Source organism: Anopheles nili, chromosome 3 (genome assembly GCF_943737925.1).
Source record: "Anopheles nili chromosome 3, idAnoNiliSN_F5_01, whole genome shotgun sequence".
Taxonomy (NCBI): domain Eukaryota; kingdom Metazoa; phylum Arthropoda; class Insecta; order Diptera; family Culicidae; genus Anopheles; species Anopheles nili.
This window is the reverse complement of record NC_071292.1, coordinates 70382528-70526706: the sequence shown is the minus strand read 5'-3', so window position 1 is coordinate 70526706 and position 144179 is coordinate 70382528. Positions and strand designations below refer to the sequence as shown.

The window sequence follows — 144179 nt, the reverse complement described above, 5'->3', positions numbered from 1 at the left end:
AACGTAGGTGCTAATATGCGAATGGCTCACAGCATCATTGTCCACCGTTCGACACAAACGAGAATCAATTCGAAACGCATTTGCATTTGCAAAACCCACCTCCGGCGTTTTGCCAATGTTTCCCCACAACGGTCGCATTTTCCACCGTAAGGGATTATACGTGGAAGTCCCATTAAACCTCCTGGAAACCCCCACATTGGTGGTGCCAGCTCCTCAACGGGAGTCGGACCCTTTTTCAGATTCGGCTCGCACAACCGACCATCGATCAAGCCGAGCCGAGTACGGTTTCGGCAGCAAATCCACTTCTTGCGCAAATAAACAAAAACCCCGGACCCGGACACTAAGGACGACTGGAGCCAGGGGATCGCTCTGACGCTCAGCAACCGGTATCCGGTGCCCGGTTACGGTTCGGCGGCATATCACTTGACACGAATTGGACACGTCTTGAGTTTTCCCATAATCTGTCTCGCATCGAGAAGAAGAACCCTTTTCGGTGCTCGACCTTCGTCCCTGCGGGTGGAACGGTGGGTGGGCCGGGAACGACGGTATCTGCTTTCAAAGTGAGGCTCCCATTCACAAATGAAGCCTTTAATGGGTTTCGTCTTGGCTGCACGGTAAATCTACGGTTTAATATATTGCCACACCCCGTGGGTCCCTCGAGTTCGGAGCGCTTTCTTCGGTGGGTGAGAGTGAAGAGGGGAGCGAGAAAGGGTGTGAGGACATCTGCTGAGCCAAGGGTTTGCTTGGTACTCGTATCAGACCGGGCCAGCGTCGAATACCCTGCTCTAATAGTGCTTTAATGTGAAGGTATTAAACCATGCGCTACCAGCACAGGGAAAGTCCTATCACTCTATACCCTGGGTCGAAATGAGACTCACCGAGACGACCAAGACGACGACGACGACGATGGGTAACTATTTATAGATAAAGATGTAAACAGAGGACTTGATTCATTATGTTACACATTCGTCGGTCCGCATCGGCTTGCCTGGTGGCCAAACAAGCCGGGAGCTGGCCGAGAGGAAACGAAAATCTGCCAACAGGACTCGAGCAGGACACTCCACCGGTTGCTTGCCGGGGGGATTCAACTTGTTGAAGATGGATCCGACGGTGACGACCCGAGGTCCAGGCTGACGGATGACGAAGGACCGCATGTCGTGTTGGTGAATCCTGGGCTTTCGTGTGGCACGTTGCCGGATACGGACAAAGGGTGTCCTGGGCGCCTTTTAGCACACGTCCGAGGGATAGAGACCAGGTGGCTAGATTTTGGCTACAGGACACCCAGAGATTGCGGGAGTTGTGAGAAAGGAAGCATGCACGAGTGAGGGACCAAATCCTCGCCAAAGCTTGAATGGCAAGGATAAGGCTGAGATTTTACATATACTTAAGAACACGCACTTTTGCTACAAATGTTTGTTAATTTTGCAATCGCATGAAGGTGTGCCAGGAAGTCAAGTGTTCTAGGATACAGGAATACACCGTTTAAGAATTTGCATTTTTGGACAATCTGAGCTTTCTTAATGAAAGAAAAAACGCATGAAAGTTGCAGTAAATAACCTATTTGAAGTTCAACTTGATTCTTGATTCTTAGTCCTCAGGCTCCTGTCTGAAGTAATTCCACGCATCCGAGGCCAAAAGTGATCAACTTCTCCGTGGCTATCAAATTGTACAGCTGCGACCATCTAGCAGGCGTGGAGAGTTTTGTGTCCTAGCAACGACCACCACAGGAGGTCATCCTTCAACACCGCCACTAGCTGAGCAATCGAGGCGCAAAGCGACCGATTATTCTTGCCTTGAGTGCCGGAAACTGCAACAACTCCCGACGTTCCATGATCGAGTGTTTGTCGCGTTGTCCAACGAGTCGCTCTTCCCTCCCCTGAGTGGCATCTCCAGAAAGCGTGCTTCTTAACCCTATTAGTGCGCCATTTTTCGAAGGATACGAGACACCACTAAGACACCGATCCGATGATCCTGCAAATGAAGACATAACCGTTGTGCTTCTCACAACCAAACCACAAGACCTCTGACTCTGGCCCGGACTGCGGGAACTCATAAATGGATATGAGTATTATGTTCATAATTTATATTTAGTTATTAAATTTCCTCCGATAAAACCCTGGTCCGACGTCCTGGATCGGAATCGGAGCTATGTGTGTGAGTTCGGTACCTGATTGTCGATTGCCAGCGATGGCCAAGTCACACGTTTCCATCGGGGTGAGAACTAGGGATGAAACGCGTTAAACGATGGCAGTTGGAATGTTTAAGCACCGATTCCTGATGCCGGGTCGTGAAAATGATAGACACCGGAACGGGTGCTGAGGACGTGTGAAGATGACGCCGGACGAATCTTGATGGGGGTGTGGAATGGTATGATACTAAAAACGTCCCACTTCCGGGTGAACTGAGAGAAAGCCATCCTACTGACACTTCAAGCGAGCCTTCAACGACCGTGGATGAGACGACGGAAGAGAACGAATCCGGCATCGATGTTAATTAATGGGCACGAGTTCGGATCCTGACGGGGTGGGCGTTCTTGTGATAATGCAATTACGAATGGTGAAAGTGCGCCGGTAAGTGCGCATTCAAATGAAGCGAAATTAGCCACCGGTCCGGATAAGTGTAATAATGGGCAATTATTCGACAAATTTCGTGCACCGCTCGGTTATGGAATGGGCGATTAAAGTTTGGCGTCTGTTGCCCGAAACCGGGTTTGGGAGATGATAATGGCCGTCATTGACCATAATTTTGAGAATGGGGTGTCTGCGGGGGTTGCGCTGTCATGTATCGGGTCATATGACATTATTTCCAGGACATAAAAGCGCTGAGTATGGCTGAAAATTAAGCTTTATGAAATAATTCTCTTTCCGATTTTCATGTAACGGTTTCAACGGGCGTAATTATTTTTTGGGTAAGCTACTAGTTTTCAAAATATTTTGATGTTTTTTAAATTTTGATGAGACAATTTTAAATTTTGAACAAATTTGATAAGATATTGAAAAGCGTCCCAAATCCCAACACCCTAACAATACTCATGAAAACTAATCTATTTCAAAGCTCGCTTCGCTCGGTGTGTTTTTCCCGATCGGAAGCCACCCGTGAAAATTTCCCCACCACCCGGAAAAGCTGTACTGACCGTTCCAGCGACTGGGCTGAGCTGAAAAGCGGGCGGAAAAGCGAAGAAAGTTTAACCAATCCGGCAAACTTTCCCATCGATTGCCGGAGCCGAAAGCAAACTTTGCGCGCAAGAAATCAATTAATTTACGCTCCGGGCTGTTTTTCTATCCATTTTCCGAGGGGCAGGAGGAGATGGAACCTGCCCCTTCCCAAGAGAAGTTTACAGTACCAATCGTCCCGTCCACCCACCGGGAGGCTCCGGTACGGTTCGATCCGGTTGAAGGAATCATCTTCCGAAGCATGAAATTTGATTTTGAACCTGTCGCTGCCTAAGGCCTTCCAACCTAAGGACCGGTTTCGAGGGGGGAAATAAAATGTTGGGTGGAGGTGAGATGGGTCGTGTCCCTCGGGACCGCCCGCAAGGAAGCAGGTTGAAGGATGCGGAAAGCAGCAAATAATGAAAAGCGGGAGAAAAAAGAAAAGATAAGCCAAACACACTCACCGGGTTGATCTGATTTCATTTCAGTTATGGAATTTGTAACTTTTCTTTCAACCCAACAACCGACCCAAAGCGGGATGGATTCATTTTCCTTCTCCGCGTGGAAAGGGAAGTAATTTTTTAATTGTGTTAGCACGGCCACGAGGATGCGCCGGTTGGGGTGGGTGGAATTTTCTTCAGGACGGCTTAATCAAAAAACTAATTCCCCAGGCAAATTGGTGTGTACTTCGAAAGCGGTGGCAAGGAGAATGGGAAACCCGAAAACTTTTCGATTGATTCCCTTTCGACCGCTGGGTGCCGGGCAACAAGTTGTCTCTAAATATTCACTCCCACCCAGCCCTCGAACCGAAAGACAAAGAAAAAGGCGAAGAGCCCCAGCGCCTGACGTGCCGATGAGGGTTAGGAGGGTCGGTAAATATTTACTTAAATTATAAATTCAAAACTCCGGCGCACAATTTATTATTTCTTGGGCTCGTAGCGGTGGCATTCCCGTCTTAACAGGTTGTTTGGTCGAGCCTCCTGTTGATCCTATTTAGGATTTTGGGCATCGACGGCGGGATTTGGGCGCTTTGGGCGTCTCGGCCAGCGAATGAGCCTAGATTGGTTAATGATTTTACTCGAAATCCATGAAAAAGGGATTCCAGGATGAACCTCTCGCCCAAAAAAAAAGGAGATACTAATTCGTTTCTGTTGTTGAGATCACTTCCTGAAACTGCGTTTCATCGGAACTCGATTCAATCCTTTTTCCGACTCCAACAGCACAATCTAAGTAAGCTGAATTTTTCACCAGCCCAGCTGTCAGCCGGGTTTGACAATGTGAAGAGAAAAACGCGCCACCGTATGTGAGTGTATCTGTGTCGCCATGGAAACCACTCAGAGCGCACCGTCAATCCGGAACCGTCATCACCGTCCCGATTGTCACGTGGGGGTGGATGTTTGCGCAAAAAAAAATCGATCCGCCGCAGCGCCGAATGCCAGCATGTGCCAGCATTCGCGCGGTCCCATACAATAATTGATTAATTTCGGCTATTTGTTCAATTTGTTTGAATTCAATTATGTTGTTTGTACGAATTATTTCCGATGACTGATTATGATTTCGTTTCGGCGAGGGGACTCCGCGGACGTTGGGGCAGATTCACCCCCGAGCACCGAGCGAAGGGGTGGATTTGAGTGCGGGCGTTTTCTTTATTCTGTCGCCCGTCGAATCAATTCGTCCACCCTCGAAGCCGGGAGGTGCGAGCGATGGGAATCATTTGCCGGAGTCGCGGTGTTTGGTTCGTGGTGCGGTGTTCAATTAAAGCCATTCGGGCTCGTGCGCTACCAGTGGAATGCGATTTATCTGTGCAAATTTTCGCGCCACAGATTGGTGTCGTGTGGAATAGGGGTGAGAATTGAATGGCGTTTTCCGTGCGGTTTTTGGAATCCTCTTTTAACGAGGCTTCAATTGCGGGTTTCTTTTGTGGAAATATTGTTCTAAATTTTTCCCTTTTTTAAAGGCCAACATGTAGTATAACATTATATTTATCGTCAGAAGTGATTGCAGAAATGACCAAAAATCGCATATAAATGAGTGCGACAGAACATTTCAAACAGCAGAACATTTTGCAGTCAGCCCTTCTTCTTTTCCCTAGCACCTGCATTTGCCCAGCACGAACGCCCTCAACCGTTGCATAATGAATCGATCCCAGCAAAACAACGGGGCTTAAAGTAAATCATTTCCCACACCGGGCCATGCAGGCGTACTATTTACCCAGTGCGGTCGCCTCGGCCGGGCGTTCCGGTTCCGGAAAATGTGAAAAGCTTGTTCGTCGTCCCCAGCGTCTCTTAAGCCTAACGTCCTGCCACACTCATCCCTTGGCCATGGTGAGCTTGTTCGGCGCAAGGAAAGGTGCTTAGGGTTAGCCAAAATCCTTCCCAACAAACGCATGCACACGAGCGTACACCAAAAGCCCCTGCTGCTGCTGAAGCGCTACGGTGAGTCATCACCATAGGCACGCCAACACTCACCGGAACTGGAATGGTCGTGTGACAAAAACCACAACCCGATGCAACCCTTCCGGACAGCGTTTAATTGCGATGCACCCGAGAGTGCAGCGTGCGTGCGTGCGTGGACGTGCCGCAAATAATTCGAAAACAATTATCAGTTTTCAAATTCATTGAACAATGTAATCCTCTTTCGGCGAATGCGAACAACACATCGCCCGGCATGGGAGCATCCGTGGCGGATAATGGATGTATCCAAATCTGATAATGATGGCTGTCGAGGGGCTCAGGGAGGAGCATCCTTTCCATGCACTCTCCTGGGGCGACTGGTTTTTGGTGCGAGAGCATCACCGCATCGAGCCGTTTTTGCTGCCGGAACAGAGGAATTTGTGTCGGATGATCCTTCTCGCTGTTGCACCGCGTTGCAGAGCGAGGGATAAAATGCATTTGCAAAGTGCATTCACGGTGTTGGGGTGGGTTTTTTGAGATTGAACTAATAAAATTATCCTTGTCCTTTTATGAACGCCTGGCCCGTTGGTTCTTATCCTTTATCCGAAAGCCATCGAAAGCGTCTCACAGGAGAGCAATTCGAGTTGCAAAGGAACCGTAGGGACAAATCGACAAATTTTCTTCTGCCGCAACCGGATCAGACCGGATTTTTGAGCGAATTTCCACCAAAGATGAGCCTTTTTCCTAATCGTCCCCAAGAGCCGTATGCCTCGTGTCCAAAAATACAACCGAATGGGTGTATGTGTGCCGAATAGGCCATTACGCAGCCATACACGGCAGCAGACCGATCCGGTTCCGGAACCGAAGCGATTGGTTGATTGTATTTTATTTCGCAATTTGTATCCGAGCTTACGAGCGCCCCCGTTACGGGACAGCTTTTTTGGCAAGCGTGCACCATCCCGAAAATGAGCCGTCCATTGCCCGTTCCTCTGGCCCTTTTTGCTCCTTTCCCCGAGGAAAAGTGGGGGCACCAAAGTCCTGTTCCGGTTCGGTGTTCCTGCCTCAAATCGGCAACGCAATGGGTTGAAGCGGTAGAATTTTGTTGTGTTGGCGATAGCAGGCGGAAGCAGCGCAAAAAAAAGAGCAAAAAAAAAACACACACGCACATCGAGGTTGGGGTGCTCTTCCATCGTCTCCCTTCTTGGGACCCTTCGGATGTCCTACGGTTTTGTGGATGCCACCGCGAAATCATGCTGCAGCAATGGTCGTCCTTTGAACGGGCTCTAATTGAACGGTCGGGGATAAGTTTTTATTTGCTCCCTGTGTGTTTGAGTGGTTTTTGAACCAGGGCCATCCTTCGATTCATACGATTTTAAGCTCAAACATTCGATCCCCGATCGGTCGGTGTTTCGTTCGCCCAAATCGAAGAGGTTTAATTTTATCGCCCAACTAGCGCAGCTTTCGATGGGGTTCGTACTTTCGGTTTTTAGTTGAACGATTGTTGCATTGCGTACATTTTCATCCACCCAGGGGGTTGCTGCATCCCGTAAATACCATTTACCATCGATGATGATGATGATGATGGTGATGCTGGCTGGTCAGGAGCTGACCCGACGGGAATGACCTCACGCCACGCGAACGTGTACCTTTCGGTGCAATCCAATCCAATCCAATCAGTCACAGTATGGTGGAGAATTAGAGCGGCTACTTGGCGATTGGGTCGTTGGATGGGAATGAGCACGCGGTACCAGGCGCCTCCATTGTGCCAGGATTCGGAGCCACTTTTCGATGCTTGCGTGTGTGTGTCCGTTCTTCGTCTTTCATGCAGGATTGGTAGGGGCCGATTTTCTGCCTCGGTGCATTGCCCTGGTGCGATTTCGTGCGAATTGTTAGACGTATTCGAGCAGGTTTGAAGCTACTTTTAGGGCGTGAATTTTGTTTCCATTTTGCTTTTTTTGCTAAAGATTACTAGAACCATTTGGTGGGGGTAATCGAACCGGTTCGAATGTTTTCTATACGTGGAAAATTAAGAAATAGAAGAATTAATTGCAACATACGCACGGTGGAGTGGATCTATTTGTTAACAAAAATTCACCTAGAAATGCTGTTTGATGTTGCTCATTTTTTCACTACGAGAAAAGCCCTAAGGAATGTTCATCTTCCCACGTGTGTAATAATTTTAACAATTCGTTCCCCAAACGAGCTGCTCGACGCTTTAACTCATGCATTACATCACATGAACCGCAAGTCAATCGTTTTAATCCCAAATAAACGTGCCAAAATCCCTCCAAGCGTTTGATCCTGCAATAGAGCACCGGAGAGACGCTCGTTTTCCTGTTTTCCCATTTTCCCCCAACAAAAACACACACACGTGCCGTGGCCGTGGACGATTCGAATCAACGATTCGGCATCGCATTAATCACCGGCCGTCCATTTTGCCCAGCGTGTGCCCAGCTTGTGGTAGCACTTTATTTACTCTCGTCCGCCATTTTGTGTGGCAGCGAGGGATGGTGCAAAACCCGCCAGCATTCGTACTGCATCCGATGGTGGTGGGTGTTGCCACATTGCGCCGTGGTTTCGCTTTGAGGTGCCTGTGGTTTTGCATCCCCACACGCGAAACGGCACACGTCAGATGCACACTAATGAATGCATCAATTGCATATTGACGCACCGGTCGAACGTGTTCGATCTCGACGTGGAGCAATCCCTTTGAGTGGGTGGTGGCTCTTTGATATGCGTAGGCGAGTCTGGTGCGGACGCACTCACATCGCACCGCGAAAACCCAAGAGGGTGGTTCTGAGCTGACGCTGAGGGAGTTGGACGAGTTTTCTCAGCACCCAATCGACCAATGACATTCGTTTGCATTCGCAATCGTACGCAATGGTGGTAAGATCACGGACGCCTGTGACGGCAATAACCATATTTTCAATTTAAAATTTGCGGTTTTTCGTTGGGTCATTGAGCGCCCCCCCCGGTTGTGGGTGGGTCCAGCTGTTTGCTAAGCTTGGGACTCCTTTCGGGACTCCCGTCAATCGCCGCAAGCCAACGCGTGAGGGCTGCATGCGGCAGACTGCGCAACTGATTGACCGCAAATTGTTGCTCGTATGAGCGGATGCCCCTACCTTGAGGTTGAGCCTTGCTGGGTGGGTGGTAAGGTGAAGAAGGAGGGTCCTGCAGGATGTGATGAAATCTACACAACGGCCCACCGCATCGCACGATGGCGTTGCATTGGTTCACGAGCAGATGGATGGATTTAATTGTTGCGTTTAATGGCTCAATTACATTTCCGATTAGATGGCACGACGGAATCGGATTAATATGAAGAAGACTTTCTTTTCGTATAGGATGCTTAATAAAACAACAACAATGGACTTTACCTTTTAGCTCGAAATATCGTGGACTAAATTGAATCGTCTTATCATTTGATTCCGAACTGATCTAATTATTGCTTTGCCATCTCTAGATCTGATGACGGCCAAGTTGCTCTCCTCATGCTGACGCTGTCGGCGATTACATAAAACATGAAAAATCGGTTTCGGAAAAAGTGCGGTGGCGTGCTGTTACTTTTGGCTCAATGAACAGGGAATCATGAAATCAAGCAAATGGTGAAATTGACCACCATCATGATCACCTTGCTATTGCGCTTTCAAGCGTATTGAATGCCCTTTTGCCGCAGCGATAGGTAGAAACGTCCATTGGTTGATATTGCCTCTAACCTAATCGCTAACGTGATAATTTGTAACGTGCGCGAAAGAGAAGGCTTTACTACTACCAGCTACGCCGGTACGGAGTTACCTCCTGAAAACCGCTTACCAACGCAGCTCGTAATGGGTTAAACACCCGTGCGAGAACGGAATAGAGACACGACACCTCATCGCGAATTCCGCAGATCCGCTCACAGCAACCACCTTCACACGAGGACGATGAAAAGAAAGAAGATGTGCGCAAATCGCCTTGATCATCATGCAACAAGAAAAGAGCACAAAGAAGCAGCGTTGTACTATGGAATTGATGGAGTTTTACAGCGACCATAATTACGGGATAATGAATTCATAAATATGGTTATATTGATTATATGATCCATAATTAGAGTTCATAAATATGATTATATGATCCATTATTATCCAGCGACCATAACTACGGGATAATGAATTCATAAATATGATTATTTAGAATGTTTTCATACAGTAATCTTGATCATTTCGATCAAGCCTATATTACCGTTCATAAACTCCAACCTAAAACAATCATATGTAAATATAGGAGTTAATATTGATTTTAAGTAATAATAAAAATATTAATCTGACGCAAAGCATAATTTGTCGCTTCAATAACCATATCATAATGTGCACCAAACCAGTGATGAATTGCAAACTGCGACAGAATGAGTTTTGCAATGCGCAAGAGAAAGCAGCAATATTGATCACTAATGCACTATAGAAGCGAACGGATAAAATTTGGTCATAAAAAGATAATTTGGCCTACCATCATTCATCGAGCGATAATAGTTACTTTAAAAACACATGCATGGTACCTGATGTATTTACACATACATATTGAACGTTTTCAGTGTTAATGTTTTCCAAAGTATTCAAAAACATGCAATAAAAATATAAAAAAGGTAAATTTTATTTTGACCAATAAAAAACAACGAAAATTTAGTGTGCGCAGAAAACTGCCGGCGATCGTGGCCGAGTGCGATGGCGCTCTGCTGCGTGCGTGCCAGAAAGAGCAAACCATATATCCGTGTGGATCAGCGGGACCGAGCGGCACCAATTTTTCGGTGGTATCGGTCAGTGTGGCGAGGGTCACCGTGGGATCAATACGTGTGAGTGCGCTCGAATAATCCGTGCACAGCAGCCTCCTGAAGTCATGTTCTCCTGTTACAAATGGTACATTTGCTCGCTGAAATCCGCATATTTTGAGCGCGTTTTCGGCGAGCGCGGCTGACCTGATGACGTCACGCGATCGTTCGGATTGTTTTGAACACGGAATGAGTTTGGAAAACAAGGTTTTTTTTCAGGTAAATGAATAAAAATTGACAAAAATTTTATTGATCATTATAGAGAAAACATTGTAGAATCTTATCTAGTACATAAATATATTTTATTTCGCGGTATTCTTTTAAATAAGCGAGAGAAACGCAACAACATTTGTTGTTTAGCCTGTTTTTGCCCTATCATGTGCAGTCTTGCAGCTGTACGGTACGTTTACTGGCGCTTTTCTGATTATTGGTCGGTGTAATTGAATCAAATCACGATCCTTCTTCCCCCAAAACCCTATCTCGGTAATTTCTTTGCATTTCGCTACCCATTTGAGGTCCATTATTAACGAGCTGCAAGCACCAATCCTGTGTCCCTTCATGAGCCAAAGGTCAACCGCTAGATGAGGCCGTTTTAAATTATGCATCAAGGGACCATTGCTTTCCCTGTCCTTGTCCTTGAAGATGTTTATTTAGAGCGCATTTCTAATCCACGATCCACCAGCAATCCCAAACACGAGAGAATGCACCGTCTCAGCTCGATCTACAGCAAACCGGAGCCCGCTCTTTGGCCTAACGCGAGGGCACACGTAATTTTCTTGCGACAAAACTATGCATGCATGCAATCAGCTTGATGTGGCACCGGCAAAAGTGCATCCCGTGCAGTACACCGGCACCCATTTATCTCCGGACGCATCATATATTGACGAAGGTAAGCCGACGAGAATGATGATGACGACGATTCCAGCGCCGATGACGATGATGCAGCCTGGCCGAAAAGCAACCACGCCGCAGCCGAGTGTGCAACAAGCTTTTGTGCTTAAGATTAATTAATTGTATCAATTAAACAATCAACGTGCCATCTCCCGTAGCGTCCGTCGCGTTCCAGCCCTCGGGATGGGGAGAAAATGGCAGCGAATTTATCACCGGAATAATTCATAAATCATGCATCAGTGTCTCGTTTCGGCTCGGTGCACTTGCAACGCGCGTCCGGTTGCTAGAGGTGGTGGTGGTGGGAAAATGGCGAGGAAAACCTACCGACCACCTGGCCAAACCATCGGCTAATGTGTCTCATCTTGGGTTGGGGACTAAACCCTCGGCCATCTTTCTTTCGAAGCAGGACACGAGGCAGGAGCATCCGAAACGGGTAGTAGTAACAATTAGCGGAAGATGGCGCAAAAGGACGTCCGGAAAGGACGAACCCGACATCGCCGGGATGGACGGACAATCAAATGACTGTAAAGTGCACCCGAAAGCAATTAGTCGAATGCAGATTATTGCACCAGGCTCGTTCTCGCTGCGGGGATTTGAATTAATGCACCTCTCTGTGGATTTTGTTGAGCCCGATTGTGCAGCACGGTTGGAGTTGTGGTGCTGGGAAGGATCCTATTTTTAGACGACGACATGATGCCACACAGGAACCCGTCAAGATGCCGTACCATTAGGCCGCGAAGGATGTGCCAGTGCCGCTCAAGCCGGAGACATTTGGGATGTGGAATAATTTATCAGTTTATTTCGTTCGTAAAAGCAGCGGTGTTGTGTTCCCAACTGATGTGCATCTGCAATATATGCAAACAGAACGGGTTAATGTCAAAATGTTACCTTCATTTGTCAAACGTCGATTCCAGCTGCTTCAACGCCTACTTTGAGCGAAGTTCCCAAAACTAGCATAAAAGAATTAAATGCATTATCTTGCTGTTGCAAAATTGTTAAACACTAAACCAGCAATTATTTCACGTTGCCATGTTGATTGCTGGGAAAATTATTTTCACTTCAAATTCCCACCCCTCGATCATTCTTACCGTTGCTCGAAGGATTCAATTATTACAGCACCCCCCTCCCCTCCCTGCGCCCGGCACGCTCACCTTCATGTCTCGAAAAAGGATTTGCAACCACACCCCGGTGTGTAAAGTCGTTACACAAAATTGCAATTGGACGTTGGGGAGCTCCGGCTTGGCTCCGGGTTTTCCGCGGGGGACAATGATGCCGAGAATGCAAATGTTGTACAGCCCGAGCCCCCTTTTTCTCCGTTTTCTTCCTCTTCGTGCCTCAAGTACATCTGCTCCCCGCCGGCCGGCCACAGAAATTCAAAGTAGTTTTAGTGATATCGACCACACCACAATAAGGGTCGTCGATGGTTTTTCCACCCCTCGGTAAGCCATAGCCGGGAGGAGCTTTTGGTTTTTGCATCCTTCGCCATCGTTGCAGCATCACGGGTGCGTGGGTGTGTGGGCGTGTGTAAGCAAGGACGAAAGAGCCAGGTAGTAATTCATTTAGACTATTAAGAGCTTAGCAAACTTTCACTGCGTTTCGTCCAAGACGAATCGTTTCCGTTGGGGTGCCGTTTTTACACACCAGCACGACAGCACGTTTTTGCATTGGCACATATGTACGGGTGTGGGTGTTTTGTGGGGTGCGAGGGAAAATGAACATTGCCTGGACATTTTTGCACACCAATGCAATGGACACCTCCCTGGGTCCTTGTTCATGCTCTCTTCAAACCCGTAATGCCATCGAACTATGATGAGGAATTTTCCTGTGGTCTGGTGTGGCGTGTGGAATTCCGGCAAAAAGATGTCCTTGTTCACTGTCATCGGGGTAGCACACATGGAGAGGTGGAAAGAGCCGAGAAAGCATTTCGCCAGTTGCTCTATGTCATCGGTAATACCGACTGCTGGCGAGCAAATAGCACACGCTATTAACGAACGCAATCCTGACGCACGATCAGTTGTCAATATTTGCACGGCAGTCGATCAATTTAGCCCGCAAAACTCAACAAGTACGCCTGGCAAAGAGGGTTAGCAAGAGCTCAGGCGTGTTTGAACGTAGTTATTTATCGAACTGCCCCCATTAGAAGAATTGTTATTGAGGTTGATTTGTTCTACACTGGCGCAAGTGTACTGGAATAATTACATCTTGTAAAGAAACATCTATCAAAGGCCAACACACGAGTTGGGGATGATGAGTGATTGCTGTGCCTTCGTGGGTTGATATTCTCCATTTCCTATGAGTTGTCCATTATTCTATGTAATTTCAATTGATTTAACATTGAAATTTTGCAAGTAGAGAAAGGCTTTAAGAAACACATGTTATTCTCTCATTATTTAAGCGAATTCAGGAGAGAATTCTCAAAACCTACCGAATCAATTCAATGAAAACCCTATCGTTTCTGGACACATCACGAAAAAATTTGCTATGGCTTCGTCCTGGACAGCTTCCTTGACAGACGTGCTTTTTGGTGGACAGCTTTTGGAAGCAAGCAACCCCTCGTTCAGCAACCCTGAGAAGTACAAGCGAAAAAAGGAAAAAAAAAATTAACATCAACTTCCCCATCGCGCTATGAAAACGCCCCAGTTAGCTTCTTAGCCATGGGCGAAAGATGTCCAACGGTGGTCCGCCCTGAACGTGTGTAAATAAGAGCTGAATGGATAAATACCATCGTGGAACGTGTCCGTGATTTTGCCCTTCCTTTGGCCATCCTTGCCATTGGCAACGAAAAATGGGCGTTTTGGGTTTGGTCGTGCCTTTTTCATGTCGTTCCAGTGGCGTGTGGCTGTTTCTGAATTCCAAGCCCCGTTCCGGTGAGGAGTGAATTTTAGTACCTTCCAAAGAAAGCGTGCCATAGATGGCTCACTGGTCCTGTGCACGAGGGAGCACCGAATGGAGGATGTTGGCTACGGGTAACGTAACGTCTTGCGACTTCCGGTTTTGCTTCTCTCCAACCCCCAAAAGGGGCGGATTTCGTCCATTTATTGCGGGTCCATTCCGGGGAGCGTCCCGTGGTGATTAGATTTGCTTGCGAACGCGTGGATGTCTCCGTCAGCCTCCTGGCGATTAATTGTTGCTTTGGTGGTCTGGCACTGGCAAAACCGGCCGGAACGGAGAGCAACCGGCCCAGTTTGAGTAGGTCTAAAAATGCACCACGCGTCATTGCGTCCATTTCGAAGGCAAGATTCCAGGTCGTTCAATCAAAACCGTGCTACCGGTTGCGTTCGAACAAGGACGGTGGCTTCTTGAACGCAGTCTTTGCGAGTACTCTGACCATCAGCATCAGTCGTCTGCAGACAACCAAGAAGGAGAGTACTTTGCCGAGTTTGCCGAAAAACTCCTTCCGACGTGCTGTTCGAACACAGCAGGATACCGTTTCGGGGCGCAATCAGGCGCTTTACACGCGCCAGCTTCGTATCTCCGGTGAGGTAATGATTATGACATGATAAGGACATCGTTGCTAAGCGTTTTAATTAAGCACGGTAGTGCCCGGTTGCCCAAGGACACCACTGGTTTGTGAGGACACGAGTCTTCCGGTGGCGATGAGGGAGCTTCATTTTTGAGCTGCTCGAGTAAGGAAGACGTCAGACGTTGGTTTTGTCGTCATTTTGGGAGGTTCTTCTGTTTGAAGTGTGGTCCTGCTTCAGTTGTGAAGTGGCTCCGATGAAGCTGCACTTAAATGCAGAAGATAGCTTTAATAAGAGCAAATCCCTCGAACGAGAGAAGCGTTTTGGTTTGCTTGCTTAAGGCATTTTGCTATCCGAAGAACTTTAAGACTCCAGAATCACCGTACGCGTGATCGTTCACTTACGGTTTGAATGCACTCTAATGAATGTGAAAATAGCAAAGCATTGGACGAACAGATAACATCAAAATTACCTTATTTCCTTCAGCAGCAGGCCGACCATGACCACGAACACTTCCTTCAAGCAGCATCCAGCCTTTCCGCTCGAACACGCTACAAAAGCCACAAGGCCCCACAGCCGAGCTGGCTCTGCAAACTTGTGCATCCTTGCACCAAGGAACCGGCCCGTTTGTCGTCTTGACCGTCAGACGAGACGCTATTGGCACGCTAGGGGGAAGAAATTGAAAATTTATACAAGAAACGGTTTCGGTTAGCAGCTGCTTATCGATGCACATATTCAATAAGAACCGTGCATCGTTATGTATCGGGGGTTTTTCGTCCCACCGACGACGGACATTGGCTGAGTCAGACGCCACGCTACGCTACGTTCGTTGGCGTTGGCGCGTTGGGTGTTGGCAGTATAATGCGATGTCTGGTGATGGCTCGACGTCAACCGGTGGACACATCCTTCGGCTATTCGTGCATATCCTTAGGCGGGTGGTCGTGCGGTTTCTACGGACGATCTACTATGAATATGTAGACATTTTTGCCACCGTACCGACATCCGGGAGCGTGTCCTTCCAAGCAAACAGGTTGCTCAGCAGGATCAGGATCGGGTGGGAATGTGCTGCTTGGGAAGACAAGAAATAAATTGAGTTCCTTCCGAGCTTTGCGTGCCCGGACGGTCGATACCCCGGTGTGAGGTTGATCCTTGCGGTTCCCACAGGACGTATTGTTCGGGATTAGCTGGACTGTGGAAGGAAGAGCGCTGGTATCATGTTGTTCGCAATAAACATGCTTTCGTCATCATTGTTTAATTCCGTTACATGCCGTTCGGTTTGCTGGACACTGGAGCTACGCCTTTCGGATGTTGCGATCGGACCAACAGAGAGGCCGGTCCATTTGAATGTCGCCCGACGTGTGCCTTTTACTTTGTGCGGAATAATTTGATTTTTATTGCACTCTCCGATTACTGGATCAGGACAGCTGATAGTGGCGTTTCTTTTGTGCTAAAGGTCAGCAAGGCAAAAGGGCAAAGAGCAGACCGGGATTGGCGAGGTTAATAATAGATATCGAACAGGAAGAAAAGGGGGTTTCGAGTTACTTTTCGTACCATAATCCCTGCAATATTATGTCACTTGGATGCGATTCGAGTTGTGTCAAATTTTATAACGAATCATCAACGTCTGGCAACGTTACTGGCCAACTCGCACGTACGCCAGCGAATCGGCTAACAGTCCACTAACGTGGCCCTTCATCGAAAAGCCTGCAAAAATCGTTCAACACCATTCAGTTGTTTGTAATTCGTGAGTTGGTCGTAAATTATGTCTGTCACGTCCACGACAACTCTCGGCTGTTGGAACCACGCTGACCACGCCGGTTTCGCGTCGATTTGTGAAAGGGATGAGCCACGGCCACGTCGACAAGCAGCTGGCCACTAACACCGGCACAGCACCTGTGATGGACCCGTGATAGTACCAGCGACGTGCGAGTTCAGCCTGGGTTTCAGTCAATTAAAATTAAGTATGTAAATTTATACAAACGTCATCTCATTTTGGTTCGCTCAAAAAGAACCCCAACCAGAGGGAAAATCAACCCACACGAGGTATGCAGCCGCTGTGTGGGTGTTCGGAGGAACGGGATGAAGAAATAGGTATATTTTAAGAGGACACCGAATGCACTAAATCGCACTAATGGCAAAACCGGACGCATTCCGCAACCCGTGGCATGTGGATGGTTCCACCACCATTGGCAAGGATGACGCTTTCAGCAGAAGTAATCGCATCCGTTACTGGCGCTGGGCGCTTGCCTGCTTTTTCCAGAAATCCTGGAAACAGGGCTGATGGCGGTGGTGGTGGTGCATAACCGAAGGAAAAATCCAACCATTAGCCAGAGCAGCTCGCGGTGTGCCAGAGTGCCCAGCACCGGAGTTACTGAATTTGTGCTGGATAACGAGATAATTAAGACACTGGCCGGCACACGGACGCGGCTGATGATTTGCTTTGAGAGGGGTTTTTTTTTGTGCACTTTTCGATGGTCCGAAAATGAACAACGTAACTCGAGCGGTTGAAAGTTTGCACTAATGAGGACACGGTAATTTGGGGATTCTGTTAAACGGAATATCAGATGGCCGGTGTCTCCGGACGTGGATGGTTAGCCAAGCGAGTGTGCTTTCTTTTTAAAGCACGCGAAACGAAGGATATTTAATTTCGTCGAGAAGTGTTTCTTCTTTTCTCTTTGTTTGTTTGGAGGGTTTGCAGCAAAAGGTTTGATTGCGAACGAACACCAAAGATGAACACCTTTCGAGGATTTTAAGTTTAAAAGTGTCCAGTGTCGTTTCAGAATTTACAGCTGAAGCTTCGAAACACAAGCAATAAACCATAGAAATGTTGTCTTAAAACCAGGGATACATAATCCTACGATAAGCGATAATTGAGCAGATAAAAAATGTTATTTCTCAGTAATGAATTAATTACTGATATTTTTTAACCTGATAAAAAAAACAAAATGATGGAATGAATCGTAAATAATAGACTAGTTCACAATAAGTCTATTAGGGGCAATTAAAGGCTAAAGGGGAAGAAAAACCTTGCCACCGTCATTGCCACCTTCGATCGATTTTCTATTTTCGTTATAAGCGCGATAAAATACGATTGAAAAGAAGTACAAAAAATGAACAAACCACCACGAAACCGGCCCCTGGGGAGTGTGAAATGAGCCGTTCAAGGAACGGTGTGCCATTTTCTATTCAATTGCACCAAAACGCCAGTCGCCCGATCGGCCGGGATCGTTGCAAAATAGAACAATCGGAATTATTGAACGAAAATAAATCAACCAGTAATGATGCCGGTGGCTTCTGGGAAACTGCTGAGCTAATCAATGCCAACCTGCTGCACCGTGCTGCACATGCCAGTGCCCTACAGTAGGCACAGTGGGCAAGGATCGTCCAGGGCTGGGCGAGCCATTTGAATGGGTGCTTTCAGGCAGCCATTAGCGAGCGAATGCGCCACACGGAAATGCAGGCAAATTGTTGCTCTTTTCCAGCTAATTTTCCTCCCAGCCACGACCGGGTCCGGTCACCGTGGCTCCGGGACGGACGATGATTAACAATCAATCAATATTCCGTTTGCGCGGAAAAAGGAAAAAGCCAACGAGCGAATACGAGCGCGTACCGGACGGGAAAGGACACTCGCCGTCCAGGAACGGTGGAACGGATAATGACCAGCCCCGCAAGGATAATCTTGTGCCGCACGGGGCCGCTTCCATCGCGCTCGAGCGCAAACATATCGAACGTTCCCGGGTATGATGGGAGCTATCGATTTTGCCATTACACAATAATTGAAAATGGAAAATTGCATCCCGTTAGTTTGTTGGTTTGTGGAGTCGCATGTCACGGATGGGTTTGCACCTCGTGCACCGTCATATAGGGCATCGGAAATCAAAGGATGGAGTCGCATGGGAATTAGCACGAGCACCAGGGTAGCTTATTTTCCCTAACAGGTGGAAAAGTTCCGCTGGCAAAGAGCAAAAAAAAAGATGAAGGATATATGAACAGGTTTTGCATACCGTTGCCATTGAGCTGGCCGTTGTAATAACATATTTAGTGGTTTCCAATGCCGCTACTCGGGGAGCTGTGGAAAACGACTGTAAAAAGCAGGAAAGGGCATAATATCATTATTATCGCATTCGCTTACAACTATGGCAATCGTTTCGGAATCTGCTTATGCCATTACACTGAAAAAAGGAACCGATTTAGGGAGCTTGCGCCTTTTTTTCACTCTATGCATGGTTCTACTTTGTGTTTGTTTTATTTTCCGCTAAAACATTCTAAGTCACAAAATGAAAACTCAAACACTCTCAAACCGTTGCACCTAGGGTGCACATTTCCATCTGTTTCTCTTTCAACTCGCGTTTCGCTCCTAACATCCGGGACCATCGGGATAGTAGAGTATAAAACTGGTCACCATTTTGTTGCTGGCGTGTTGGATTTTGTTTTTTAGTTGCATTTTGTCGATGTTATTATGAGTTATTTAAACATGAGTTAGTGACACATAAAGTATAAAACAAACGAATAAAATAACAAAACAAACTAATGGTAAGTGACTATTTTCGATGAAGTCCTGACTAGTTCGAAACAACAGCCAACCGTTAATTTGACGTGTAAGAGAACGAATAAATATGTCCCAAAAACAAAAGCGTAACGAAAAATAAAACAATTACAGCTCGACAATTCCTGCTTCGTTAACGGTTCGTCATTCCTTCGATCGTAAGCGTGCGCCTAGATTGCTTTAATTTGCTACTCGTGTATTGCTTTTCTCCTTTTGATTCGCTCGTCCACTTCCGTTTGCTCATTGCTTGTTCAACAACAAATTACCGCGAGCGCGTCTTCGAGCGTCATTTGCGTTCTTTTGCCAAAACTTCACTGTTTTTTTTTTGGTTCCATTTTTTCTATTTTTTTGTCGGCAGCAGGTTTTAGTGATTTTTTGTTTTCGTTTTTTTTTTTTGTTTTCTGCTTTCCTTGCGCTTTTCTTTTGGGCAGCGCGACCGAAATTGACCGTCGAAAGGCAGCTCACAATTTGAAACGCAAAGCAGTCGAGAAGTTCTCCTAATTAACAGCGAAATTCACCCGAATCGCACAAGGCGCACAAGGCTTCCCACCCATCGCCCTCTTTCCACCCGGGAAGGCGGGATCCAAATTAAATGCCAAAATGGGAAGAGTGTCTCTGTTTCGCTTTCTCTTTCGCTTGCGATTTTCCTCCCTCTAGCAGTAGTTGTTGTTTGGCATTTCCACCAACCCACCTATCGTCCACCCGGCTCGGTGGCTTTAATCATTGCGAAAGGAAAAACACGGTATGAGTGATTTATGCTTTCCTATTAATTCCCGTCACTCACGTTTCGTGTCGGCGATCGAGATCTCCCCTCATTAGACGCGTGCTGGCGTGGACTGTGCGTTTTAGTATTTTTTTTTTTCACTTCTAGCCTATTCTTCTTCTGTTCCCTTATTCAGCAGAAATGCTCCGGAGGGATGCTGGCTGGAAGCTGCCTTCGATATCCCCGCACACACGCCCGCATGCCCTTGGGTGGTTAATTTCTTTAAATTAACAACGAAAAATCCACCCCCCGACCATTTCGCCCGAAGGATTCGATCATTACCTCCCTGGGTGGTTGCTCCTTTACGGGAACGCGAAGGAGCAGTTGTGATTTTTTTCTGCTTTTCCTTTTCCAATTTGGCATGAATTTTTTTCTGTCTAACGTCACCCGGGCAAAGAAAATCACCCCGTCGCAAGGTGACAAACACCCCCGCGGGACAGGATGGATTTGTTTTTCATCCCGCCTGAAGCACCCTTCATTAAATTGTCGCCATCGAACAATGGCCGTGAGTGATGCAGCCGTCGAGTGAGGCTGACCGACCCCGGGCACTTCGAATGAATGGGGTTTCCATTTTATTCACCCACGGGCACATCTCTCAGGGCTTGTTGGCGTTGTTTTTTTTTCCCTGCCCACTTTTTGCACATTATCAGATAATGAGACGGCATCTAGGGCATTGCAATCGGCGTTGAAAAATGGTTTTCTTTGCTAAGAAAAATAAGAGTGAGTTTTAAATCCGCTTCCTCGCTTCCCAAACGCAGCTCCTGAGGCGAAATGCTGCAGCAACAGATTGTCGAAAGCGGCGTACCACTTGCAAGACGACTCGGAGGGTGTTTGCTTCCGCCTGGGCCCATTCGTAGCATTTCCATTACATTTCCGCTCGCAAAGAGCAGATCTTACAGCTCTTAATCCGTTCGCCCCGTATGCTAAAAACTCGAAATTACTTCTACCTCGTACTCGGAGTCGTGTACCACGCGCGTGGCACGCGGCAGTGGAAAAAGTGCCGCAAGTACAGTTTTTCCGCTCAACCGTTAACTCGTCTGGCATGGGCCGTCTTCCGGGCTGCTGGCATGACACGGCAGCGGCACATTGTCAGCACCGTGTCATTGACGACCGAGCTGCGCGACGACGCCACCGTGTGGAAGAAGTGATTTTCATATTTTCCAACATTTTAATTAATCTCTCAAAAGCGAGTCCAATCTTACGTGCAAGCTGGTGGAAGCGATGGCACGAACGGGGTTGCTGCCGGCAGCATTCCTTTCCTTGCCGGTGAAATTAAAATTGTAGATTAAAACAATGTCGACGCACGGGCCGCTACCAGCGCCTGAACCTTATTGTCAGAGTCGAAGTTTTTGATTGAAAGAAAGCTGACAATACATTTTCATTGAAAATAGCACACACAAAAAAAAAACTCTACCATCGCACTGGAACATCTGCTCGATGCGCATCGGTCGGTAATTACTTCACAAATAATCCAATAACGAACCGATTCGGATGCCATAAATCGTTCGCTTGCGTTCGCTGGAAAACCCAGCAACCCAACAGCACCAGGAGGGGTTTTATACATCGAAACGAGAATGCCTCCATTCGGGTCACGTCGCATAAATCCTGTTGAACGTCGGGCCCAATACTTCATCGCGGGTGGCACAAAAAGAAAGAAAGCGCGGCCATTACAAAACAAAAAAAAAAAAAACAACCCAGCAAGACACGACGTTGGAGCGTCGTCTTCGGCTCGAGGAAACGATCGTGTGATTGTTGGTAATTAGTGTGGCATTTGTACTCTGGCCGCGAACCACGCGCTGCTGCTGTCGACGGGAAATTAATACTTCACCGCAGCGGCCTCGTCGGGCTGGAGAAGGTCCTTAATAGACGAACCTCTAGGCTTCTGAGCAAGCCACGAAAAACCCCTTCGTTGGCTCCGGGGTTCTCTTATTAATAAATTCCACGATCAATCCGCCAATGTCCCAACCGCGCGACTTCCCCGGGGTCCACAACCTCCCCCGAGATAGGCAAATCCGGTGCGAGATTTTGGGAGAAAACTTTCCACCGCAGTGCCGAGCTCCTTTTTATGGGTTGCCACTTGAGCCGACCCGGAGTGAGGCACTTGCGCTAGTGTGCGTATTCGGTAGACGATTCCACCCGGGGTCGTTACGTTTTATGCTACCCTTTCAACTCACCACCCACCCGGAGGAGTCCGAACCCACCAACCCAACTAAGCGGGATTTCTTCGACCACTTTCACCGGCAGTGTGGAGATTGCCACAGAGCGTCGTGGTGGCTAACTGATTTTCCCCCCGTGGTTTTCCACCAACTAGCGTGGGGGAGTGAGCAGCGAGTACAACCCGTTTGGGAAATGAAACGGTCGATTAAGGACGTAAAACAAATTAATAACCACCGAGTGAGCGGTGGCCTTTGCTTATCGAGACGCCACTCTGCCACCGTCGGTGCATAATCCTTCAGCTTCGGTGGGGTTGCAGCGATTAATTTGAGGTGAGTTGGCCCTCGTCGACGAGGGTGGTGGTCAATAAGGACCCGCGGAGGTGGGGGGGTGGGGATATATCGGCATCGTAAAACTGTCAATTGGCCCGGTGCCGCAAGGATAACGCTTGCCGTCGAACTGCGCAACGTGGCTAAATCGTTAAAGATTTGTTCCCTTGGGTCCTGCCATCGTCCTTACCGACCCACGTTTCAGGACGAGCGAGTCCGCACTAATTAAAGGTGAGCAAACGAAGAAATAAAAATAACGTCAGCACAATCGCGCTCGTTGATTCGAGCTACTTGTTACGATGTATCAACCGGTGCGCTCGTTTGCTCCACTCAACAACGCTAAAGAAGCGTTCTTTCGGAAGGTAGGAAAAGGATAAAAAAAACCCCAATCCACCCACCACAGAAAGGGGGTGGGCATGCATAATGAAGTCAAACTCATGCGCGACAGTACTGCGGTGTGGTTTGGTCGGTGTGATTCGAACATCAAACACGCGGTTGGAAAATTCTTGGATTATCGTGAAAAATGGCTGCGGCCTCAAATCGAACCGACCAAACGTGGTGGTGGTGTAGCTCCCCATCAAAGGGCTGCCGGTTGTTTCTCCGAAATCGGCCCTTATCGGGTGGGAACAGACGGGGGCTAGCTGGAAGGGCAGAATCGTAGAGTCCAGTGATTGATTTTGTGTCGCGTACGGACGTCCACCCAAGACAGTTCTAATGCAAGGGCAGACCTAGACCCACAGCGAGGCCATTTTAACAGGTTCCTTTTTATTCCTCCATCGACTCCCACCGCGGGGTAGTAATCCTTTTAGGTTCTCGGTTTTTTTTTTCGCTCCCTCTCCCTCACTACAAAGGGAAAAACTTGATTTAATTCGATTCCTGGTACCGGTTAGCAGACCCGTGGTCCCGTATCAAGTGGCTCCCGAACTCTCCTGCACGCAAGGGAAAGGGCCGGAAACCAAGCCAAGCACCGAGAATTTCCTTCCGAGGAGGGGTTGTTTAATATTAATTGAAATTTTGTTCGATTGCAACTCACCCACGGGGTCCGTGCGGGCGCGCGCGGGGGAGCAAATGCGAGAATCAATCAATACGAAACTAGAACCGAAAGGTCTTACGTGAATGGCCGCAGGATCTATGGGAACGGTAGGGACAGGAGGTTTAGCAACGGGGTGGTAAAAACAAATGGGAATTTCAAAACGATTAGCTTATGATTGGATCTCATTCGCAAAGGATTTCACCGGGGTGGCTAGCATTTAAGTTGCACTTATCTGTTTACTTATCATCCCTCCTGAGCAATTTATTTGGCATATCACTTGCAGTAAAATGGCGCTTCTTTGTGCTACGAGTTGCCATGACAACTTAAAAGAACGCTAGCAAAACGTCATGCAGAAATGCAACTGTCAAAAATAGTTGATGATCTATCCAAAATGTTCGTTGTTTGAGAAACAGCCGTCTAATTGGGCCAAATGCTGTGCATCTTCTAAATCTCCGTCCTAGATTGCAGCGATTTACGAATTGTAATCCATTCCATCGTCTTTCTCACCATCTCTTTTGTATGATAAACGCACCGTACGTACGTCAAGCAGTATCAAACTTTTCATCCACTCAAAAACACAACCATTTTAGTGTTGATTATGCCGCAAGATCACGGCATCACCAGCATATTCATCCCTGGTCGGAGTGAAAGCGATCGCTTGGGTGGGAAAATTGTCTCTTCCAATTTTCTTCCTCCAGGCCACCTTCAGCAAGCCACTAGCGCGCTAGAAGGCAAGAATTATTAGCAAGCACTCGATGTACGCCCGGGGAAAAAAATACACATACGCAACACCAGTACGATAAAAGCAGTTCCGAACAATGCCGGCGGCGAGAAATGAGAAAATGCTCACCACGCCATCGCCACTGTCGCATAAATTATGGAAATGAATATGTTTATTGTAATCATAAGCAATAAGCATAAGCAAGTAGCAGCAATGACAATAACGCTCGAGGAGCTGGAGGACATACGCAAGGATTGCTGTCCTTTGAATGCGCATGTTTGTGTGTGTGAGTGTGTGTGAGTGATTCGTTTCTAGGATTCGTCAGCAGAAATATAAAACTCGAGCGAAAGTCCACCGGAATAAATGCTCCTCAGGCGGGTCCTCTTTGGCTTTTGCGAGAAAACCAAAATCGGGCGGCATCGTCGCATGTTTTCCCTCGTCACTGTCCCGCTTTCCGGTTGCAGTAAATTAGGCCCGTACGTTTATTGCAAACGGCTGAACATTTTTATACGCCATCGATGAAAGGAAGAGTGCAAAAAATCACTACACGCCATAAAGCCATGTGCCGCATCGATCGAGACCGGGGGACCTTTTGCGGGTGATCGGTTATAGGGCCGTTTCGATCAAAAATTCATCAAACTAAACGATGATCAACATTGCAAATGCCCGCGCAACGTGTCTTCGCAATGGTGTCGCTAAGGATACGCCAACCCCAGCCCTGCATAATAATTTATGTCCGTGTTTTGTGGCCCACCCTGGGCAGAACTGCTTCCAGCCGTGCCATCGAGCACGCTGGCAGGAAGTGGATTTTTATTAAACGGTCGCTCAATCAGCGCGGTGCTACTCATTAGGAGGGAAATCGCTTCATCTCAAGTCACATCGGCAGTAAAGCTCGGGAACACACGCGAAAACAAACGAAAGAACACACCGAAATTACCATACATCAGCGAGCGCAGAAATGGCACCCCTTCAGTGCTCACGCGCGACACATCCATAAAAGGCCAGGAACAAATAAAAACCCGAATTTATCTGCACCAGTTTATGATGCCCGGTCCCGGCAGCTCGCCTTTGCTGCCGGTGGCACATTTTTGCTCATTAAAAATCTTATCCATCTCCACTATCGGCCGTCACCATCGCTACTATCGCGCGGCGGAATATACATACGTACAAATTTATACACATTCGCGTGGTTGGCGAATTTTTCTCCCCAACTTCCATCGTCAACGTTGCATATGGATGCCTCTAAATCGCTAAGCATTACAATATTCGCCGCTAGGCTGCTTTCACCCCACAACTGCCTGTACATGTGTATAGAAATATCTGCATGTTTTCTACTCCCGACCCACCTACCGCCTATCTTACTTAATTGCTTTCGTTCGGTCGCTTCCGACGCGAGGACGATCGACTTACGTGCTAAGGTTTTATTGCTTTTCGATACTTCGACATTTTTATGTTTCACTGCAGCGCGACAGCTCGCGCGAACGGTTCGGCTTCCGGCTCATTATTCATGCTCCACGGTGGTTTTGTGCCCGCTATTCGGTGCTTTTTTTCTTCTCTCCTTTAGCTTGTCCCTAATCTCGTGACCCGGAAGGGCGCACGATGTAAAATCCTGACCCGTTTATTGCTTGTGTATCGCTTAATCTTCGCCCTTCGCATCCGGGCGGGTGCTTATCCTTCAGGATTGGTTTGTTAATAAGGTTTATTGCTTCTCGGGTTTCGCAATGCTCATGCATTTCCATTAGGTCTGATTGCAGTTTGTTCCAGTTTTTGCGATCACAGATTTCCCTGCAGAAAGGGACACAGGATTTACCGCATTGCATGAGCTGGTAGTTGGTTCGATTTTTGTTATTATTCCCAAGCACATGAGAATTCCAACTAGCTGACATTTTCCTTATGCTTCAAATAACTCTAAATCAATTTCGAAAATTATAAACCACTCTCGCTTCCATACATTGTTGCAATCGGTATGATTATCCTTGCCGCACACCACCAACCGACGTGTGCGACATAAACTGGCTCCTTGAACTGCTATCCCGTCGCTCCGTTGGACAGGACATCAATAATGTAGGCTTCTCCATTCGCCCACTAGAAGGCCCATCCATAAGGCGTCACATGCCACGGGGGCACGAGTTGACCTGATTGGTAGGGTGATTAAAATTGTAAACCACCACACGCGAGCCTACAACCACCCATCGTCGCGGGCTATCATTAAGTAAATTATCCCGCCCCAAACCGATCAACCGGAACGGCAGCCCCAGGACGCGATCTGGGACACAAAATCACTTAGCAGTTTCTCAAGACTCAGGCTGAGCAATCGGACCCGGAATCAATTTACATCCCCCCCATTCGCCAATTCACACTGCACTGCAGCATCGATAATTATGTTTCGCTTGCCAAAAGCATAAAACCTGACATCTGGCCCGGTCAACGACGCTGCTTGATTGAACGCCATAAACCGTCACGCCAAAGCGATACGCTGTTAACTGAGCAGCTTATAATTATGGTCCTGGCCCTGGCCCTGGCTCTGACATCCTGCCGTTCGTCCTTTTCGGCCGGTCAATAATCGAAATGACGATTGATGCAAAAATAACACACATGCCGCATCTCGAGCTCGAGTGACAGCTTGAATGCAATCGGCTGCAAAATGGCTAATTAGTGCGATTTGGAAGGAACGCCCTTCGCCTGCTTGTGTCCTGACAGCCATTCGCGCCTCATACCCACCTCGGTCGGAAGGCATATCAGAGGGTGGCGTTTAATGAATGACGGATGACACCAATACGGTGGCGATTGTCCTGGAAACGATAAACACGTCACCGGACGTCAGCCAGCAAAAATGCCGTATGCAAAAGCCTCCCCTTCGAAACACGGATGCAATTTAGTGATTTCGAGCACAATTCACACGCACACTTTTACGATCGACTGGGCCGTGGAAAAGGGCGTCCGATTGTTTCCGTTTCCGTTCCGTTTCCGAGGGAAGACGTCAGGACAGGAGCGCGGAATAAATTACCGAAAAAAGTAGACATAAAACCCCATTCGCACGCATCACCACACGAGCAAGTTTCTCGAGGCGCGCTTCTCAGGCAACGGATTAACAATAAAATCATAAATTTTCGTCCTGTTTCCTCCCTCGGTGAGGGTTGCTCGTAAACTCGCTAACTATTCGGCGCTGACGCGACATCCAAGCGGGAGTTAGTGGCCTGGTTTGTGAGCTTCGATTCGCGATGACACAATCTTCGCCGTTTCTAAAAATTTATGAATTATAACTCCCGATTATGGCACTAATTTGCTGTAGCAGCTCGTGCTCGTGGTTGCCACCGCGTTCGTTTGTATCCTTGCGAAAACATAAAAAAGGACCAAAAGGACGCTCCGCGAGCGAATGAGCAAGCGTTCGAGCGCTTGACGCGGAATAGGACGATTAATTGGTTTATTTGACTGCTTTGGGAGTCCTTGCTGGCCTCCCCCTGACAGTTAGCTCAGCGCTGCAGTGAGTGCTGACGAATTTCCCCAACCAGTGAACGAAGGACATCATTGCCTGTTAAACGAGCTCCCGTTCGGTGGGCCTGCGGTGCGCGAGTTGGCTCAATCGGTTGATAAATATTTATAAAATCGTAATTATCACAAATGTTTGCCCTCGGGGAGGAAAGCCACCGTTTCGATGGTGGTGACGATGAACGGAGCGATTTTTATTGGATTTATTCATTAGCTAATCGTATGATCTCGTCAACCCGCGCGGACGTGGTGGATCGTTGTCATTCAGGGGGTTTCATTTTCTTTTTCACTCTCCCTCTTCACCATATTCTCGCTCTCTCGTCATATCTCTGGCGGGCTGGAAGATTGTTTCATTATGTCTGCCGAGTGATCGTCCTCGGTTCGATTGGTTTATGTTTTATTGCCTTCAGCGCAGTCATAGTGCATGCAAGAGTGAGTGGAAATAAAAATCCTTCGAAAGAGAAGGAAACCTTCCCTCAGCTTTCCTACTGTATTTCACAATCTTTTCGCTGTATTAGCTCCGAGCCATCTGAGTCATTCTTGTGCAACGTTTAGGGTTTTCATTCCGCTATCTTACGCTTTTCAGCTTCCAGATATTAACGATTCGTTTGTCACTTCCATTATTGTTTTTCGCTATTTTTTTTCTACTTCTATTGCAGCACCTTTATTATGTTTATTCAACCGGAACAGCTTCATCTTTGCCCTTTTGGTAATTTCTTTTCGCTTTTGTATTTTCCACCCAAAAATTTATTGCTTTCATATTCCGAGCCTTTCTGGATGAGCCCGAATCCAACCGGTCGCGCGACTGTGCGACTGCGTTATTGCTTATTTCTGTCGAAAAATTGGTTTAGTTTTTCTTCCCTCTTTCCCGAGCACAACCCAGAGCCAGTGTTGGCCGGTTGAACACGGGAAGAGCGTATACTAAATGAAAAAAATATTGCTATTCTTTTGAAGACATTCGTTCCTTAATTCTAGTGTCTTACCCTAATATTGCAGTTATAAGCCCTACGGGGATTTCCCACCCCTCCCTCAATTTACCCCTTTATTATATTTTCTTACTCGCTAGGGTTAAAATTTTCAAGTACAAAAATGCTTACGTTAGGTATTCGAAATTTCCTTTTAATGTTTTTTTTGGGTTGCTCCAAACGAGTTTTTGCCGAAAAAAAACGTTAATTGAAACATTATACAATATTGCTTTAATTGGGTATGTTTTTTTAAATTATACTTTGACTACTCAGCTATTAATTGGTATTCGAAATGCTACATTCTGAAAGTATGCATCAATAGTACTATACAAACATGCTACGTAATGCAATTTAGTGTTAATATATTGCTTAGCTGATGTGTCGGTAAACGTGATTTTATCGCACCATTATTCGTTTAAATTACTAGAGAATAAACTGCAGCTGGTTGATGAATACGAAACATTCTCAAAGCATTCCAGAGGGAGTGCTTTTCCAACAAGTCTTATTTTTAAACCTACACTTACAAGCAAAGGAAGACTGTGGGAACTTCTCCATGTTTCTGCTCAACGCAAACTAATTGCTTAGCTTCAACAAGCATGTCCTGGTTTCGTCAAAATCGACGTTGCGTAACGACAGATTGCCTCACAGTTCGTAGAACGGCAGCAACTCGCGCAACGCTTTGCGTGACACTTTTGATCATCCTTATCGGTGTGCGCTGTTTAATTGCAAAGTTGCATGTGATCGCGGGTGGCGGATTTCAATTAGTTAATTTCATGCTCACCACAATTGCTACAAGCGATAGATGCGAATCTTTACACTGCACGAGTTGGGCCCTGCTAATTGGGATCGCCTTTCCGCACGAGTGTCGCAGTTTTTTTGCTTCCTTTTCACTCCTTGAAGCGTGCGGTCATTCCGTAAATGGCGCTAAATGTTGATATAAATGCCCCCTCCATAACCACGAGCAACTCGCTAATGCTTTCCTTGTGATAAAAGCCATCGCCTTTCGATAGTGGTGGCGTACTGGTTTATGCTGCTCAGCCACGGGACCGGCATAACGACGGATTTGGGTGTTACTTTATGTATGTTTTTCCAACAACCCACGCCCCATTCGGAAGTGGTGGAGTTATTTCACACCAATAAACGGCCGGCACCATTTGTTGTTCTGATCGCACCGGGTGGTCCTTTTTTACTTGATGATGTGTATGTTTTTTGTGGCCCTCTCCAACGTCAAGTCGTTTCGAGTTCGGACACGAAAATTCGTCGAAATCGCTCAACCCAAACACGCCATCCATCAAATAATCAAACGTTAAATCAAATTTTATTTTTATGCCACCGAAACACACTGCTTGTCCGGGGGACTCCAGTGAAGCCAGCAAAGGAGCTTCCGTGGGGTGCGGTGTCCTTGGTACTTCCACTAATCAAATAATCGGAAAGCAAAAGACCTCCGACACCGCTGAGAAGCTGAAACAGTCGTCGAAAATGTCAAGCACCCACGAAGCAGTTCCAACACGAACAAACTGACCGATGCGTCGATAAGTGGCTCGTGAGTTTTACAAACATGGTCCGCAACTCGCACGAACAGGCTTTGTCTGTAAGTGGTCTATGCATACGAAGGAAGCAGTTGCCGCCTTACGCAAGCATGTTTCGTGGAGCCATGTCTCATGAATAAAACGGATGGTTCTTGCCGGTTGACGTATTGTTCAAGCTGCAAGCATCAATTTTACAGCCATTTGCAGCCCTCCCAAAAATGGCTCGAGAAGTGCTCGAAAACAGTTTTCAATGGGTTCAATGGGCCGTAAGTGAGAGTGTGTGTTGCATCGTTCCGAGTAAGCTTAATCGAATCGGACTGTCCCGAGAGTTAACTCCACCGCTTAATTGAAAATGACGATGGAAAACTTAGACAAAAACCGGGAGTACGCTTGCATCAACAGCAAAAAAAAGGAAAAAAAAGATGACACGGCATGGCGAAACTGAAACAGCGATTGATCTTTAAGCCGCGCCTGATGCGACTGCTTTTTTCCCAGCCCGTGCATGCTGCAGTTAATTAAATTTCAATTTTTAACACGCATCAAATGAAACAATAAACACATCGTTCGAGGTGCACCGTGACAGGAATGTACAGCCACCCTCGCCGCATCACTCGAATGGGTTCGATAAAAATTCCACTCGTCTGCAATTAACCCGATCCCCGGTTGTCCCGAGTGAAAAACGCGTCCTACCCGAACAGGACCATCGCAGGAATGCATTTTTTAATACGCCACGCTTGCTGCAGCCTCCAATTAACCAATCAGTCTATGGCACGTGCTCGATCGGGGTGCGGCCTGCGTGGGTGGACAGGAAAAGGCCAGTTGGAATTGTTCCACTAAATGCCCGACGTGTGTGTGTGTGAGTGTGCCGCATGATTGAGCGATTGCTGCATGATTGAGCAGTTCGAGCGACGGTTCTGAATGCAGAAGCAACTGAGCTTTTTTTTTTTGCATCCCCCCAGTCCCATTTCCAAATGGACGCCAGAATGCCTTTGCCGAGAGGATTATTGCGAGGCGGGAGGTTGCGCTCGGAGTTGGTTTCATTATTTCGAATTGGATCGAATGTCAATCCGATGTTTTATCGTGAATCAAACTCCTCCTTTTTTGAGGCCTGTCAAACACGTTACTTTTCCATGTTAGTTTTGTTTTTTTTTCGTTTCATTCGGATTGGTTCGTTCGTATCATCGTGACACTATCGATTGGATGTTTCTCGTTCGCCTTTCAATTGTGTGCTTTTTGTTTGCGTAAAACTCCACCAAGGGTGCATTATATTAAACGCTGCTTTCAGTTTCTCATCGAACTTTAAAAGGACAACAAAATCACACCAATTGCTCCCGGTTTGGTGCACAAAAAGGATTCAGCAGAACCGAGAATTTAAGCATCAAATTAGCAAAAGCCGCACCGATAAATTCGCCCCACAATACTAGCTTTCCTTGTGCTCTTGAACAGGCGCCCAATTTTCACCACAACCAAACCGCACCATCCATTCACCGGCCAAGGCGCCCGCTGCTCCTGCGGTTGATTAGCCAACCCGCGTCGGGTGGCAAATAAATCACTCATCACGAGCCCGCGGGGGGCGCAGAAATACGCACCCCCCAAATGACCAACGGAGGCTCGGGACTATGCAAAACAGCTGTCAATTTGCTGCGCGGCTCCATTTCCGCGTATCGTTATCACAGACCGGCCAGCCTCGCGCCTTCGCCTTCACGTTTAATCTTCATAAATCCACACGAGTGCTCCTTTCGAGGGGCCATCTTTGGTAGCGGCAACTCGGCCCAGGGGCCGGTAATTAATGAGACCAATCTGAGACGGAATCTGCGCAACCCACGCAGACTCCCGGTTCTCTCGATTCGCGGAACGATGCCGGGAATTAAATTAGCAGCTCGCGTCCTTCATTCCGCGCTAATTCCTTCATCCGGTGTCCGGAGCAGGCCGCCGGTTCCGGGAAGCCGCGTGAAGGAGCAACAGTAAAAACAATCAAGCTCCGGCATCGGCCACCGGAATTCCCGACCGGCACCGGACGGAGCGGATTCGCGCTCTCGCCGGGCCTGATTAATTAGAGTGTGTTTATGATTTATTCGAGACATTGGTTTTAATTTTCCCGTCATCCGACTCGGGCCGCGCGAGGGGAGATGTTGTTTTTTCATTATGCGCAGCGTTTTCTTTCTCCATTTTTGTGTGTGTGTGTGTGTGTGTGGGGGTGTATTTCCACTTCGCTCTTTGCGATGGTGTACGGCTCTCTGCCGTGTCTGGGGGGGGGGGGCTAAATCTGTCGACATCAGCGAAGCAGCCGCAACACCAACAACAGTAGCCGTCCGGAACCGTGAGGGTTGGCCTGCAATCGTAGGCGCTTGGCGTTGATTTAGTAAACTGTTGATTACAGCGTAGAAGTACCGGAGTGTTCGAGCACGTAGACGAACCACGGCGGAAAGCGCGAGAAGCGAATTCGAACTCACTGGGGAAAAGAAAAATGCCACCAGCAACAGCCTCTTTTTCGACGTGAAAGCCGCAATATTCGCGACCCCACCAGTCTCGTACCGTTTGCGTTCGCTCCCACACTCAATGCAAGACGACAAAACCGGTGGCTTTGTTCTCCATTTGCGCCGCTTTCGTCTGTCTCCCGGAACTCGGTACGAACCACCAGGCGCCTCCATTTGGTAGGGCGCGTTCCTCAGCAGATTGCTTTCCATCGCCGCCTAATCCCGGGCTGAGCTTGTGTGTAATAAGCACCTTTTTCCCGGCGTACTTTGTTTCCTGCTGGTGGGTGGGAAAAAATCCCGCCCCTGTCCTCTCGCACCACCCGTGGAAGGAAAAGCCGCAGTCGGATTAGGAGAAGCGCTTTCGAGAAGTGTGCGACCTTGTGGGTGGGTGAAAAAGCTGGCACGCAACACCAGGAGGTTGGGGAAAAATCCGCTCAAAACCTTCCCGGGTTTTTCCTGTTGAGGGAGATTTAGCTGCTTTTGCCGAGCGCTGCGTGGTTCATAATCTGCGCCAAGCGATGCTATTCGCTCGCGAGTCGATTGCGAACCATTTTGTTTCGTTCTGTGTGTTACATCTTTGAGTCGGGCTCGCACTTTGAACAGTGAGGTGAATGATTTATTTGAGATATTTACGAAGAAAGGCGTAAAATTTGAAGCCTTCGAAAAAGGAAAATGTTCGTCTAAAATCCACGCAACCTTCAAGTAACACCACTAAGGTGTTTGCTATCTCGTGGAAAAGGATTTCTATCGCGCAACCTTACAATGAGCAGGGGGAAAAAACCATCTCCCTTTAAACCTATTATTGCCGGAATTGTCATCGGCAGCACGTTTCGGAAATTTAATCAGCTGAAACCGACCCCGGACTCTCGTGCCTCGTATTCCCGGGTAGCCTGCGCAGCTCAATGTCGAATGTCCTGACTTGATTTCACGCCCTGTTGCCCGTCCGGGTTCGCTAGGGCACACAACCGTTGTGGCACTCCTTCGATCAAGGGCGCCCCCAACAAAATCCCTGATATGATGCGCCCGGCGAATAAAACCGCTCGGAATCGGTTTGGTTAAATCACACGCCACGCATGGTGGGTTGTTTATACGTCACCCTTGTCCCCGTTGTGTCAATTTCTCCTTCGTACCCCGGTGCGTGTGTGTGTGTTTCGACTCCACACTTTCACAATTCCACCCACCGACCGCGCAAAGTGGTTGTCGGAAATGCTTCACGTTAAACAGTCCCGACCCTTTTTTTTATTCGATCGAGCCCTTCGGGAGCCACATACGCGCGTCAGCGCCCAAAAGCCGATCGGATCCTATCTATCATGTCATCTCTCGTGTGGCGACGATGGTGACTTGAGTCCAATTTTCCGAAATGAAAACTAGCTCCAAACGGCGCGTACGAGCACGGGTTGCCCCCCCCCCCCCCCAAAAAAAAAGGGCTAGCTAGGTTGGTGTGCCTTTTGGCCAGGAATCAACAACTCAGCGGTCGAAACTCGAAGAAATGCGCCACCATCGAGATAACGACCCCCGGAGGACGACGCAGACGACGCCGTGCGTGATTTTTTCTGGGTTTGGCGTGCGATGAAAATGGCCAAGATAGCACCGAGGACGACGACGAAAACGCCCGGGTCGTGTCCGTGCTCCTACACCCCCAGGTCGACGACAGCCCTTCGCGGTGAATCTTTATTTATTTCCTCCCCGGTCGCTGTGCGGAAGGTCGTCAAAGTTCGACTAATCAGCCACGGTCGAAAGCATGATTTTATGATACACCTTTTGGGGTGGCGTGAAAAGACCCAGGGCTGGGCCAGAAGGGAATCCATTTTGATAGATTCCATCTGTAATTGTGGCGTCACACACCCGCCCGAAAAGGTGTTGTTTGGACGCCTCGCACCTTTTACGCCTTTTGCCCTACGCAAACGAAAGGAAGCAAGAAAAGACGCCACCACCACCAGCACCAGGATCGGTGATGGAATTGCCTGCACAGGGCCCGCCCTATCTATCCGGGCGCCGGAAATGAGCGAGCTCGTTTTCGGTTTCGGTATCGAAGCGGGCATCGGCCAGGGCCACTGAAATCGATTCGCCAACCAATCGAATTAGGCAACTTTGGCCTCCCCTTTCTGTTGGGGTGAGTGGGGTTTTTCCCTCCCCGTGGCCGAAAGATTTCCCTACGGAAGCCAACCACCACCGGGGAAGATCGATTCCGCAGGTGTCGATGTCGGATTTTATTACCAGCACCGTGCGAGTGTTGCAGCTGCGTGCTGAGGTCGCAACACACTGGGTGCTGCCATTTCGGCAGACGTTTCCGTGTGGGTTGGGACCGTCTAAATGTATTACTGTGAGGAAAAAAAAGGACGAAAAAAAGGACGAAAAAAAAACGACCAACACAACGGGTCATGCTCAATGTTACGCAATCGGGCTACGAGTGACTTTAAAGGTATGGAAATCGTTACACGATCAAAGCGATTTTCCTCAAACAAAATCTAGCAATTACATTGCCAGGACAACAATTGAAAGAGACGTTTGCGGGAAACCTTTCCTCGGTATGTGTAGTCCACTGACCACAGAAAGTAGTGCATCTTTGCACGCCCGTCCACCATCGCGATGACTGACAAGTTCATGTTTATCAAATCAAATGCATGCTTGTCAGGAGCTGCTGGTCAGGATAACGAAGCAAACGAAAACAAAAATTGGGACTCCAACCCAACGAATTTTCGGCAAAACGCGAGAATGAAGCGAACGAGGCGTGGAGCCACGAAAACGAAACATGACAGCGCAATGTTACCGTGCCGAATTACGACATCAATCACTCCGCAAAATGGCGGGTCTGGCCGTGAAAATGTGGCCCCACGTCTGCCAGACGCTAATGAAAATGCTGTCCATCAATGAGCGAGACGAAGCCGAAAAATTATATATATATTTCCTCCTCCCGGCGAACACAAGCGCTTTTGGAAAATACCGTAAAATTTGTACCGCCATGTTCCCGGTGCACCGGAAATGCATCCCCGTCGGTCTACAAATGGGGCTCTCTGTCGGGGAGCTTGACTTTCCAATTCTGGCTCACTCGACCGGAACGGGGACGTTTGGGATGTGAAATGGTAGAATAATGAAGGAAAGCAACCACCCTGGCACCGGCAAAAGTGGTTGATTCCGCGCCCAACTCGTGCCGCGTATATCTTATTCATAAATCAATCAAACCGATTCACTTTCGAGGGGCGAACGAATGCGATGGAATGATGGACAATGTCAGATGAACAGTAAACAGTGTGTTTTCGGTGTGGATAAATGGATTCAGAATGTTTGCTCATCGATTTGGCCCCTGTTGGAACAAATGTTGCTATGATTGTTTAACTGCTGCTAAGTACTGAGCCTTTTATTATCATAGAGTTCAAATGTCAATCAGTACAGATTGGGATTATCTTCAATTGAGTGGTATTGAGAATCACCAACCTAACAAAATTTCAGCTTATCTGAAAAGATTCTAGCTTAAAGTCAATAGGAGACTTTGCGACCAAACCCACGAAAATCCATCATTCTAACGTCAAAATCTCTAACCAACGCTTTTCGCCATGTACGCAAGTCCTAGCCCAATCTCTACGCAGCACCGGTTGCGTTGGCAGAGCGTTTTGCGATTGCACGGCGATTGATCTCCGTTGCATAAATCAGTTATATTAATTACAAACAATTTCCTAAAGTGACTCCCGCTTCCACCCATCGCGTCAAGCCCAACTATCGCAAACACGAAGCCAGACCAAGCAACCCAGGAGTTCGGGTGCATCGGATGCGTTTCATTGCATCGTCCACGGGCGGAATCGAATCGAACCATTTATTAATGCTCGGCCCAAGCGCCCACTGCCGAGTTTGTGCCATCCCTGGGTCTGGGTGGCCAATCCACCACAGAAACCCCACACTTGCGGCAAAGCTCTGTGGTTTTCGGGTGGTTCTAGCCACCCACTTCAGCTCCACGTGGTCGGTGAAATGCAAATTAATCTCCTCTATTTGCTCTGGAGGCGCGCGCGTACACGCCTCGTTTGGCGATACGATTGTTCGGTTGGTCGCACTGTTCGGACCGGTTTTCCGTTGGCTTCGAAAGGAAAAAGGAACCCCCAGCCAAGCTTGCGACGTAGAGCTATGTCTTACCTAGCGCTAGGGAGCCACGACTTTAGCTAGGATCGATTTGATAAATTTTCAAGATAATTCGGTTGGAGAATTTAATAAATTAGCCCTACGGGAACGAGAGCCACCATGCTGGCCGGCCCACGTTGGCATAACCCGGAAGCGCCCGGTTGCGTGTGTCTCTAAACCGCGCAGGATTTCCCGTTCGCCCCCATAGGGTTGAGAAAGCTTTGATTCGTTGAAACACAACCCGAAAGGGTGCAGATAATCTACCGACGATTTCGTTGTTCAAGAATCGCCGGATTGCCACCACCTGCAGATGCTTTCCGTGCACGAATGTTCGAATCGGTTACTACCGACGAATTGGCGTGGTTAGACAAAAGTCGGCAGCAGCACCTGGGCGAAAATCAAACGGCACGAATTGGTGAGCACGCGCTCCTTTCGCCGGGATTAGGACCGCTTTCTGCGGGTCGGACGATCGCCGATTGGCTTAATTACCATTGTCCGGGGTACGATGGCTAACGAGGGGCTGGTTTTCGCTGAACTGGTGAACCGTTGAGACCGTTGTTGGAGATGCACTTGCGTTAGCGAACAGGTTCATGCAAAATTTAAACCATGCGGAGTGCCATAAGTGCACACATTTGCACGTCGTTGTGGTTATAAACGTGATTTGTTAGCTAGCTTTTGTGCGCTATTGTGAAGTTTGCGGGCAGCTAAACCCAAATGACTCACGGTTCATCTGGCTCAAGGCTCTCGCTATAATACTTTGAACAATTTCAAAACTATCTCATCTCAACAAACTGCTTCTCAATCCCAACCCACGTTCAGCTAAAACCCCAAATGCGCGCTATAATTGCGCATGATTTTCAGGTGATTGAATTCATTTTTTAGCCTTCCACCTCAGAATGCACACCGGTTCGGTTTGGTCCGGCTCGAGTGGCACGATTCGCAAGCCGCACACCTGCACTTCCGGCAAATTACGGGCTTCCGGTTTCGCGAACCACCCTCCCAAAGCAACCCCGCCCGCCCAACGATCCAGTCTGCGGTCAAGCCATCTTGCGGACGGCGTCGTTTCCGTCTTGCGGAATTCGTCCGCACATCCTCGAGCGCCCTTCGGCCCGGTATCGAGGGAGTATCCTTTAAATCCTCGCGGGACCGGCATTGTTTCAAGTTTGTCCGCCATACCACCCTTGGCCACTTCCCGGAAGCGGTGCCTATGGTCCTCGCTTGATTGGCTTTCCGTTTCAATGCGTAGTGGGCGTTTTTTTTTGTGCTGTTGTCCGTGTCTGTGTGCTTTCACGGGCCCTCCCTCCAGGACGCCACTTGTTTCGAAACGTGGCAGCACACCTTCCATCAGAGACCGAAGCACCATGTCCCGGAAATGCGGGACCACCTTCCACCACCATAACCGGCCACCAGCGGTGGTGCCGTTTTTGGCACACGGTTCACATCCGCTTTTGGCTCGCATTCGAAAAACGGCCGCGACCTCATCGACCAAGCCCTCTTCTCCCACGTCGACGTCGGTGCATCGTCGGGAAATGCGCTCATTGCAGATGCACCCGGCGTACGTTACCGCTGCAACCGTCAGGTCAGCCCCAGACTGCAACGTCCTCGGAGTGCAGCGAACCTCCCCTTACGGTGGGTTTGTGGGTGGAAATCGCTGCGGATTTGCGGAAAATGTACCACAAAATATCCTCCTTCTCGAGCGTAAAACCAATCGATAGCAATCCTCACCCACCACCGCACGGTTTTGGCCTAAAAAGCGAGCCCTCGCTCCCCTAAAAGAGCGGTGGGCGAAAAGTTGCTGTTTGTGGTGCATGGGTGGATTAAATTGCACTTTGTCTGCAGTTTGGCGATGATTAGTGGCTGCAGAAGTGAAATTTGATTGCTTGCGCTGGTTTGCTCTCTCTCTCTCTCTCTCTCTCTCTCTCTCTCTCTCTCTCTCTCGTTTTCGATGGCCTTTCGGCTGGTTACGGAAGTGCAGTGCATTTTGTGCCATTTCCTTGTGTGCGGTGGGGACGAACTGCTGGTTCGGAGAAACAGCCTTGTTGGAGAGCTGTTTTCGAGTGAGCACACAAGCGTAAGGATGCGACCAAGAAGCGTCTGTTGATGAGCTTTTGAAGAAGTTTACACAACGGAGCCAGCCCTCACGCGACGCTACGGAACACAGCACATTAAATGTTAAAATATCTATAATTACGGAGAAAGTTTTGCGGGCCGAAGGTTCATCTTTTATGCTGCGGCTGTCGTGGGCCGGGAACGGAGTGAGATGTACCACTGCAGGATGTGGGAGGAAATGCAGCCAAAGTGCTCTTCCGTTGGAAGATCTATGAGTGGATCGATCGGCGAAATTTACGGTTGCTGGTGAGCGCTGCAGACAAACGACCTGTTCGATAGTTTCTCGCCATTGTGGCTTGCCGAATAAAAGCATGTGGGCCGCTGTTAAAGAGGCATTACGTCATAACGCTTATCATAAAATGCAAGCAATTGGTATTGTAGCAACTTTAGCTTACAATATTTAAGCAATACATTAACTAAGAAGCGTTCATTGAACTGCCATATTATGACAACGCATATTTAATAAATAAATGATTAATTTCTGGTTTATATTAGTGGTATAAATTCGATTATGAATACGTCAGATTCACAGACCAGCCATATCATGTGATTCATTGCAATATTCCCCTCTACATGCACATGAATGTAATTTAACCGTTAATAGTTAAATTCATCTGAAAAACAGCTTCATAGCATCGTGTATTGCTGCAAGCAATAAATTCCAGTTCGTTCCAGACACACACGTTGTAATCGCCACAATTGAACCGGTGTCCAGCAGGGAAACACTTCTCAAAAAGCGTTGTCGTGCAATAATCGCTAATCGGCGCACCAACCAAGCAACGGCAAAACACGATGGCCGTCCGTTCCTGGAACCCAGCTCAATTCTTGTGGCATTGCGAAGGACAACGACTCGCCTCGACCCACAGCTTGACAGGGGCAAATTTCAGGCGCGTACGAGCGATGCGTGGAAGGTGATAAAATCCGGCTAGTGCTGCGAACTACCGCACGGTCACACGTTCGCTTGCGGGCCTCCATAAATTATACCAGCTCATGTAAGCATGGGCGATAAATAAAACGCAATCGTCTCCTCGGTTGGGCCGTGGTCTGACCAAACACGTGGGATACGGTTCCGGGAGTTGGAACAAATCGTAGCCAGCTTATCGGCCGTCAGGTTGCACATGCGGTCTCGAAAAAGGTGGAGGAGCTCAAACCTTCGCATCCGATAAGCGACTTCTGGTGGGTTGCGCCATTGAAGGGTCCCGTGCCGTGCTAATCTGCGGACGGAGAACACCAGGCCGCCGGATTGCCAGCTAATTGACATTTATGGAGCACTTCCACGTCGTTCCTGGGTTCCAGGATGAGAAGGGTGCCAGGAAGAAATCCCACCAACGGTGCGGATCGCGCGTCTCCGAGATGTCGGAATCTTCAGACACCTCCCGACGGAAGTCCTCGTTGGGGTCTAGTATTTAGCTAATAGAACACTAAATTAATTACCGATTCGTCGCCATGAGCTTTCCTACCTCGAGCCAGTCACCCGAACGTTCCCCGACAGGATACGTTTCACGTCGCCGAAAGACATCCACCCTCATCACGCATTCTGCCCCCCGGACACCGACGTTCGACGCCACCACGATAAACAAATGTTTGAGTCATCAATAATTCACATAAATTACCGGGTTGATGCCTTCTCGTTAACAAGCCGAGCCGGGCCGGCTGGGTGGGAACTCCCTGTCTGCTAGTACTTTGGCGCGGGCTTCGAACGTCGAACGATGCGCGATGCGCACGTCATTCCGGACCAATCGAGACCCGAAAGCCCCCTTCCTGAGTTCCATGAATGAGGTGGAAAATGATAGCTTTTCCCGGCTTCGTCCCCCAGCCAGTGGCGATGGGTGGAAGTTTAGGAAGTCAGTTAATTAATACGAATTAGTAGCGACATTTATTCACGAAACTTACGGCCCAACCGAGGCGGGAGGCTAGTATCATAAACACACCTCCTCCCGCACACACACACGCACGAGCGCGCACGTCCTGACAGGCGGCAGGGATGAAAATCAACAATTAATCATGACTCCGTTCGGCCACGTCGCTAAGCCAGTAGGCGAAGAAGGTGAGCTCAGGGTCGGTCTATGCGATGACGCCCGGTTGAAGGAAGGCGGATTCCGGCCTCTGGGATTGGAGTACCAGCCAGGATTGATGCCGGCTGCTGGGAAAACCATCCCACCTCGGTGACTCCCATCTCACATGGAGGTGGCTTTAGAAGACGTCCAATAATGCACGTTAGCCGCGGCAGCCGAAGTGCTTAATCCTGAAACTTTAAGTAGCTTCATATTTCAGGACAGGATTTAGCTCTCGAACCCGCCCGGGCGGCGGGAACTACGGCCAAACAAAGCCTGCTCATCCTTTTCAACCTTCCGTACGAGCCACACGCCACTCTATTCTGATGTCAATCAATTTCGGTTGCGCTTTCATAAATTAGAAGGCTTCCTGTGGTCGGTGGCGTGGGAAGGCGCTGGAAAGTAGTGACGTGAAGACGTTCGTCTGCAATTAAAAGCTTGCAATAATGGATCCTTGGTAAAGTTTCCCGCCATCTTCCCAGACGGAGTGTGTAGCTCCATCGCAAATACCTGATGTGAAAGGAGCTGTTTATCCCCGAACAATGGAGGTGAATTTTGAGTCGTGTACCGATGGCGGCACTACTTAATGTAAGCCCGTTCATAATTACAACGTACGGTAGCGATGGAGGAATTGTTTTAAATATGATAGAACCCGTCCGCCATGACATGCTTGTTGAATGCTGCAAAGATGAACAACGCGCGTTGCTCCGTTGGAAGAAACGCGTGCACTAGCACGATCGTGCGGGTGGTGATGTGATGTAAGTGTCGTTGTGTGTATGTAAGCGGTGGTGAAACAAGCGCAAATATATACCTAGGCCGTCAGTAGCCGAACGCATCCAAACAATGGTTTAAATCAAACAAACTGATACAAAAACGTGAGCAGCACACCGTACTACGCAAGGAGCACTAGCTACAGGCGGCAAAGCGGCGCTTTATTCCATTAGTCTGCCAAGTACTTCTATCGGGGACATTAGAGCGATCGTTAAATTAAAAAGCCTCATCAAACCAATGCAAAAAAGAAGCGAAAAACCTAGCTTTGTTCCTGCTAACTAAAAAAACTCATTCTCGCAAACCGTGCAAAACATTTCTACAGAAAGCAAAACTAATTTGGTAGCAAACTAAACGCAACTAAAGAAGCAAACCGCGATCACGTTTCGCGTGTACTTACCGACCGGTTTGGGAACGAGGGATGAATTTCGAAACTGCAATACTACTTTTTGCTTTCTTTCCACAGGAGCCCACTGCAACTCGACCGATCCAAACACGGCCAAGGTGCAGTGGGACTGATCGAGCTTTTCTTTCCGTTACGAAACCGAGCTTTCGAGCTTTGAAGTACATTGAAGGGTGAAAACCGAAAGTTAACGAAATCAAAAACGCCCCTTTCTTATCGAGCGACGGGCGAAATGAAACGCACTCACAGGCTGATGCTGCTTTTATAAACGTTTTCGAATGGGATTTTTTTTTCTTCTCTATATTTCGTCCATTTCTTTTCTGCACTGGTTTTTGCTTAGCTGCGATCCGCGTTCGATCTCACTATCGATAGTTTGTAATCAATCAATCAGTAATATAATAATACAATATATAATATAATAATTTAATATAATATTTGCGTTTGTTGTTGCCTCGTGTGTTTTGCTTGGGTTGTGTCTGTGTACGTGTGCTCGTGTATAAGTGTGTATTTTTCACTTCTTCTCTCCAATATCAATATTTTAAAGGGGTGTCAAACTTTCAACCTACGCAATTCATGTTAATGCAATTTTGTAATTTGCTTTTCATGGTTCGTTCCTGCGCGAACCCGATAAATAAACGCCCCGTTCCCTGAGGCGTGCCTTGAAAGAGTTTTGCTTTTCCGAAACAGTGTATCCATTTTTAATTTCCGTCTCTTATCATCCGTGGATGTGTATGTGTGTATGTGTGTTTATACAATTACTCATTTTTTTACACAATAAATAAGAGAATGTGAAACAATTTTGACCAACTGGCGTTTGCTTTCGCATTGAATGGCATCTTCCACCCTCATACTAGTGTACTATTACTACTTCCTCTCGAACAGGAGCCTCCGAGCACCGACAGTGAGTTCCATTTCATTTAAATTGCATTGTATTGTTGCAATTTGTCAGTATAAAAATATTTGTCTTCAATCGACCCACTGTCACTCATCGTCTCTCTCTCGAACGTTGTCTAATCCGAACGGGAAGCGATCAATAATGCTTTTTACGTAATTCAACTGCTCGAATTTCTGTTGTATATATTTGAAATATATGCGTGTGAAATGGTGAATTGCTGACTCAACTACGATTAGTATATTAGCACTACGTATTTAGATGACTTGTATTCATTTGCAATAATTGCAGCAGCAGGTAGGAGAAGGTTTTTGTTTTCTTGTCTTACTTAAAAACTGTAGCATTCCTACCCCCAATGGTTCCAGCTGCATACCATAATCTCATAATCGCGTGTGTGTTTGTATATATATTGCTTATTTACAATTGCTTATGCGGTTGCCTCTTATCACTAGATATTGGGAGTGGTGATGTAGGGTAAATTATAATAATAATATAAATAATGCTACCCATGTGCTCTTCTGCACGCTAGGAGAGATCACCAAGACAGAGACCGGACTAGTGTTTCGGTTCGAAAAGGAATCTTCCATTCGGTAGTGAGTATTTCGTGGCTCGAAGCCGAGCACCGGTACTGGTACTAATTTGACTAATTGTGCTTCAAAACTGAGAGCTATATGATAAGCTTAAAGGTTCCAATACATAACTTACGCCTAAAAAGGTCCAAAATGTGTTCTCATCCCCTTTGAGAGCAGTTCTACCAAGAGTATATATCCAGGGATATTTCTGCATCCATCTATTTGATTGCTTCAAAACTAAGCGTTCTTAAAATAGCCCGCAAACAAGCACTTCATATGTTCGATGTAAGAATTTGAACGGTCGTTGTATCCTTTGCGATTCCAATTGCAATCGAATGGAAATAAATTCGGACGTACTCAAATTCCACCCAAACTGAACTCAAGGGGTTGATTTTTTTTGTGTATTTACAAAATCACCTGCCTTTACGCGGGGATTCCACTGAGATCGCTTGAAAGCCTTTTCGAGGATGAATTCTCCTGCGCGAAGCGGAAAAGCCCCACTAAGCTTGCTCCGCCTGACTAGAGATCACACTCTTCATTCGGTCCAAATTTTCATCAGACTGTCCGTGGACGTTGCCGTGGACGTGAGAAACAACAACAAACAAACAAAAAATACTCAAATCTTTTCCCATTTTCCCGTTCAAAAAAAAATGCTCCAGAAGGAGACGCAATGGTGAAATTGCTTCAGTATTGCTTACGATTACGCTGGGTCCACCCGCTAGGGACAGGACGCCAGCCCTGCACCTTAACTAATAATTGAATATGGTTTAGTGATTAGATAATTGCTCGTTTAACGCAGAAACGCACCGGTCGGTTGTGGTACCGCTCCGGTCGGTAAGAACGCTAACTTTAGGCCCTCTAGGATAGTGTGAAGCGTGGAACACGCCGGGTCGGTGAAAACCCCCGGCGCTTCCTTAACGTGCACTAATTGAACGCATCGTACGATCCGTTGGCGGAAAGTGCCCACGAAGCGCCGATAAGCACTAGGTAGAGTGTAGAAAACGAATTGACAATCGTTGCCACAGATGGCGTCGGTAGGGACACTGCCGTAATTTGCATACTTTTCCAATGCTTCGCCTGAACGTAACGCGTAATTGACTATACAGAAGTTGGGGTAAGGTAGCAAAGGATTACAGTACGCCGTCTGGCGCAGACTCTAAGATGCTTAGATGCTAGAATAATGGTGCTCAATGCGTGACTCAACAAAGGGACACAGACCGGGCACGATGCTACCTTTACTCGCTTATCTTTCCCATTTTTTTTTGACTTGTTCTTATTTTACATGTCTCACACACCTTTGTTTCGCAATCACACGAAATATCCTTACGCGTTCACACTCGCTCTCACACACATACGCACGCATACACATATACACTCGAGTAAGGACCTCTTATCTCTTAGAGCCGCTGCTGTGTTGCTTTATTGCACGTTTTACCCACCTACTCTCGGTTGCGCTCCAGAGGCCGGAAACTGCAACGTCGAGTGACAGAGAAGAAACTATAAACGCATGAATTTCCTCCCGTGGCTCACACCACGTTGTGGAAGCCGCGTGAAAGAAACACGTTAAATGAAACACTATCAAAACCGACTGACTGACTGGTTTGCTTAGGTGTACTGTTCATGCCTTATAATTACGCCACACCCTCGTCATTCACTCGCTTCCGCATGCACACATACACGAAGAAGGCTGATAAGAATCCATTTTTAAAACCTCGATACTCGCCACCCCGATGGCCGCCACGAAACGGGCTCTTCCAGGCGCTTTCAAACCACAAAATCCTTGCTAATGATCGGCCTGTCACTTGTTGGACGGACAGCGATCAACTCCTCCTCGGCTAGCGGCCGTGCGATAGGTGTCCAGATGGTGGCCGTATCGTTTAGCTTCCTTCCTTCCGGTGTAGCCGCCGGCCATAATTTTTCCCTTACTCATTCCACCGGTCGGTGGCGTTCCGCCAGTGTCCAATTAAATTCGATCAAGATTACCCAGTAATCGTGCCCCGGGCAGTGAGCGTGTTTTTTGCTCTGTTTTCGTTGCCTCACTTTACAATTCCAGGAAGGTGCGAAAGAGCGAGACGCAAACCATTCTCCGATCCCTCGAGGTGGACAGGAAAACCAAAAAAAAAAGAATCGCCCGGAAGTAAAAGCGCGCCGTCGCGAAACAACGGAAGAAAGCAAAAAAAAATGAACGAGCAACGCGACGATTTGACAAATTGATGACGACTCGTCAGCTTTCTCTTTCGTCGCCAAGGAAATTTGCCCATTTGGAATCATCTTCCACGGCTTCCGGGCGGGACACCGGCCGGAGCATTAGCCGCCCGGGGAGAGCCTCGCGGTCAGGTGGAGAATGGATGGCATCAAAAAAAAAAACACGAACCCTCACCGACGCCCAAGGATACTCGCGCTTCGATGGGTGGTCGGAAAGCGACAACACAGCAACAAAAAATCGATTTTATAAACTTTTTATTGCAGTTCCGTCGAACCGAAAGACCACAGAGCGGGCTCCAGGCGGGCGGCTTTTTTTTACGTTGCATTTCTAGCTTCCCAGTGATGACGAAACAATTTTTCTACTTTCTGTAAAGAACCCGGTCGGCTATAACGAGCTCGAGCAGTGCGAAGAAAAACTTCCCCGCGGATTCGAAAGCAGCCTCCACCGTCAATAATCAATCAACCGGCGAGAAGAGGCGGGACCGACCGCAGCGCGCGCTCCGTGAATGGCAATTTACGACGGAAGCAAATAAAACCAACATCCTCCACCGGGGCGCCATGACACGGACGATGAGCCACGAAACCGGAAGCTATCCGCCACTCGCTCGCGGTGACGGGGATGGGACAAACTTTTTGAGAGGCTCGGCTGAAAACCGGAAGCCGGGATTTTTTTTGTACCTCCCACAGCGTTCCTTCATTTCCCAGCTGAAAAAGGATACGAATAGTCGTCGAATTCCTGCGACGAAAGTGAGTACCACGAGCGTCGAGTATACGAGACGGTCCCACATCACCGACAAACATCCGGTGTACCAGAGAATCGAGCCTCCGGTTTATCCGGGAAGCGAAAACTAGTTTTAATTAAACAACTTTAATCGTTTTCAACATCTTTTGAAGAAACTGTCGCCTCTGCCCGGGCACGCTGTCGGATAGGCGCGGATCATCAAAAGGATGCGGCCTCGGGACAGGGATTTTCCCGGACGGCGTTTTCTGGCCGAGACGTTTTTGGAGGTGGCAAGAAATCCTAAGAAAGCCCCTTTCGGAAGCGAGGCCGCTTTGAAGCAAAATCGAGTTTTAAGTACATCTTCCTAGCCCTCCCGTGCTTACTCATTCACGCATGCTTGCACTCACACTTACATCCGGTGGCACACACAAACGCACACACTGAGGCTGAGGGAAAATTAACTGTTTCGAGGACATTTCTTCTACAGGAATCCGCAGCATGCAGCAGGCAGTTTTCTTTTGCTGCAGGTCTGCGTACTTTCCTGGCATTACTTGCGCACCAATTTATAGCCCAGTGTGTGCGCTGGTGTGCATACACGTGTGTATGTTTGCCCGCACACTAATTCAACCCGAGCCGAGGGCGGGACTCGCAAAGCTGTCAAATATTTACAGAACGATCCACTTGTTTGCTTATGTCCTAATTCGTTGTTTCAGAAACGGTTGCTACTTCGTTCAGAATCTCGTTGCATCTGGGCAATGTTTCGTTTTGTCTCGTTGCATTCCAAGTCGCACTCAACATGGACGACCGCTTGCACCGGAGTGCACAAAAATGATGAGAAATTATGTCAAGACTTATGAGATATACCTTAACCGAAGGAAATGTGTAAAATTGTACTAAAGAGTTACGGAACGAACTTGAAACTTATTTGTATTTGACTAGAAGCTCATTTGATTATATGAATTGTTGAAAATCATAGTTTTCTTAATGAATAATATATTTTAAACAGATGGAACATGAATAAATAGGCGTAAATTAGACAGGTATTTCGAGGTAAAAGTAAGACAAGAAAACGAATCATGACGCTTAGACTAGATGACGTTGCAAGGATGCAACGCAGACAGATGAAGTTGATTCACGCTAGATACGGACGAACTTCTTACAAGTAGCAGAAGAATCGAGCGCCCATGCAATCTCACACACGTTTGGTGCGAGTGTGTGCCGCTGTGAAAAAAAAGCATCTACACAACCGAAAACGTTACCGACTAGATGAAGACTAGATTTCTTTTTCTCCCCGTTCTTTAAGTACATTAGTGGCCTAGGAGCTTATCATTGAAAAAGAGGGCTATCACTACAGATCTATCGCTAAATAATGCTAAGTGCTACATTTCTACTCAATATGCACCCCTTTCTTAAACTGACTTAACACTATTGCTTTTAATCTGACTCCCAAAACTGTTCCCGCCAAAAAGCTGCCTATCCAAAGGTTAAAAAAGAACTAAAACTGTTAACAATTTGGTTTTCCGACATCCACCTCTCAGCTCCGTTCCGTTATTGCCAAGCGTTGTATTTTTTTTCTCGTTCTTCTTCTCCTCCATTTTCATTATGATCAAAAGTGTTCATTATTGCTTTAATCATGCTTCGTTAACCTTACGTTTTAACTACCATTCTTTCGTTGCGCCCTTTTTCCGCATTCAACTGCGTGTTATGGGGCTTTTTTTCCCTTTCCTTCTGAGGCTGGTGTTTGCAAATTTGATTTGCCGCAGCGTACCGTTCGACGTTCTACTGCTTTTCCTAACAAGTTCCATTTTCGCGCCCAGTTTGCTTGAGATTAGACGGGATTTTTTTTTTGTTATCTTACCCAATTCATCTACCTTTGCTATTGCATTTATTGTTACCAAACTGCAGCGCATTAACGTGTGTATTTTCTGATTTGCTAAAACCATTCCTTAACCTGTTTCATTGTTTAATTGGACGTTTTCGTATTGTTTTGTAATTCTTGTTGCAAGGGTTGTGTTTTCGATTGCTTTTTTTTTGTTTGACTTCGTTGATGTTTACACCTCAAATGCTTTGCTAATTTTGAAGATTTTTGTTATCATTATATTGCTTCCTTGTTTAGTTGCTCTCGATTTCGTTCTCACTTTGGTAGTGCTGATTGCGTTTGCCATAGGGCAAACGACATCTGACAGTTTTTTCTTTATGTATTTGATCCAAAACTTGTTAATATTTGACGACACAAAAACAAAACATAAAGTTTCCCCAAACAGTGCTCCGATTGCTGTGAATAACGCGAAGAAACGAAAACTTCCCAGTGACTTGATTAATGAGTAAAGCGTAAAGCGATTTCCCGTCCACATGGACCGAGTTTGATTACCGTTTGACGTGAATCCACACGGGCTGGAGTTTCCCCACCGACCGACGGTGGGTTGCACTGCCAGGCCCTTTGATGTGTTCTTTCTTTTTTCCACCCAGTTTTTCCCACCACCTTCGGTCACTAATGATCCGTTCGCAACTCTCGCCTTCCCGGGCAGGTGTGCCTCGTGGTTACGGGCTCGCCGGCAAATGGACGAACATGGCGTGACCGAGACACTTTTAGGAAATCGCTTCGAAGCGAAAGGTGAAAACTATATGTTTTCCACCGCCCGACACTGAAGGTGACGATTAGATTGCTGCAAGATTTATGACGAGCCCATGGTTTGAATCAAGCTTTTCCCATCGCTCGCCTGCTCACAGGGCACCGATAACGCCGGGCGACCACCGCATGGTGAGTGACTCTTCTTTTCGACCCTTCTTTCGAGGGACTTAGGACATGTTCACACAATGTCCATAGAATCACCGTACGACCGGATACAAAACCGGCAACGAAGAGAAGTTTTTCCTCAAATCAGCCGGCTGATTTTGAGCTGTGAAAGAAACAAAACGATCTCCACGTTTCGAAGAGCTGCTTTCGACTGTCGTAACATACTGTTGGTCAATATTTCAATCTCCTACCACACGGAAGCAGGTCCCATCCTTTCATTTGCTGCTTCCGTTCCCCTGAATTCTGCTGCATATTGCTTTTTCCGTTTTTTTTTCTCTGTTCCCTTCCGTTCTACGAGCAAGGAGCTTCAGCACTTTTTATGTAATTGTAGCGTTTACGTTTGCTATAATTTAGTATTAACGTTTGGTTGCATTTGATTTAGGATAGGAAATTTCTAAAAGTTTAGCTTATGTAGAAAGTAATTGCTGATTCGTTCCATACTAGTAGTGTTGGCATGTTTGTGTGGATGTGTTCTCGCGTGTATGTGTTGAGTTTTGTGTTTTGTGTTTCACTACGCGTAAATGCAATGCAATAGAACTAGAGAGGATAAATAAGAGCACACGTTACTGGCTGTGGGGACAGATCAGAGCATGACAGACACCTGGAGGTACTTGTTACAACTGCTGTCACCCACACCGCGAAGTCTAGGCCCTAGAAATTAATTGAATCGTAGTAGTAAGTTAATTGAATCGAATTGCGCAGGACGATACGGCTAACCGTTGTTGGTGGCATTGCTTAAGATTTCGTTTCGCTTCTTCGTTTTTACATACACACACACAGCACCTTCCATACCGCGCTCCTGCTGCTAGGCTAGGGTTCCGTTCTACTTGCTCAATGCACTAACTGCGTCAGCTTTTGCTTCCACCTCGGCCTACCAGCGGGACACTACGCGAGTCGCTCTACGGGGGGTTTCCTCTGTTTCTGGTTTTGTTACTTTGTTTCACTTTTTTTTCCTTCATTTTGTTAAATGTATAAGGGTGTAAATATAATATATGTATATATATACTTTGTGTATATAAAGGTTTCATTAGGTATCGAATCTGCTCCGGCCCGTCTCAGTTAATCAATCTTGCATTTTCATTTACGGCGCATTCAAAGAGAGAGGTTCATTAAAACGTTTCTATGCATGTCTAATGGTAATGACTAATAAGGGTTTTCTTGTTATATAAGATCTCCTCGCTTTTTTTACTAGATTCACGGCGTTGTAGCTGACGTATGTGTGTGTGTGTGTGAATGTTTGTGTATGGATTTTGTGAGTTTCTCTTTTCAGTTTTGTATGGATCAATTGTTGATTACTCTATTGTTTCAGTTCGCTATGTTGCGGGTTGTTTTGTTAGGTTTGTTTTTTAGTATTTTTGCATTGTTTTGCTGTTAGTCCAGCCAGACTATGTTAATGTTAATGTTTAGGGATGTGTTCGAGGAGGTTGTTCATTGTGGTTTTTTAGTTTTATAATCTGTTGTTTTGCTGAAGCAGTTTTTTTATAACTTCTGTGTTGCACTCGTTAGTATAACGTTTGATGAAAGATTAGTTGAAAGGAAACAATAGAATGCTTAAGTGCCTACTTACGAACCGCACATGACGATCTCTTCGATCTACACCACACGCCTTTGCCTGCATCCCGATGTATGCAAATCACCGGTCGTTCGGTGAGATCGATGCACCCGAGGCATGTCCTGATGCACGCCACTACTAGGACTCATCTCGACAGGTGGCTCACAACGGCGGCTTCCTAACGAACTCCGGACGTACCGATCAACCACGGCGTTACCCGGCAAAGTTAACGTTTATTTGCACGGCAGCAGCCGCCGCAGCCGCAGCTGCCGCTGCTGCCGCCGACGCAGGATGCGCGTGCTGATGCAGGTGATGCTGCTGATGGTGCTGCTGTTGGTGGCTATGGCTGTGGTGGTGCTGATGGCCTGTTGCGGTGAGGATCGCTGCTGGACCGAGTACGGCTGCTGCTGCTGCAGCCGCCGCAGCAGCTGCGGCAGCCGCTCCAGGAGTGGCCAGATTTTTCATCACAAAGATACTGCCCGTTCCGCCGGTAGCAGGACCGGGGCTTACAGTGAGGTGAGGCGCTGTCGCTAAGGGTGACGGACAGGGCATGGCGTCGTCCGACTCATCACCCTCGATGTCGACATTTTTCTCGCGCTTCAGAGCGATCCCAGGCCGCCGATCGGGCAGTGGCGTCGATCGCAGCTCATCCATTGACGATCCATCGAGCGAGTCGGGCGATAGTGGCGACATCTGGGGTGACTGAGGCGCACCATCCTCCTTGAAGCAGGCCGATTCCAGGTGCTTGTTGAGGTACGACTTGAGAGCGAACGTTTTGTGGCACCGACCGCACTGGTAGTTCTTGTCGATCGAGTGCGTTTGCATGTGCGCCCGGAGGTTCGATCGATCCGCAAACGCCTTGCCGCAGTGAGCACATCCGTACGGTTTTTCACCCGTATGCGATCGCAAGTGGCCCTGCAAGAGCCATGGTCGCGAAAACAACTTCCCACAGACACCGCAACTGTGCGACAGCTTATGCGTGAGCACGTGCATCGCCAACGCCGGCATCGAGACGTACGCTTTACCGCAGGTGTGACACTTTTTAGCCGACTGAGAATCGAGACTCCGATGCGTTTGCTTATGACGCGACAGGTTGCTCGAGGTGGCGTACTGCTTGCCACACTCCGTGCACGTGTACTTCGCCTTGTTCTCGAGCGTCGTTTTCGGATCAGCCAGCTTCTTCTTCGACCGTCCGTCGCTGACGAAGAACGCCTCGTAGGTGTAAGCGACCGTTTTCGAGCCGCTGTTGCTCTCGGAGTCATCCGACTCAGCCGGTTGCTGCATCTCGTCCGAGGACGAATCCCTGCTAGTATCATGCGCACCCGCATACCCGGGCAACGTGTTCGTGTTGTTGCAGTTCTCGTTTTGCTCTGGCGAACCAAGCGCATGAGGTACTGTCTGTGGAGATGCAGCCACTGTCGTAGTCGTTGTCGTCGTTGCCTGTTGCAGGTGATGCTGATGTGTCGCAAGGTGCGTCTGCAAAGGCGCTGGTCGGCGATCCACCACGTCACTGGCGGAGGATTTGGCCGGAACGAGCACGACAGATGTTGGGCTTGGCGCGAGCTGCTGTGATGGAGAGGGAGGTTGTGGTTGGGCAAGCAGTTGATGCGGTGCCGGTGGAGGTAGGAAAGCCGTCGAGGCACTCAGGTCCAGGATGGCATGTGCCGCGTGTAGGTCCTCTTCAGCCGGGATCCTCAGCTCGTAGCTAGGCCTGGGTGGCCTATCGTCGAGTGAGTATGGCCGGTAGATGTCCTTTTTCTTCGGCGGCAACGATAAAGCCGTCCCGGTGCTGGTGAAACACATGGCCAGCGATTTCTTCTGAGACGGTGACCGCTGTGGGCTTTCAGCTCCGGCACTCGGCGATGCAGATGAGGTTGTTGTGGGCGTCGCACACACCGGTGCTAGAGCGATGAACTGCTGCTGCTGCTGCTGTTGAGGCGAGGCTTGCTGTTGTTGTTGCTGCTGCTGCTGCTGCTGCTGTTGGTAGCCAGACGCATCAGGATCCAGCTTCGGCAGGTAGGCGGTAAAGTGATGCGAAATGTCCTGACCGTAGCCTAAGGAGACGAGAGCGAGAGCGAGAGAGAGAGAGAAAAATCGTTAAAAAAATACCACACGGATTAGAATGAATGCTTGTTTGTGCTGGAATCTCCGGTTAGCAGCAATAGCTCCCCGTATTGGGTCTCTCGTCACTCGTGACGCCTCGATCGATAGATCAACCCAGAAAACGACGTCATTTCCCGCTGGATGCGCTCGTCTGCGTGGCTCCCAAGCGCTCGTAAAACGGCACCCCGAATCCCGAAACCCGTCGCCAAAGGAAGCAACAGTCGTCAGCAGCCATCGCCACCGGCAGTGGCACACGACAATGCGCCACTACTATAAATCTCTCGACCCAGCCGGGTGCCAGAAGAGCGAACGCTTGCTGCAGACCCAACAGACCAGACGAAAAACAATCCAATTCCGAATGTCATCCGGCGTGTTTCTGTTTGTGTCGGTTGGTGGAGAAGCAGACCGACCCCGACAGACTGTGCAAGGATTGCAACGGTCTGCTGCCTCTGGCTACTTCCATTTCCACCAGCCGGGCACGGGATGTGGATGAGCTATATGTTGCTTCTCGGTGCCCGCATCGTTCGTTTACTGCAGTGCATGCGGTGCCCTTTTCGCCAGGATCAAGCCCTTCCTGGCGGCAATCGGAACACGCAATGAGCAGCGAAGATGCTTCCACAGACGTCGCAATATCGCACCGTACCGAAACGCTTATGCGCTGGTCTATCTGGGGAAAAACCACAGCCCACCGTTGAAGCGCGTTTTTCTACATTTTCTTTTCGTCCGCTTGCTGCGCCTTGGTGGCATTTTGTGTTTTCTGACCGCAAAATAAAATGTTTTATCCCACCACCAAACCCCATCGGCGGCTTACTGTCGATGATGGAAATCGTTGGCTTGATTTCGCTCCGCTCGCGTGCCACGGGTCTGGCTTGTTGGAAAATGAGAAAATTGTTGCTCTAACGCCGTCGGTCGGGTGAATGGAAAACTTCATTTTCCAATCGGACGCCGCTGGCGCCAAGGACCGTGGCGCGCAATCGGCTAGTTTTTGGTGCGCACCCGTTGCTTTCCACGCACGATTTTCCTCGCCCAATTTTCCCACACTCCTGCCAAATGTCACACGAGGGTGGCCGCCTCGAAAGAACCCTGCCGCTCGGTGGACCGCCAGTTGAAGGATTGGCAAAGGCATTTCGTTCGTGTGCTGTGGTTTTTTTTATATATATTTTCGCCACCACATTTTCTTTTCCGCACCTCACAATGCTGCGCCGGGTTTTGGCCACATTTATATTCATTTTTGGCCGGCCTTTTCTTGCTCGGGGGAGGCCACGTCACGTCACAACCCGAGAGAGAGAGAGAGAGAAAGAGAAAGAGAACGCCCGCACGAGTGAAAGAGCACGGAAAGCGCCACACCAACCGGGCGATGGGAGATGGGTTCCGGTACGTCCTTTTTGCACATCGAAACGAGCCGATGGATGGGTTTGGATTTTCTACCGCATTGCACCACTCGCTGCGTATGCTTGCCCCGTGTTCGGTTGGCGAGGTTTTGCGAAAAACGTTCCGCCCCAGACGGCTTGTGGGTGGGGGAAAAGCGACCGCCACGCCACGGTACGGTGTTTATAAAATCTTTTTCGAATATTTTAATGGGCTCGCTTCTCTCGCACCCGAGTGAAAACCCGATACGCGCGGCAAGGATCGGTGGCGCGAGGCTTTGCATCAACCGTCAAAAATAGCTCCCGCGGTATGATGCAGCACTATTCGGTGCGATCGAAACGAGGGTGCATCAGAAGGGCGCACTTTGGAGTGGAGTGACGCTGGTCCTTTTTTTTTCTAGCCGACCTTCGACCATTCGTCTGATGTAAAACCCGGCTGCTCCGTTTTGCTCCGATACACGGCACTCTGTTTGGTCTGGCCTGTCTGCCGTTGGCGGAAAGTCAGCAATTCGCACCAATGCTTGCGAAGGACGAAAGGGCACCAAATGAATACATCACGCAGCGGAACGGGCGATGGATAAGACGGATGACTTCGTGCCGGCGTTCGACCGCACTCGAGAACTTCATTTCGGGCGGATTAGGAACCTGCTGCAGCAGACGACGAGCTGCGAGCTGTCCTCACAGATCCGGTGGATAAACGCGATGATGGCGCAGCAAAACACGGCCCGTCGGTGCACTAGCGACAAACGCTACACTACCGCCTTTCAAGGGGGTCGAGTGATGTTGCCATCTTTGTTATTTGTTTTTTTTTTTTCGTTCAGCTCCCGGTGGAAGAGGCCGCAACTCTCGACCGAGTCGTTGAGTGTCTGCAGTGCTTCGGTATTAATCCCCAACAGAGATGCAATTAGGAGCTGACCACAATTATGGAGTAGAGGGAATAAAAGACTGCGTAAGAGATGGCTGGCTTGTCATTCTGAGTGATGATTTTGGTCGGCTGTCAATGCAAGTAATAAACCTTTTTCTGAAGAGGAAATGAAGTAATGAATGATTTTTGTCTCTCCTTCTTTTGCAAATGTTGTCTGTCCGTGTGTTTTATAGATGAATCATGTAGCCTGAGTGGCCACACAAGCGAGAGGTCATTCAAATTATCTACGCTATCCTTAGGCAGGAGTTTTTTCTTACAAAGCAATCGTTCTGTCAATTTTTCCCTTGGTTCCTGTAGGAGTCGCCTGAATGATCGATATTCCCGACCCGGAGTGTAATCCACTCGATGGTTTCACCAAGTTCATCCTCCTTAATAGGCGCGCTGATATCTTTATCACCGCAATAAGGATGTTGGCGTGCATGGGCGGTCTCGCCCTCAAAGCAGGAGTGATAAATACACGCCGCTTCCAAACGGCTAAAATAAACAACCGGTGACTTTCCATCGTCCAGGTGAGTAGCAACCAAAAAAAGGGGCGGAGAACCGAAGCCAGAAAACAAAAACCCGCTTCCGTTCACCCGCGAAGTGGCCATAATTGAGCATCCTGGCTCTTGGGCCACGGGAACGTAAACGAAACTACAAGCAAACCCGCGGCCGGTACACACAATGGCGCGTGATTTAAGTAGCCCGGAAAGGCCGATATTTATGGAAAGCTCTCTCGCGCACGACCGGAAGAGTAAAGACGACGGGAAATTTTATGAACATGCCCAGTGCGGGAGTGAGTGAGAGGTCAACCCAAAAAATGTAGAAAAGCAAAAAAAAAACAACAACAGGACGCCCACTACCACCAAGCACCGCTCACCGCTTTAATGACGTTTATTTACAGTAATTTATGACTTCATAATCCGCCATAAGTAATGATGAATATCGTAGGCAACGGTCTGATTTTCCTGCACCTCCGGTGCCCATCGTTCCCAACCGCGAGCCCGATGATGGAAAAATTTGCATAATGTTTGCGCAGATAGTTACCGCATGGTAGCCGGGGTGGACGTGGCGTGTGGCGTGGTGTGTGCCATCGATTTTCCCGCCGGAAAACGCCGAATGGACGGATGGATGGATGGATGGATGGATGATGGACGCGGAATAAAATGGCGCTTCATCCAGGGTGGCGCGATAAGGCACTCACGCGGGTTTGGACCAAAAGTTGTCATAATTTTCAATAAGCATAACAGTAATTTCGCTATTATTAATACCGAAGTGAAGTTGTTTCCTTCCGCCAGAGGGAGCGAGCCTTGGTGGCACAAGTTTTGCCGCACCGATTACCTGCCTGCCCCGGGAAAAGGACGACATACTTGCACACTTCCTTCGAAAGGAGGAATGACACCGAACGCGGAAGCCACCGTGCCATTCATTATTTACATTAATTTATAAATTATGATGCCACTGCGTGCCGACGGAACCGACGTCAGGAAGCGGGTGCCCGTCGTCGTCCTGGTGGAAAAACCCCACCACACGCGCGGGTTGTTTTATGCTCCCGTGTGGTGTCGCGGTGTGGAAGCTAAACCAACAACCTGACGCAAACGAAGCGCTGGCAGTGGCATTTTCCTACCCACCCAGTAGAGCGAAAAGTTTCGCCCACAAAAACCACTCCTTGAAGAAGGCAACAAGACGACATCGTTCCGATGAAGTGTCCCGCTTTTGTCTCGGCGCAAGACACAAGTGAAACGGGACGTTCTTAGAGCCCACGGAGCACCAGTTTGCACGGTTGAGAAGGAAAACTTTCACATTACGGACCGTTGGAGCAATGTGCAAGCTGCATTTGGGACGGGCAGAGTTAGTAAGCTGTTGCCTTTAATCCTAGTTCAATACATTTGCTTGACTTTGGCCGGTGTCGGCACACGAATGGAGAGGTTAACGTATATTTAACCCTACCCGAAGCGTACATAGAAGCGAAGTTCTTCCTGCGACCTCGTCCGTCTCGTTGGTCGTTTTTCGTGATCGAAATTCCCTGAATGGGATTGACAGGCTCATACATAAAAGCTCGGCATTGCGTCAGTTTCGTCAGAACGTTCTGGAAGTGAGGTGCTTGAATTTTTTGTTTCACGTCAAACCCCCAATAAATTGCTTTAAGATTCGATCACACAGGAGTACAAACATCGGCAAAGTAACTGGCGTGTGCTCAGCTTAACGAACAATGCAACATGCCTTTTTACAGCAGCAGATAGCGTCGCGTTTTGAACTTTTTGCCCCTAATAAAATAGAAAATCAAAAACACCCCAACCATAAATGATGAACTTCCGCACGTCCTAACGCGGCATCTGTCGTGAGGATTTTATTGCACAAATACGGCCCGGGATTAGAAACATTCGCTCTCGTTTAGTCTAAGGGCTTTTGAAGCCGCCGGGGCTCTCGCGTTTCCCTTCGAGCAACAGTTGTTGAGGCAGCGGTCACAAAATTCGTGGCATAAATTGAGACTCGCAATCGAAGAAAAACCTGTTGTTTGGAGACCCGCAGGCGAGAGCGCAGTGCGGATTTTTCCCCACACGAATAGCGCGCAGTAAAAATATGGCGAAAATATTCCCGCCTCTACCACACCAAATCACCGTTCCGTTCCAGGATCTGCCCACATCGGTTGATTTCGGTCCAACCACCATCCGCTCTATTCGCTCCATCAACCCGGCCCGATTACGATGTCGACGCGAAGACGCTCGCGACATGGACGATAGAAAGTTCGTTATTTATGTTGTTTATTTTATTCGCTCCATTGAGCTCCACCGTCCGACGTGATCGACAGGAGCGCGCGGGTTCCAGGACGCAGCGCGGCTTATGTTGCTGCTCCTGCAACCCAGCCGCCTTGCAACACTCCCCCGGGCCGGCCGATTTTTATTACTTTTCGCCGGATGTTGGGTTGGGTGGTGTAAGAAAACTGGAAGCCCAAGAAGACGAAGAAGCACGCTAAAGAACTCGGTCCACCAGCGATTGCCGAGGTCCTGCTGTTGTGTGCCTCGCACGTGCTCTGATTATTTATGTACGCGCTTCGGCTCAGGGTGGCCGCATTCGAGACGCAGCATAAGCACGGGATCCCACACGGGGGACGTTGTAAATGCCGCCGGGTTCTCGGACCTCGAGCACGCCGCAAACCCCTACCGAAAACCGGACCACGGAACCCACCTCCAGAGAACGAGGTGCAAACGAGAGCGCTTGTCGACAGGTTGTCGACAGGTTAAGAAACTTTTTTCGCCCCACAGCCGCGGAGCACACCGAAAGGAACCCCCAACCTAGGTGGGGGGGTCGTGACTTTCACGGATCCCGGGCCCCGAGAGGCGGAATCGAATTTTCATCCCTTATTCATGCAACCTTATCCCCGCGTGCTCGGGAGTTCACCTTCTCCGTGGGCCAACCTGTGGCTGCCGAGGGCCACAGTTCTCGGTCCCGCTGGGAGGATTGCCCTTTATTTTGCGCCAAAGACAGGCAGAAGCGGGCCGAACCCGACCCAAGGCACCTGTCGAAGGCATATCGATGAGTTAGGATTTTGTAGCTAGGATTTGGGCCACGGCAGAGTGGATTTGCCTCTCGAGCCACTTCTCATTTTCTCGAGCCTTCTCGTGCGCGAATTATTTCCATATCGTGCCCGGTCGAGTATGAGCGTGACGTTCGCTCCAGTTCGAGTGTTCCCGGAAACGACGCTACGAGGTAGTTAGGCCTCAACGTCGCGTATTTTCCCTTTCCAGCTTGCCAACCAGATCCAGAGGTTTAAATAAAAATTGTACTAAAATATCGCCTCTCTTCATAATTTTATCGCTACGGTGGCCACGGAAGAAAAAACCATCCCTCATATTCACGCGAACACACGCACACACACACGCACACACATAGGCACAGACGGAAAGTCAAGAGTGAAACGTCCTTCTCTTCACGAGCCCATTTCGCTTGCCTCTGGCGCACGGTTCATTCACTCGATCCATCCATTATCCTGCCACCGTACGGTGCGCGTTCGGTGCGGAACCGCGAACCAACCGCGGTGGAAAATCATTATGCTCCCGAGTGGCGGAAGCCAGGCCGCGGTGCCGATGGCGGCGAACGGTAGCAAAAGCATCGTAAAAGCTCCATGTTTATACGGCGGGATAATAAAGCAATTTAAATATGACGTCGGCCTGCGCAGCGAAGCGAACGGTGGCAGGCAGAGGTTTTTTTTGTCCCATTCTCCTTCGCAGGATTTTCCGAGGAGGGTAGGGATGAAAAATTTTCACCTGACTGGCAGGATTTTGGAGGCACGTTGTCGCAATCGAGACGGCACGGGCGGGGAAAATCGACAATAACATCAATATGATGATGAGCGCTGCCTTATTTTCCTCATTTCATCATCATCATCTTCATAATCTCTGCTGGAGTGGGAAAACTGAGAGAGAAGAGAGAAAGTGTGTGTGTGTGTGTGTGTGAGAGAGAGAGAGAGAGAGAGAGAGAAAGGGCGACAGAGAGTAAAGCCTCCAAACAGAAGCGACATTACCGCAGGCGAGGAAAATGCGCCCTACCGGTGAGGTTAGAAAGAGGATTTTTGTTTTCCGCAACCGGCAGTGGCACTCGCATTTCTGCGTCAATAAATCCTACCCTGCGCTGCTGTGGGACTGCGAAAATCAGCAGCGCTGAAAACTGAAATTAAAATAAACACAACCATTGCCAACCGCAACGGCGGCTCGCCAGCGTGCAAAAAAGGTCGCTAAAAATGGACGTCGCTGGAACTGGAGTCGTAAAATATGGCGCAACAAATGGGAAAACGGTACCAAGCGACGAGGGAAACCCTGCGCCAGTGGCCACTTGATGCTGAATTTTCATTACGAATTTTTCCGACGCATCGCGCGTCCGTCCTCGGGCCCGAAATGGCAATGGACACATGCACACACATTAAAACACTTCTGGGTAGCCCTGCAAAATGGAATGGAAACAAAAAAGGACTATACCGAAGGACCAAAGCAAAAGGACAGGCAACGAAACACATGGCAACGACTTTCCACGCCACCTCCGGTAGGTTTCACAGCGCGTGAGCGTCGTGAGCCAAGGCCGAAGCGCCGAATGCAATAAAATAATGAAAAACACTACTCTGGAACTAGAACCCATCGGATGTGTGTGTGTGTGTGTGTGTGTGTGTGTGTGTGTGTGTGTGCAGGCCGCTTTTCCGTAGTGCCATTGCATTATTGCCCTTTTTGGAGACGCGAGGCTTCGAAACCCGACGTCAGCCCGTTCTGCGGCTCCGTCCGATGATTCAGCGTGGAAAACATTTGTTATTTTATTTCCCCGGCAACGACGATGGTGGCAGTAATAGTTGTAGTAATAATAATAATCGTTATTACGATTATTGTAATGCAATCGTAACTCGGTACTGCAGCAGCAGCGCTAAACGACCGCTCATCGACGGACGCGCGGAAAATGGATTAATACTCGGTGGACGAAACAAACAAATGAGAGAAAAAAAATCCTTCCATTCGTTCACATAACATACATCGAGTGAACTAAAACAACGATATCATATGGAAATGGCTGAAAAAAAAAACACATACATGGGACAGGAGCACTTTTTCGGCGTCTATTTGTGTTTGGGAAGGTAAAACTAAAATGGAGAAACATGCATCCATTACCGTGTTTCCAGGTTCCCGTTTATGCTTCATTTTTTTTTCAGCACAATTATTTTATCCTCGTAGAATTGCTCCCTCTCACCATTCGCGTAGCGTTCCTTTCATCCTAATTGCGTGTGGCAGCGCAAGTTTTGAAAGCGACAAAAAAATACCCCAGCTGCAATTTCGGCATTTATCCCATCAGCATCCACCGAGCCTGGGATGGGGTAATCAAGCTAGAAACTAGATCCAAAAACGAATGCAAGAACTCGTGGTGGGAAAGTAACAGCATACGCAACGTTCTCATCACCAAAAATAGAAAAAATGCAACACAAAACCGGTTGCTAATATGTTTTTATCGCTTTTAAAATAATGAAACACGAACGAGCGAGCGAGTGAGAGGATTTTCACTTTAACACGTTAACCCAAAAAAAAAATGTTGTTTAAATTGCCGTTCCGTGCGAATGGATTTAAAATGTCGATATTCACTTTCCACACGAGATGCGTTGCGTGGTTTTGTGCGTCGTGCGTGAGGGTTTCCGTTTTTTTCCCCTCATGCTGCAGATTCTCCCGCTCGATTGACATTTCAGTTTGATTAAATTAAATCCCCGAACTAATCACACATTGCGTGTCAATTAGCGAGCCTTTCGTGGACCTTTTCCCGCGCGTGGTGCGCTCGATGAATTGAATATTTCAACCCATTTCCATTCGGCGACAAGCTGTCACGTCAAACACCGACGGTGGCTGAGGCATTTTGTGTTTCGTTTTCACCCACACTAACATCTCGTGAGCAATCGCTAAGCTTTTAAGCAGTTTGGTGCTTTATGTGTTTAAGAAGCAACCAAAAGCAACACTTCTGTTGGGCACAGGGACATCTTTTTTTTTTTTCTCGACCCCATACTCCTGCAAAAGCACCAAAACCAAAGCGTTTCCTCGACCTCGCACCCCGGCCGGGGAAGCAAATTCCATTATTCTGCCAGATCAAGTGCCTCCTTCCATGTGACCTCTGGTGGATTTTCCTACACCACGAGGATAACGAGGACTTTCTCAAGTAATCCAATAGATCAGATCAGCACATCTTGCCCGGGCGCAAGGCCCATAAATTCTTCAAACGGCCCCCAACAACGGGGAAAAAGAACGAAAAAGAAGGAAAGAAGCAGAAAGGATTCGCCCGAACTTCGCGCACCGAGCCAGCCGCGTTCGGTTTTGGCGTGGTTTGATGATTTCGGTGAAACCGTGCCCGGGTCTGCGAAAGAATTATTGCCTGGCGCGTTCCTGCAAGGAGGCGGATTCTTCATCGATCGCACACGAGAGTTCGGCGCTTTCTCGGTGGTGTCTTGCCAACGCAACCGACCGGAAGTGAGCACCCGCGCGTCCCTATGCGTCACCGTCATCCTTCTTGGAACCGGCATTATCATTACCCGGTTGGTTCGGTTCGGTGCAAACGACGCCCGCTTGGTGGGATGTCCCCGGCAATTCGGTAACGTGAAAAAGCAAAAGCAACGGGTCCTAAAGTTCACCGAGCAAGCAAGCACTCCGACGCCAGAACAGCACAGCACGAGCAACGAGCGAGCGAGAGAGAGAGAGAGAGAGAGAGAGAGATATCAAAACCCACATCCACAGGCGCCGAGGAGCGACTCTCGAAGCCGAAAGGACGATGAGTGCTCGAGTGGCACAATCTCGGTGCCAAAATACTTCTACTCCTCCATGCAGCTGCCTCAATCCACACCCACACTTCCGGATCGGTGAAAAAGTGAAGGATCAGAAGAAAAAAAAAGGATACGAAAAGACCGGAAGAACTTTGGCAGCTGCTGCGACTGCCACAGTGCAACTAGTGCGGCCAACAATGGCCACCCGGATGGTGTGAGCGTAGTTTGTGGGACGTTATTTTAAAGAAAATGCTGCCCGAAATCTCGTCCCCGTGGGCGGGAACAAGAACACCTCCTTCTTCCTTATCGGCAACCTCTTGCACTTCTTGCTCTCAGGCTGGCTCCAACACGATGTGGATGTGAAAGCTGCAGCTGGCGTCCCGAAAGCGAACTTGCCATTTTCTTCAACCATCGTCACCAGCGCCATCACCATCATCATCATCATCATCATGACGATCATTGGGGAATAAGGGCGGAAGTTGCCTGCGCTTGTTGAGGCGTCTGGATTGAATCCCTTTAAGTTGCACCACTACGCTCACTGGGAGTCCGGCATCGGAACGATGCCCTCCTGCTTGCTGCGTGCTGGTGGGAAAGTTTAAACGAACGGTATCAAATTCCTCTTGTGTTGCTCGTGCACCGCACGAAACCAGCGTGTCCTGCCATGACTGCATGCTTCGTCCAGTTAGGGACGAGTGCATAATAATAATTGGATACAACGGCACACGAAAGCGCTTGAAATAACACTGATAAACTTGTATACACACAATCTTGTGCCAGCAGCACCGTCGCCGTCTTGGACGTCTGGTTGGCCGGGTTGAGTTGTTCCAAGTTCGCTCCCTGAGGGCCTTACAGCGTCAGTTCTTGGTTAAAGTCCGGTTTTTCTCACCTGCCACACTGGCACGCGAGTAGAGAAGCCACCTCGATAAAGGATTTAATTAAATACATCTACGCACGGGAAAAGTTCCCCACAAGTCGCACGTACTCGATACACCTCCACTGGGTGGGTTTAATGATACGAGCTCCGTAACGAGGGGCCAAAGGTGAGAAGTGCGAATTTGTAGCCTCGGCTTGCAGTCACCATCCGATGTACGTAATCCAAAGGGGGTAAAACTTTTCCACCCATCCAGAGCCAGAGAACGAGTTATCAATTTCATCCCGACCGACGAGCGGGTTCGTCTTTTGGCATTTTCACCACTCGACCCTGGCCAGGCGACGTTGCGACGACCACCCAGCATTAGCCGTTATCCCGTTGATCCTGGGGATTGCGTTTTGGATTGCCCGGGGAGAGAAACGGACGACCAAGGACGCTCCGGATCCAAAAAGGGGGAAGCAGCAGAAAAAAAGGGAACCCGAGGGGCAACATCGTTAGGCTGGTCATTAAGTCTTATCGATGGTGCGATTATGACGCATCGAAAATGTGTATTATTTGGTCATTAACCGGAATGGAAAACCGTTAAGCGGGCGAGCCAGCGATGGGAACAAGCGATGATGATTGCGATTCCATCATCGTACGGGAAAGCGAATGTGTGAAGTGGGGGTGAATCGAAAAAATCGTTCACTCGAATTGCACGAATCAAAATACCTACCAGCGATCTTCCTAATCAAAAGTTGAAACAAATTCCAAATCGAAAAAGAAGATGATTGTGAACAAAAAAATAAGCGATATCTCTCACAAATCGGACGCATTTGGCGTGGCTTTGGAAAGCCGATACCGTGCACTTTAATTCCACCGCACATCGCTGCTCCCACAGCATCATCGATCCATCGAGCGGTTCCATTCGGAGGGTTCTTCACCGTGCTACAGGACACGCGCAACAAGACGCACCGAGAGCCGAAACAAAGGAGCGGTTCTTGCGCGCGCTGGACGCACCAACAGACACACCGCAACGGTCTTAAAAAGATTCCTGTTGCGAGCTCATCGATGGGTACTTACGCTTGGGCCATGGGATGCTCGTAAGTAAGCAGCTGAAAGGACGAAGCGAAACAAAAAAAAACCACCGATAGCCACCACCTCAAACCACAGCGGGCGGTATCACGTGACGAGCGTGGAACGAACGTCAAGCATCCTTCGAGCCGTGCGAAAAACCGAGGACGAACCCGTGAACGAGCGATGTTCTCGGAGGACGAAAGCAACGGTACTACAACGAAAAAAAAGCCAAGCTCATCAATCGCTCTGAAAACGATGCCGATATTTATCCCACCCAGCCACGGGGTGGCGGGCTTGAAGACCCGCTGCTTTGTGGTTTGATTTTCACCGGGAGTTTTCTTCTTTTTTCTTCACTCCACCGACGTGCGTTCTCCCACTCTTGGCTGGGATGCGGGCGTTATTTGTGCGATCACGATTCGACTGGTGCTTTGGGAGATTGGAAGGAGCCAGCAAAGAAAAAAAATCTCCCATCGGGTGTTGAATGCCTTTCGGTAGGTCTGTGAGACGAGGACACCGTAGGCCCGCGTAACGATGCTGATTATGATGAGCGCATGAGGTCGCTGGGAAAGGCTGAGGTCTTGCCAGCGAAAAAGCCCAGAGAAACCCTCGCGCGACCACGTGTGGCACGGAGCTGGAAGAATTAATGGATATTTTCAATGACAATTTGATCCTCATTGAATAATCAATAGCGAGCGAGGTGCAGCGAAGTCGCCAGAATCGTTTCGTCTGTTTTTTCTTCTTCGCTTCGGGACCATTCGTCCGCGTGTCCTTTCGGGTGGGTGTCACCCACGGGATACTCGGCGGGAATCCCTCGTTTCGGGGTGTTGCACGAATGAACCGAAAAAAAAAAAATAAAGAACGTAAATGCTTTCCCAGCAGCTGAGGAGGACCAACAGCAAAAAAAAAGAAGCAAAACGGCCACCGAAGCCGACGATGGCAGTAATTCCGGAAGCACGAAACGATTTCCACTGCCCTGCCTCCGGTTTTCTCAGCCATGAGGGTGAGACAGTGAAAGTGAGGGTGGCTATGGTGCCATTAGAACCTTCGGTGTGGCTTGGGAAAATCGGAACGCACCAGGCGGCCGCCTTGTTTCGATGATATCTTCATTTTGTTTCTCACTATCGGCTTAACGGGACGAAATTTCCCCGTTTATGGCCTTCGGAAACAGGACATCGGGACCGTTTGATGGGACACTTCTTCTTCTTCTTCTTCTTCTTCTTCTTGTTTTCTCATTCCTTTTTTATTCGCGTGCCGTTCCCCGTTTGCGCGAGATAAGACCCGCTGCTCCTGGGACGTGTGCCTTGGTTCGGCCCATTTTTTATCGTCCCGATGACTTTTATCGTCCGCCTGATGACGAAAGCCCGCCAGTAAAGCGCACTTGACGGGTACTTCGATGTGCTAGGGGGTGGAGATACTCCGCCCCTTACACGAACCACCCTTCGAACAAACCAGGACTCTCTAAATGGGTGCGTGTGAGTGTTTGAGTTTTAAAACCATCCGGCTCAGAGAGACTCGAAGGACGCGTTTGCAAATGTCCAACGTCATCCAACGGCAACGCGTGGCCCCGTTTTGGGTTGGATGGAAAATGCGATGCGTTTCGACCCAGCTCGACCTTAGAACCCCCATTGTCTTGCCATCAACCAGTGCGCGCGAGATGAACCAAGGCCGAGATGAACCCTCAAAAGACGCCCTCCAGTCTGCTTCGAGGGCGTGCGTTTTTTTTTTCGCTCTCTTTTTTCTTCCGTAAATTAAATGTAACCGTAAACCCCGAAATCACTTTAGAATCGTTACGAACGAAGCGATACACAATGGCGTGGCTGCTAGTGGGTGGAGAGAAGGCAAGGCATACCACAAAAAAAAACACACACACCGCGTGAAAAACAAATTCATCATGACGTTCGTTCGGTCGCACAAAAGCGGCCACGGTTCCACTTTGTCTTGGTGCGCGTTCGCTTGCCGCCCCGTTCTTTCCTTCGCGCGTGTGGCACTGTTGATTCGAATCATTCGAGCTCTTGGAGCGCGACGCGAAAGCGAGCGGACGGCTTTTCCAACAACCCCCCCGCGTGCGATGAAAAAGCGACCTCTGGCGGGTTGCAGCCGATAAGGAAACAATCGACGCGGATCGGCACCGGAACCTTCGTCAATCCCATCCGTAGGCCAAACCGATCGATCTGACCTTTCTCGAGGGTGTAGGTTTGTGTGTGTGTGTGTGTGTGTGTGTGTGTGTGGCGCTTGTACAGGAAACAATAAACTTTTTGCAAAAAAAAAAGCTATCAAGCGCGTGAGAGAGTGAAAAGGATGGTTTTATTTGGGTGGACGCAAAACCATGGGTACAAGTAGCCATGCCGCCATTGTGGTCCGTTCTGGCACAACAAAAGCTTCTTGATCGAAGGGAGGAAAAGCGAGGCAATACGCGGCCCTGTTGTTATCGATGGACAGTAACCGATATCGACCGGCTTCTTCCGATGGATGGTGAGAAGCGCGCCATAACAAGATTCAGCCGTGAGGCCGCCGAAGAAAACATATCACCCAGCCGAAAGCCGCAAGCCGCTGGTTTCGCGGATTGTTTTTCTTTCGCTTTTCGCAGGGCGCATTTCCCAGTGCCACCAGCGGCATCATTGTTCTCGCCCGAACCGATGGAAAGTGGTCGGTTTCGGGTGGGTTTGGGAAAATAAACCACCATCACCACGAACCGCTGCGCCACGTGATTGTGCGAAAGTCAACAGGAAGCCCGGCCCGCCCGGATGTGATGATGCGAAAGGACACATAGCCGAGTGGGAGGGTGGTGCTGGTCCCCTGGGGGGAGGAGACCACAGGGGGCGATTGCGAAAAAAATCATTAAGAAAACGAATCAATCAATCTCGTTTCGCCATTATTGGTTTCGCGGGAAAAAAGTGTATATATATATCGGTTCTCAGGCCCACAAAATGGTGGCTCTGGTGATGGTGAGAAAGCGATTTGTGCACCACAGAGCGGACAGGGGAAAATCGAACCGAACCGAGTCCATCACCGGCCCATTTACCGCTGGCGGAGTGCCTGGGGCCCGAAATTTAAGCTGGCTCCTTCGGACGACGACGCCAGGACTCGAACGCGAACTGAGAGGCTCCTTCAGTCGGGCGAACAATGAACCGAACAATAGATCTGGCGCACGGAGGCATTGGCGTGACGGAGGGGTTGTCGGCTGAAAGACGAACGAATTCTCCGGATCATTGTGCAGAGGAGGGATTTTAGCCAAACATGCCGTGGTGGTAGTGCACGGTGGTGGGAAAATTTCACCCCGGGAAAACCGTGTCCGATGGCGAATCTCGCGAATCGTTCTAACCTAATCGCAGCCCAGCCACCGCACCGTCCAGGGGATGGAATTTTCTTTCGGGCGTGTTTCACCCCCATTTCCACTGCACCCCGTAACGCTCCCACCCTAAAAAAACCCCCACAAGCGGATGGATTGATTCCTTCGCTACGAGATGTGTCTTTCGCTCTCGCAGCGCGCTCGCTCACATACACGAGAAGAAAATTCGCCCACAACCGTTTTATATGACTTCCCGTTTTTTTTTCTTCGGCCTCCCTCCTCTCGGTCTACCTTCCACCACCCCCACCACCATTGGGCTATTGTGCGCCTAAATCCCCACAGTCCGTGTCCGGCTCCTCTCGTTCCGGCCCGGTTACGGTTTTAGCAAATGAGCGATGATGGAAAATCGTTTGATTGCTTCTTCGGGCAAAAAAGTACGAATCCTTGCCGTACCGTGCCTCCGACCAGGCTCGGCCAGGGACGCCCTTCTACTCTGCCTCAGAAAGCACAGCAAACCACCGCCCGGAAATGTATCGGTTTTTCGTTAATAGTTTTTACGACCACAACTGCTCGCATCGTGGCTCATCGTGGCTCGCAACCGCAAAATGGGCTACACGGAAGGGAACAAAAAAAAACTACCCCAGGCGTAATCTCGATGCGCATTAACTTGATTGCGGGGTGGCCCGGACTGTTTTGTGTGTGTGTGTGTGTGTGTGTGTGTGTGTGTGTGGTGTTCATGTCCCGTTACGATGATGAACGGACCGTGGTCAATCGGAGAAAGTGATACCCCGAGGAGTGAAAGTCCGAGGAGACGATCTCTAAACAGCATACGGCATAAAAAAAAGGCAGAACGGCGATTCGAACACACGCAACCTTGGGTTTGCGGGAACAAATGTAATTGGTGCGCGCCTTTTATCGATGCGGTTGCATTTTGATGGGCCATTTTTCTGGTGGCTTTTTTCGTGCTGAGTTAGCACGCCACGATTTTTATGACGTCGTTCATCGGTGGGGATAAGTTAGTTCTACGGATGGATTAGTTAAACTGTTTTCTCGGTGGTAATTTAGGCAATGTTTTAAAAATACTTTCGAAATGAACAAAAGTATTGAACGTGATTTGAAGTACGATTTTTATGATTAAATACAACATATTTGTTTGCATATCAGCTGTGATCCTGTTCCACAACCGTTCAGAAGACTCCCGTTCCAAACATCGCCTCGTTGAATTTGAAAACATATTTTCAACGCAAACAAAAAAGGTCCTGGGTTCGCGATTCGCAACGAAAAAAAAAATAGAAATCATCAATCCCAAGCGCTCCCCAGGGGTTGGGGCTGAAAAGACTCCCGATTCCGCTGCACGAATGCAACCGCACACAGAAAAACCCGGGAAAGCGGCACAAAAACCCTCCCTAATCAGCGGAAAACAGATAAATTTACGTTTAATGTATGTTTTCCTTTGCCTGCGCTGCGGTTTGCCATCCCCATTGTACAACATTCCGTAGCTGTGCAGCGTTTTTCATCCACCCTGTGAGTGTGTGTGTGTTTTTTTTTTCTTCATTCGCATCGTGCGCCCCATTGCATGTTTCCTGCGGTGAGCGGTTTTGGTTCGAATTCAAATCCGTCCCTTTCGGTGTGCGGTCCATTTTTCTACATCGTTATATATTTTTTCCCGCTTTTCTCGTTCGCTTGCGTCGGCTCGCAATTTAGTGCCACTCTTGCCAGCGTTTCTGCCCGACCGGACTGTTGCTTTTGAAGGGAGACGAGAAAATAAAGCAAACAAACCCTTTCGCTGCTTTTTCCGACTGCTCTGTGCAGTCGAGCCGGTCTAATTGATGCATGGCACCGAAAGGGGAGACACTTTTTATGCTTCAATTTGCATGGCGAGTCGGCGTGGGGAGCGACGAAAGCGAAGGGGTTTTTATTTTGATAATGAGCAGATGGTCCCTTCCATGGGCCCAAGGATACTCCCCACCCAGAAAGCCGTCCGTCTACGTGAAGGACGCAGCACACGTCGACGACAGGCGTATGTACAATTTTTTTTTCATCTACAAACTCAGCCTAACCCAAATCGACATGGCGAAATTCGGTTCCAATTCCACCTGACAAAACACACACACCCAAACATGGGGCAGCACATTTCGAAGGACACCTTTGCTTGTTGGAAAACGCTCAATAACGCTTCGCACGAAAATGCTGCAGTTTGTCGGGGGTTTTCCTTCGATTTTCCACCCCAATCCGGCCTCGATTACGTGCTCCAACATTTGCGCAACAACACAACCTGCACCACACACACACACACCGTCCGTCGCACGTTTGCTGCAATCATCGAAAAAGGATCGATCAGTGGCCTGCCAGTGGCGTATCCTGTTGGCAGGACTTCGACGGGCGTGCGAATGTGTGCTGCATTTCTACTTATTGTTTTTTTTTCTCCCTTTTGTTAAAGGTTGCCATTCTTCGACCCGTTTGTTTGTTTATACCGAGCTCGATCCGATGCGGTACTTTTCCCCTCGATTCATTTTGCAACCACTTCATTTTCACTCTCTCTCTATCCTGTTGCAGTTGGCTGCAATTTGCCACCGATTCCATCGTGTTTTTTTTTCATACATTTTAGGAGATCTCCTTCCCAAACGTTCACCCATCCATCCGTTTTGAGGGGCCCGTTTTTTTTTTCTTCCGTACCCTTTTGCGCCTCCGTCTGCATTCCACGTGCAAATAATGGTGCATTCTCTGCAGTTCCTCTGCTCCACCATCGGCGGCCCCATTTCTAGTTGCCGGTGCTTTCCCAACCGTAACACGAGCGCGCTGGCCCGCTGCCAGGGCCAACCCCGAGCAGCCGGGAGGGGGGTTTTATTTGAAATTTATCAATAATGCAGCCATTGCAATTATGCCATTTGCCATCGCAAACAAAACGACTGCATCGCAACGACGGGCCACCCGGGAAGCGGGCCAAAGCACTGGTAAATATGGTTCCATCATGCACGCCCGTTCCGTATCTTCTTACCACTCGCTCCAGTTTTTGTTTTGCTCCCTTTTTCTCGTTGTTGCCATCGTTTGGCAAATTTGTTCGATCATTCATTCGTGTGTTTCACAACGGGCGTATACTTTTTTTTGTTCACTGTTTATTCTCGTTTTTCAATCCACAGGGGTCGAACCCACCACCATTCCGTTGGCCCCATTCGGCAGCAGGTGGTAGACAATCATCGCACTCGAAGACGATCATCATCATCAACATCATCGTCGGCAGTGGTGATGGACCGATTGTCGGAAAACACTGTTCGTTCATTTCGCCCAGCCAGCAGGTGGTTAAATTGATCGAAACACAACGATGAGCAGCGGATGAAGTGCGACGAGATCGGGAGCAGACTGGTGGAGGAAAGTTTCGCGTTTATGTTGATTTAGCATCCCTTTCACTAATGGACAAACAACCGGCCCCGCCCTGTGCCACTTTTCCGGCCCGAGAGCCATTTCACTCGAGTTTATCCCTTTGCCATACGTGAACTATTTCACTCTGAAGCCTGCTTGCTTTTATCCTTTTTTTTTTGCGCATCTCCGTGTGTGTGTGTGCTATTTCTATTCCACTGCTCTTTCGTGCCACTATCCGGCGGCAATTGTGTGTGATAGGATTACTTGATTCGCAGAGCTCGCTGCCCCACCAGGCCGCGTTACTCCGCTGGCACGGGAAATCCTTTCGGGACAGGGCGCTTTTTCCGGCCACCCGAGCATTCGCGGATGGATTTTGTTTATTTTGATGAAACGCGACTCAACCCGGATGCGCTGGTAACACCGGGCGCATTAATAACTCATCGCCACTCGCTGCCGGTCCACGAAACAAGGAGATTAGTCCAGCTCGGTCGGTACGCCAAGGACGATGCGAATGCCGTGGTTTTCGGAATCCATGTGATGTGCGCCCTCACCCCTTCTCCGGCCTTATGTTGCTGGTCCCGCGAACCGTCAGCAAAATGTGCGCGCCGCCAATCAGCCGCACTGACAGGAGCAATTTTGTATGTTATCCTTTCTGCCACCCACCCATGCCGTCCGTTGCGTCCACCGTTTGCGTGACATTCCGCGACGTATCCCGGGAGAAAGGCGAACGAGGTGGACGTAAATGCCCAATACTAATCGGGCCTGAAAGAGGAACGGTACCGGTGCGACGGTGGATGGGAAAATGAGCGCAACAGCCACAAAAAGTGAAACCGACTGTCCATTTGTGCTTCCATACCGGTCGGTGAACGGAGGCGCCAGAGTGGGAATGCACTGGAGTGTGTTTGGCTATAAGGTAACGCAAATAAAAACACACACAAATTGACACACCAAGGAGACCGCGACCGTGTGTGTGTGTGTGGGTGTGTGCGGGAAGAGTGTGAGAGAGTGAGAATGGAATGGGAGGTACCCTAGCGGAAAAAAGGATCAGAATAAAATGAAAGGATACGCCACACACCGCACCGACCATCATCATCGCGGGCTCGGTTGTTTGGTTTAATTATAGCCAACAAACACGAGCTCACCGCCAGCGCCGCCAGGATGGTCAGGGGGTGGGATTTCCTCCCCTCTCCCTCCCTCCCTCCCACGTGTACCCGACCCGAAGCCCGACATATGCGGGCATTTGGTATTATTTTGATTCCATCGATCGGAGAGAAATGATGATTCCGCCCGCCGTCCAGCCAAACTGGCGTTGTTCAATTTGTGCTGCGTGTGCTGCGGTGAATCTCAGCGGAAAATACCGAAACAATCGAGCGACCCCTAATCGGTGTCGGCCAACCAGCGATCGATTTTAAATACGATTCCGTACTCAGCTCGATGTGCCGCGACGGCGATGATACGCGAGCTTGTTGTAATGAATAATAAACAAAACCGCCCCGGCTTAAATGGCTGAATGAAGCGTTTTGTGCTGGGAAGGACATCAGGGGGGGGGGATTTAATTTAAAAGTATCGTGTGAATTCAGAAATGGATATTTACCGAAAAATGGCGACTGGCATTTCTCTCAAACTCGATAAGCCCTATCCGTCGCTAAAAAAACACTTTCTGATGTCGCTCAATAAACACACACACACATCTTGAGTAACATGAAAAAGACGTAAACCGGTCATCTACCTTCGCAACAAATCTTACGAGTTCGTCACCAAAGAACTACGAAGTAAACTAAACCCCACCTCGGAGAGCGTGCCGTTCACCTTTCGTGCAAACATATCGATTGCAAAAGGGCCACTTTAATTATTTCACCTCACTTGAAGAAAACACAGTTTTACCTGTTGGTCTTTGGCATCCGAAATGATTCAAGTGTCCTCGGCAAACTTCCCGTTCCCGTCGAAACTAGCCCACCGTACGAGCGGGCATGTCAACAGAACCGGCTCAAGGAAGCGATCTCGAGTGGCCACCGGAACAGGTGAACCGATTACCCAAACGGTCGGTTGACAGGAGTCCGGAGTAAGCCCGTGCTCGTGCCACACTTAAGCCGGTCCCGACCAGATGCGTACCTTCCGATCCGTGTCCGTCGGACCGTTTACCGGTACTTGAACGATTTACTGCCTTTTAACGGGACCATCGGGGCAGGCGAAGCAACAGGAGCTCACCAAAATGTTGAACGCAGGTTTCCGGCGCTGGGGTCGAGAGTGACGGGTTGTTTGTGTGCCCTTTAAGTTTGTGTCTCGTTTGACTGTGTTGCCGGTTCTTGGAGCCATCGGATCGGAGTTTACATTCCATGGATCACGCTCGAAAAGGGGTATGAGCATTGAGCGGTTGGCAAATTATAGGAATTTAAAATTGAAATTCATCAACAGAAATTTGCTGACGAGACAACCCAGCAAAACTCCCGAGAGGATGCGGTGGATGTGAGTCTGAAAGCAAGGGATATTATTGCATTCGGAACTACACGATCCCCTACGACTAACGGACGAAACTATCGATGTTTGCCCAAGCGCCCTTCTCTCGCGGGAAAACCGACGACGCCGTTCGCCTGCCGAACGATGACACGAGCCCCATTTCCATCACAATACACGGCATCTTTGGCGTCGCATCCTTCCGGTGCTTATTTGGCATTTTAATTAATTGGAATAAATTATACCATCTGCCTGGAAGCGGTACAACCGTTCAGCTTCCACCGGGGGGCATTAATCATGCATCGACGTTTGGCGCTACCGAGGGTTGCTTTTCCGCCCGGACTAAGACGCGCGCCAAAGGATTATAATTTGAAACAAGGAGCCTTCTCGGAGCTCCTCGAAAGGAATGCTATCCACCGGTTCACCAAAGGACGATGATCGGAAGCAAATTTGCATTTTCCGGGTGTGTCCCTTTCGCCCGCCGAGCTGACTACGAATTTCGTTTTTCGCAACCCTTTTTTATGCCCCTTTGCTTAAAAACCCCTTCGCTTCAAAGAAAAGACGCCACCGGCGGGAACCACCATCGAGAGGAAAGATTCATTTTAATCTGAAAATCGGAAAAGATGCTTCCGGACAAAGGTTTTTCCAGCTCGTCAAACTCGTCCCGATGGCGCGTTCATTGGCTCCACCGGTCGGGGCGCTGTTCGAGCCAATTGTAAATGAGCACAGTCAGCAGGATGAATGTTTTTTCTCTCCTCCCACGAAAGCAACCGGTACCGGTGGTGAGCTGATCGATGAAAGAAATATCCTGAAGCCGGCAACGAAAGGGAGCCAAAAGGACACGCGAAAAACCTCCGCTCTTGATAGGAAAATCGGGATCGGGCGGAAATCGGGATCCCCATATCCCCGGTATCAGCCTCCCGTTCGAGTGACGGTCGGGATCGGTTCGATTCCGTGCACGGCTCACCACGGCGTCAGCGAAATATATGGATTTCAATTTAATTTTCCTGTTTTCACGGCGTCTGGTCCTTTTCTTGCCCGGCCGAAGTTTCGAATGCTGCCCGTCCTGCTGCATTCCCACGGGATTCCCGCTCGGCTGGGAATGCAAAGTGTCCCGCTCCGTTCCAAACCCGGCTCTGGTTCCAGGCTCGCAAAAAGACGGGGTTTTTTTTGTCGGAGTTTTTCCTACGGCACCGCGCGCTGCAAGCGGCTAAAGTTAGAACCTAACGCTAATGCGCCCTTTTCGGGCCGTTCCAATCGCATCAAGTCGCTCGCGGGCGTGCCTTTGTGTGCGTGGTGGGTCGCTAGAATCCACGTCGCAATTTTCCCAGCATCGATCCGTGGCCCGTCGCTTCGTCGATCGATACCGGGTCGAGTTTTCCCGCTGGATGAATGGGAAGCACTAACAGAAGGAGGCACACACAAAAAAAGCCCTTACTACCGGGTGGATTTGAGATGGGGGTTATAAATTGCTCCATATGTTACCGAAACACTCCCTCCCACACACCCATACATACAGGAGCGCGCGCACACACTGGTCTCGTCCGCTCGTTCGCTAGCGTCGAAGGAAATTAGAGTCGAGCCACCTCTGGCTCTATTTGAAGTCATTTATTTTGGAAAACTTACACGTCAACCCACTCCTTCCCATGTGGCCCAGGGGGAAACTTTCTCGCGCCTTTCGCACAGGTTCTGCAGGAGCGCTTCTGCGGAGAATCGAGAATGGTGGCGTCTTGGGTCGCCCTTCCACCCATCACCATCGGCACGTGTGCAACCGCACACGTGTGTTGCTGACGCGAAGATGCTCCTGCGATGAAAACTGTCTCCAATGCCCGTTGGTGAACCGGGCCGGGAAAAGCGGGAACACAAGAGGCACAGCTGTTGCCGCAAGGAATTTACCGACGTTCAACCCCGTGGCACATACGCGAACATACAAGCACACATAGACATGCTAGACGACGCTAGCAAGGACACGATGGAAACTTCGCATGTGGAATCAAACTGCCAACGATGGTGGCCCGTTGGACCTTTCCCCACGTGACGAGCGTGACACTTGATGCCCGAGGTGGGTGGCAAAGGAAAACCAAAGGACTCCCCCAAAAATAGCTCGAGTCGCGAACATTGCATTGCCGGGAGATCGGTACCTCCGAAACACGGCTCTTTCTCTCGCGTACGAGCAAATTTCCACCCCCAGCCGGGGTGGTGGGTGGAGTTGCATGGAAAAGTCGTTTTCCCGCGGGTGCGAGGTGTGGTGTGTAAAAATTTCAATTTTCAACAAGTTGCTCCGGTGGCAGCGGTACAAAGCACATAATGGCCCGGGAGCGATGAGATGCCACCAGGATACGCCCGGGAACAACCACCGGGGAAGGTGTGTGCGAAAGGAGCGGGCAAAACGAACCAATAATGAAACTAGCAAACGTGCCACCAGGCACTCGGGCTGTCCGGAACTCAGCCACTGCATGAGCCACGGCGCCGGAAAGCTCGCCGCAAGGGTAAAAGGACGATTTAGATTAAGGTCTGGTTTGAAGGAGCGCTTAGTGGAAATAAAGCCAACGAGCAACAGTATACATATGAGATTGCATTCTTCCATTACAGTCTTTGCCACCGAGAGACCCGTGGGCAAGTGAGTGTGCGAATGAGAGAGAGAGAGAGAGAGAGAGAGAGAGAGAAAAAAATATTCAAACTAGCAACCTGATGCAACCTCATCCACGGGGCGCTCCATACCGATCCGGCATCCGTTCCCTATTTGGCAGGCGAAAAATCAACCCGGAACGAAGCGAGGACGTGAAAATTCCTCCCCAAGCGTACGTGGAGTACCCGAGTTTTTTTTTTTCATCCGCTCCTCACCAATCGCATTCCACCGGAAACGCGGGCTGCATCATGCAACGCGGCAAAGGAAATAACCGTCTTACTGGAGAAAAAAAGCCACCGCATCGTGGGTCGATTTGAAGGGAAGTCCGCGTGGGGAAAATACCTGTGGCATTTCGAGTACGAAATGGAAAACGGAATCACGGCCTCAACAGGCGGTGCTTGAAGCGGCCATACACCAGAGGAAACGCGGACGAGCGAGAGTGCGGAAATGGAAGCAAGAATAGTTTGCATTTCTCGTTCGTTTCAAGCGGCATGGAAAGTACGAGGGAAAGGCACTTTTGTCGCTATTTTCCCAAAATTCCATGGACTAGAGGCCACTGGGAAATGTTTTCCCATTGTAGCGTAACCAAAAAAATAAGAACAGAATTCACCAGTTGCGAACGGACCGTAAACGGTGCAACGTGTAGGGACGAAATCGTGTCGTAAGTGAAATAAGCGAGAAAGCTAACTTAGAGAGCGAGCGAGAGAAAAGAGGAGAAAAATTAAATGAAACCCGTAAAATGCTCCTTGCCGGTACCCACCGATATCCCTTTTTTACGTCAGGAGGTATTCGCAAATCTGAATAAAAGCGAAAAAGGCTTCGCCAGAAAGTGGCACGTTCGGTAACGGAGTTCAACGCGTACGCTAGTAATGCTGAGCGCAACAGCTGCGAGTGCATCGCACGCAATGAAAAGAAAAAGACTCTCGCCAGCCCAGAGTTTTACGCCAGCGGGTAGAGGTGGTTAAGCTCCAGTTTTGGTGAATTCTCCAAACATTTTCCATGCTAAGCTGCCGGAAACAGAGGAACCTTTTTTGAAAAACTTTCCCCGCAGTTCGTCTCGAGTGACTGCGAAAACGAAATCATATTTTTACGTATGAAAGCTGTGATACGGTTTACAAAATTCGAGGTTTAATCGTTTCAAATATCATTAAATAGCTCACTATTTCGTTGTCAATGGCTGAACGCGTATAGAAGAATAAAAATAACTATAAAATTTAAATATTTATGAATTTAAAATCAAACAGAAGCTGCTTAATCCTACCAAAACCATTCCCACGTTACTATGCAAAGACTCCTCGTCGTAATGCTGCTTTCATGATCGCTTTCCTGCCGTCATATTTTCACCGGTGGATCTTTTACCCATTCGCCGACCATGCAAAGATGAACAACACCACGCCACCTGTCTCCGGTTGCAATTATGCCTATCCGAGCGCTCGTCCTTCCGCAGGACGCAACCGATCCGTTATTCCATTCCGAAACAATTTAACGCGACACAACTGGAACGGGTGTTCCAGAAGAACCAAGCGAACACGCTCGACACGTCGGGCTCCCGTAACCATGCACTGCCTCGTCGAATCATGCCGGGTAACAAACTCCCGGATGCATCGTGCGATTTGCATTCGACAGTCATTCTGCACCCGTTTTTCCCGCCGATCGCGTTGCTTTCATTCATCGCCCACAAGCGAACCAACTGGCCATGGAAACGCCGTGGGCGCTGGGTACAGAGGTTTGCGCTACTTCCGGTGGCATCTTTCCCGTTCATTCTCATTCATTCCACCGGTGCGACCAAGAATGCGCTCGATTGTTTTGAGCGCTTGCGGCGGACAAAAACGCCACACCCACACGCAGACGTTCGAACAAAAATCATACAAAAAGTGTCCCTTAGGACCAATTGTGGAGGAGGGCCAATTGTGGTCTACCGGTATAGTGCGGTCGATTCGTTCGTTCCGCAGGTCTCCCGTCGAGCGGAACTTCGATAAGACGCGTCCCTGAGTCCGACGAAATCTCGAACCCTATCCGCGCGTGGCGTACCTTCACGGACAGAACGACATGGGTATGTAAACCGCACGCTATCCCAACGACGAGGATATGGTTTTGCTTGGGTTTTTTTTTGGTGTTGTTTTGCATCCGAAGGTTCTTCCGCTGCCGGTGAATGAATGCCGGTGCGGTTCCGTTGGCGAACGGCGAATGGAAAGCGCTTAGCGATAGTAATTGGTTTTTGTTGCGAAATTGGAAATGTAAACCACGTCCCGTGGTTGCGCCGATGGCGGAAGGTGAGAAGCCGGAATAGTTGTTCCGGTTGTTTTCTATCGCAAAAATTTCACATTCAAAGCGCGAACCGGTCGATGGATTCCGTTTTCAGCTTGTTCAATTAATTCCAGCTCGCTCAACTTCACGCGAAACTAGCGCGTCGTTAGAAAGGTGGTTTTTAGCGAGTGGTTTTCATTTCCCTGTGGAGGTTTATCCAAACTTTACTGATCGGATACTTTCGGTGAGTTTAAAATGTCATTTCACTCATCCTCAAAGCTATCCACGTAACGACAGTGTTCAACAGAACATTAGCAAAACTGGCCGATAACACGAAGCATGAGAGGTTACATTCATTGTACATCTCAAAAAATGGATTTGCTCCTTTTTCGCAAATAGCTGTAGCACACGTTTTATCGTTCAACTATAAACTCGAAAACGGCCCAAAATGGCTAACGAGTACACTCAATCCCCGTGACCGGGCCATTCATCACCATTCGGCGTGAAATTCGTGCTAACAACTTTTCCCCAGCAAATCGAAGGCACCGGAAAAAGAAGACCACGATTGTCCGTCGCAATTTTCAAGCCCAAACTCAAGCCCGCCGATTAAAACGTGGCCACAGGCTGCTGAAACTCTCGAAACAAGCCCAACAAGTTGTTGACTTTGAGGCGACCCGATCGGTGAGCGTGAAAAAGCAAACGGCCTGTTGTCAGATGCCCGCGGGACTAACTTTCGGGTACCTTGGTGGGGGCCATCAAGAGCAAAGCGCAACCAGGAAAAAAAAACAGGGCTGACCAATACCCCACAGCACCGATCGAAACCCAGGAGAAAGCAAACCGGAAGCGACGACCGAGAGAGCGAGGGCAAAATTATCGTCACATGTTCCCAGACCGTTGCCTTTCTCCGTTGAACACCCACACTGATGCGATGCGCAAACGGTAGAAAGGTGTTAATGGCATTTTGTCGGGCCTGGGAAGCGCGGGAAACATCATCACCCGAAACGATCGGCACCGAGTGCGAGACCCGGAAGCGTGGAATGCCAGCATTTCCGCCTTCGCTCCACTGCGCCAACGGTGTGCAGGGATGCTGGTCCGGCTGGACCAACTTTCTGCAGCACAGTTTGTTCACCCAACTAATGACATTAAACGAAAAAGCAACATTCCCGTCCATCCCCAGGATGTTCCACCGTTGGTTGTGCTATCTCACCGATCGGACCAGCAGCAAGAGGGGCGCCAATGATGGACGCTTAATGTTACACCGGCACCGAGCCGAGGCAAAGTAGAATGGCCGCAACGAAAGGGAAGTAACACACCACGAGCGACCCGAAAGCGCAGCGCGCAGGGAAATCGTTCCCGGCCAGGTGAAAACGAAACGGGAAAATCACTCGGAATTAAATTAAATATTTCCACGTCTGACATTCGTGCACATTTTCCGTTCTTCCGACCTGCCGGTGAGCCACTGGCTCGGAATACATTTCCCCGTTACGAAGGCGAGGTGGGAAAAAAAAATAGAAAGCGCATATCCTTCTCAGCCGCAACCCCTAAGAGAGAGAGAGGGCCGAGCTGGTGGGAGTTCAACCGACCTCGAGAACTTTTCCCTGGCCAGGCCACAAACCTGCCAAACGAGGCACGAGAAAAACCATCGTTTCAACAGTTGGTTTTTCGCCCGCCGGCACATGGCGCTGTTTCCTTCCGGTGAATCCCTAAACACGCCTCCGAACCTTCCCTTGGGAGAGCGAGCGAGAGAGCGAGCAGGCTTTCGTTATTGGAATTATAATATTTCCACCTAGAAGCGCCTCCGACGAAACGGTGAAGCAAAAACGGGATCGCGGACCGGATGGAGACGCCTGGTCGCCCACGCTATGGAACTGGCTGCGTGCGTCTTGCGTTCATCCCTTTCGGGGTTGCTTGCTCTTCCCTCGTTGTCGTTTTATTCACCACTCTCTCCATCGACCGAAAACCAACCGGGCCTTCTCGCCCCTTTTTGGTCCCGGTTGGCGCCACCGAGGGTTGTACTATTTTTTCCGCTCCGTTCGCTTCATGGCATCCTTTCACGGATGGATGGACATCCTTGACGGATGAAAGCGTGATTCTCAGCGAGGAAGGAAGACCGGCAGGAAGCACGAGAATAGGGGGGGGGATAACAAGTCTTCGTTCCTTTCAGCGAAACCGCAGCCACTCGCGGGTGGGAGCCCCAAGAACTCGAGCGCCCGTGAGCGAAAACACTTGGCCACTATTCTCGAGCGAACGTGGGCAAAGAATGAATGAACAAAGCCAAAGACGCCAAACGACGACGACGATGACGACGACGACGACGACGACGGTACGATACGGTACGGTGGTGGTCCCTTTCGGTGCTTCAGATTACTTTTTTACCCTCCCCCCCTCCTCCTCCTCCTCCCACCCAACAAGCCTTCCACCTTTCCACCCACCATCCACAAACCGGCGAATGCGCGAGGTGTTGCAAAATGCCAACAGTCATATTTTTCTACGCCTTCCTCAGCATAATGGACGGCTGGTGCGGATGGAAGAGAAGAAAGGGGCCAACCCAGAGTTCGCCAACAATTCCCCCACCATCTCCGCATGACCCCCCCCCCCCCCACCCACTCGATGGTGGTGCTTGTGAAAATGTGTATTTGCTTAACGGGCGCGTGATTCCAACAAGTCGCTGCCGACGCTTGAATATATTTTCTCCCACCCCAGCCTTCCAGAGGCTCAAAAAGGTGGTCCGAGGAAAGATTGAAGGCTTTAACGCACGCGGAGGTGTGAGGACAACCCTCGCGCAGATACGCAAACCGTAAACGTTCACGCGGGCGCACGCGGTTCGCTTATCATTCGGGGGTTTTTGTTGTTCCTCGAGAGCATTCAATTTGTGCGCGCGTCCTTTTTGCGTAATGATGGTGGCGTTTTCATTACGGTACGCGTAACCGCGACCGGTCGAGTTGCACCGACCATCGACTGGAAGGGCAAAAGGACACCATTAGGTGCTCTTTAAAAGCGACGAAAGTTTGCTCAATTTGCTGTAAAAATTAAACTACAACAGCTCTCAAACATGCTCGACGAATGACCAACGAATACTTCAATTTAAATTGCTTTGATTCAAACCTTTAACATTGTACTTCCTTCTTGCAGTACCACCCACTAAATATTTCCCTCCGTTCACGCCACAACCCAAACTCGAACGTGTAAAACCACGAAACAAACACCGCGCGTCGAACGAAACATTACAGCACAACAAAAAAGGCCGCCAACAGCACAAAAGGCGGCTAAATTGAACGTACCAAAGCGACAACGCACGCGGCACGGTGCAAATGAGCGAACGAAAACCCGAACCCGCCGGAAGGCTTCCTTTAGGGCCCCGGGTTTTGCAAAAGGCCGCGGAAGGGATCCCTTTCCGGTTTTCTTTTTTTTTCCCGCTTTGCTCGCGCCCATGTTTCGTTACGTTCCCTTTTTTTTTTTGGCTGGTGCCGATTAGCACCAGCGCCTGGCTCAATACCAGCAACAGGACGACCAACGGAGTGTCCTCGGGCGACTCCACCCCTCCGCTCCGTGTGCCCTTCCACCCACCCACCAAGTTCGAACAACAAAAGGCGCGAAGGTGTCGCACGGTGAAAAAGCAACGGGAACGCGAAGAAGAGCGAGATGGCGGTTCCAAATAAACTAGCACTCCATGGAGTGGATTAGTGTGGGGATATTTTTGGTGTGCGCGAGCAGGCCCACCACCACCCGCGAGCGCCACCATTACCGTTCGCGTTGTGCAAATTACCATTCATTAGCAATCAAACGGAAGCGAAAAACCGCGGGGTGCCGTTTTGCCACCACCACGAGGGCACGCTGAGTGATTTTTTCTCACCCTGTCGGGGCGCGTAGTACAGCTGGGTTGAATGGTTCTTCCATTATACTTTTTTTTCTGTTGCTGTCGTCCTTTTTCATTCGCCCAAAGGCCTGCCCTGTCCCGCTTCACCGCTCCCTACTTGTGCTTTGTTTCACCGATTTTTCGGTTGATTTTCGGCAATAGATTCCACGAGCGCAACAACCAACCGCCACCAGGCAGGACCTTAATTTGGGCGAAGATTTGGCGCTTGCTGGCGCTTTCCCGCGGCGACCGACCGAGTGCGTGCGGGCTTAATATGAGCTGTGAAACTGCGCCCGTGATGGGAGCAACACTCGCGAAATTCTCGCGCCCCGAACCCGGGGCTGATTGAAAATTAAACGCACGACCACAGCCGCCGGAGAGCGAATCGCCGGAGTGGTACGGGGAGAGGGGCATTACGGGAATAATTGGGAATTATTCCGGGTGCAAATTTGCCGCGCGGGAAATTGCTTCCCGCCGTTTTGTCGCCCCATTGTTCGGTGTTTTTTCGCGTTTTGTTTCAGCTTTATTTCGAGTTCCTGCTCTTTCGTGTTTTGTATCCCTCCTATTCCTATGCCGCAAACCCGCGGGAACACCTCGGAAGCCGACTGTTTACGTAAGACGAACGAAAATGATGCAAAATGTTGCCCTCACAATCCAACCATCCCGATGGGATCGAGCGAAATTGAAACACAACACAACCTTTGGAAGGGTGTAAGGATTTTTAATAAATATTTTCTCTCCTTCCCTGAATCACCCAAGCATTAGGAGGACACTTTTCGCACGCCTGCGAACGAAGGCTTTGCTGTTTAATTAAACTTGAGCTGCCAAAAATGGCACCCCATATCGGCAGCGAAACACCTTCATCGTGCGCTGATAAGTCAATTTGCGATCGCACGATTCGTGACGGCCGCCCATTTTGATGCGGCGCATTTCGGCGCGATTGGGTGAAATTTCTTAATGCAACAACTTCTCCACCCATCGGGCAAGGGCCACGGGGGCGTAAACATAGCACACCCGTTTTTTTTTTGTGGCTCTGTTAAAAAGCGATACTTTCAACCGGGATCGTTTGCTTACGTTTGTTGTACCGTTTTCACCTGAGCGTGTGCTCGAAATGAGACCGAAAAAAAACCACCAGACGGTGGCAAACGTCTTGAGCGATAAAATATTCAAATCCGCCACCATATTCACCTTCATTCTGGACGTTCTCCTTATTGCTCGGGGAATTAGTCGACAAAAAAACAGCAGGGTAACCAGAGAGGCACAAAAAACACGCCTTCAAACACGCCAGCGATGAAAAAAAAAACACAACGAAAGGTGAGTGAAGAAAAGCGAGCTTACCGGCTCGAACCGGTCGAAAGTGAAAGTCAAAGTGCTTTTCGGCAGCCAACACCGACGACGAGGGGTGGTTTTGTTTGTTGCGATGGAAAGCCAAAAACAAACATACACACAACAGCGCACGGCACAAATGGCGACCGATGGTCACCCGAGCTCTGACTGTTGTGACTTTGTTTATTTTGCGTATTTTTCTTTCACCCCGAGAAGTTTATATTTGTGTGCCCAAGGCGGCGCTCGAGCGGGAAAGAGCAAGAAAGGACTCGAAGGAAGAGCAGAAAAAAAAACACACACAAACTCAACCGAGCGCTTAAGAACCTCCATTTCCAGGCCGCTTCAAATCCTTAATTTCCATTCTTCAGCCAAAGTAATAATTATTCATATCGCCACCGGATGAGAGCAGAGAGTCCGGCGAGGACAAAAAAGGATGAGGATGGGGTGAGCGTGGAGTGGGGTGACCAACGTCCGGATCCCAGGGGGTCAGTCGGTGGGGCGACAACATTTACCATTTCGCTGCCGTCGTCCTAGCGCGGGAGGTGCGTTTCCCATCACGGCCCACTTAATCTGTGCGCTCCTTCCACCCAAATTCCTCCTGCGCAAGGCAAGAAGGATGTTTGCAGGAAGTCAAACAAATTTTAACCCCACTCTCGCTCACGTTCGTGGCCCCCTAAGGGACGCGCGACGGCGAACGATGGCCGACAAATGGTTTTTGGCTAATTTTGGGTCCGGTGGTTTCTTGTTTTTTTTTCTATCCCTTTTTCACTCAGACTCGACTGGAACTGGACTGGCGTTTCGCTCTCGCACAAAGTGCGGCTCGCAGCTGCGATGATGCCGCTTAATCCTTCGGGGGGACAAACGCTCGCCCGAAAGTTGCCCAATTCCCAGCACCGGCCACCCACGGTGGAATGGCTGTTGTCGGAATTTTTGATCATCATCCGACCGGCACTATTTGCCGAACATTCACTCGCACACACACACACACACACACCGGTACGAAGGAATGCCCTCGCGGCGGCGTGCGAAACCGAAGAGCGACTTATTTCAACGATGCATAAATTAATAATTCAACCATCGTTTGTGAGCGAAAATTGAACGCAAAAACAAACGGTGGGTGAAGCGAAAAGTGTGCCGCATGCAAACACCTTTGTCAATTCGCATGAAAGCAAAACAAATGGCCAGCCAACGGAGTGTCCTTTTTCTTACGCGGTTGCTTCGCCTCGCTCGCTTGACAAAATCCTGCCTATCAACAGCTCGCAGTCACCTCGCTTCGAAAGACCCACTGTTCCGTTCCTTGGAGGAGTATAAATTTCCACCGGCGGTGAAAACCGGCATTCAAAACTGAAGACGACATGGGAAAGCCACAAGCGACCAGAGACAGCGACAGAGTGAATGAGACCAAGAGCGCACGAAAAGAAAAACAAACAAACGTCCCATCCGGGACGCTGGATAAAACCTCAACGAGAAAAATCAAATAAAGCGAGCGAATCGCGTGTAATGAATAGATTCTAATGATTGAGTTGATGGATGGACGCCGTGTCGCGCGCTGGATGGTGTGTGTGTGTGGCTTTCTCGCGCTCGCTTTTCACCGGGGGAAAACCCCGAGATGTCCTCGCTATTGAGAATGTGTTACAGTTAAATTTGAATGCGTCTTTTTTTTCACTCTTTTTGCTCCTTTCCCATTTCACTCTCCTCGTGCGGGTTTTGCGCGCTGGGACCGCGCGAGGATAAGTGTGTTTTTTGTATTCACACCGGTCGTCCCTTTCCGAAAGGGAAGAAGAATCCCTCCTTGAATCTCAATATCGTTTCCGCTCCATTCCACGCGCCACCCGCGGCGCGATCCCACCCCCCCGGCGGGAAGTTGGTTTTATTGAATTTAAGCCTCATAATGGTTCGTGTGCTCGAGATCTAGGATGGAATGCACGCGAGTGAAAGAGAGAGAGAGGAAGAGAAGGAAAAAAAACAAACCCACCACAAGAGCCACTTGCGTGATATTTGCGTGTTGTTTTTTCCTTCTCGCGCTCCCTATTCCTATCCCATCCCTTCGCCCTTAATTCCATTTGTCCCTTCCAATCCCGCGGCAGTGCTGGTGGGACGACTTTTTTTTCTCGCCTACTTGCTTGTTTGATTTGTGTTCCCTACAGCATGCTGACATTTTTCCCTCCAGCCCTCGCATCGGCAAGTCATCCCTTCAGGGCATCCGGTGCCACGCGCAATAAGCTGCAAATTAGTGATTATCCCACGAGCCAAAAGTCAGTCCCGGCGTCCCCTCGACAGGCCAGCCGGCCATCATGCTGCGTCACTCGGTTCGGTGCTTGAGACAAGACGGCATTCAGTTTAAAGAAACGACCATTTCAAGCGTGAGAGAGAGAGCGATAGAGAGAAGGAAAAAAGTATACCTTTTACACCACCTTCAGCTCAACAATAACACTTTAGCCCGGTATTAATATACAAAACCATCATTATGCACACACACACACACACACATACACAGCGAAAAAGGGTCGCGAAAGGGTGCATGGGGCGAGCGCTTCTAAATGGCAGCTCGTCATCTGGCGAATCAGGGATTGCGAGAGGGCTAACCGTGCCCAGGCGGTAATTAAAATGCAACCGAATGATGGATGATTCGTTACATCCACTTTTTACCTTCTGTTCGCTCGTCAAGTCTTTCTAATGATTGTTGCCCGCACTCTTGAACCGAGTTTTTACTATCCTTACGATGCGATATTGTACGTTTCGATATTCAACGTTTTCTTTGCTCTTCACGGATGCGATCGCCAAAGCCAAAAAGATGATTTGTTTTGTTTGGTCATATCGCCAGCTGGATGCGAGTTTTTTTTCTCCTTCATGCCTTTGTTATGATAATTAAAAAAGGGAAAAAAAATTAGGAAGGAAAAAACTGCTAAACTTTTCTAAAAGTCACGACCATTTGTTCGAGTTCAGCAAAATAGATCCGAGAAATGCCAGTCGCATGTGGTGCGGCTGGAAAATGCTACACGAATGAAAAATTGACAATTTTCATCCCGAGAAACAATGCTTATTGGGCAACAAAAAGTGTACCTTTTTTATTTGGCGTTTAATTTGAAAAATGATCGCAATCATCATGCCGTGGATGTGTAATGAACAATTCGTACCATTTTACGCTTCGTGCAAGCACCGAAACGAGCTTCTGTGGCGGGAGTTAATTTTACACCTGCAAGCTTCCCAACCCTGCAAACCATTCGAAAGACAGTTTCCGAACGTTTCTGAACCCATTTCCCTGGCCAATGGCATGTGTGGACGGGCGAATGCCGCACACAAAAAACACAAACCATACGATGCACACTTCATCAACCGCGCCGGGCGCATATTGCCCGCATTAAATCCCATTTTATGCGTTCTCATTATGCATTCCATCAAGAGTGAAGTATCTTCAAATTTTAAAATCACAAAACCCACCACAAGCGCACACCACCGGTGGGGCAATATTCACCTGCCCGAGGGCGAGCATACGACGAATAAATCGTTTCACGCTCCATAAAAAAAGGGCGAAGATGAGAAAGAGGTGGATGAGGTGTGTTTTCCACCGTCATAAATGCATCACGCCTACCAGCGTGCGATTCGTATCTTCCGGAAGCGCCGGCCCTTTTTTGCCGAAAGAAAGCCGACCCATTTTCCGTCTCCTCATCATTGGCCTCATAATCTTAAGAATCCAACCGACGCCATTCTACCGCAAGAAAGGCGGCTTCTCCTCTTTTGATTCGCAACAAGCGAATTCTACACTTCCGGCTACCGGCACCTTCATCCCCGGATGTTGCGGTTCCGGGGCTTTCTTTTACGATCCATCTCTTCATCAGTCCAACCAACCCACCCACACACGCACGTATGCACGCGGCCGCGGAATGGGACCGTTTCCCTCATTTAACACTCTCCTTTATTGCGCCTAACGGGCGAGTGGATTTTTATTTCTGGCCCACCTCCACACACACTCGCGCTCGCGCCCGTGGAGGGGTTGGTGTTAAAAATATGTATGTGGGATTAAAGATAACACCTTTCCAGGATAACGGTTCACGCGGCCGGCTACCTGTCGGAAGGCTCTGGGAGAGGGAAGAGGTTGCATTACAGGGGAGAGGATAAAATTCAGTTAAGTAGCAGTCAAAACAAATCCACAATGTTGCCCTCCATTTTAATGTTTCCCGGGGCAATTTATACATTTTTTCTGTGCTACGCTTCCTTCCTTCCTTTGGCCGCGAATGAGGTCTCGGAATTGCCGGTGATAACTGGCACAAGGGAGCCGCCTCTGGATGTCCGCCCCCTACTGTTTTTTTTACGATGATCATATAAATCCTTTATTTTAACACATTCTCGCGCCCATTCGCGAGCGCACCGGCACCTCGGCGCGAGCAACAAAGGGATCCGTTTAATGTGCGATGAATGTACGCATTACGACATGCGGGTGGGACTTGCTGTGAATTCTGGCTATCCTTTATATCTCTCTCTCTTTCCTTCGCTTACCTATACCTCGACTCGGATCGGCATTTGCTTCGGATTTGCTCGAGAGGATGTTTCAATTTGCTGGACACGGTGTCCGATGGAAAACATAGAAACATCATTAAATGTGTCATAACTGAAGCCCTCGTCCTGCCGAAGCACCTGGAACACGCACCCACATACACACACACACACACTCAACCCGATAAGGATTCTTCGCATTTGCCAGCGGATCGCAACGGCGGCATGGAAACGCAACAAGCTGCCTGTAAGCCGCCTGCCAGCGTGAGAAGAAGCAATCCTTAACGATGTCCTTTTTTCGTGTCGCAACCCGGGAACGAGCGCACCTTCCCCGGTCGAAAGGCCAGCACGGCTGGGAAAAGAGCTGCAAAAGGACGACACCGTGACGGAGGTCCTTTCAGGCGTGCTTCCCTTCGGAAGCTCTTCAGTGCTCCACCGAGATCGGCGAGACCCAAAAAGGGGGGGGACTACAACACACTCATAAACTGTCATAGTCAACAAGCACTTAATAAGGAATCATTTTGTTTCGCCCGCCCGCTCCGGTTGGGTTCGGAACCCAACGCCGGAGATGAATCTCCAAGAAAAGGTTCTCGTGGGAAAGAAAAAGGATGTGACAGGATGGCCCGTCGCCCGGCCCGCACCAACCGATGGGTGGATGAAAAATGGGTTTTCCACCGTTTCCAAACCGGGTGGCACTGGCGAGATGGCTCCGGGGAGGTGTAGAAAATTGGAAAACCGAGCGTGGGCTTGAGTCTGCTCGGTATTATACTTTCAAATTTATTCTTCCCGCTCGCACGACGACAGTACAAGACATCCCATTTCCCAATACATCACTCACGGTACGGTAGGAATGGGGGCGCCCGGTGCTTCAGGTGAAGGAATGCCGTTGTTCTTGCCGTATCCGCTGCCGGTACTCTTGTGTGCAGGCGCGCACACACACACACACAAAGCCACCCACAAACATACGCACCCGTACGCACCATCATTCTTTTGTTGTGAAAACCATAATCCTTCACTCACCTGAAACGAGAGAAAAGAAAGAAAACCAGCTCAGTGATCATCGTCGATGTCAACTGCTTTAATCTACTGCCCGAGACGAAACTTGCGCCACTTCAAACGGTTTCGTTGCAGATCGGTTTTTCCGGTTGGTCCAATAATTCACCTGCACGTTAAACCCCTCGGTCTGCGGCGCATGTTACACTGCGACGACCGTCCTGTAATGCTGTCACGGGTCATGCCTTAGACATCGCGCGGGTGGCATACATTCAGGCGCCCAATACAACCGCCGGCCAAACAAGGCATCGTAAATAGGAATATTAAAGCACAAACGTGCACATTTTTATCGCGGTACATATTTTCCGCTCACGGCACAGCAAAAATGGTATGCTCGTCGCCTCCCAAGCCCGTGCCTGCCGTTGCAGTAAGTGGAATAACATGAGGATCCATACGGATGCCCGCGAGAGGCGGAATCCACCGGTACGGAGGTGCGCATCCTTTACACGATGTGTACCACATTAGAATAAAATATGATCGTCGAGTAGCGCGTCGCGCAAAGCTTGCCCGGTGCGGCGGTACAACCCTCGCGGGAGAATGAATTGCCAGCGAGCGGACCGAAACCGGGGGACCGATGGGGTGGGACATCGACCAACAAACGACCTGCCCGCGCCACCACCGACAACGACATTTGTTTCCGCACGGTCGGGTATTTTGGTCGGGTGCCATTTCCGGTGCGCGACACCTGCACACCTGTTCCAGCGCTCTGGATCCTGCTCGCGGCTCCGTGCGGTGTTTGCGTCCCAGCGGACGTTGGCGTGCGTCGCACCGCGCAGTAGAGCGATCTTTTTGAAGCAGGAATTCCTTGTCAGAGAAATGTCGCAAACGGCAAACGGTGGCACACGTGGCAGCGGTTCGTTGCAGGAAAGAAAGAAATGTCCCTACGCTCCTGTACTCCTACCATCGCTCGACTTCCTTCCCGCCAAGAAATGGCCCAATAACCGTGGTACCAGCGACGGCTGAAATGGAAATGTTTCACGGGACACACTCCTCCACCACCACCACACCACACACGTTCGTGTTTTTAATGATTTTCAACGTGTAAAGTGTGTTATTTGGGTGCTCAAATTTATATCCCCCGTTTCCGGGGATCCGACCGCATTAGCGACGAGGGAGAAGTGCCTGCGCCCGAAAGGTAGGCACACCGCTCGCCATCACTGCCCCATTATTCTTCTCGGCCGCCTCGGTGCCGTACCGTACCGTAAGCCCGAGTGCCAAGTGGCCCAGCAAACGGACGTCCGGTTCCATTGGTTGGCGTGCTTAGCGCCAATGTAGCGCCGGTGTGCTACCGGAAGCGAGGGCCGGCCTATCAGGCCCGCCACAGTGCCCTGAAATATGACACACCATCGCGCCGTTTCGGTGCGGGTGGAGTGCGGATTAGGCTTTCTTTAAAATTCATATTAAAACACCGTGAGGACACCGCGACACGAACAGCACCGTATTGCTCTATTAGGGCATGTTTGTTTTGCCCGATTTGTTGGGGTTTGGGGGCGGAAAAGAATTTAATCGTCGAGCTTGAGAGCCTATCGCTGCCATCTACATGCAGTAAAACTAGCGCCTTGCAACCGACCGTGGCCAACTAAAAGCAAACAATTTATCATCTCCAAACAAGGCACTTGCACACTAGCCCACAGGGTGGAAACGGCTAATCCAAACGTGTAACAAAGTACGCGACAATCTAATTGATAACCACCCACGATCGGTGGACTCACACGAATGGCTCCGCTCTCTTTGAACTCTCCAAAACACCCCGGCCGGTCAGCCATGGCTAGCTATCAAAAAAGCGTGCGGCTGAGTATCGAAATCGATTGGAATGGACGCCAACCGGAAGCGGAGAGTACAATCAACGTGCGAAAAGAAGATGTTTCTGCCAAACGCCATGCATGTAGTACATCTGACGCCAGGATGTACCGCCCACTGTTTGTGTGCCTTCATGTGTGATCATAATTTTTTCCGCCCCGTCACACCGCCCGGCCAACTGAGAGCGGAGGGATTTTTCATGTTTTGCTTTCCATGTTTGGTCAGCCAAGCCGCGCCATTGCCCTTTTTACCGCGGTCAGTCCGGCGTCGATGCTTCGGCTCACCGATATCCTGGCACTCGCACGCCCTGCGCTACTGATGCTGAACCAAGCGACGGACCGGGAAAGCAGGACGCAAACACTTGCGGTCCGCTCGGGTAGGAGGGAGCCATTCGGCCGGCCACCAAACCGCCTGAAAGTATGCAACCACCAAACGGGGCAGCGAAAGAGCGAGTAAAAAACCCAACCAAATCCAACGAGACGCCGTTCCAAAGCGTTTCCGTTTCACCTCCGGACCGGGCAGCGACCAGATGCCGGATGAGATGCTTCCGGAGCCGAACGGACCGAACCAAACGCCAGCCAAACGGGACCCAGGCCGCTTTTCGGGAGAAATTTTGCGCTTTTTCCTTTTTTCCCGAGAATCGCCTTTGCACCGCCAAAAATGGGTTTGCGTGTTGTGCCCGTGTGTAATGCTTGTCCCTTTTTGTTTTCCACGGTAACAAACGTTTCCAGTTGAACGTCATCATTTCCCTTGCTTCGGCCACATCCGCACCACCGCTCGGGTAGGTAGGTACCATTCTTTCCTGGCTCCAAACTGGACTCCAACCGGGTCGTGGCGACGCCGGCAGGCAACGAGTTAACTTGTTGGAAGTTTTCGGCCGGCCCTTTAGTTCGGGTTCGTTCAAGCGGAGACTTTCTACCCGTCCACCCCGTCCGTCCGTTTTTGGTCAGGTTTTTCAGCTCAGTGGTTGCGATCGCGCCCGGAATGAGCGAACTGTGTGTTCCGTTCCCTTTTTCACGCGGCCACCACCACTCCCGACGGAATCCTTTATTTCCCGTCCCGCACTCGTTATCACGGGGCGGACAGCCAACAACTCCCCGGCCCGGTGGTCGCGGTTATGTGTCCGTACACCCAACATCCCAATTCCGCCACCCGGACGCGTCCACCCGAGTTCAGGACGATTCATTTCCGTGAGCATCGCTGGGCTTCTGCCGGGGACAGGCGGCGATGGACGATGGACGAGACACAAAAAACCGAGGGACATGTTGTATTTTCCACAATAGCGAAAACAAAGTTCACCAAGTCCGGGAAATGTGCCCAACCGATAGCGAAAGAGAGAGAGAGAGAGAGAGAGAGAGAGAGCGCGAATGAGAGAAAAAGAGACACACAGACCGAACCCGAAACGGTCGAGCTTTGTTGTGGTCTTATTGAGCATACATTTTGATTAATGTGTTGGGCTGGAAATGGTTCGGTTTTTCACCGTGGGTATTGTTTTTTTTTTTGTTTCTCTTTTTCTGCGTGTCTCTTTCTCATCAGCCCCCGCCGAAAAACTCGCTGGCGGAATGAAAATGTCCGAGATGCCCGAACGCGCCCAGCTTCGAACCGCGTGGCTCGTTTACTGCCGGCTTTTGTTTCGGCCCTGCCGGTGCCAGAACCGTGGTTGGTGTGCCGGCTTTCCGGTTGCCTTCGTTTTGTGGCGTTTTCTTCTTTTCCACCATGCTGGAACGCGGCAGGGAAATGAAATTTTTATTCATCGTTTCGTGCCTTTTTGGTTGTTGCTCCGTTGGTCCTGCAGCAGAAAGTTGTTGTGCATTTAGCTCCTCAAACTTTTCCCGAGTCCGTCCCCTTTCCCAAGGGGTGGCATATCAACGGCCTTACCGGGAAGCCATTTTTCCTGTTACACTCTTATGAACCAATTTCCAAACAAAGGCACAACCAAATTGTAACATTGTGCAGCGTGACAACCGGGTGCTAGCTGGCGAAAGAGGGCCCTCGCTTGGGAGAACGGAAACGACGGTATGACAGATTGATTCACAAATGCTTCGTTTAGTTTCACTGCACGACGAATGAGTTCCTGCTGGTGGGCGATTTTCTTTAATGAAACAAGAACACGTTATCGCGTTTAATGCAGCAACTATTCCACCGTTTGGCTGGCGCGTGCGGTACAGTTTTTAGCAAAAGCCTTATCTTTTTTTTCCTTCGGTGTTGCGAATGCTTCCGAGTTGTTTTAATAAAACTGAAAAATGTAACGAACCCTATGCAAAAGGGGCCACACTAAGACATAAGATCATTAAGGGAAAATTACTTTCCTCCCTAATTTTCTAACGAGAGATACGACGCGTCCTTATGTAGCGATTTCTTCCCGGAATCACAACACCCCAAAGCAAACACCTACTCCCATTACCACCCGAGGCCTAAAAGGCTTTGAACTTTCGGAAACCCCTCGGGTCGGTGCGATAAGAGACGCAATCACGCACCCACACGCGTTCCCGTATGAATTCGTCGTCCCACGCCAAATGGCGGAAAGGACCAAGAAGACACTTGCGTATCGTTGCGCGCAGGAAATATGCCCATTGCTAAGCCGGAGCATTACAGCGCCTTCTCGGTGACACCCTTCGCAGGCCTGCCTTACGCAAATACGCATGACTTCTGACGCGCGCCGGGTCGTACCGGGGTGATGGGTCACTGGGCCTTTGCTTTGGGCCGGGCTCAAATTAACAAATGACTTTCCACTCATCCAATTAAAAACGTCAATACGGCGGGGCACTCGGTGTCTTCATAACGGAAACCTCGGGATCGACCCCCGATGTCCTGGAAGGATCTGGGCATCCTTCCACGGGTGACAGCAGCCGAAAAAGGGGTGACCCGCTCAAGAAAGTCAAACCGACCATGTGATATAACGAAGGGAAGTATGTCGCGACCGGTACCCGTCCGGAAAAGCGACCAGATAAACTACCTCCTCGGGATCCTTCGCCGTAGTCCGCCCGGTACCCGACGGCGACGGCACCTCGTCAACTATTCTCAATCAACGAATATTTTCCGGCTCGTAATTTCCACTGTCAAAGCCTATCGTTCGGGTGAATCTTTCCCCGCTCGGGCCGGCCCGTTAGATAAACCCCTTTTTCGGGCGTGTTCGCCTGGTCGCGAACGATACGGATGGTCCGCGCGAACGAGAAGCTTCCTGTTGATTGGCAGGCTAGGAGTGGAGAAGTTATTTGATTAAAAATTCCTTCCCACACTACCCGTGCGGATGTGTGTTTGTGTGTGTGTGTGCCAGTGAGAGAGTGTCGTGGCGTCATCGACGCCGAAATATGCCTCAATGGGGATGGGTGTTTATCCTCCTTCTCCTGAGTATCTCCATCCTTTTCGAGATATGGTAAAACTTCCACCCTCAGCATGGGTGGGTGATCTAGCAGCTAACCAAAACGGAAAAAGAACGAAAAAGAACACCCATTTCGCTACGGTGTTGTGCTTGCAAAATTCCAACAACGAACCGTGCCGCTGCGATATTTTAATCCTTGAAGAAATGCGTAACTCGAAACCCTGCGTATCGCGTTGCCTACTTCCAGGCGGACAGCGATGGATTTCAAGACTCTTTCCAGAAATGGGGTGGTGGATTCGTTTTCTTTAATAATTCGTCGAAACATGTATCTATTCCTGCGGCGGTTCCCAACGCGGGCTATGCTTCGTTGAAGGAGAAAAGGAAAAATGAACACGAACAACTCGTTCCCAGCGGCAGACACACGCAGTTGCGCTTGAGCGGAGCTCAGCACACCTTAACCTTTGCTCTTAATTAAATTTTACACCAACACTTACGGCAACACCCGGCCATCCTGCCAACCATCCTACCGTGGCCACACACCCTTCGACCTGTTGCCACGCGCTGTTAATTAGTGCCAAATTTAATTTCAATCGCTACCCGGGAACGCGTTGCGTGGGGCATATTAAATTTTTCAACCCGCGCTCTTCAGCAACACCGAATTCGCTGATTCGCGGTATGTATTTCTAGCCGGCCGTATGGTAGATCAAAAGTACCTACAACCGGCGTATCACACGGCCCCAGTTCCACCGTGAGCCCGCACAGGTTGAAAGTAATCAATTTTAGCGCTCCACAACCAACGTTGCACGGCGCTCATGCACGGAAAACCGAGAGACAGTCTTTTCCCATGACCACCCGGTGGTAGGAACAGTACGCCCTCTGCTAATGCTACGATGGCGACGGAAAAAGGCAGCCAGAATGAGCGAAAAAAAATCCACCATCCGCTTCCATTACTTTGAACCCTTTGCAGCCGTTCCGTGCGTCCATCCAGCGTGAAGATATAGGCCGCCCTCGATGGTGTAGCTCGTTCCATTTCCAATCTATTAGCAGATTGTTTTCCAATCCTTTCGCGCTCTCACTCCCATCCACACGTTCGATCTGCCCATCCCTCAGGCGACTGCCTCGGGGACGATGCGGTAAAGCCCGCGCAAGTGAGCCCTAAATCCTTGCTGCTCCTGCTCGTATGCCCCCACCGGACCGAACCGGGCCGTACCGAGTGAATTTAAATTATTAACACGAATAATAGATCAAAGGGATTCGCATCTTCCGGTTTATGACACCGGCACGGACCGGGGAACTGCGCGCAACATAAGGGGGCAAAAGCGCAATCCGAGCCGGTGAACTGTTGATTAGAATGGTCCGCCTCCGGAACGGGTTCTTTGATTCTCCACGAGGCCTCGGTGTTCGGGTGCCATTTTGTTCCTCGGTGCGTTTTAGGGTGATTGAAATTTGAGTTTAACGACACAACAACGGTGCAGGAGCAAAAAATTTCAAACACACCCACACACACACATACACACATTCTCAACCGGCGTCATGATACGGCCAAGCCTGTCTTGAATCCGTTCGATTTCTCCACTCGGGATCGCTTTCGCTAATGAGATTGAACCGGAGGTTGTCATCGAACCTGGACGGGCCTTCAGCAACCCGAAAAAAAACCAGGTAAGCAACACCGTGAGTAGGACGTGTCGAGCCGAATCAGGTGCGGAAAAAAAATCCTAACACGACACAAACAACAATCAAATAACGGCGACAACATGAAACGACACCCAATCCAATGGTGCACAGATTCCGTTCCACGTCTTGCGCCGGAAAATCACGGTGTCGATTTGGAGTGCAGTCACGCACGGCCAGTGTCCTTTTATCCCGGTTTTTTTGTGCCCTAAGTACTCTACCCTACAGCGTTCGCACTGCAGAGGGAACGCGTTCCTTCCGGCAGCTTCCGCCCCGCTTTAATCCTTCTAAAGTCTTTCGGGCACTTTCGGGCCGGCACCTGCCGCCGGAAAAGACCACCCAATTCACCGAGGGTGTTGCCTGGAAGGATAATTAAAAGGAATCTTTAATCAGCGTAAAACATGCAGGCACGTCGAGGCCGTGTTAATCAAACGAATCCCTGGGAGGGATTGGTTCGATTTCGCTCAAACGTTGCTTACCGACAGTCAGGGTGGACTGGCTTGGAGCGTTTTACGCGCACATAAGCAACTAATTGGAAATAATATCAATCAGGATGGTTGGACGAAGGTTCAGTTTTAATTTGATTTCGGTATGCTGGTAGTATCCACTGCTAGTCGCTCGGCCCGTTTATTTGGCTGTCATCAAAGATTGGTTGTATTTTACACGAAATTTGGGGAAAAATATCTTGGTCGGAAATGTATGTTTCCGTGTATCAGTTCTTTAAAGTTATTAACAAACGCGAGAACACACGCACATCAGACTGCTGCAAACAATCCACACCGCAGCAAGCGAATCCGCTTCGGCGCCTACAAGTATGCAATCACACTTCACTTATGGCCCATCGCATGGTCCTTTCCGAACGCCGATAAAAAGGACACCGCTCACGGTAAGCCACACAAGTGCGCCGTAAAAACTCACAAAAACTCAACCCAAAATGGCAATAAATTCGTCTTTGCGAGCCCATGCATGAGCAGTTGCGATAAAATTTTATGAATTTTTAATGATTCGCAAAACTAAAATCATCTTCTCCCCTTCCGAAGAGCGATCCGTGCCGTGGCTCGGTACTCGAGCGGCTGCGGAGCCTTCACCCACGACCCAGGTCCGCTGCCGGTCGACGGCTTAGTGTGAAAATGTTTTCTTACCCATCCTCTGGGGTACCGCCACCGGCCCAAGTCGTTGTCCAGGCGGAGTAAAACTTCTCCGATGCCGTACCGAAGGTCCGGAATGTTGCTCCGGGCAGGACTCGGGAGGTGAGCTGGGCTATCGGTGCCCACATGACGATTTGCAATGGCCGGCCCCACGCGGCACACGGAGGGGTATTAATCCTCATAAGAAGCTTAAATTATTCAACGGTTCCGAGGCGGTCCCGGAGAAGGCCGGTCGTGTTCGCTTCCATTCGCACCAGGGACCCTCGAGCGACAACGGCCGTCGACTGGGACGCCTGCGACCGTATAAGTGCCGGACCCGATAGTTGGGTGCCAACAGCGCAAAAAGAAAAAAAGATTAGAATTCCAGCAAACGATAAACACCATCCCTGCGTTTCGACGACACCCAAACTGGGGCCTGAGAGACACGGGCGCCCTTTGGATACGGATATCCTTCCCTTTTTTTTTTCTCCTTCGGTTCCCTTTTAGTACCTCAGCTGCGCCCCACCGCATTACGGTTATCAAAATGACGTAAAAATCCCCAGAAATTTAGCATGCAGAGTAGAACGCCCGGCAGCCGTCGAGCGATGGCGCTTGATTTACCGATTTTCCACTTGTTGGCTTACGCTACCGAGCCAAAAACAAGTACTTCCGGTCTTTTTAAAGCGAGCGAGCGTGATGTACATTTTCTCTCCATTCTGCTCCACGTTTCTTTTCGTACGTTTTCCATCGCTCTCTCTCTCTCTCTCTCTCTCTGTTACTCCCTTTCGTGCCCCTTTTGTTTCCACCCGTCCCGGCGAGTACGCATGGCCGAGAGATAGAGGAATTATGGTTACATCAGCGCCTTCGCCCACCTTTAAGAACCCACCAGACCTGCTGGCCGGAGTGAAGACGGGACGAAATCTCCCGACAACGACGACGACGATGGTGGTTGCGATCCTGGATTGTCCCATATCGGCCCGATTCAAGGCCCACCTCCCTCAGAAGGTGACGCAAGTGACGGGATTTATGGTTATGGTTATGGCCAACTGCTTTTTATCGCACGTTCTTTATCTTTGGGGAAAACCCTTTTTTCGTTCTCTCCACAACAACCCCAGTGTCCTGGCCACGCCGGTGGACCACGTTCTTGGCACCCCTTCCTTCCCAGCGTTCATATCGATTATTTTCGTCACCAAAAACGAAAAGGGTGGCTCGCTGCGCGCGGACTCTCGAGGTCCTGCCCAACCTGACCCAAGTTCCTTCTTGCGCAAGTTTCGCTGCTTCCGCCGGTGAACGCGGGTGTACCCGTGTGTGCGGCGAGGCTTTCACTGCAATCCCCCGGACAACGATTTCCTTCATCCGGTCCCAACATTGGAACGCAAAATCTAATGACGGAGGGGTTGGAACAATGCGCAGCCGGTGGGAAAAACAGGGAAACGAATCTTACCAAAGTCCGCCCATCAACCCGGAGCCAGCCGGGCCTTTGCGTTGGGCTATTTTTCTTTTTTTTTGCGACGAAAGTATCGACTGAAACGGGTTGACATTTCCGGAGCCCGGTTCTCGGTCCGGTCCGGTGGTTCCAGGACGCAACAGGGACGTGAGTGAAATAGATGATGGTCATGATTGTTTTCCCTTAACCCCACCCTTTCGGGAAGGGTGGAAGGATCTCCCATATTTATCATTCCTTCTTTCAATTGCTATACCGCTTGGCCGAAGGCAGGAAGCGAGGCCCACCACCTAACGGGCAGAAAATTTTGGGACGCTTCATTAAATTAGCTCCTTTATAAAACTGTCGCTAACGCCGCATTCACCGTAGACAAACGGATCCCCGCAGACGAAGGATATAATCGCTTCCAGCTGCGCTTCACCATTGTTGGGCAGTTGAGCTTGGTGTTTTTCTTCAAATTAATTCACCATAAATATTTCAACACCAAAACGCTCCACCGTGTACGGTTTTGTAAGCGCGTTGTTTAGCGTTTATTTGTCTGATCCCGTGTGCGGATATTTTTTTTTGTCGTTATTGTGCGAACCAATTCTCAACTGCTCGTTGCTAATTTCAGGCAAGCATATTAAATTGCGAGCGCCATCAAGGACGATCCCACACACACCCCCACACACACAAACGCACACGCACACCCATCCCATCAGGCGGCTCTTGATGGCCAATTTTTGCTCGGCTGTCCCACGGGGACGACGATATAAAATCGCACCGAAACCAAGCGGAACGACGTTCGCACATAGGACATAAAAAAGTAACACACAACGCAGCAGCCGTAGCTAGCAAAAAAAAAAGTAGTAGAGCGCGTCCCTTTTCGCGCTCGAGGGACAAAGTTCTACCTTTCCTCTCGATGACAACGGCCGGGATGTGTGTGTGTGGGAGAGAAAAAACAACAACAACAGCAAAAAAACGTCCAACCAGCCACCCACCGGCCACGGGCAAACCAAGCGAAACCCGAGGGCCGGGAGATTTACCGATTGTGGAATTATTTATAGCATAAATTATCTTGTCCGCCGGGCAGCGGGGTTTTTGGTACGCTCGTGCAGCGCGCCGTAGCGGATGCGGATCTGATTTTGTTAACGATGCCACTCCCGGTCGACCTGGACGCCGACCGGACGCCGGGAGAGCAAATGGAAATGAGCCGCGCGGTTCGCGTCCCGATTGGGCCGATCCACACGGAAGCGATTCTTTTCGGCATCGGTTCAGCCCGGGGTTCCGCTGAGTGAGGGATTTGTTGCGCTGACCGGCCTGGTGTCCCGCGTCCGAGCTCTATGGGGCAAGAAATAAATCATGAAGCCAAACGGGACCGAGCCCAACGGCTCGAGGGTCTAGAGGTCCCGGTCCGAAGGGCTAGCGCGTAGAAACGACAGCAATAATCATCGTAATAATGCATGAGCGACGGAGCTCCCCACGTTCGGGTGGACGAACGTGTGCTAACGAGTGGGCAGGACGACTCGGGGAAAAAAACACAGTCCAGGAGAGAAACCCGTCCTACTCACCAGCCCAAGCGACAAAACAGAGATCAGGATACGATTTTTTCCGCCATGCTGCAAAATGCTGCCGATAGGTCGGCTGTTTCCTGCGTGTGTGTGTGTGTGTGTGGGATTTCTTTTTTTGTTTTATTATTTTCCTTCGCTTGACCATTCATCCCCTTCGTAAATTTGTCCTTTCTCCACGCATGAAGGATCGCTTTATTGGTCCAGCAAACAGCGTCCCATCCACCCACGCGCGCACACACACACAAGGTCCTCCCCATTGTGGTGTGGCGATGTTGCGGCGGGTTCGAAAGGACGCCTCGTTGTACGTGAAAATTAAATTAAAATTAACTAAAGCAGACAAATTTTGCAACGCCGCAACACCAGTCCGACCCACCGGCTACCGGTAGCAACCGAAAAGCAGGTGGTGACCGGCAGGCAAACATTCAACCCCTACACATCGCTTCGAGGGGTGAAATCAATGAATGCTCTCCCACCGACGGAAGGATGCAAATTCCTGCAAAAACAAGGGTAACCTTTCGATACGCGGACATCGTGGCACCGGCCACCTCCGCGATATTCCGCAGGGTTGGCAATAAAAAATGCAAAATCCACCGCGACGGCCATCCACCCTTGATGCGGCCGCTGTTCGCGGCAGGTTTACTTTCACCTTCACCGGAACGGGAACACAAACCCGCACACAAACTGGCGTGGACGTGTGGAAAGGGCACCGTCCCGGATGCCGATCCGGCCGAGCGTAAATCGATTTAATAACGAGCGGAGAATGAATTCTGCATTTCTGGCCGCTTGGTCGTACGGGGCAGCGTTTTTCCAACGGGCTCGTAAATAATCCAACACACCAGCCAGCGTCACGATGCGACGTTCGTTCGACGTTCGGGGAGCGCTTATTTCTTTTTGTCCGCACGTGGATGCGCTTCCGGTGTGCGAGCGTCCACGCCGAAAGGATACAATTTGCGCTCCACGCGCGTTTCCCGATTTCGTCCGGACGGGAAAAGTGCCCAGCTCGAGCAGGAGGGCGAGTAATTATAAACAATCGCCAACGCCAACGGTGGCTCGCTGTTTGCCAGACGCGTGAGCCACAGCAGCGAATGTCGCGCGCGAAAACACTGATTGAAAGTGGCATTTGCATATCGCAACCGGGCTCCACCACGCGACTCGGCGTAATGAGAGAACCGGGAGAGCCCACATGCACATGTTCTATTAATATTTTATTGCCAATTGGATGGCAATAATTAGCGATCGAGATCCGCACGCCCCTCCGGTTGACGTGGTCGTCCCTGAAGGTGGAAATGCGTCGAGGCGGCTCCCTAGGCGAGGCCACAGGTAGCAGCTATCCTCGGTGATCGATTGGGAACGTTTCGTTAATTGATTTCGGGTCGAATGTAGGGGTTCACCAGGGCCTTTTGAATGCGAATTTACGCGCGCTATGATATGCGAAACACCGTGTTATTTGTTGCGAAGAAATGTTCTACAGTTGGGAAAACTCTAGAAACATAGCTAGTTTAACTGCAGTGGAATCTATTTTGAATTTTTGAAAACAAACTTACAAATAGCTCTGAAGGTCATTTCAAGGACTCCCGTAGTGCCCGTAGTTTTTAAGCATTTCCATCCCCCATTCATAATTCTTCAGCACCATAAATGGCTCCCATTCGAGCGCCCTAATCTGTTGCGCTCCACTTTCCGTGCTAGCAGCACAATTTCACCATCGTGCGCCATAACGCGGTGCTGCCTGAATCCTCCGAGGTTTCTTCGCGGCTCGACTGGAGGGTATTTTTAAACTCACAAACCCGCAGCGCCCGCTCGATATCGAATCGATTATGCAACAAGGGAATCCGGCAACCTGTGCAGCTTGTTGCAGGCCGCCGGCTGGCTGCGTTGTCAATTACTACGATTAAACAAACCCGGGGCCGAGCGATTGCAGCAGCCTACAGCGCCGAACACCGTGACGAGCGAACACAGCTTTCGTTCGCTTCCTGCCTCGAGCCACACCGCGACGGGTGCGTGCGAAGGATAAACGTCCGCGAGCACCGGAACGAGCTGGCGAACGTTAAAATCGATTTATTTGAGCCGATCGATTGGCAACAGCTCGCAGCCCTGGCTCTTCCGTTTCCCGGCCACGTACTGCAGATGGGAAATTTTTCCAGCCCTATAACCACACGGGGTGGGTTTTTTTTTCATCCTTATCCCTGCGATTTCCTCCTCGATTTGTGCCCATTTTTTTGTGCAGCTTTTGGTGCATGGTTTGTGTGTGAAATGAGTGTCATTACCCAGACGCACATTACGGTCATTAAATCAACTGCAGCAACGAAGCACCCAACTGTCGGTTCAGGGTGGTCGCGTTTTATTTCTCCCCAACACAAAGTCTTACAAAAGCGTCCGATGGAAAAGGAACCGAGCGCTCCATTGAAACAGCAAACAGCGCGCGCGAACGGTGGTCTGAAAACAACGGCACCAGAAAGCATAAATTCGTCGCGGGCATCCCGTTAATCCGTCATCTCCGTCGACACTTTACACTTCCCAGACCGACCAGCGCGGCACACAGCGGGAGCTAGCGGCAAACATAAGAATGCAGATTTTCCGACTTTCCGTTCGAGTGATTTTCCACACCGACCGAACGCCAATCGCAAAATCGCTGCATTATGGCCCTGCCGTTCTTTTCCTGGCTCTCTTTCTCTCTCTCTCTGTTTGTCTCGTCTTTTACCACCCTGTGCGCAAATGACTGCTGAACGTCAATCGGTGGAAAATCATTGGAAAATAGCGGTGGAAAGTGGAACATCGCGAGCGCTATAAATCGCATCAGCGAAGCGATCGCATCGGGGAAAACCCCAGACGCCCGGCATCGCGGCACGGAGGGTGTGCGCGCAAAAAGGGGTGTAAATTTATTTGGATTTTGGTTCGATTTGCATATTTTATGCATTGATAAGTGGAACAAGCAGCGCGGGCGAATGCGAATATGAAATTGATTTTTGCCCGCCGCGCTTCGAGTGCCTTCTTGCAGCATTCCATTGCGATGGATTCCATGGAACGATTCCGTTGTCATGCTGGGGGTTCCTATTTTTATTGATTTTTTTCCTCATACCATTTTTCATCAACATACTACGCACGGAATGCGCCCCACCAATATGGGGGGTGTTAATCGGCACCCGGGCGGAGTGTGGTTTAAATTTCTCAGTCGAATAACTTTCACTGCTATCGATTTCGTTTTCCCGGTGTCAGATAATTGATTTTTTTTTTGTATCCAAACATCGTTCTCCCCGGTTTCAGTCACCGACCCGACCTCGACGGACGTTCTCATTGTTGCGTGTAATTTATGATACGGAAATTGAGCACGTGGGACACACCAAATGAAAAGCTTCTCCTCGTGTGGAGTGTCATTTCCAGCGCGCCGGATAGTATGCAACAAACGTGCACCACACGAAAATGGGGTTTGACCGTTAAAAAGCAGTTGGGAAATTTAAGACAAAACAGAGTGCAAATAAACATCGAACGACGATAAAACTCCATTACGGCAGCCCTGATTGGCTGATCGGCTGGTCACTAGAGCCACTAGGGGTTATGGTTGGGGTCGATTTCTTTCCCAAACGCATTCCTTATCCATTAACAAATGTGGACCTTTTCGGCTGATTACGAATGGCCCGGAGAAGTCCGGCCGAATGTTTCTGCTCGCGCGCGCGTCCTGCTGTCACGTATGACTGCGGATGCACGTCGCACCATAATTTGCTGCCAATGGAGTTTCACCCAATGGATTTATTTTTCCATTTTCACATTTTCGCAGAGAAAGGTTTTTTTTCGTTTTGGTGTTTTTTGTTCCAAACGAGAAAAAAACACGACTTGGTTGGGTCCCACGTGAACGTTTGGGTATTAAATGGAAAGCCTCTCACCGGGACCAACCGAACAAGGATGCAAGGCAGAAATACGGGTACATTATTTTTCAGGAAATCAGAAAAAAACCTTATGCTTTTCCTCGTTCTTTTCCTTGTTCTTTTTCTTCTCGTTTATTCCCACCAACACCACCACGATCACGACCATCCACAGCACGGCGAAATCGCAGCAGCTAATGTGATCGCAGTTTGAGTAGTTTCAACAACAGCCACTACACAACAGCCGGCCACCAACAGCTTGCAATAGTCGGGTGAAGAAAACGAACGAGGACCCGTCCACGGTCAGCAGGGGCACCAGAATCGCCCAAACCATTTGGGAGACCTGTTATATGGGTCCCTTAATAGACATAAAGTCGCCAGAATGTATAACAAGATGACGCAAACATAATTGGATATTTGATACCGTCCCATCAGCCGCCCGCTATCCGCACATTCGCTCTCTTTCACTCACTCTCTCGCTCTCTCTCTCTCTCGAAGCTCGAAGCTCGAAGCTTGGTCAGTTTGAATGACCCCATCGAAACGTCTTCACCGGCAGAGAAGGAGAGAACGTGCCACCACCACGGAACACGGGCGAAGATGGACTCCTGAGCTTCCTGAGCTCAGCAACGGCAGCAAGGGCAGCATCACATTCAATTCGCATTCCGACGGTATGGCGTTGGGCAGGGAAACGAACCGACCGGGCGCAGTTTCCGTTCCTGCGCTTAATGCTCCTCGGTAGCCATTAGCAGCAACGGCCGGAATAACAATAAAACCAGCCAGCGTCCGGCTCGGTTCCCGAATGAACTGAACCTTTCACTTCATTTGACTCGCTCCATCGCCCGGGCGGGATCCCAGGCCTCGGCCTGCTGCCGATTGCGAATTTCCAATTTTCCATAAAAGAAAACTCGCCCACTCCACCCCGGTGTCGTGCTCTTATCCCACGTCCCCGTTGGGGGAAGGCGAGACGTTTCGTTGGGGAATTCCTTGCCACTTCCTTTTCCAAAAAAAAAAAATGCCTTCGGCTGGAGGCGAGGCGAGGCGAAAAACATCGCGTCGGAGGTGAGAGTTTTTCCGGCAAGCGACTCGGGCAGCAAGGAGCAAGCAAAAACAACAACACCAGCCAAGTGGCGGGATCCTGAACCCGAATCCCGGCGGGGGATGCTTTTAAATTCTGCTGCTTTATTTCCGTTTTATTGCCGCACGGTCACGGCAAACCTTCGCAACACCTCGCACGCTGCGTAAGACCAGCCTTTCCTCCCACGGGATAAATGAGCCCCAAGAATCGCTTGTCCCTCTTTCGCTCTAATTCTCGCTCAGTTCTTCGTCCTTTTCACAGCGCTACAAATGTTTGTTTGTGACCAGCCGCCACCGGGAGTGCGTGCTAATGAAAATGAGCTGCCACAACGGTCTGGACCCGTGGTCCTGCGACGGAAACTTCCCGTGGGATTGAAGCTACGGTACTAACAACAGCAACAGCAACAACAAAACAAGCATTTCCAAGACCCAGAGCGCTGGCAGTTTGATACGATTTTTCTCCCTTTGGCTTTCTTCTCCCCTTTACGGAGCATTTTGGCCATTCGCTGACCGTTTGGGTAATGGGGAAAATGGCACATGGCTTTGATTTTGATTATGTTTACGCTCGGAAATGCCGCACGGCTCCCTCTTCGAACTGTTTTTGGGAGGTTGGGCTTCGTTTTTCTTTACGATGGCCCCCCGGACGCAGCGAACGAGCAACGGCAAAAGTGCGAAATTTGATACTGCGATCCGTGGTCCTCCCACTTCTCGAGGGTTGATGGGAAATTTTCGATCAAACAAAAAACCGAGCACGAGACGTGGACGGGTTACAAAATGCACGCAGCACACATTCCGTGGAAGCGAACGAAGAAAAAAACCACCTCACGGTCTGAAGCTTTTAGAAAAATTCCAAAGAAGAGCCATGTTTGCGAGAGCACCAATATCGTCGCTCAAACATCAACCTCCTGCAGAAAGAATCGCACTTCAGCGTACCAACCCCGTGACCGACCTCTGGTTAACCACTGTTCAAAACCAAACATTTGTAATCCCTTCAGTCGCGGCGTAAGGACACTAGCCACGGGCACAGATAGCGTGTGTTGTTTTTTGGTTCCGTTCGTCCCAGCATGAAAGCAGCATTTCACCCCAGCTCACGCAAAACGAACGCTATCGGTGAACAAAACGGCGCATTAGCATTGTAATGCGTATCACTTGAACCATCAGCAGAAGATTACATAAAGTTGGAATTATGTTAGAACCGCGTGCAGGCGCCACCGTGGCGGTGAAGCTAATGGTTCAGCCGCACGTTCCACTTGCTGCTTGCTTGCTTTTGGGGAGACTTTCCTAAAAAAAGCCACCCAGCCGAAAGGCCACCCATTGCCATTCGCGGCACGTGCACCTGCAGTGGCCGGCGTGCCTTCCCTCTTGGCTAATCCCAATTAAACCGAGCTTCCCAAACCCAGTGCACGCACGCACTTAAGCGAACCACCACCAACGGAAAAGTGAAAGCTACTCACCATTGTAGAGGATAGTTGATTCGCGTGTTGCTGCTTCCGGCGAGTGAGGCGGTGGACTTGGTGCCGTTGCACCCGCGGTCGGTGAGGATGGACCCCAACAGGTGGCCACCGTACTGCCGGTGGATTTGCTGCTGGCCGCTGTGGCCGTAGCCGCGGCCGGTGAATCTCCCACGACGTCAATTTCTTCGTCCTCCTCAACGATCTCGCTGGCTCCCGTCAGCGGTACCGCGGGTTGACTACATTCAGGCGCATTCGTCGAACCACTCGCAGAAGTGGCCTCACTGACACTTTCGGTACTGCTGCTTCGCTCCGTCGAGGTGGCGGTGACCGTATGTGAGCTGCTAGTACTCGTGGTACTGCTGCTGCTGCTGCTGCCAGTTGGGGAGGGCGTCGTGTCGAGGTTATGGTCCTCCACCGGTTGTTCTTCTGCTCGATCCGGCCATGGGTAGGCCTTCCATTTCTTTGCCATCAAACAGCGCGGCATTTTGACGGACGGTGAGGAGTGAAACGGTGCGATTCCAAGATGTTACGTTGGCCCGCGCAGCAGGAACGATACTTAATGTACTCCAGCAGGGTAGGGATTAGTTGGGTTCAGGTACTTCTATAAATACTGCTTTAAGCGCACAAGTGCATCGATTGCTGATCAGTGGCGTCCGTCCATTGGGGCTTCCGATCTGGTTCCAAATCTTTATCTTACGACGAGCAAGGCGTAAATCAATACTACCGGTTGCATTCGCGTTCGCAGAAGCTGCCACACCGCTCCTAGGGAGGAGAGCTGATTCGAAGACAAGCCTCACGTCAGTAATCCTTAGCAACTGCTCCCGCAATTGTTGGCTTCTGTTGATTTTTCCGCTTCCTCCTTCGTTAAGGGAGAGCGCGCGCTTCCGAAGGTGGAAACCCGTCCGGGTAGGTGAAATCGGCGCCCCTAAGGGTACAGCTTCCGGGTTTTATATCCGAACGCGACGCGGTACGTGCCGGGGGCGGCGCAAGGGAACCACAGGAGAATTCCGACCGCGAGTCCTCTCCCGAAGCCCCGGAAGGAATGGAATAAATTTTACGCCGGAACGTGACGCAGATACCAAAGCACTTTGAACTGGAGCGCCGCAGAAGAATTGGCTGGAATTGTTCGGCAGCGTCGCAGGAGATCGAGCACGTGCACTGCGGATGAGCATGAGGAATTGCAGTCCTTGTGGCGCGTATTTTCCCTCCCTACAGTACCCGGGAATGGAGGTCGTTTCCGCACACACTGCCGACTACGGTTAGAAGTGTTTAGAGCCCGCAGCGGAGCTCACACGAAGACAGTTCACAAGCACCCGCACGGAATGGCCGGAGGAAATTTTAGCGCAGAGCAAGAAAAAAATAGGATCTTGCACCTGTTCCGCCAGTTCCGGGGAGCGACACGAATTTCACACACCTTGATACGCGCACACTCCGTTTAGATAGTAGTAACCGTATCCGTAGCAGTTAGTCCATCAGTGAAGCCATCGTTCCACCGTAACAGGGACACGTGGAAGGACGTTTTCTAGAGACCCAAAAACAACGACAAGGACAACCGAAGAGACACACGGTAAAAGAACCCATTCTTCTTCACCCGAGCACCGGCAGGGGCAGCAGCACCAGGCCGCCTTTATCCGAGTGGCTCATGCCGGACCGGCCGGATGACGTGTTTGTTTGCATCGAAGTAGGCCTCGCAATCGATCGAACTGCGAACCCTTCGATGAGTGACTCCTTCCAGGCAACCGGTGTTGACAGGTGAGGCGGTTGCTATTGCTATTCACGACGTTATTGCTTCTTTGTTGCTCCGATCCCTGAACCGGATCGCGGTATGGCGTGATGCTGGGCCAATGTTTACGTTTGCTTCTTCTTAATCCGTTTGACCGACAGTCTCCATCAAGACGGGATGGATCGGTTCTGGTTGCTCGCGAAGAGTAGTCCCGCGTTCCGGACCACACCGGGACGTATTCAGATAGAGTGTTAGACGAGTCGAAACTTTGCTTGCGACAGACAGATGCACAGATAAGCGGACAGCTTCTACAGAGTTCGTCGAAATCGGTCGTCGTTGAGCGGAAATCGAGTAACAGGCTCGAGCAGAGGAGTAGGACAGTACAGTTCAAGTAATGTTTGTTTTTGTTTTGTTTAGTTAACCGCCAACTTGTTACATCGCAACGGTACAGATGAGGAGCGGCCAAGAGGATTGCCAGACTTGTCCCCCGGGAAAGACGGAAAGTTCTGGGGAACGACAAGTGCGAGTAGACGACCGACGGAAAGGCGAACGTTATCCTTTGAGGGCGCCTAGCTCATGGCTATGGCGCGTTGTTTGGGCGGTGGACACGAGCCCTGCGAGCGAGGGCACGCTCCAGGAAGCTTTCGGTTTCGCAAACCACCGATGCTGTGACACAACATCGAATCTTCTTCTTCGCTTCTACTTCTTTGTGGCGCACTGTCACAGGACGCACGCGATGACGCAAAGGCGCAGCGGGCACGCACTAATTCCCAAAACCGCGGAAGGTTGAAACACACACGCGCGCACACATGCACACAAGAACTACGGGCACCGGACACCGAAATTTGCACTCAAAATCGCAACCGAAACCACCGGCGAATGGGAGCAGAACAGAAAGGACACCGAACGCGAACGTTTGCACAGTTAATAATGCTCATCGCCCGGAGCTCGATCAAAGGATGTGCTTGGGCTGCACCACCGTCACCACTGGAGACCGCACGCTGGACCACAACCCGGCACCGGAAACGAAAACGGAACCACGGGCTAGTAGGGCCTGCATTCCCCCTGTCACTGTTGTTGTTGCTGTTGTTCGCCAACCGTCGGCAATACGCGGATCGACGGGGTTACGCAATTCACCGCGGTTCTTGCTCCAGTGGCCCACGCAAAACACACAAAACACACTGCACTGAGCCTAACAGGTGACAGATGAAAGCGGACAGATGACACTAGCGAACGAAAACAAACCGGCTGCAAAGTTCTGCACACACAATCCCGCACGCAGATGACAGATGACAGATGGGCCCGTAAGAAACAGGGGGGCTAGCAAAGTGTCCACCGAGAGGGTGTTAGTATATAGTACACAAACGGAAAAAAAGAAGAGTTGATACAATAGTGGATACGAGAGAGAAAAAAGTATCGGCACGACAACCGCACTGCACAAACCGTCGAAGGCGTTTGAATCCTGGCCGGCGCCGTGCGGTTGCATTTATGAAACCGAACATTCCCGGTCCGACCCGAACGGCGAGTCCTTGCTGTTCGGGTGTCCGATCGGCTCCGGTTCGAAGGGCGCGCGCGTGCGTCTGTGTGCGTGCCGGAGCCACCGGAAGGTTCGTGCTCGCAAACAAGTTGCAGTCACCACCGGATTGCATGCAAGTCGCACGGCCAGGATATCGGCCGTACCGTTCCGGCAGCAACACGTTGGTTTGCGCTACCAACACCAGCTCGCGCATGGGCTTAGAACGCAACAATTGACACAACAGCAGCAGCAGTAGCAGCACCAACAACAGCAACAGCGAGAGGATATTTCCCGAATGTTCGGTGGTAGGGTTGGATTTTAGGTTCGGCTCCTTCGGTTCGGGATTCGGTCCGATCGGTTTCCCCTCCGGGCTAAACACGCACCAAGGGACAGAACTCCCGGTGCTGGTCACCCTATGCTACGTGTAGTTTATGCTTCGTTGGTTTCTTTCATTTCCTCCTGCTGCCGGCACTGCTTGGATCTTTGGCGCCATCTCATTCGCTCCACCATGCTTCGGCCACTTCTTCCGGCTGACGTGTGCCACGTACTCGTGCTCCTTTGTTGATATCTTATTTCAGCCCTCACGTGTCCTTTTCTTCTCAACTCACTCCTGTCTGTTGGTCTTGCATCTGCTTCTCACTTTCTCACTCTCTTTCTATCATTCTAGCTCTCTTGCATGAATCACAGCCTGCTCAGCCGGTTTGCCACCAAATGTTCGTGAACCAAAGCCCCAACGTGAGATGACGTCACTTTCACCGCTCATCCCACAATTCTCACCAGGCAGCCCACGTCATGCTCATGCTATCCTGGCTGTTCTAGGCTGTTGCACAATATAATTTCACGGGGAAAGAAAAAGGATAAATAAATCCAAACCAGTGGCACGAGTTTAGTGTTTTCTTCCCGTCGAAGTGGAAATATTTCTCGCATTTAGAACTAAATTAACTTATGTTTGACACACTGTAAATCTTGTAAACTGTTGCAATACTAATGAAGTTTGAATTAATTTTTGAATATTAAATTTATTCACCCTTTGTAAAACTAAAAAATCAACCCACCATCGCAAGCTTACGTCATTCATAGCATGTTCACATAAATTTTCCATATCTACTAACACAGGCTACGATCGTGCCTAAACTGCAACACAGTGCATCTCAACAACCCCTCCTATGCAACTGTCATTGCATAACGAGCATTCGAAATTACTTTCTCACGTCCGTCTACATACCTTATCGGAGTGGCCATATGTTACGAGTCATCAGCTAAAATGTCGTTATGCAAAACTCCTTTCTTTGCAGAAACCCAATTCATACAGCCACTACTTTATTCGCTGAGCCTCCGCGGCTAACAAAGTGAAACAAAAACTGGCTAACAAACCGCTTACAGCTAAGGTTACATTCTTACAACTAATGACTGAGGAACAGTTTGTTGCGGGCAACTCTCTTGCAACACGTTCGGTGGAAGTTAGTGATCTTCTGCTAGCAGCGGTTCCGACGGGGCGATTAATTGTACCATGGCATCTATCATCCCAGTCATCGCGCTCTTCATGTTCAGCAGCAATGTGTTCATCGATGAGGACTCCGGTTTTGTGGCTGTACTGTCACCAGTCTTCTCGTTCAGCTCTTCCTCGGGTACGGAGTTCACAACGTTCGTTTGTTCCGACTCTACGGGCTGGACCGATTGATCTTGAGTCTCACTATGGGCTTCCTCCTGTTGCTCAACTACATCGTTGGCCGTTTCTTCCTCAGCTTGTTCGACCGGCTCTACTACTCTCTCGGATGCTGGCTCAACAGCTTCATTCGGAGTATTTGCAGGAGCTTCGGCTTCCGGGTTGACGGGTTGATACACCTCCGAGACCTCTGCTGCTGGTGCTACCAACTCCGCTTCTGCAGGTTTTGGGTTGGTCTCCACATTTTGAGCGACCTGAGGATGATCTGGTTTCGCCATACGAACGCGCCTTGGAGAAGCCGTCACCACTGTTAGTGCCACCGCCAGGATCAACATGGATGCCAAGATCTTCCCCATATTGCTCTGAAGGATCGTCTCGTAATGTGCACGATCGCCTGATTCACGTTGATCTAAGTTTTCTTCTGCTGGTAACTTGACACCGACGATTCACACCGCGCTTTCGTATGCTCTTCGATGGTCGATACCGTGAAATGCAAGACGGCGTTCTAAGAGGTGAGCGTTTTATACGACCCGGGGCTATTCTTACGGCTCAAAGCTCAGCTACCAACACAGGAACACAACGGCCGTCGGAGTTGCCGACAAGCGGCTTATCACCCGGCAAGACCCCGACGCAAAAACATTCCACACGGGACGTGCCCATCGCCACAAATAAGCCGTGCTCTCCGTTAGCGGCCTTTGTTGAGAACCTCACGTGTTCTCGAGGCGGTAACTGCACGGAATGTGTTGTCCACTAGTCTAATAAAGTCCGCCGTCGACCTCCACCGCATCTTAGCTGCTCACCCAGAGCGCCATCCAGCATCGACAGGACCCGGAAGCTGGAGATCGAAGGTCATCGGTTGCATAATGTGCTCCCGCACACGTGGCCACATGGGAAGCACACCGACGAGCTTTCTCGGCTCATGACTCCTTTCCCACTTTCGAGTGGTGTGACCACGTGCTACAAGTTGCACACATTGCAGTAATGGGGAATGTTTACCAACTACGGCCGCGCTTGTACCGTATTGTTTTGTTTGTTTTCGCGCCGTCGAGTTGGTCAGCGCGTTTATGTTTGCGTTCATCGTGAGTGTGTTTTTTGTTGTTCTTGTGCCGCGTACCGAAACGCGGGAGGGCCACCAAAAGAACTGGCCCAGCTTGAAAAAACATCCAGCTAAATGCCATTTGTTGCACTGGTGCATACGAAGTAATATGGTACCGAAGCATTGCAAAAGTATGTTGTTAGAAATGTGCAGTTATTTTATTACAAAAAGGATCATCTTTATTATTTGGGAATTGCATAATTATTTCTGATTCTTTTAATCCTACTGAATACCCCCGTATCTTCTCAAAAAGTAGTGAAAAGTGTGATTAAATTTTGCTTACACATCAACATGAAATGTAAACCAGAATAACCTTTAACAGCTTCGATCGAATATGCTGCTTTATTTATTCAAATTTCAACTGGGCAGTTCCACGTAACGAGCCTTTGATCAAATAACCACACTTTGTTGAAAATCTTGTGCCAATATCTATCGGTTTTTGCCACCGTTTCGTTCCAGTTTTAAGACACATTCAGTATCATTGTCACAATCAGCACTAACACCGAGGAAAACCCGCGGATAGTCGCACTGGACACTTCCGGTACCACCGTGGTCGTTTCATCATCCGACCGACGCACCCGTTTCGGGACCGTGGGTCTCAGCTCTTCCGGAACACAGCCAGACCCTTCCGGCTGGTCATAATCGCACCGGCACGATTCTTGGTCCCAGTACAATCGCTTCGGACAGCTCAGCTCGACCGGCATCGTCGACACGCATGCGTAGAACTTGTGACAATCACTGTGCGCCATAAAGATCACCTCCTCGATCGGATTCGCGGTCACCGGGCAGCGATTCAGCTGTGGCGGACATTTAGTGACGAGTGTCGGATACACCGGTGCCAACGGTTCCACGTGGGCGCATTTTGGAACCTCCGGAACGACACAGGTCTCTTCCAGGACGTCCCACTCGGAGCCGCGAGGACAATGCTGCTCGATCGGACGTTCGCCGACGCACGTCAGATACCGGTTGCAGTCGGTTGGATGCGGAAGATGCAGCTTACCTCCTAGACAGGGCGACACATCATTCGCAAACCCAGACACGAGATTCACCAGCAGACAGACGGCCACAACTAGTCGGGACGGAAAAACAAACGTCACTTCCGGTTCAGTGGGACATCCCGGACACGCAGCTTACCGATCACCATTTCGCCAATCCGGTCTGTTCGATGTGCACTGGGGAACTTCAGATTGCGAAACTGACAAACCTTTTCTCATCGTCACCCACGACGCGTGGTATCTACTTTTATAGCCATCCCCTTGGCGTGAGGGTTGTTAAGTAAACACCCCGCGCGATGCAGTTAAGTGGCCTAAGCGTGTATCGATGTCGCCCAGTATTGCCGCACGCAATTTGCTCAGTAATGTTTGCGGTGATGTCTCTTAACGGCACCGACGACACCCAACGTGGAGAACACATTTTTATTAGTGCAGTTGATAGCGCTATCTGCATAACCGGTTGTGGAATAAAAATGAAGGTCATCTATTGGGGGTTTGAGATCGAAAAGCATTCAAACATTCCGCTAAAAAACCTAACCTTGCTTGTTTTTTTTCATTCAATGCGTACATTATCTTGCAAGTCGAAATGTCAAACAAATTTAAATTCTGATGCCTTCTCTACTAACTACTACGGACGTGTATTGATAAGTATGACATTGACAGCCACGAGAAGTAAATGCGCCAATAAGCTGTCACTCGATGGAACGTGTTCAAATTTGCTCAAATAGGGAAACTCTAATTTACAACATCTTGTCGACTCTTATCAGGGCCCATGTTCAATCAGCGCCCAGTTCTGTTAAATACGAGTTACTTCGGTTGAAATGCGAATGAGTTCGACAGTGTTGCGAACAAACAATCGAAGCACCCGTTCGAAATTAAACAACAATAGCCCTTCGAGCATCAACAGGGAAATTACCGACCGGGAGTGTCAATTGAATGGTGCTACGTATGCAAAAATATTCATGCATCGCGTTGCAGTTTAAACCCTATTTGTATCCACCTGTACGCACTCCGCACGGGAACAGGAGGCGCTTGCCTGTCTGCCTTCGAGCGGGTTTCTAACCCACCAAAAACCACCGTCCTCCATCTGATCTGCATGCCCGCCACCGGGAGAGCCCATTTTCAAATTTACCACTTTGACGACGGGCGGGTTCCCGGTTTTCCCCCGGCACGGCAGGACGTCCTGGTATCGGGATTTGATCCCGCCGTATCCCTACCGAACCTTTAACCTCGTTTGCTGCCCTTTTTAAAATACACCGTACGCCAGATTAAATTACGCATTCAAACGCAATTGGATACATTTACATAAATTTGCAACGTCAACCCCTCGCGGGACAGGACCGGATGATGCGGCATACGTGGCACCGTGTCTCTTTCATTAACTGCTTCACTTTTGCTCCTTGAAATGGTCCTTGCGTTTTGCGACGGGGGATTTCGGCACACATTCGGGAAAAGGTAAACGCATTTAAACTTGCTCTCTTGCGCACACAGCCGCCCAATAAAGGCCGAATGAAAAGATCAATCAACCGGGCTGTACGACGAAACTTGTGAGCAAATGCGAGCTGCCGGAGTGTAGACATGGCGCTTTCAACCAATTTACATATCACACATAACTTTTCCGATATATCACCCACTTCGGGGCGCATCGTGTTGCAAAATATTCCCTTTCTGATCCCGGTCCCGGTGGCAACTGGTTGCACCTCTTGCAATGTGTTTGCATTGCCAAAGTGTGGCTCTTTATCAATTTTCCATGTTTGAAACACATAAAACACAACTGCTGCGACGAATTGAAAGACAATTTATCTCTCTTTCGGGATGATAAATCAGCCTGTAGATTAAAATTTTGCGTCAATAGAAATCGTTTGTAGATACGTGAAACAAATTGCGCGTCCCCCTCTCCATTATGGCAAAAAAAGGATATTCAACAACTTTGTAAACCCATTTCACATCGTTTAGCTCGTGCAGCCACTTATGGATAATCCCCAGTGCTGGGTGTGGAGATAAAAAAAACCTACTCAATGACACTGATTTCCCATTCGCTGACATTACAACGAATGTGTCCTTTTACCATGCGTTCTTTCGTACTCTCTCTCTCTCTCGTGCTCTTTTGCTGGTTGACATTTTATGGATGGTTCCTTTCCCCCACTATCCTTCGATCTGCCGACGATCGTCTCATCGAATTATGGAGTGGAGAAAGGGTTCCTGAGTGGGCCTCGCATCCCAACATCGTCGTCCATTTCGGCGTCTCGCACCGGGACATCAATCAAAAGCCGGCAAACAAACGCTGCTAGACATCCGCCCCGGTCCGAAACCGCAAACGGTGGTGCGGTATGTCCTTGCGTTGGAAAAACCTCGGAACAACTCCGATCAAGATCCATTACTTGCTCTTCTCCCGCGGGGGCTACCAACCCGTACTTTCCCATCTCCCTATCCCGGTTATTCGACAAGTGAGTTCACCCATTTCCCGCTCGCACACGCTGGCCAAATCTTCATTGTGTGACGTCTTCGGAAGTGGCTCTCAAAGCATCGCATCATTCCCCCGTCGAGGCACATACGTGAGTTTTATTACTGGCGTCTCCATTCGGGTTCCATCCTGGGCGTGTGTGTGTGTGTGGGCGGTGGAAGTGTAATCAGCGACGGGTACAATTCGCCACAGTAACGGGGCGAAATGGAGAGAAAAAAAAAATTACCCATCTCGCGAGGGACACTCCCACCAAGAGCGGAGGTATTTAACCGCACGGAAAACGGCCGGATGGATGGATGGTTCCGTCTGCGTACCACACCGCAACGGCACTATTAATCATGTATAATTTTTAATAAACACAATCCACTGCAGCATCCCACCGGACGCGGTGATGTTCGTTTCGCGCAACCTCTAAAATGCCACCCATAAGTACGTACGGACACGTGAGTGCACATGTAGCGGATGTGAACGGGGAAAATGGGAAAGTTGCGAGCTAGGGAAAGCGAGAAAAAGACCACTTTCTCCACTCGCTAGTCGCGCCGGGATACCCGTGCTAGAATCATTAATCACCGATATTACACCGGCGATGCGGAGTCCTTGCTTTCCGCTTTTCCTTGTTGCGCCGGTGTGTGCAAGACGAGGCGTGGCCATCTTTACGTCGCGAGCGACGGCAAGGATATGCCGAGCTCCCAAAGTGTCTCCGGCGAGGCGGCACCGATGGATGTTAGCTGATGTAACAATATTTAACACATTTGGGCACCGCGTTAGAGCGCTACCGACGAGGCTGACGGAGAAATGTCATATATTATCCCGTTGAGCGTACAAGAGACCGGTAGTTTGGGGAGAGCGTATGAAGTTTTGCACAGGACAGCAGTCCAAGGTGACAGCGCAAAGTACTTCCGCATCCGGCGGGCCCATTTTCCGAGGGTAGTTTTGGAGGGTGCCACACCGACAGGACCGTGTGTGTGCTCATGTGTGTGACGGTGCGGTTTTGATTTGCGTTTGGCAGGTTTTTAATTTATCACACTCAGGCCGGACACTAACTGGCCACTTGTTACGAGCGAGGTGTCGAGATTTTGTCGCATTTCTTATGGCGCTTATCCTTGCGCGCCCTCTTTTCTGCGTAAAGATCCTTTTACTGGTGTATGAAGAAGAAAAAAGACGGTAAATAAATGGATGAGTGTTCCGTCGGGATTGCCCTGCGAAATGGCTCCACTTGCGGTCCATTAACATTGCATAAATAATTAATACGACGAATGTCGACTCTTAGTGGTAGTAGACGAGTCGACATTCCTTTCGGTCGACATTCGATGACAGTTGTCTACGCTTTCTAGGCTGGGGCGTTGTTTTGAAATTAACATTCTACACCACATGTGGAAATCTACCCGTAGAACGAATTTTGTAGGGTCGAAATCTTATTCAAATCTATTTCCCCCACGCTGCATGGACCAGCAAACAGGAAATAAATCTTGCCTTCCACTGTAATGGTTACGCTGGGCCGCTCCCAGGTTGCATTTTGCATCCAAAACCCAAAGCCGAAGGTCACCCTCCTGGGCCAATTTGCCGGCAGAAACATCCGCTTGCTATAAAATTACCATCATAAATTGATGACCACCGTGTCCATCCCGCCTGCCCGGACACACTTGGTGGCTTGTCGGGGGTGAAATATTGTCTATTTAAGTCACATTTTCCAAAATCCTATTAAAACCAGCTCGCCTGTCCACACGCTCCTCTGGGTCCTGCCGGTTTCGCCAACCGTTCGATTGATCTCGTGTCCAAGGGCACAGCCATTCCCTCGTCCAACTCCCGTAAATCTCCTCATCTGCCCCTTCGGCGTACATTAACTTGTCATAAAAAGGTACATGTAATTCCCCCGTCGGACCAACACGGTTCGGACCACTTTACAATTCCATTTGCTCTCTTTTTTAGCGCAATTTCTATATGGGTGCGTATGAGTTTTTTTTTTTTTGGTATCCCTTGCCACTCCTTGTTCATTTGAGAACAACCCCTCGCCTCGGTGGAGCGCAAGTTTCGTTGCGTAAAAAGTGCAGCTCATTCGATGCGTCCCATTGCCACGAGGGAGACAACCAGAGGGAAAACCAGAAAAAAGGACACTAACAACCCGACCGAACGGTCATCATCGTTCGGGTGCTTGTTTATCACCGGGCGCGTTATCGTCGCTCGGTGACGGTGGAAGGACTTCATCTACACCGCTGGAAACGAACGCACGCACGCACGCAGGCACCCACCCTTGCAAGAAGGACACTGCCTGGTCAGCCTGGTCAGCGGACGGTGGTCAGTGGCCAATCCATTTTCCAGTTTGTCTGGGTCAGCACCGTTCGCTGGCTTCCCGGTAGGGTTCGGCTTCGTGCTGCAGCTCATAAAAATTCAGCCATGTGTTGAATTACATTTACACCACCGGAACCCAAAACGGCGAACGGCCACTAAGGGACGGTGGTCCTGAGTGCACGCTGCCCAAGCCGGACGAGCGGGCCATTTATGTAAAACTACATTCGCCCGCAGACGTCTCAATCTTTACTGCCGCACGCGGGGAGTGATCTTAACTGTGGTTACCAGAGCTTACCCGGGGTTGCCCGGGCTAACGAGACAAAAGGTAGGATAAAAATGACCGTTCTGCTCGGTCCACGGGCAACCCGGGTTTGGGAAAATATTTTAACGACCTTTGACATAGCATTTTCCCTCTGGACGCTGGTGATTGGGCACTGTGATACGCGCAATGGTGTGGCCTTGGTTTTATCGAGACGTGGTGACTGGGTTTTGAGTGCTTTGTTTTTAATTTCCATTGCACGTGATCGCTGCATGCTATCGAGTTGGTAGAGAAGCTGAAACAGTGCTCAGCGCAAGGATATTGAACAGTTTTTCACGGATGTAAATCTACGCTACGAGGTGCAGACATCTGGCAAATGAACTGCACTATCCGACGATGCTCAGTGTCCTAGTTATAAAAATTGGAAAAAGACATCGTCATTAAACAACCATCTCATTAAAAAAAATATCTCCATCTGAAATTTAAGATGAATCTTATGGCATTCATTTGCGATATTGTACATGAAGTTACTAATTAATCAACACCATTCCTCTTGTCATAAAAATCATAAAAGTGTACCAGAAATTAAACCGATAGGCGTCTAAGTATGCATGCAAACTGCTAATCTCATACAATACGCCACACACGAAGCCTATCTGTTTCTGTTCCACCACTCAATTAGCCTCTCGCTGGCTCACTGTAATCTTGCTTTATGTACGGATTTGTGGAACGTGCTCATATGTGCCTTCCGGAAAGATGTTGCCCTTCGAGGGTTATTACCACGGAATGTATTAAAAATGCATCCACCATGCGGACAGCTATTTACACAGCACCTACTTAGGCCAGTGATTGATTCATCACAATCAATTACAGCCCGGCGTAAGGAGCTAAAACTACGCACTTAAATAAATCACACTTGCCAACCCCACCGACAACCCTTAGTCGAGCCAGAGCCCTTGTCGGAGCGGACCAGAACCGGCTTCCAATCAGTGTAATAACTTAATTGATCACATTATTCATGCCGTCCAGACGCAACACAAACCCAACCGACGTCGGGGACGACTGGACACGGTGCTGTCCCGACAGACGGAGAAAGCTCACCAGCCTAAGCCTTCCTTCGTTAGCCACGGAGCCAGCTGGGGATGAGAGCGTGTGCAGAAAGATCGAATAACGAAGATCAATATTTCCATATGGCGAGGAAAGAATACGAAGCTGAGCCGTAAATAAGGATGCGACACCCGTTCGGTCGTCCCGTTAGCCTGGTCGCGCATCCTTCCGTGGTTCCGTTTGGCGGCACACGGACAAACACGGACATTAAAATCTCGAACGTGCCATCGAAGCTGTGCGCAAAAGGATCGCTTCCGTGTGCGAATGGGAGAGAGAAAGAGACACAAAAACAAGGACAAGACTCAGGGAAGGGTCGCTAGTGTAGCGTTACTTCAGGCGGCATATTTACATAATTACACATCCTAATAGATTTTCATTAATAACGAAGCCAACACACACACAGGATTCCCGTTTTTCGGGTGCTCTCAGATGGCTCGGAAGGATTCCGGTTTTGCCGTGCCTTTCGATGAAGGGCCAGCTGACGATGCAAGGGTCGGTAACACCCAAACATGTTACATCCGGGGTTCCGCACGGGATCCGCTCATCAAGTCGCGTCCTTTTCCAGGCACACCCGGTAGACGAAAAAAAAAGGTATGCCGCGATTGGGATTATTTTTTGTGGCCCCAGGGGGTAGACCGAAGCGTGCCAAATTGCAATCGACCGGAGCATGATCCTATTGATCGAATTTTCATTCCGCTTGCTTGCTTCGCCGGAGCTTATTTCGTGTTTGTGTGTGTGCTCGTAGGTCAACCGTATCCAACGTTTTCGAAAGCTATTAAAAGGACAGCAGAGGGCTTGTTGTCGTTATTGAATGATCGGTGTGCAATGATTGATGCTGGTAAGCGTGTACGTAATTTGCACACGATCGTTATACAAACTTTTAACGTGCAAGTTTGAATCTCGTATTATGCACAATTTCGAAAAGATCTTTTCCATACATCTTATATCCCAAATATCACGCAACTGATTGGAGTTGTGTCACCAAATATAACGCCTCCCGTTCCATTTATGGCACCGAATTCCATCTGCCCTTCGCAACACCGAGATCTATCGTAACGGAACCGACCCGAAACACAATCGGTCCTTGGGTGCGATTGGTTTTTGGGCGTTACTCGAACAGCCAAGTGTAACCCGACACCATCCCGCCCGGTTTTAACCGGTGGGCCCGTCTTCAGGAGCCTCACATGTCCTCGACAGCCGCCACAGACGACGCAAGCTGCTCGCGCTTACGCATTATCGCGATCAAGTACCGATATATTCAGCGACCAGCTCGCCTTTCACTCCGGTGGCTCTCAACCAAAGTGGCAAAAGCCACTCCCGGGATGCGACAAAACGACGAGACCCGACAAACGCGGAAAGGACCTCGCGCGTGTGCCCTGCTTTTCCGGGTTCCGCACGGGCGCGGCTGTTGCATCTGGTTGCACCTTTTCTTTTTTGTTGTTGTTGCCGTTGTTGTGCGCCCGATTGCGTCAACTGCACCGCTATGTCCTGGCGACCCCTTGCCGTGTTCGGTTCCGTTCCGATTCGATTCACTCCATTCTCTGCAGTCGCTCAAATATTATGGTTCCCGCGTGCTCTGTCTCGTCCCTTCGTGCGGGGTTTCCTGCATCATCCCGTTGTTCGCGTGTCCTTCGGGGCCGTATTTTGAGCCTAGGGTGTAGGGTGCTGATCGACTGGCCAGCTACAGCTGGTCAGGAGCTGGCATCGGGTGACGGAAAGCAACGGGAACAAGAGGTCTTTGAACTTGGAAAAGTAATCTTTTTTATGTAGGTTGCTTGGTTGGCCATAAAGCAAGCTGTTGTCTGGTTTGTGTCTGAGTTGTAAATTTTACTAAAATTAATTATACCATCCAGTATTGAGCTCCAGAAAAATACTCAGTTCTTTTAGGGAAAGCCAAAGGGCCTGTTTATTTTGCTTTAGAGCTTACGAAATATTCTTGTTTTTATCCAATAATAATGCAGTACAAAAATCGAAAGCTATATAAATCAAATAGATTAATCTGCGGCATTACAACAAAGCATTTTCCTCCAATGAAATACGAACGACTTTTCCCAAACGAAGCCCAATTTCATATGACTTTCCGTTAATGTAATGCTTCCCATGAAGGAAGAACAAAAAAAAAGGCACAATTTCTTTGCGCCCTCACGCAACGTTAACGCCAATTGTTTGCCCTGACGACCCTGGTGGACAATGCGGTAAGGGCGCCCAGAACCCGACGATCACGGTCACAGCAATAACCACCGCAATTATCGAATGTCGGTAAACTATCAATTTTCCGGCGAAATAAGTTTCCGTTTTGGACGGGTCCGAGTTTTTTGTCCGAACTGTCCCGCCGCTTCATTGCAGCCACGGTGCGTGCGTTTAAATGATGCGGTTAATTTCACGGTCAAAAGGTATGCAACCGCTGCTCGACGGCTAGACATCCGTGTGTTATGTGTTCGATGTAGGTTTTCATCTCATTTCGAAACCGTCGCAGTTTGGCTGGGTTGTTTTCCCTCACTACAAGGACGCATAATCGCCTTCTGATTTGCCAGATGTCCCGAAGGCGTCACGTTGCAACAGAACTTGGTAACAAATACGATGGCCAGTATGGCACCCCCTTGATGGAACACGAATGCGACCGATGATGGAATGTGGGAAGGTTTCAAAAACAGCTGGCCGGTCAGATCACGTGAGAACCCACGAGAAACTCGATCACTCGATGTTCGACGATCATGAGGGTGCTGTGGAATGTCCTGCTGGTTTGGTTTAAGTTTTTCGAGGAATCGCTACCGCAAGCCAACCCATTCCTTGTTGATAGGGGTTGTTTTTTGCCCTATCGTTGATGGTCCTGGGAAAATATCTAAACAAATGTAATTAGCCGCACTCAGTTATCAGCCATTACACATGCAGCATGCATGTAATAAGGCTTTAAATTGCAATCCTCTGAGAACTATGCTACAATTAGCCGGAAAGATTGTGTATTATATTATTCTAGCCCGAAAAAATACCATAGCGAGTTGGTTTCGTTTCAATTTAGCTTTCTTTTCCCTTGTGCAATGCCACACAAAACGTGCTCCCTAGTTTGTTGCCGCCATAAGTTTCCCTTCAGATAAAACTCATCCATCGAGCCAAAGTAAACACGCCGTCCATCATAGCAACCTGCGCAGGAAGCGGAAAAAAACACACACACATACACACCCATACACACAGGTGCTTCAGTGCATCCACGTCGTCGTTTGTTGATGGGTTCTAAATAAACTCACCCAACCCACTGACCCTCGTGCAGCGAGATGTGCCTGCTTGGATACGTTTGCGTTTTACGTTTCATTTCGTATCCTGCAACACGCGCAAAAAGGGGATCGCGCTTCCAAATTTCCACCACATCGAAACGCGCTCTCGAGCGAGCCAAAACAAAAAAAGGAGAAACAAACTTTTCACTCGTAACTCGATTTAAATCTACACTCTTCGGTTTTTTTTTTTCGTTACCTCTCGCAAGGCAACAAAGTGACCGGAAGTAAGCGCATTTCTAGGTTAGCGCTGCAAATGTTGCCTGTTACAGGCGCGCTTGAGGTTGATGTGCGAAATAAAATTTAAAATCATTCCCCGTTTTGGGCGAACGCGACGTAGCGTTTCGCAAGGACTTGCTGCCGGAGGGAATAGTTGGGCTAACTTTGCTACCGAAAACTATCCTGGCTCGTGTATCAGCAGGTGAATGAAGCAAAATGTACGCGATGGGGAAGGCTCTTTTCGTACACGTGAAATATCCTTAAAAGACGTAAAAGTGTATATAGTCGCTTGCCCGTTGCATCGCCAGGATACACGTTTATGGCTTTCTTTCAACAGATAACGCATATATACCATCCGTGTAATTTATTTCAATATTTTTCACTTTTACGTGCTGCATCAAAACATACGCCACTGCTCATTTCCATCACCCTCGTTCGATACAAATCCTTCAAATGCGTGCAGCCAAAAAGCGAGAGCTCCAAGAAAGTCTCCCATTCACTGAATCACACCCATAAAACGGGCCTGCGGCAATCGTCCTTTCGGGCACACCGCAGGCAAGAAAGAGCAGCGTATTTGTTTATTTATTCATTATGCAAAAAATCAGGACTCCACTGCTCATTAAATATTAATACGCACCGATTGCCCGGCCGGCACCAGACCGGATCGGGTTGCTTCCGCCGGATCTTTGTTTTTTTTTTTGCCTTTGCTTTTGTCTCGCACTCCCGTGCGCGAATGGCCACACGTTCGAGATCATCCATTTTCACCGAGTTGCAAGAGCCAGTGGTTGTGGCGTGCGGCCGATCATCTAACCTGTGACCTACCGCTGAGAATGGCCACTTTCGGTTGTTGGTGCGATTAATTTCTTTCGTTACTACGAGCTCGCCCTCAGGAAGGCAACCGCGGAAAGGTGAACCACCTCCCAAAGGGTGGCGGGAGGTCGGAAAATGGCTCCTTCTCGGTGGGGTGCGCCAGCAAGGTGCGAACGAGATGGCAATAAAACAACGCCATCCCCGGGAGGGGTCGGAAGGAAATTAAACAAAATATTCTGTCACTAGGGAATGGCAGTTGCCTCGTGTTTTCGTCCTTCCCGCACCATGCCGAAAGGACCTTCACCAGCGAAACGCCGCCAAGGGATCGAACCATTCGCCCAGATGCAGTAACTCACCGACAGGTTCGCAACGGCACGCGGAAAGGCGGGGGCAAAGTTAATTGTATTCCCGCGCCATGTGTTTTATACGCCATAATTAGGGCCGCGACATTCGCTGCGGCGTGAGTCCTGGCGAGGTCCTTGTGCGTGAACCACCGGCGTTCCGCTTGCGTCCCGTGGCAACGACCTTCGCTCGTGCGGTAAGGACACGAAGCCCACGGGAGGTAACGCGCGTGAGTAAGGACATTGTTGTGTACGTGTGTGTGTGTTTCCGTTCGTGTGAGCCTTTTTTTTTTTGCTACTTCTCGTTGTTGTTGTTGTTTTACTCGCTTTCCGTTTCCGCTTTCAACACGCCCGCGGTCCCATTTATCCTTATCGGTTCCCGCTCGTGCGCCACCCCAAAAAGCTGGCCCCGAATTGTTCGCCCGTAATGAGTATTAGAATTATCAGTTTCATTATTTTGGAGCAATGGAGATTTATTTTTCTTTCTGTTTTTCGCTTATTGCCCACTCTCCCAGCTGGTCGTGGTCTTTTTGCTGCGGTGGGCCTCTAAAAAAACCAGGCACCCTGGGTCGAAGGAAACAATTCGCCCTCACACCCGTGGGTGTCCGGAAACCCGACCCTAGAACGGCACTAGAACGGGCACCCTCGCGCAGTGCGAGCACCACGTCCCACCTTTACAGAGTTCATTTAGCGTAATCAACGTTTGTTGTTGAATTAAAAATTACGGCTCGCGCGAGCGAGTGCGCCAGCGAGTGGAAATTTAAATGCAATAAAAAAAGGCGCCACCACCATCATCACCCATCCGGGACACAACGGGCGCGCATGCATACAAATGCGGAAAATATCCACCCAGGGGGATAACATTTCTTTTTTTTTTTGCTGTGCTTCCGTCAACTCACGCTTTTTTCTTTCCTGTTTTCTTTTGCTGTTGGTTTGCTTTTTTCCTCCTGCGCCTAAATGTGGTTTAGTGAGTGAGTGTTTCTTTTTCCTCTTCCTTCTGGCGCTCGCGCTTTTTTGTCCCACCCAAGAACAATCAAGATGCATAACACGGGAATTACCTAAAATCATGCTCTCGCACTACGACAAGTGGGCATCTGATGAACTGGAGTCGCGGCGGAATAAATTAGTTTTTATTGTCGGGCCCTCATCATGATCGTGCTGGCGAGGCTTGGCGTAGTTTTGCGCGCTCCGTCCCACGTGCAATGCGCTTTATCTCGGGATGGTTTGTACGTTTGAAATAATAAACGTAAAAATTAACTTTTGAGGGGATTTAATTGTTCGCCGGGAACTCGCGGAAATGGCGGAAAAGGGATGCTTAGGCAAATGTGGCTCAAGGAAACCCAGGCAGTTCAAGAAATGTGTGGCAAAACTGTTCAACTTTTTTTATGAAAATTTTGCTACTATAAAAAGCGCTACAAAAAATAGATCATGCTTATTGTCTTAGGTAAGTAATTTGTAAAGTCATAAAATCAACATTATTACACACAATATGCCATAGAATACTATTCACAAAACAGTTCAAAATGGCTGCCACATACAGGTAAATTATTCCCATCCAGTTCAAGATGCCAATGGCTACTTGGATGATAAGAACCCCCATGACTTAAGCAAAACTAGATGATCAAATAAAGCGATCGATGTTGCAAATCAGTACATTAACGACCGCTCTATCTTATAAATATAGTAAATTTATTGTAGCAGAAATGAGTTCAGAAACACGAATAATTCTGCTCAACATTCACCGAGTAGCTTACTCCCTTGTCCGTCCTAGAAGCAGCCATTATCCCTTCAGGAGCCTGTTGCTTGCGGTACATTTTCGCACCAGACAAAGAACGAATCGCTTTCTCGGACCACTCTGGTTCGACTTTCCCGGCACCTAGCACCTTTCGCATCATTAGCCCGGTCTCGTTCGAGATCCGCGTCTGCGAAAACGGGAGGGTCCGGCTGTCGGGACGAGAAACAAATGCTCCTTTGCTCGAAAAGTTCGCCCCTGACATTGGAGCGCAACTTTTCCAACCATCCTCCGGAAAGCGCCAATTTATTTCTTCCACCAAGTGCTGCTTCAGTCGCCATCCAACGCGGGCGGTGGAACCTAAGAAGTGGCGCATTTTAAAACCCATCCATCCATCCCGACCGCTCGTCCTGTTGCTGCGAGTTTGCGTTCATTCGTGCCGATTAAACATGTGGCATTCTCACCCCTCCGGGTCCGGGGCCATAGCGAAACGACATTAATGTGCCCGGTGCAATTTAAGACCCCGGGTGGAAACACATTCCGCGTGCGGACCCACGCCCGGGACGAAGCATTCCTTAATTTCTTTCCGTTCGATTTTTCATTCCTCAATCACCCTCCGAGGGTGGGTTGGGATGCTGGAGCCCGAGGAGGCCAGCAGGCGGTAAATGAATGTCTGGGCAATTTTATAATCGAGAACCGGCGCACCTAGCCAGCGTAAACAAACGAACACTACGGCTCGAATAGGGTAGATACTTGCTCCCTCGTCGGTTCCGGGCTTTTGTTGCAACTAGATTAAAATTGTACCGCTTTCCAATTGATCCCCTGGGAGTCGATCCCCAGCACCGGTGGACCACAACGCAGGTTGGACAGGTTCCCCCTGAACTCGGATGGAATTCGTATGTGCCAGGGAAAGGGCGTGTTGGGAAGGATCAAACGCAATTAAAGCCTTACGATCGTCATCCTCGTGGGAAGACAGTTGGTTTGATTGGCATTTCGGTTTCATTTCGCCCAGCAACAGTAGATAAGCGTGGACATAGAAAGAGATAAAACCAACTTTGATTACGTGTTCATATTCACAAACATCCAATAAAGTCACAAGTTGGCCTTGATAGTATTCACACAAGGCGGTTCGTTTCTGTTTTCTAAAGAAAATATAACAGAACCAACTTTAAGGTCAAATATAAACCACTTAAGTGCATGCAGATACGCTTCCAAGACACCAACTGGCTGCATTTCAGCCACCAAAAAAGGGAACCCTTCTAAGGCGATACATCGCGTCTGCCAAAAATATATTACGCAACCTCCCGCTCGTTATCACTCGCTTCCACCTTCACTTCTATCGCACCCACCGATGCAGTTCGATCGTTCGTCGAGGTGTTTGAGGAGAGATTTATTTCTTCGCCAACCCCAGCCGAAGCAACCAACACTAACAATTGGCAAAGTCGAAAGTCACTCACCCAGGACTGCTACTTCACGCTCTAAATCCTTTTCTTGGGTTACGTTTTTCGAACGTTCTTATTTTTTTACTACTTTTCGCACTAAGCACACCGGGTCTAGACGATTGGCGGCACTGCACAAAAGCCCCCGTTTTCCATCATCCAACGACATCCAACGCAGAGAGAGAGAGAGCGGACGAGTGTAAATGGTTGCCCTGTCCCGGTTGGATCCTCCGTTCCGGGTGAAGCGGATTGAGGATGATTCACTTGCCTGCCGAAATCGATACGTCAGTCAACATATTGGCAGTAAATAAAACCGATAAGGGACCGCCGACAGCCTCCACAGCTTCGCTTGGAGAACGTGAAGACATCTCAGGCCACCGGTCGGGTTGAGTGGATTTCCCCGAGCTATGTGTCCTCGTGCGTGTGTGAGTGTGTTTTTTTTCCTTGCACCTCTCTCTCTCTCTCTCGCTCTCTCTATTTCCCTCGAGTTGTGACGTCGTGTCACAAGAGCTCCGCACGGGCAGAACGCAGGCGATGTCCTGACGGACGCGTCCCCGTCGCGGTCGACATAACGACACTCGACTGCCAGCTCCGTCATTGTGCGTAATTCCTGTGGGAGCATTTTTGATTTACCAGCACCATCAGCCCGTCCATCCGTCCATCCATCCGGCCGTCAGTTAGCCCATTCGGGGAAGGTATTATCCTGTGTGCCAGCAAACCGTGTCCTCCAGCTAGCCGGGGACGCCTACATACGCACTTTCGGGACACCGGGACGTATCCATGCATGAGTCGTGTCCATCTCGCTACTGGCATATCTTCTGTTCTTTTTTTCCATTTTTCATCTCCTCACATTTCACTCTTTCCTTCAGCGGTGGGAGCATTTTCAATTCCGTTTCGCTATTGCTCCTTGGAGGCTTCGGATTGGCGAAAGTGCTCGATGATTTAGGAGCTCGACGCTTTCGTGCTGCTGTGGTGGTCGCGTTGCCTCCCTCAGGGCACCGACGGAATCGATGGATAAATAGGATAAAGCGAACCGAGCGAACCTCATGTGGGTGGGTGAAGGTCGGACGGTGGTGAGATGTGCCTTTTTAAAATGCGCAAACATGCATGCCGCTTTGCAGCTTCAGCTTCACCGGTCACCAATGTCAATCACACGCGTCCTGCTGTTCGAGCTGGTGGGGACGCATTCGCTTCGGTTGACGTTGTGCAAAATGACCGGGCTGCCAGGGAGTTGAAAAAGCGTCGATATGGGTACGTTAATTGGAAAGGAACTGGCCTGTGTTTTTTTGCTTGCCCATTTATATTACACAACCTAGCGAAGGTTCATGAAATGTGTTTTCCATCAAAACGTTCGTGAAACAATCGTTCATGTGGAGTGAAAGTTCGTACACTTATTTCCCTTCCTGATTGTTTGAACCCTTGGAAAAGTTTTAAAGTTTGTGTTTTGAATGGTTTTCCACACCCCTGGAACGCTCCCTTCGAAAAACGCTTGCTCGTGTCAACACCCACGGTCAACTATTTCAACAATGCTTGCTCGTCCCTTCCATCGGATGTCCTTTTTGCCAATATTTATCCAGTCGCATACCAGTAGCATAACGATCCGTCTCCCAGGACCCCTGCACCAACCAGCGCGCACGCGACACCAGCTGCAAATAAATGGCGCAAAGCATCTTATTGACAAATTTCCCTCCCATTATTAAAAATTATTTATCACCTTGCGAACGGACCCGGCACGAGACGGGTTCGCCTTCCTGTCGGACCGTTGTTCGCTCGAGCGAGCGGCTCAAGCCAAAGGGGTTAAATTTGCCCACCGGAAGGACCACCGGGAAACCGGGGGATGCACGCACACGGACACGGTTGTTAAGGTGCACATACACATATGTGCGTGCGGTGTACGAAACACACAAACTTCCCTCCAAAACGCACGGAGCTCCTTTTCGGCGAATTCCCAACCGTGCATTCATCATCGCGAGGAACCCCCACGGGGCATGGAAGCAATTGGTGCACGGGTGTGTATGGGTGCCTGTGTCTGTTGGTGCAACACTGTCGAATGCAGTGGCTGATATAAATACACCCAAAAAGCGCTCGGTGGGTCGGAATCAGACGGAAACCCCTTTTGCTCGTGCGTGGAAAATCAGGATAAACGACGTCTTATTCACCTTGCCTCGGTCGGTCCGATTCCGGGTTGGAATTTGGTTGGTTTTGCTCTACGGAAAGGGTGACCACACAAGCTCACGGCGTTGCCGAGAAGCTCTAGCCATGAGTCAGGGATTTTGTGACCGCACCGCATTCGGGGTTTGCTTTCAAAAGGGTTTGTGAAAGAAACGCGAACGGAAACGGATAGGGCGAGGGAGAAATCTTGCGACGGACTTCCGTTTGTTGTTTTTACCGAAATCGTGCTGATAGGTGATGCATGTCGAACCGGTATCGTGGTATTACTTCCAAAATGAAGCAATTGGGTGGACGATTTCACAGTTATTACAAAAATCGGTCAAATGAGATTTGGAACTATTTTTAAATCAAACGAATCAAACTGAAACTCGTGTATAGACGTGCGTTGAAAGCTTCAACTTTTGATGTCATTTTTCATACCACTTTTAGAATCAAAGTAGCCATTTGTTGTGCTTCTGCAGGGAACGCAATATCACCCAATGTCTGTAAAGGCTGAATGTGAATCGAATACATTTAAAATCACCCACCAAGCTAACGAAACAGGCGACAAAATAAACGATCCCAGGCACCGTCGTCATTACGTGTCAAATAAAGGAAATGATAAACTTACACTCCACATAATCGAAAATCCGTACCAAATGCTTTCTTTCTTCCCTGTTTTTCCCTCGCGTGTCTTGGGCGCGTGCTTTTGTTTCCAATCAAACCCAGACACGTGCCCAGCTGGGCCACCTAGCGAAGGGTGCGGCGATTATCGGCCGTCTTCCAGTTTCTCTATTTTCCCGGTGTTGGGTTTTTCTTTTCTCGTTCACTTCGGCACCGGATCACCCGCAAGGATTACGGTGCCAGTTTTGGGTCCCTCTCGTCCGTATCTTACCCGGTTTCATCGACACGCACGCAACTTGCTACCAGAAATGCATCCACGAGCAGGCGTGGTGCCGCAAGGAACGAACTCGAGCGGAACTCGTCAGAAAACGGACCCAACAAACAACACACACAGTACGGTAGAAGGTGTTCGGCCACACGGTGGCATGCTAATGGGCTAGGGTGCTACGTTTCGACGAATGTTTCACCACCGTTAGGTCCTTGCGTCCATATGCCACAACCAGGCGGCCAACATCCGGAACCGAGGGGGTAGGACCACGCGCAAGGATAGCGAACAAGGACACACACACAATAACGGCATCGACAACCCCGGCCGAAGGGCACCAGGACGTGCAACTTGATCCGCACACTGCACCGGTACCGGCATTGCATATTGCGCTCGATTGCATATGCACTTTCGCTTGCTCGGTGGAAGGATCCGTTCGAAGGGCTCGGCCTGGCACACGCAGATGACGCACCGGGTGTCGGTCGGGATGAGTGCAGTAGGGGCGTTTTGTTTCCCGATGTATTGTCGCTTTTCCATCCTTCTATACGTTTCTCGTTTCCACGGGGCATGTGCAACTGGTTGATCGACGAAGGGCCACACGAATTCAGGACACATCACCTACAGGACTTACGGACGGATCGAACGTTTCCTTTCGTACTTTATTTCCCATTCGGAAGATGACAGGACAATAATGAAACAGAGAGAGAGAGATTGAAGGGAGAAAACGATTATGATTGATCCATATGGCAGATGAGTGGGCCTTTTCCTCTTGACGTGACTTATTTGTGCCGTTCGATTCGATTTAAACTATCTCGAAAGTAAAACCCTGCTTTGCCCTAAAAATGACTATGTTTTCGTTCCGCCGAAACCCTGAACAGTGGAGAAAATATGTATTTGTCTCAAAATATACGCGCACTCAGTCCGATTTTCCCCCCTTTGTTTTTCAAATGGGCCACATAAATCCGTCGGCCGGTCGACCGGTCAGCGCAAAAGTCAATGAGTTATTTGCCCCACAGACCGTCTGATGGGTTTGCCCGTCGAATCAAGCTCGTTAATTTTCATTTCCCAACCCCAACGGGACTAGGTGCCCCTGGTGGGTTCATGCTCGCTGTACGCTGATATCGTCCCGACGGCGGATTGGTGCTTTAAAAATGAACTGCGTGCAAGCGAGCGCATCGAGATCGCCCGGCACCCGAGATCGCTATAAATTATTTTAATGCAAAACTTCTGCCCGACCCGACATCATTAATCTCGTTTATCTGCCCATGAACCCGGGTGGTGAAACAAACAAGAGTGAGAGGAAAAAAACATCCCCACAAAAGTCAAGTACACTGTGGAGCACTCGGGTGTGGCAAGGATTCAGGAGTGCCAGTATGCAACTGCGTCTCGATTGCGCTGCGTTTCGATAATGGAGAGCATGGTGTGCTAGAAAAGTCCATTAACATTAGTTTTAGTGGGATTTATAGATCTTGCGCAACACTTCCTTTTTGAAGTGGTTCCTGATAAGTGCCCTTGTATTGGCAACCTGCACAGTTTTCATCCATATCTCGTACAACAAACTGTAGAATATATTGTCCAATTTTTGTGATGAAACATTCCATCAGTTTCCATAAGTAATTTAAAGAAAGTTCAATTAAGGATATCCCTGGTAACCTCAATCAAAACGCCAACATTACATCAGCACGAATTATGCGCAAACATTCGAACCATTTTTAAATCCCCCATTGGCCATCTGGCATCGTTCGAGAAGAAAGGTTCTCGCTCAAAAATGATTGCACCACACCGTTAATCGTGCGGAAAGGAAGACAAAAAAAGCGTGTAATCTACTGACCTGTGCAAACAATCGTTAATCTCCAAGCAATAACGATTGGCCAAGCGAAAACTGGGCCAAGGTAACGACGTTTCGACGAATGCTTCATACCGGCTGCCGAGCGCAAACCTGGGACCACCTGCTGATGGTGGTTTTAAACAATTTTTGCATCCCATACGTGCCCGCTTTCCCGGGTGCATCTGTCGATGCGGCTCCGGTTCTCGCTTTCACCCAAAAACTTCCGAGACGATCGATTCGGGCGAACGGAGGAAAAAAATCCAATTACAATACTCTATTATGAATGCCAATCAATCAGAACATCGCAGGACGAGGAAGCACCCGCCAGCACCACACGGAAGGAGCAAGGACTTCTCCTCGAAAGGACAAAGAAACCGCGAACGTAGCAGAGCAGTCTTCGATCCGTCCGAGCTGGAATGGGAGAGAGAGAAATCGAGACGAGAAAAATCGAACGGAGAACCAAAAGCGAAAGGCGAATCACATCGACGAAAAGAAAGTAAAGACGAGCAGAAAGGAAGCACCGCGTGGAAGGATAAGAAATTGAAACCAATATATCGATAATATCATTATTCGCAATGTGCATCGAATGCACGGTTGCATTTTTGTCTCCCATCATTCCATGGCCTTTTGTGTGTGTGTGTGTGTGTTGCTGGCTGGCAGTTGGTGGGCATTTTTTTTTATTCCTTGGTATGGCTCTTTCGCTTCTCCTCAGAACCACCGCAGACTTCGAGCATTGCGATTTCTTCGTGCCGATGTCAGGGGCAGCTGTTCCGCAACACCCAGGAAGCGATCGAGTGCAGGACGATGCCGGAAAAAGACGGCAACCGAGCATGCCGGATATCGGATCGGGCAACCTGCACCGTTCGATGCGCCCACGTACCCCAGCACCCAAAGCCAAAGAGAGATGGCTGGAACGACGTGACGGAATGGCGGATTTCCGGCAATCCGTCCTCCTCGCGACTGAGCCCGTAGCGGTAGCGTTTCGATGGCGTATCCTATTACATTGATTACATTGTGTGGGGTGCATTTGTTGCACGATGTCTCGATTTGAGGTTCAGCTGTATTTTTTTTTTAATTCGCTTTTGAGCTGGATATGTTGGTTTTTGTGCGTTTTCATTTAGCAAATGAAGCACCGAAGTAAATTGCTCGTTTGCTCCAGTGCAGCATTTTTTGTTGCTCCTTCTCTACCAATAGATTGGCAGATACGAGAAGGAGATTTATTACGGCGTGGGTTTATAGGTCGATGTAATGCATGAAGTATTTATCTCTTGAATTGCTAACATGGTTTTTTTTCTATCATGGCATCAAAAGCATGAAAGTATTATTAAAAACTAGGTAAGATCGTGCATCAACTGTTACAATGAAGCAGTATGAATTAATATTATATAAATGCTTAATTCAATAAAAGGGGATAATTCACGATTGATTTTTTACCATCAAGCAATCGAAACAATACTCATACACCGTCGAATATCCTACAATAGCCTCGATATATCTCGCTACCATTGCCATGGCTTTCCCACCGCACAGAGTGCAACAAAAACAAACCATTAAAATTATTCTCGGTGCATTCGAATTTACGGTTTAAAATAATTACCAACCCGTTTCGTCATGCGATGCCACTGCCGGGTGCCTGGTTACATATTTACTACCATTTTTCCCTTTTTTCACAGGCTACACCGATTCCGAAATCAAAATCGCAACCCCCTGCGGGCGCCCCGAAGCCACACGGCACGATCGTAAAACAAATCCGATAACACCGTAACGACACATTCTGGATCCGGCGCGATTGTTCCGATCGCGAAAAGTGACCTCGCCGATTGCCCTACGCCCTTCGGGCCGGATCAAAGGCAGCCCTTCGTGGTTTAAAAGCGCCCGCTCCCACGCCCCGTTTTCCGAGACCTAAACGGTTCGGAACAAAATATGCCCATTAACTACACGCTCGAAGCCACACGCACCACCACAAGGAGGCGTCCGGGCGCAGGACTTCCCCCTTTCGGTTGGATTATTATTTTTTCGCTTGCTGCCATTTTCCATCTCGCCTATTTTTTTCCCTCTTTTTCCGTCCGGTTTTCTGTATCTGTCGCTTTGCTGGCTGAAGGATTTACTTTTCCATCCAACGTGTGAGTGAAGTGAAGTGCGAATGTTCGCTCTCTCTCTCTCTCTCTCTGTCTCTCTCACTCTCGACGACTCTCGAGAGCCCCCGGGGCAGGGACGGAACTAATGAACGGCGGCCACGGGCACGGATCCGGTGCCCGGTGGGCTAATTTGATTCCCACACTTGGCGGCACGCACTGTCACTTGCAATGACAATTTGAGTTCACTAATCAGCTGACATTAATCAGGGCGAAAGGCGCCGTACCGGAACCGGCGGAGCTCGAGGGCGCGCTACGAAAGCGGAATTCCACACGAATATCCCACCGGCAGTGGTTGATGAGCCTGGACAGATTTGACAGCCTTGCGACCCTCTGCTGCTGAAGTTGTCGGAGGTTTTATCTTCCGTTTGTGGGCACGATCCGGTCGCATCCGTTGGGCCGCTGGGAACGCAACCTGGCACGCGTTTTGAACGATTTTAAACAAAGCCTCATTTGTTGAAGGGAAGCCACAGGATTTGAAGGGATACTCGTTGGTGTGACGGGAAATTGTTTGTCGGTTGGGAAAGGAGCTAGTCATAGGGTTTTAAAATCGAGAAATTCTGGGAGCAATTCAACAGTGCTGCCATTGCTGGTAAAACTATTAAAAGATTAGAGATTAATTGTGTGTGGTGCTTAGATGTGGTCAAGTCACCCATTGGACGCATATGAACATTTTCAGATCGTCCATGATTAGTTTCATAACATCATACACCTTTGGCTCAATTTCCAAGGCTTGCTCGAGGTCTGTTCACTTTAAAATCAACATGCAAACGTGCTGCAATGAGAGAAACACTTCTCGTTCGCATCCCCCATTCGAACAATCAAAACCTCGTACAAATCTCACCCGAATTCCACAAAAACTTGTTGCAACAACGCGTCCCCGAAGATGTCCCTCGCGACTCCACGCAGTCCAATCTCACCGCGATTGCAGACGCAAAGGCTCGAACCAAACACACTTGACAGTTGCCCGCGAGATTGCGGGGCGAAAAGTTTGTCTTCCACCAGGCGAACGTGGAAAGAACCGAAAAGCCACCCCAACCAAACTGAGCCCGGTCATACATCACGTCTATCATATCCTGCGGATCTCGCACCGTGCACACGCTTCCACGTGCGCGAACTCCCGGCGTGGCAATTCCCGCGCCAGAGATAAATACGCCCCGCGATAGATCAACGACGGGACGGTGGCCGGGCGCGTGTGTGTTCCCGAAACCCACCCTTATGTCCTTGTCCCGGACGCCTTGTCACCATTGGTGACGGCATCACCGGGATTTGGTTTGCATGCGTGAAAAATGATCACCATTACAGCCAGACGGCCCGGCCTAATGATGGAGAAATCGTGCCGCGTATTGCCACTGGAAGTTGCCTTACACGCGTGGGGTTCGCTTGTGTGCGCTTGTGTACGGCAGGATAATTAGTCCGGGAATGGGCCACCAAGGCGCGGAACCGTGGCGCGTGTGTCAGTACTTAACTTCAAAACACAGAAAACAAAACACCACACGTGCCCAAACGGGTCAACCCCTCGTCGGGACATCGGGACATCGTCCGGGGCGAATCCTAGGCCCTCCTGTTGAGCGGAGTCAAAGGACTATAGCTCGGGCGATCGACCTACCGATGCTGGAGCGAAGAATCCCACCACGCCATGGTAACCGAACTGAGGCTGAAAGGCGTTGCACACGGTTGATAATTAATTTTAATTATTCCCGCTTCCAGGTTATTCGCGAAAAAGGTGCGGATTAAAAAGGTGGTTCCCCTGCTGGTGCTACTGCGCGCAAGGTAAGCAACGCCTGCAGCCAACGAACCGACGGGGATGGGCCACTCTCGCGGCATCTTAAGTTTGTCAATTTGTTTTACTTTAATGTGACAGCCCGGGAGCATCCTCGCGCGGTCGGAAAGATTATTGATTGCACGATAATAAACCCTTCCCGGTAGGTTACGGCCGCCCGCGGTGGGATGCCGGCGCGTGTCGGAGTTAATGAATTGAGTAATAAATCTTCCCGCCCGGCGAAGGTATTGAAGGCTCGCGGAGTGCCACCAACACCGCAAGGTGGACATATTAGTGCAATTAAAAAAGTTTACGTTGAACAGTTAATTGAGACCTTTTTCTGAAGGGCACCTTCAGCTGGATATAAATTGGAGAGGTTCCTCGTGAGGCTTTACCTGTCAGGGAACACAGGAATTCGCGCTTTCAAACTAATTAAAAATTTATGCACATTAATACATGAGTAGATATACTTGAAATATAACGGTTGATTTTAACGGCAAAGAATGAATACAAAAGAATGATATCCTTGCTAACCTTACTTCAATTCAATACCGGACCACAGCACAAATATAAAACATGCAAATATAATATGAAAAACATGAAAAAGGGTTTTCCCATTATTTTTTATGTTTTTTGTTTGGTTCTCTTAATTTGGTCATTTTGAGGACCGTCTTCAAAATTCAAATTCAAATCTTGAATATGAATTACACGAAAATTTTCAAATGTTACAATGGCTCCGCTTTAATCTGCTTGATTTTAAGATTAATGATAAGGAGACATAAAACCTCTAATGACAAACCACTAAGTCATCCGAGTGGTCCTACGTCGAATCAAAATGCAAACAGTTTCCCTTAGTTCACGCCATTAATCCAGAACCACTTCATTTTAAGGGACTTTACATGTTTAACGTGTTTTTTGTTGCTGCCATTTTCACTCCCGGGCCCATTAGAAAGACCCCATGCAGAATGAATCCATTACACATTTAAGCAACCCATTCAAATGCGTACGCCCGTTACCGATTGATATCCTTTCAAGTCCACTCGCGTGATCGGTGGCCATCGAGAAATGGTTTTCCGTGGAAATGGCCACGCGCTACAACTTGCAACTTTGACCTCACATAAGGTCGGGCCTAATGGCTAACAATTCTGACTAATCTGCCTGTGTGTATGTGTGTGTGTGCTTTTCTTCTAAGCATATCCAAACTCGATAACGACAGAGCCGCACACGTCATTGTCTCCGCGAAGCGATGGCATGTATTAAAACAGGTCGAACAAAAATGGGTTAACATGACGCCTCGTTCGACTTGTCCACGAATCCACGCTCACCGGAAGAAAAGCGTACATTGTGTGTCGCGATATGAGGCTTCCCCGCATCGAAGTAGGCCTTAAGGGACCGGAAGGACAATCGGTGGTGAGAATATGATTGTTGTTTATAATCCGGACAGCATGATGATGGAAAATGTGCTACCCACAGGCATTGGGTGGGATTCAAAGGCCACCTTCACTCGAAAGGAATTTGAAAAACACCCTATCGGGGGTGAGATTATCCATGCTGGCATTTAAATTGGCCTGATAACGATGCTACAGTGAGGAACGGTTTGTGTCACCGTCCATTAGATGCACTTACTTCTATGCCCTTTGCTGTGAGTTCTTTCCCTGTTCCGGAATCATGCCATAAGAAAGCCAAAAACTGTAGCGCAGAAATATGCTCTCGAACTCAAACGGAACTGAGCGGAAACGAAAACTAACATCCATCAAATATGAGGCGCGTTTGGGTGCGACTGTGTCCCAAAAATCACCCCACACCGTGGCAATTTCCTTATGGCGTCTTGACGCACGAAGGAAAGTCACTCTCGAACGGTGGCAAACGGCGAGAAAAACAACCGAACCAAGCTCCGAAAGGGGCTTAAGTGCCTCTTTTCGCCCGGGAAAGGATGAACGCTGCCACCGTTGGCGTTGGCGCCGTCATCGTCATCATCCTGTGGCGCGTTCTTAGTCAGCCCCGGCCATGATTTAGCTGCGTAATGGAGTTTAGTCATTAATTATATTCAAAGTTGCTGCTAGACTGTTGCCGGATTTTCTCGGTAGCATTGGCGGTGTGTGTGTGTGTGTGTTTTTTTGTTTGTTGTTGTTGTTGGTACTTCTCCAGTTCTCTGCTTCGAACTTCGAGAAATGCTTTGCGGCCTTCAAGCTTCAAGAAACGACCCGTTTTTACGTGAAAGATTCACTCTCCAGCTTCATCGTGAAAGGAACGTTGCTGCTCTCTCACCGTCGGTCGATGAAATTTGATTCGATTTTAAAGTTTCTCGATGCGCCCGTTTCCACGCTAGTTTTCACTAAGGCGCTCTAAGTGGCAAAAAAGGCGAGCACCCTCCCGGTCATGATCACGGTGGTCGCGGATATTTGATGGACGAAATGCCGGAAATAGTGTACCCTTTCGCCCCCGACAGTGACATTAACCGATCGATCGATTGATCGCTAAAAGCGCCACCAACCAGCCGGTCATGACGGTGGAGTTGGGGTTGGAAAGTAATTTCGAAACTTTGCGCCACGCCACTTAATTGATAGAAGCTGTCGAAGTCACCGAAACGCGACGTCCAACGACTCAGCGCACGACGCATCGGTGCGTGTGTTTCGGTGAGTCATGGTTCGGGGTTTTTGCGAGGAACGCACACCACAAACGCGGTGCCCTGCCCAAGGACCATCCCGATGACCATCCCTCACCTGATTCCTAGGCGAACCCTTTTGGCGTCATCGTGCCCACCGACCGACAGGGAAGCCCTTTCAAAAGCGTGTCATTTGTCGAGAGGCTGACGAAGAAACAAAGACGATGGGAAACAATCGGAAGCGTCTCCGACACCGGGCAGGAAGACGGCCATCGATACGTACCGTCTCGTCGTCCTCGCTTCTGGGCCCGTTTGCTCGAACGCATATAGGAAGCATAAAGCATCGATGGTATCGATTACCTTCGGCACGAGCTGCGCTTGTCGATGGGCTACAGTTTCACGCCGCGTTTGGTGTAGCCTTTCGTTGGGGAGCTGGCATCTTTGGCTCGGATACGTGCCGTGTTGGGGTACTTTTCTTTGAAATTCTTTGCTCATTTACATTCGCTTCCTGTTCCTTCTCGATGGTTTCTTACGAGGAACTGGTGTGTGTTGATGTGAACAAAATTGTGTTATATATTGAGGTATTTACAAAATAGAGACAAACGTGTTAGAATTGTGATACCTGCCACAATTTAAAGAGCTTTTTGAGCTTATCTTCATTTCCACTCACACAAAGTGTTTGTAAAGATCCATGAACGAAACTAACCAGTGATCCAGATGAGCGTAAATTCGCACTTAGAGGAAAATCAAACATGTTTTTGAATACTTCCTGCAGTTTCACGACAGTTTTACGAACATCAAAGTCACAAAAGAGATGTATGATCCTTTATAAAGCCCAACATTTAATACACAAACGCCATTAGGCTTCCAACGCTCATTTCAAGTGCACCAATTAAGAGTTTGCGCATGGTTTTATTCGCATTAAATGCCTATCAAACAGGAACTGTCCATCGTGATGATATGTTCGTGAAACCCGAGAAGTGCCTATTGTCTCGCCTCCTCTCCAACGACACAACAAATTTACCACGACATCTTGCGGCTCGAGAGCCACATATCGAGTTGCTCGTCAAAATAACTACCGTCCGTGTTTATCAGGTTAAACGGTTGCCTGAAGAGAAAGCAAAAAATAACCCATCAGCCCTCGAAGCTGTGCATTTCACGGAAGTAAACGAACGGCACAGTGCAATTCGATGCAGTTTTGCGTGTCGCAACCGGTACTCAACCCCCAGCTTGTTCTGCTTCCGGTGTGGCATCTTTCGCGCCATGTGCGTGCCGATTGTCAATCTTCCGGTGCACCGAGTGGGTGAGTTTATTAAATTACACTTGAATTATTTTTTCTGTTCGTGTAATTAATACCATCCGGTGGGGTGGGGGGCGCGCGTGATGATCGGAACCGACATATACCAGCACTCCGGAGTCCGGCTTCCTTCCTGTCCAACCTGTTTCCCACCGTGGGCCCGCACCGGGAGTTGATTACGACGGACAAGCTCCATTCGGCTTCACCTAACGACGCTGAGAAGCAACAGCACCTTCATTTCGTTCGGGATTAGTTCCTGTTCCACCCTGGGGAACGGGAACGTTTTCTTTCCGTTTTCCACGATCCGGAGCGGATTCGACCCCCTTCTCCGAGTTCGGTTGGTTTAAAGGGGACGGAAACGAACGTATCACATGTCGGTGCATTGTCTCCGGAATTCACCCGCCTAAGGTCCGCCGCACCTGGGGTCATCAGTTCCTTATCAAAACGATATTTCCAGCACATGTCGCACCGGTTGCCTTTCACTTATTGCTGGGTGGGTAGAAGTCACACGGCTTCCCTACCGACCAGGGGCCACCGCTTACGATGGAAGGGTAGTTGCCACCCTCACACCACCGGAATACCGGAAACCGAATGAAACCGGCGGGGACGGAATGTCTGTCCGATGATCGGATTTCGAGGCGACTCTAAAAAAGGTCAACCCGTGTGACATGGAAATGGGGAAACGGGCACGAGAGAAAAAAACTAGGAAAAGGCTTAAAACTACCGAAAATTATCGAAAGCAGTATCCGATTAAGGGGTGGGGGGTAAGGGGTGGCAGTGGGGCGGGGGAATCCCATCGTAAGCGTTTCTTGCTCCTTTCCGGAAACAACTGGGGGGTGCAGTCGTTTGGAAATTACTTTCCTAATCCAAGCGAACGATTACAGTGAGCTGGCCCTGGTGTGGTTTGAAGCAACAACAGCAACAACAAAAAACAAGAAAACAATCATCAATTCATCCATGGGAGGGAGGGGGGGGGGACGATGGTGGGAGTAACATATTATAACATTTTAATTATTTCTACCACTGCATGCAAAGTTCATGATCCAGAAGTTCAAAAAGGTCCACAGATGGTATCTCGGTTCAGTTCATAAATTTGCAAGTATACTTGCGAACAGATTAAAATTCATTGCTTGGCCTTGGGTGGGTAATGCAAGACAAAAAGGACTCTGTTTTGTGTGTCCGAATGCGGGTGGTTGATTGTGTTCGGCTGCAAAATCAAGCATACAACACATTCCCGGAGGCCATCGGAGATTCCACAGATTAGGAATTGCTGTTGCACGTTCTCACTTTGGTGATGAAAAACTCTTATTTATCTGTGCAATTAACAAGGCCTTATCGGGCGTTTGGAAAGGATTTGAATTCCACAAATTCCTTTTAGTTTCAGTCATGCCCAAGGTACTCAAATGTTTTAGATTGGATTGTGGAAAAATCTTGCAGTCATTTTTTCTTCTCTGAGAATCCCCCCGAGGCGTATAATTTGTGTAAGGGTTGCATTATTTTCCAAACGTAAATAATTGTTTTCACTCTTCAACCGTGTTGGGTAGTTTATGGCCACTTTCGCATCAAACCATCGCATCCAATCGTTTGATACTGCAAATAAATAAAAATAAACACACACATTGGCAGCATCCTTTTCATGTCAACCCTTCGATGAGTATCCTTTCTTCTCGGGAACACTGCATCCTTCCTAAAGCGAGCTTCTCGGAAACAGGGGTCCTTCTGCCAGGCGAGGACAACTTTAGGTGACTTCGTTCGGTTTCAGCCATCGCAACAATCCACCCATTGCGATCGGTACGCTTTTCCGCTCGGGTTCACTTCCCAAGGGCAATGGCGAACGATTTTCCAACCGCTTTCCACGTTGTCTGCCACGCATGGTTTGTTTCATTTCGCACCCACCGTTCCAAGCGAAAGCCGCCCGAAAGTGAGCACATCGAGAGTGAATAATTAAAAATAAATAAATTCCAAAAATTCACCGGACGGGCGACGCGAATCCTTGCAGCTGACACTTGCTGGCGCTTGAATCAGTTGCAATTCGAAGCCCTTCAAAAGGGGCCCGCCATTCGAGGCATTCAAAAAGGTTTAATTTTATATATATTTTTGTTTGCCTATCGTCATCGTTTTTGGGCATCGGTTGTTTTATTCATCACATCCCTTTGCCTAGTTTGCGATCGTGTCTTCACTCTCCGATCAACGCCAAACGCGGCACCGATCTGAGCCCACCGGGAAATACACCAACCAGGACATTCGAAGCCAAAGAAGGGTGGACGACCTCGGGTTGGTTTCCAGTGCGTGACCCGCACCGGAAGAAGCCTCCGGTGCAATTCGAAACGCACCGAATGCGACCCGAATTCACCCGGTCAGAACCCGCTGGGACCGACAGGACGAACCTCGTAGCACATTTTTTTATATGCGCACCATTGACGATCTGCCGACGATTTTTCCTGCATTTTCATTTTGTTTTCGTTTTTTTTTGTTTCGTGTTTTTGTTTTCCTATGTGCGAAACAATGGATAAAATAGATATTAAAACAGCATAAAATAGAGCCACGCAGCGGGCAATCGACCACCCCTCTTGAGAACTAGCGCGACTGTTGTAGCAGTTGGTTCGTGACAATTCCCGGTCACGCCCGCTCATTGGCACCGTGCCCACCTTTCGGGTTCAAACCCCTCGATAGCTGGCTGCAGCCCCCCGAACCGGGCGGCCATGCATGGAAAAGCGAACCCACCGTGACACATCATACTCGCATTAGGGGTTTGCGCCAGGGCGGCACTGACGTGTTTGTTGACTATCGGCCGCCAGCTGATAGGAAGCCGATGATCTTAATTACGATCAAATTGCACCGAAACGGAACGGACGGGGACCTTCCGAAAATTGGGCCTCCTGTCAGGGAAAATGGAATGTCCCGAATTGTGTACCTGCTGGGGAGGTGTAAGGCATCAGGTTTCCGTGAGGGTGCGTGAGGTGCCACGGAGGTATGTTATGTTATGAGGAATTAAACTGACCGTGCTTTACCATGGCAGCACGGCGTACACCTGTTTGTGGGGTGGCTCAGCTGGAAAGAATCAAACACGCTCCTTCGATCACAGTGCGGAACTGGCGGAAACACTTCTGAGGGCATAAAAATTTTGTTGAGCTGCTTGTAAGAGTTGACTTTGAAACGACCAATACAGAATGAGTTTAATTGCGATCAATTTGCTTGCGAAAACCCACTGAAAATGATCTATTGAAGTATTTGAGCTCCTTCCTTTTTTCATGCTACAGAAAATTGCATACATTCAGGAGCCTTTCTAAAGGCAACGACGATTAAAGCTCCTCACAAAAATCGTAAAGCACAAATCCGTAGGTCACTGTACACCCCACAACGGGCTCCAGCGTGCAAGCCGGAAGTAGTGAAATAATGCACCAATGGGATCGCGCCCGCTTATCCTTTCCCGCACAAGAAATGCACCCGGCAAACGCGCAAAAGGATATCGATGGCATCGCAGGTCGAAAGCCAATCCCCGACCGTGCTACCGTCGGTTTGTGAGCCCCGCGAAGGGTCCGATTATTGACAAAACATTCGCTCGATCGCTAAGGAAGGATAACGCAACCAACCGGCACGGAACTACGAATGGGATGGGGTGGAACACGGGCGTTTTGTTTGTACACGTTCCGCCCTCTCCGTGTGTTGGAAAAACCCAGTAATGCGCGGCACAAAAGTGCATCGCTACTGGGTGCAATCGTGGTGCAGCCGTACGAGCGTACCCGCTTAGAAGGTGGTTTAGAATGGCGTTTTGTTATCCCATTTCCACTCGCACCACCAAACTGCCGATCTACTGCTTCGCTTTTATTTCGTTACATTTCTTCCGCTTCTGGTGCGGTGGAAAGCAACCGACCGGTAACCGCCCACCGCGAATCGGCATCGCGCGCGCACAGGAAGTGCAGCAAAAGCAAGTGCAATTTATTTGTCTGCATTCGTGGCCGCTCGCAAAGGCTCGACCGGTGCTTCCGCCGCCCGGCGATGCAACCCACCTGGGTGGGTGGGAAAATTTCCCAAAATTATTTTTGCACCATTTTACTTCGGCCTGAGCCTTTGCGTTGTATTTTTAAAAGGCCATCAATTTCACTCTAAATTCGA

The 144179-nt window shown here is 49.3% G+C and overlaps 2 protein-coding genes across 2 annotated transcripts; both read right to left on the bottom strand.

Moving 5' to 3' along the window:
- Positions 1–51103: 51103 nt before the first annotated feature.
- Positions 51104–106958, bottom strand: LOC128722512 (fez family zinc finger protein erm-like). Its single transcript, XM_053816181.1, has 2 exons — positions 106475–106958; positions 51104–52944 (listed from the first exon to the last, which is right to left on the bottom strand). The coding sequence occupies exons 1-2, from the start codon at positions 106956–106958 to the stop codon at positions 51104–51106; spliced, it is 2325 nt and encodes a 774-aa protein (XP_053672156.1).
- Positions 106959–112631: 5673 nt separating this feature from the next.
- On the bottom strand, positions 112632–113679 carry LOC128723707 (peritrophin-1-like). Its single transcript, XM_053817472.1, has 2 exons — positions 113610–113679; positions 112632–113544 (listed from the first exon to the last, which is right to left on the bottom strand). The coding sequence occupies exons 1-2, from the start codon at positions 113617–113619 to the stop codon at positions 112937–112939; spliced, it is 618 nt and encodes a 205-aa protein (XP_053673447.1). The 5' UTR covers positions 113620–113679; the 3' UTR covers positions 112632–112936.
- Positions 113680–144179: the final 30500 nt, after the last annotated feature.

Coding starts and splice junctions, on each gene's coding strand:
- LOC128722512 (XM_053816181.1), bottom strand. CDS start 106,958: ATGCCGCGCTGTTTGATGGCAAAGAAATGGAAGGCCTACCCATGGCCG. Junction 52,945..106,474: donor ATCAACTATCCTCTACAATG/GTGAGTAGCTTT, acceptor TCGTCTCCTTAG/GCTACGGTCAGGACATTTCG.